This window comes from Leguminivora glycinivorella, chromosome 11 (assembly GCF_023078275.1).
Source record: "Leguminivora glycinivorella isolate SPB_JAAS2020 chromosome 11, LegGlyc_1.1, whole genome shotgun sequence".
NCBI lineage: Eukaryota > Metazoa > Arthropoda > Insecta > Lepidoptera > Tortricidae > Leguminivora > Leguminivora glycinivorella.
This window is the reverse complement of record NC_062981.1, coordinates 5,223,863-5,343,020: the sequence shown is the minus strand read 5'-3', so window position 1 is coordinate 5,343,020 and position 119,158 is coordinate 5,223,863. Positions and strand designations below refer to the sequence as shown.

At 37.1% G+C, this 119,158-nt stretch overlaps 5 protein-coding genes across 8 annotated transcripts; 2 read left to right on the top strand and 3 right to left on the bottom strand.

The window, feature by feature from the left end:
- Positions 1 to 6,763: 6,763 nt before the first annotated feature.
- On the bottom strand, positions 6,764 to 21,499 carry LOC125231490. The gene is made up of 3 exons (XM_048136979.1): positions 21,405 to 21,499; positions 11,321 to 11,594; positions 6,764 to 9,966 (listed from the first exon to the last, which is right to left on the bottom strand). The coding sequence occupies exons 1-3, from the start codon at positions 21,405 to 21,407 to the stop codon at positions 9,746 to 9,748; spliced, it is 498 nt and encodes a 165-aa protein (XP_047992936.1). The 5' UTR covers positions 21,408 to 21,499; the 3' UTR covers positions 6,764 to 9,745.
- Positions 21,500 to 40,177: 18,678 nt separating this feature from the next.
- On the bottom strand, positions 40,178 to 61,335 carry LOC125231474 (tudor and KH domain-containing protein homolog). 2 transcript variants are annotated; one of them, XM_048136953.1, is made up of 13 exons: positions 61,184 to 61,335; positions 59,752 to 59,941; positions 53,936 to 54,154; positions 52,954 to 53,111; positions 52,297 to 52,489; positions 49,625 to 49,782; positions 49,283 to 49,396; positions 48,685 to 48,783; positions 47,890 to 48,021; positions 47,159 to 47,270; positions 46,605 to 46,734; positions 44,258 to 44,343; positions 40,178 to 43,260 (listed from the first exon to the last, which is right to left on the bottom strand). In XM_048136953.1, exons 2-13 carry the CDS (start codon positions 59,936 to 59,938, stop codon positions 43,016 to 43,018), a joined length of 1,833 nt encoding a protein of 610 aa, XP_047992910.1. In that variant the 5' UTR covers positions 59,939 to 59,941; positions 61,184 to 61,335; the 3' UTR covers positions 40,178 to 43,015. The 2 variants fall into 2 exon arrangements, with proteins under 2 accessions (XP_047992910.1, XP_047992911.1); XM_048136954.1 differs by having other exon boundaries at positions 52,330 to 52,489.
- A 169-nt stretch (positions 61,336 to 61,504) lies between these two features.
- LOC125231487 lies at positions 61,505 to 67,361 on the top strand. 2 transcript variants are annotated; one of them, XM_048136975.1, is made up of 7 exons: positions 61,505 to 61,701; positions 61,937 to 62,003; positions 65,167 to 65,360; positions 65,503 to 65,672; positions 65,749 to 65,839; positions 65,973 to 66,146; positions 66,357 to 67,361. In XM_048136975.1, the coding sequence occupies exons 2-7, from the start codon at positions 61,979 to 61,981 to the stop codon at positions 66,510 to 66,512; spliced, it is 810 nt and encodes a 269-aa protein (XP_047992932.1). In that variant the 5' UTR covers positions 61,505 to 61,701; positions 61,937 to 61,978; the 3' UTR covers positions 66,513 to 67,361. The 2 variants fall into 2 exon arrangements, with proteins under 2 accessions (XP_047992932.1, XP_047992933.1); XM_048136976.1 differs by having other exon boundaries at positions 61,865 to 62,003.
- Positions 67,362 to 67,471: 110 nt separating this feature from the next.
- Positions 67,472 to 70,588, bottom strand: LOC125231473 (X-ray repair cross-complementing protein 5-like). Its single transcript, XM_048136952.1, is given in 5 exon segments — positions 67,472 to 69,241; positions 69,623 to 69,778; positions 69,932 to 70,168; positions 70,171 to 70,277; positions 70,415 to 70,588. Coding segments are annotated over 4 exon segments (2,151 nt in total). The 5' UTR covers positions 70,252 to 70,277; positions 70,415 to 70,588; the 3' UTR covers positions 67,472 to 67,564.
- Positions 70,589 to 71,103: 515 nt separating this feature from the next.
- Positions 71,104 to 78,807, top strand: LOC125231472 (2-phosphoxylose phosphatase 1). Of its 2 annotated transcripts, XM_048136950.1 has the most exons (7): positions 71,104 to 71,377; positions 71,510 to 71,659; positions 72,033 to 72,171; positions 72,795 to 72,955; positions 73,309 to 73,383; positions 73,636 to 73,810; positions 74,350 to 78,807. In XM_048136950.1, exons 1-7 carry the CDS (start codon positions 71,257 to 71,259, stop codon positions 75,929 to 75,931), a joined length of 2,403 nt encoding a protein of 800 aa, XP_047992907.1. In that variant the 5' UTR covers positions 71,104 to 71,256; the 3' UTR covers positions 75,932 to 78,807. The 2 variants fall into 2 exon arrangements, with proteins under 2 accessions (XP_047992907.1, XP_047992908.1); XM_048136951.1 differs by lacking the exon at positions 71,510 to 71,659.
- Positions 78,808 to 119,158: the final 40,351 nt, after the last annotated feature.

The window sequence follows — 119,158 nt, the reverse complement described above, 5'->3', positions numbered from 1 at the left end:
TAACATTTATCAGTATCACGCGTAAACCGTATTTTCTGAGCTATTTACTCAGTAGTAAAATCAATATTTAATTTAATTTTATAAAAATATTTTCTTTAATGTATTTTACGCTTTTTATATAATTTATTCCTCTAACCTTTTCGGATTTTATACTGTTTTCCATTGTAATGTAACATAAATGTAAGCAGAAATAGCGATGTGTATGTATTCATATATGTGTATTGTTTGGACTTAGCTGTTTACATGTGTATTTGATGTATAGTGTAAATTATAAGAAACATATACACACTTAAAAACTCAAATAATCAAATACGTGCACAATTAAATTATCTAAATAAGTACAAAATTTGTATATGTATCTGTATGGATATTACTTAGGTATACCTACTATTATTTTTGTGGAAAAATCGTAAAAATACATAACTGTCGATGTTGAAGTTCTAGTACTCAAACGGTACATATCTATCGACAATATTTTAAGCATTAGCTTTGAAAAAACCTTAAGGTGGTCACTCTAAGAGTGTGTTTTTGAATGGACATACAGGATGGTGCTGGAGGTATGATCAAAATGCCCTTCTATCTTTTTACTAAATTCTTATGTAGGTATTTATCTCTCAAATCAACGATTAAACAGGTTTATTGATAAATTACGCCATTTTTAATATCACATGAACAAGGGTGGAATCCGCTCGGAACCCTTACATTTCATAAAAGATGTGATTAGTGGAATTACTAAAAAAACTCGCATTTCCATTGAAAGTATAATATGCTAATACTTTCACACTTTACAATTGCAAATGCTGTACACACTACACAGTTAGCTTGTACCTAGGTCATCTTTAATTTTTGATCGGTAGGTACATTCTTTTTTGGTCACATCACCCAAGCCATCCTGTATAGTCTTGGTTTGAATGGTATCTATCGCTCATGTGTCCTATTCTGTGGAATTGAAACGGAACGTAAGGGAAACACGTTGTGATTGTGTGAGTGTCTTATTAGGATAGTAGGATCTTGTAGGAAGTCGATCTGGTAAGCACCACCCGTACAGCTATGCTATTTTGAATGAAAATGGTCAAAGATATATGACACTTGAAAACGTTTAGTTAATCCCTCTCTTAGCACCTTGGTATCTTTAAAGTAATCTTACCGTCTAGTCTTTCCAAATTTGTTTTTGTCTGAATGCAAGTGAGGCTTAAGTTTTTTTTTGCCAAGAGATTTCAGTCAGACCAGCCAGCTTAGCTGAAATGACAATCGTTGTCGCTAGACGCCAATCGAAAATCGAATCAGTCTGGCTCTGTCGCACCAGTATGAAGAGAGATAGAGATAGCTACGATAACAATATTATCGTAAACGTTTTTTTATTTGGTACCCTGATCGCCTAAAATCGATACATTGCCATAGTGTAATCGATGCATAGTCATTGAAATGCTGTTACGGGTGGTTTAGTATTGGAATCATTAAGAGTTGTAAATGGATAAGGCATGAGCATATCGGTATGTAAAGATCCTTAGAAATGTAAAGCATTTAGTGAAGTAACTGGTGTATTCTTGGAACCAACTCCCTGCACATCGCTAAATGAACTATAGTCACCCCATTTGATAGAAAGACCATACTAGAACTTTGTTGCAATAATTACGAATTGTAGAACTAACTACCTTAACTACATATCGTCACTACTTTTAAAAAAACTTGTATCTTCCTCTGTCAATGAAAAGAAAATTGTAGTGAGTATGTATGGAATGCATATAGAATTACTGCGTTTTAACTTTGAGGAACAGCGTGAGATACGAGATTTTTTAAAAGTAGTGACGATATATTTATTCATTATGACATTGTGCTATAGTGTCCTAAGAGCCATACCACGAGCGAGTTACCTACAAGCGAATTAAAAGTCACGCAGAAGCGCGCAGCGTATTAGGTAGTACATATTAATTAACATATGGCGATAATCTCGCTTTCAACGCGCTCCGCTCGCAACTCGCTAAGGTAATATAGCGAGCCCTAATATTCAAATTGATTATGCTCAGTATAAAATCATCCAACTGTTGATTTCAAGAATATGTCTGCATTTCCCTTCACGTGTGTCGTTATTTGTTAAAGCTCTTATTGCGTGGGAACTAGGTCGAGTTTGAAACATCTGATTGCAAAGATTTTAAAATGAGACATTGCGTTGTTTTGGGAACTTTCTAGTCATTGTTTAATTGTTGATCTCATTATTAAGTTAATTTGTTTTAAAGTTTCTATACAGCCTCTTTGTATTTTTTTTTGACTAATTTATAAGTTAAAAATCAGTATTATTTGTGTTCATGCACAATAGATATCTAGTCGTATTTTAATAAGCTGGTACTAAATATGAAATTCGGGCCTCTAAACTCGAACATTTAAATAGTATTTATACAATTTTACCAAAGTAATGGTTGTGTTTTGCTTAAGGTGCTTATTATTTGCAGATTCAAATATATTAATAATGTAAAATATGTAACAATTATATATGAATAGCCGAAGAAAACAAAGTTTAGGAAAAGCTTGATAAATATTAACTTTAAAAAAATGGTGAACAGAAATTCATCTTGTTTCTTAAGTGTATTAAATTAATGTTCAATGTTTTAGAAGATAAGTTTAAAAAAAACTAGTGTTCATGAATTTGTGCCAAACAACTTGGCAATGTGTCAATGCTATTGAATATGTTCAAATTTTCTTGTAAATTGTCACGGAGTATATTGAATTCCTTGTAATACCGAGACGCGGTCGTGGTCAGGACGGCCAAGTTGTGTGTTTCTCTTGTACGGTCGAGTAAAGATTAAAGAAATTGTTGGAATCTTAACTGCTAAGGTTTTTAACCTTTGAACGCTTTACGCCATACACAAAAATATCACTGACACGTCAAGCGAAAGTGAACTACTGTAAATTTTACTGAAAATACCTATTACTTTGATAGCGTCCGCCATAAAACTTTGGGTTACATTTAAGTACATGCGTTTTGATGTGGGAGACGTTACTTACGATGCCTTTAGGTGTTCTTGGCGTTCCAAAACTTTGTAAGGTTTAACTTGATCGAATATATTTGACACATATTTAAGAACACCCAAAAGTTAAGTTTACCAATCGGGGGGTCAGCGGTGAAATCGGATAAGTTGTGCTAACTTATTTTTGAAATTCATAATATGTGCAATATCCACAACGTTCTTATTCCAATGAAAAATAATTTCGATTTATCTCTACCCCCTCACAACATTGGAGTTACCTACTTACTCGGAAAAATGAAGTTTTGTCCAACTTTTTTCAATAATGAAATAATTAATATAAAAAAAATGGTATTTTAGTTTATCAGCATTTTCTCGCTTAATTCTGCCATCAGTTCTGTTCTGAAGCTTAAATTTCTTCGGCTCTAACGATTAACTGTTAGTACCTACCTATATGTATGAGTGTACGGAGTGTACCTACCTGTAAGTACATAGCAACCTACTGTAGATTAAACTTGTTAGTAGGTACCTATTCTATAACTGTGTACTGTTAACGAGATCAAAAGAAATCTATTTTAAATATCATTGTACGAAAATATATGTTATCTGTATGAAAATAAAATGCAAAACTTCAGAAGGTGCGGTTTTATTCATACTTACTTGCTGAGTATATTAGCTCTATCAACCAGTTCTTTTATATTTTTCCTGTAATTGAAAAGTGTCGCTTGCCGACGTTTATGGGCATTTTTGCGAGAACAATCACCAACAATATTTTTGGTGATTCTGAGTGGTAAAAATACTTACATATTCCACTTATACTTACATATCCATTCCATGCATATTCCATGTTTCCTACTGTTTGAATCAGTCAAGGGGTTTTTAAGGTTAAGAAAAAATAAGACGTTTTATAACAACTTTTTTTTAATAACAGATAACAACATCATAAAAGTTACAATACTGAGTGACAGACTTCTACTTCTTTCTAAAGCGTACCAAGTTAGCAAGAATGAATACAAAAGTGAAGAAGGAAAACGAGGATGAATATAGAAGAAGAAGAAAAAAGAAATATCAAGGACAAGAATGAATAAAGAAAAGAGAAGAGAGAAATAAAGATGAGAAAAAGGAACTGAAGTTTGAAAACAAGTGTTGAATGAAAGATATAAGTGATAAAGTAGGAAATCCTATTACTCATAGAAGTATAGTAAATACATTACTACTCATACATAATATATTACTCATAGAAGTATAGAAAAAATAAGACGTTTTGTAAATTTTTTTTAATAACTGATAACAACATCATAAAAGTAACAATACTGAGTGACAGACTTCAACTTCTTTCTAAAGCTTACCAAGTTAGCAAGAACAAGAATGAATATAGAAGTGAAGGAGGAAAACGAGAATGAATATAGAAGAGGAAAAAGAAATATCAAGGACAAGTATGAATAAAGAAAAGAGAAGAAAGAAATAAAGATGAGAAAAAGGAACTGAAGTTTGAAAACAAGTGTTGAATGAAAGATATAAGTGATAAAGTAGGAAATCCTATTACTCATAGAAGTATAGTAAATACATTACTACTCATTCATAATATATTACTCATAGAAGTATAGAAAAAATAAGACGTTTTGTAACATTTTTTTAATAACAGATAACAACATCATAAAAGTAACAATACTGAGTGACAGACTTCAACTTCTTTCTAAAGCTTACCAAGTTAGCAAGAACAAAAATGAATATAGAAGTGGAAAAAGAAATATCATAAACAAGAATGAATATAGAAAAGAGAAGAAAGAAATAAAGATGAGAAAACGGAACTAAAGTTTGAAAACAAGTGATGAATGAATGATATAAGTGATCAAGTAAGAAGTCCTATTACTCATAGAAGTATAGTAAATAGTAACATTTTAAATAAAATTGTATCTTAAAGGTAATAAATGAAATGGAAATAAGGTAAGATTTAATGTAGCAGCTATCGTAAAAAATAAAAGAAAGATAAGAATAGAAGAAAATATATGTTATGAAACTGGAAAAAAAAAATAGCTTTAATTAAAGAAACATGAAGTGAAAAGTAAATTTTAAGTTATATTATATGTTGACAGTGTTGACTATAATTATAGGTAAAATATCGTAAGATTAGAAGAGTAGAGAGATAAGATAGTTATAGTAATGTTTAATAGAAGGAAAAACGAACTAGTAGAGGGTAGAAAAAAGGGGTTCTGTGTATCGTGCTAGCACAGGTTTATAGAAAAATGTAACAACTAGATTTGATAATAGTGAAGATTGTGGTTATAGTGATAGAGAAGCAAATGGAGTGATTGATAGAGTCATGACTAATAGGTATAAAGAATGTAAGAGGAGTAGTAAAGAATGTAGTAGAGTATAGGTAGTAAACATTCAAGAACAGTAAAGTAGAAGTAGTAGAGAAGAGGAAAAGGTTGAAGGTGAATATCGTTTTAGAAACAGGTAGAAATGAGGCATGCTGTTGGAAATTTACTAGATAAGCAAATAAGAGTAGAAGAAAATGTATGAAATAGTCTGATATGAAAAAAGTATTCTAGGCAAAAAGGAGCATCAATGGAGGAAAGTAAAAAATATGAATTTAAGAGGGAAAATAGTAATAGTTTTGCAAAGATAGTAATAATAAGACAAAGATAATACGTAATATAAGTAATCGTAATATTTAAAAAAAGCAAGGCAAAGTACTTGAGAATAAGAAAAAATCCAGTGTAAGGTGCTATGGTTAAACTTGCTAGTCTGTTTGCAACAGCTAATTACATGATATGCTTTATGCACGTGTAATAAGGCCAGGTAGTAAATAAGAAGGAAAAAAGCACAAGAAAGTGAACTAGAGAAGTAGTAGAAAAGAAAATATGAATACTTGTGTTATGCAGTGATATTGAATTGAATTGTGTAATTTACTCAATTAATGAAAGAGGTTTGATGCATGTGGTTGCGTGGGAAATAATGTGTATGAAAATGTAATAGCAAAAAAAGGGCGAATATAACTCAAGAATCTATAAGTGGATCAAGTAGTAATATGAAAATAAAAAGATGTGAAGAATATATGAAGAAATGATAGTGTCAGAAAATAATGAAGGGTAAAAGTTAACGAGAGAAGAAGCAGAATAGGTAATATGTAGACGGTTATTGTAATGATTAAAGGGTTTTTAAGAATGTGTTTAAGTAGTAAATAACGAGTATGAAAATGAGAAATGTAAGAGTAAAATAAAGATAAAAGAGAAGTGAAAGGCAAATACCAGGAATGAAGAAAGAATAAGTGATCAAGAAGGAAGTCCTATTACTTTAAGAAGTATAGTAAGTACTAACGTTTTAAAAAAAATGTATCTTAAAGGTAATAAATGAAATGGAAATAAGGTAAGATTTATAAAATGTAGCAGCTATCGTGAAAAATAAAAGAAAGATAAAAATAGAAGGAAATATATGATATGAAACTAGAAAATAGGTTTACTGAAAGAAACATAGGGTTTTGAATAATGTGTTTAAGTAGTAAATATAGAGTATGAAAATGAGAAATGTCAGAGTAAAATAAAGATAAAGAGAACTGAAAGGAAAATTCGCGGAATGAAGAAAGAAAGAGAGAGAGTGACTTACCGGTCATGTTATATTAAGCAATAAGGTTCAAATCCATAAAAATCCCTTTCGGAGATAACACGTTTTGTCATCTTCAAAAAAAGTTACCTGCGCACTGCAAACTGTTTAATAAATTTGAACCTTATTGCTATCATGATAGTTGCTTTTTAACTACACTGAGACTTTGGCACGTGCTGTGGAAACGGGAGCTAACCGCGGCGAATAATAGAAACAAAGGCCTTTGTTTAACAGATTAGGGCAAAACCGAAAAGTTCATCTCAGAAAATTCATACTATATAACACAGGGCACACTATTGAAAACAAGTATCAAATATAGTTCTTGAAAGTACAGTAAGTGTGATAGGGAAAAATAAAATTTAAGACTTGATAGGAAAGGACAATTTAGAGTAAGCGTAGTAAGTGACAGGAAAAAAGTTGAGAAGGAAAGTTCATATCATTTTATGAAAAATAATAAAGACAGATTTAAGTACTTAAGAAAAAAAAAGAAAGTCAGGATGAAACAAGAATGAACGAAGACTAATAGACATATTATAAGTAAAAAATACTACATTGAGTGCCAAGAATTAAGAATGAAACTGTTGTATGGCTAATAGATGGGAATAAACAATATTAAGCAAATAAGAATGAAAGTAAATTTTAGAAGTTCAAGAAAGCAAGTACCTAGTAAAATAGAAAATAAATAAAAAGCAATGAAGTGATGTACGTTTAAATTAAAAAGAAAAAAGAAGTGACAAAAGAAGTGACAATCACGCTTAACATATAAATAAATGAATTAGATGAAAATTAACAAACTGTTGTGTTGTGTGGTACTTTCGAACTTGGTATGTAATTAATTACACTTATAACGTTATGTTAAACTGCAACTTATGCGACAACTTAAGTTAAAAACACAGTATATTGACGCAAGAAATAGGATTGAGGAAAATTAAATATATACCGGAAAAGACAGACAGAAATATGAAAGGAAGAAGTCACAGAAAAAGAAAATCATCAGAAAACTTCAATTAAGGCCTGGTAAAGAAAGAAAATAAAAAGTATGGAAAATATATTAAGAAATAAAATTAATTGAGCGGAAAGTGGTATAAGTAAGATAGGAAGGGAAAGAAAACTCTGACAGATAAAAAAGATCCATCTGAGGAAAACATAAAAATGGCTTTAAAGAGAAAGGAAAGAAAATAAGTACAAGTAAGAATAGAAAAAAGGTAAAAATAAACAGTGTCAGCAAAATGAAGTAGAAATTAATGTAAAGGAAAAACAATGAAATAAGGCAGTAGAAAGAAGATAGGAAGAACAGTCAAAGAAAATAGATGACACTATCTAATAAGTGGCTAGCCTTAAAGTCAGATAGATAGTAGATACTTCTGTCTTAGAATAAGACATACTTGTTAAATTATAACAATAGTCATCGTATTACTTACACTTAAGTTAAAGAGAGTTTAAGAGAAATTTTAAGAAATAACATTGAAAACGCAACAAAGAAAGTGAGACATTAGTTCAATCATGTCAATTTAAGTCTCGAGAAAAAATGAAGATAGAAGAGCGTAAGAAGAAAGAAAAGGTAAAAGTTATTTAGAAATAATATTAAAGAAAAGAGATATTATTTTAAAGAGAGACATTGTAGTAGACTTTTGAGAATAAGTAGGTTCTTTTTGTGATGTTTGCTGACTTACACAATATTATATCTATTATTAAGAGGAAAAGAAAATAAAATGTATAAGAGTAATAATTAACAAGAAAGAAATGTTGAATAAGAAAGTAAATAATAGAATACAGTTTGTAGATAAAAGTACCTGTGAAGGTGTTGAATTAAACAGAACTCGAAATATCAAAGTCATCTTATCTTGTTAACCAACTTAAAAATAGAAATTAAGAAAATGCCATAAAAGCTACAATTGTAAAAATGAAGTAGTGAAAAAGATAAAGGCAAATGATTCATGTTTCATGTATAAATGAAAATGTTGAGTGGAAGTAGAGCGAAGTAGCACAACACGATGACAGATGTTGTATGAAATGGATGTAATTGAAGTGTAAAATAGAGAGACAAATTAGTTAGAAAGTGTGATGTAAGAAATAAATGCAGTTGCGTAAAATAAAAGAGAGCACAGTTATAGTTAAAGCTTGAGTGTACAATGAAAGACAGTTATAAAGAAAGATAAGTGTAATTATTCATAAACAAGAAAGAAAATATGACAGTGAAGAAAAGTATAAGCATGAAGTTAATTGAACAAGAAGCGAGTATTTAAGCTAAACAGGGTGAAAAGGAGAGATAGCAGTGACTAAAAGGTGTCTAAAGCGTGACAATAGAAACAAACATGAAGTTTACAGAAATATAAGAAATAAAGATAGAACACACAGGGATATAAAAAAAACAAGATAGTCATAGAACATAGAAATAAGTTATAAAAGGAAGTAAAAACAGGATTAAACTATGTTGTTTGCGTTAACAAACAATAACATCGATAAATAACATTTCACAAAACGATGTAATGTAGCAGTACATTATAGCTGGTTTAAAACAAGAAAAGAAAAAGTAGAAGCATAAGGATTGAAAAAATTAAAGAGGAAAGAACAGTAACAAGAGTAGAAGTAGAAAAAAGTTTGTAACTTGGTACGTATCACAGTGTTCTTCAAAAAACTTAACCTAAGCGAGGAACTAACGTTGAATATAAAAATAAGTGCAACGCGGAATTAACCGTTTGAAACAAATGTGCGGTAATTCGGCTTTACTAACTAAGTATCACTTGGATCGAATACTGTCTTTGGTAATACTCCTACTAATTAAATAACATACCCAGATCAAAGGAACGATGATAATACTCCGAACAGTGATTCATCTCATATCTTTGAATCAATAAAATGGGTATAATTCTATTGGCAAGTTCTAGACCATTGGCTTTAGTACCCGACTGCGAGTAAGCTTCTTGATATTAATAAATGCTATAAAATGGCTCATCTTTATCATTTTGTGTTCATGGTAAAATCTGTTTTATGTAGACATAAATTTTATTATTGACTACAAGAAACATCTAGAAATATGTTAAGTTCTATCAAACAAATCAGAATGCATCTGATCGTTGTCATCCCATAGAGAGCCAAACATCCAAAACCACGAACATAACTTTGCAACAAAGGCTAACTACTTTATTCCTCGCGGCCGGGTTCTTATAGCCTAGCTACTTCCTGTAGCTGCCGTCATCGTGGCCGTTGACGGGGTAGTCGGCATACCAGCCGAAGGCGCCACTGTCGCCGGTGTGGGCGCCGAAGTCCACGTACTCCCCGAAGTCGGGCGGCCGCTCCGCCAGCGCCGACGCCGCGCTGGCTACGTCGCGCTGCAACGGCGCTTGGATTTGTACTATTCTCGCAGGGGCTTCTGGTTCTGGGGCTAGTGCTATCGCTGGAATGGATAAAGTTGTCAATGGGCAGGTGTTCAAGGGAAGGGTTTTTGAAAATTTAAAGATTTTTGTACAATATTACTTAAATAGGTAGAATATAGACAGAAATATTAAAAGAGTCCAAGGACTTTCTCACACACATCAATGCAATTATACAACACTTAAACATCCATCTTAATAGAATAGAAGGGAACACCATTAAGTGTTTAGTTAAATACTGCAATTGTATATGTAAAATCTACAACGGAAATAGTATTTTAGCGCACTTAGCAAACCCCGAAGTGATTTGCATGCATACATCAATTGTTAAACTATTGCATAATCCGCTCCGCGTGTCGATGTTATCGCAAAGGGAACAATGGAAGAAAGCGAACTGAACGTTTTTCGTCCGCCTTTTGTTCATTTGTCAAAAAAGTTTCACGTAATAATGAAGTCAGTGCTATTGAGTGTGGAACTGGTTAATTACACGACAATATCGGTGTTCTAGAAAGCTATAGCTAATCCTTTGTGCAGTGAAAGTGGAGATATCACCGTCTTGACGGCCGGAGCAGATTATGAATTCATTTCGCTCTCTTTGACTTTGACATTTGGTCTCGCTAGGTTATGCGCTAGCGAATAACGAAAGTTGATTGTTATTGACCGTGCGTGACCTTTCCTGACAATAGTTGATAGCGATCGTTTGATTGAATTACAGTTATTAAAGAGTTCAATAACGATGTGTGAATTTTTGCTGTGGAATTTGGAGGTAACGGTGTGGCACCATGACCTGGCTGGGTTATGATTGTTATGATGTCATTGCGCGAAAGGTTGACCCCGGGCCTTCCACCTACACTATTAAGTAAAGGTACTTAATATTTTATGGAAAATCATCAGTCTCAATTGATTGTGCACGCTCAATTATATTTAATAGCTTTTTGAAATAGTGATGATGTGCAATATTAGGTACCTACTCAATAGGTTGTTTCTTCAATAGACCCTGTAAGCTCTGTGTAAAGCTGATCAAAATGTGCGAATTCAGAGGTTGAGACAGTTTCCCTAACATGCCCATGCCATTCATGTGTCATTCTCCGGAGGAATCCCATTGTGTTGTATAATGTCATTGCCGTCGACTTCTCTATGTCAACATGTCAACAGATTAGACCAGAACTATTATCAGTAATAAGCGCCTGTTGACAGGACCTTTCATATTAACCAAAAGGTCAAGGTGCAATGTTGACAGAACCTTGAATTGAAGTTTTTGTCTAGTATGTATAGACCACATACATTGCCGGAGCGGCGAAGTTGTCTTCGATATCTTCGGCGTTCTTGGCACAAAGACTGGCTGGTTGCAAGTGCTAGGATCAACTCGTTACTTACGTTGCTGCTGGTACTGCACTGGATACTCCTGCTGCTGTGGGGTGTACTCCTGAACAGGAGCGGCCGAATATTCCTGCACCGGAGCGGCATACTCCCTATACAGTTGGGCCTGCGATAACTGCGGGGGCGGCGGGGGAGGGGTGAGCGTCTGTCTTGGCACCCTTCGCACGCGTAATGCTGACAAGTCGACGAAGGCGATCTGGTCGGCCGGGACTGCGATGTAGGAGGGCATGGCCGTGCAGGCCGCGACGAGCGGCAGTAGCAGGAGGATGTGCTGTGGACAAAGACATATAATTAATATGGTTTAGCACTCTTCATAGGCCCGATATAATGATTCATCCGAATTGGATAGTCGCAACTGGTGCCTAGCCGAAATGACAATCGTCGATGCTAGACGCTGATGGAAACGCAGTCTGGCTCTGTCGCGCCAATACGGAAGAGCAATAGAGATAGCTAGCTACGATAACGATATTAAGTATCGTAAGCGTTTGTGTATTTGGCTATACGTACCCCGATTAGCAACATTAAAAAAGCGATAGAAATAGATGAATCATTTGTGAAGAAGGTTGAACAAAAAATGCAAATGAACACATTTAATTAAATAATAATGGAAATGGCATAATTTTATAAAAACTTCATTGCTCAATTTAATTGGTTGGTTCTTCTTCTTATTATTTTTTAACTAACTTATGCGTACGCGGTACCAGCGCTATTAATTATGATTCTGAATAATTACCTGTTGCATCCTTATTACATGTTTTATTATCAGAATCTCATTTCCTGTTGAAAAGGAAATTAAGCAATATTAATAGCACCTATTTTTAGTTTAATAAGAACCGCCAGGTATAAAAAATATAATAATTTTGAGGGCGTGTATCAAATACTGTCTCAGATATCGATCGTTCACCACATAATGATCATATACTTTAGTGTTCTTCTAATCTAAGGTAATGTCAGTTCACTGATGACGCATGATTATATCTTGTCACATCATAATTCTGTAGCATGGGGCACGTACCGCTCGGCACATATCAAGCTTTCTGAATACCACATAATGTAGTCTTGCGGTAGCTCTAATCACCACACGCATTACTGTTATAACATTCATAATGATCTGGTTTGATATCGCCATGTTTGCGGTATACTGTTTGCACAGATGTACAAACCTACTCGTAGTTTTTTCTAACATTACAGAAGAGGCATGGTGTGTAAATATATGTGTAATTTGATTAATAGTAACCTATATTGTGGTTTGTGGTAGGGGTTCACAACTATCAAACTATACACCATAATGTCCATAATAGCGATTGTTTTTTTTTTCAGTACATATTGTATTGTGTGTGTATACTTAGTACTTTATGTGCCTATGTCAAAGGGCCATATCAACAGAACAACGTTGTACAATACACATTCAAAGAGGTAATTTGTCAAACTACCACTTTTCGGCACTTGTATCGTAATGTACCTACTATTTTGAGAATTGAAAATATTGAATATTGAAATCGTTTGGTATATCATGACAAAAATTTGCGCAATAATTATTTTAAGTACCATTGCCTAATATTGAATATGCTTAATACCTCAACTACCGCAAGGGACCGTGCAAAAAGGTAATAAGCCCTTAAGGCGCCGGGCATTGCCGTAAATACCATCGCAACCGTCTTACGTCGCAACGAGGTATGAGGTCCGGCGTTGCGCAACGCGAGCAATTGGATCGTGCTTGTGGCCAGCAGTTGCGTTATGCTGTGACACCAATCATTGGTCGCTCATTTGAAAATGGAATGACGTTGGTTGCTAAATTAGAGTGAAAATGACGTTGGCTGCTAAGTTAGAAGGTGTATTGGTATGTTGTAAGGATGATGGATAATCGCTTATTTTTTACACGTCGGCTTTAATGGTTTACTTCGTAATTGCTTATACAGAACTGAAATTGCATAACTTTTACTACTCCCGACTTAGCTATAATGGGCTCGAAACGCTTATTCAGTTTATTTGGACTCGACACTCGACCAATCCCGCGACGCCAGAGGAAAAGTCAAAAGATAGAACAAAAGACATCAACGCACTTTTAACTTGATATAACCAGGGAATAGCTTCGTAGTAAAAGTTATTGGGTTGTGCACCTACACAAAATTATTTAGGTATATAAAATAATCCTAGGTTTCATAGACTTATTCAGCAACAGCAAAAACACGAAGTAACGGCTATCTATTGTTTGCTTTAATCGCCGCGTTTTGCAATATTTATTATCTATTGTAGTCCTATATTGAGCAATATATGCATAACGAAATCCATATTATGTTTGTTAAATTGTTTGTAGTAATGTTCTCATTCCCATACAAGGTGATATGTTAAATTAAATCTGTAAAGCAAAGCTATATCTGCAACAGTGTCATGTTTCGTAGGCGTAAGTCCCGCCCACATTGCCCTTTGTGTTTCCCAATAAATCACGATTGAAAGTCTATTATTATAAGGTTTATAAGTACCTACCTACGCCTACACTAATGTCACAAAGAATAAAAACTTTCTGATGATGATCCAATGAGAGCCTACTATAGAAAACGCTCAGTCAACAACATACTCTTAATTACTATAATTAATTGTGTGCATTTGACGTTTTATGACAATGTAATAAGGCTTAAATAAAGTTAAGTCGTACATTAGCCAGTTATACAAAGGTAATGGCCACAGTTTTTCCATAAACACCCACTCAATGTATACAATACAATACAATACTCTTTATTGCACACCTTGATAAAATACAACAATACAAAACAAGGAAGAAACACGAACAAAGGTAAACAACAGGCGGTCTTATCGCTAAAGAGCAATTTCTTCCAGACAACCTTAAGGTAGCGGAAATGTATGTATGTATGTGTAATGAATGTATGTATTATGTATACGAGTAAGTTAGAGAAGGCAAGTAGTGTCCAGTAGGTAGGTGTAATTTCTACTCTTCATATGCAGAACGTCAACAGTTAGACTAAGCGAAGTATACACAAATATTAACATTACACTTACTTATAAGAAAGCTTCTAATCATTCATACTTTACTGTCGTAGGTAATATAAGTATTATAATTTCCGAGGGGTGAGGATGCGAGGCGATAGTATCAGAATTAAAAATATTTAATACACTATTGGAGCAGCAAGAAACTTTCATTTAATTAAGCACAAATATTTTAATGTAGATGATGTATTTAATCACACTGACCGCTCTATAGATAGATAGATAGATAGATAGCGTTTATTGGTAAAAAATAGTATTTTACACGTCAATAATTAATTTCTAGTATTAACTAAAAAACTTTAAATTGTTATTACATTTGGTAGTCAATTATACATTTATCGGTATTTATTATTTGTTATATAAAGAAAATTCTGTTAAATTTATAAATCTTAATATTTGTAAAAATTTGTAGAAAATGAAATTATAACATTACTTTACATTTTTAGTTGTTCCCTGTGAGGAATTCGTCGATAGTGTAGTAAGCTTTTTCTAAAAGTAGCATTTTTAAATTACGCTTAAATATTTGGTCACTGGCAGAATCGATTATTGATTTGGGTAGTGAGTTATATAACTTGGGTCCCATGACACCAAGCGACTTTCCAAATTTTGCTAGCCTGTACCTTGGAATAAAAAGTAGGTTTTGTCGGCGGGTGCTTCTAACGGAAGTTCGAGCGAGAATTATATGATTATGTAGATTTTCCCTTACATGAGTGCAGGCAATTTGTATATAAATACTTGGTAGCGTCAATATTTTATGTTTTTTGAATAGTTCTTGTGCCGGGTAGTCTAAGGGTTTGTTATCAATCAGGCGTACTGCACGTTTTTGTAACTTAAACAGTTTTTCACGGTCGGCTGCTGTCCCCCATAGGTCCACACCCTGAATGAGTATGGAATGAAAGTAGCCGTAGTAGGCTTTTTCAGGTTTTCAGTAGATAGGCTATTCACAAGCCTGGAGAGCGCGTAATTTGCCGAAGCAAGTTTGTCGCAGCGCGCGTCTATGTGCGCGCTCCACGTTAGGCCAGCGTCAATAACAAAGCCTAGGTACTTTACCTGATTTACTTGAGGGACTGTTGTATTATTTACTTGAACATTTAATCCATCGGTAGGAACAGTGCGTAGCTGGAAGTGTACTAGATTTGTTTTTTCGATGTTCAAAAGCATGCCGTTTGCTGTAAACCATTTGGTTATTTCAAACATTGCTTTATTCACATTTTGTTTTAATTTTGTTATGTCTTCAGCGTTAACAATGACGCAGGTGTCATCTGCAAACATGACATACTCAAGCTCAGGGCAAGCTATAGTAATGTCGTTTACTAGAATTAAAAAAAGATTATTCCCCATAGTAGACCCTTGAGGAACAGAACAACTGCCGATAGTTTCAGGTTTAGATTTGGAGTTTAAAACGTACGTTGTTTGTTTTCGATGTGTTAAGAACGAAGCAATTGTGTCATATATTTTACCTTTAAAACCATAGCGTTCGAGCTTCCTGAGTAGCAGCGAGTGGTCGATCATCTCGAAGGCGCGCGAGAGGTCGCAGAATATTGCTGCGACCTGTCGCCCGCCCTCCAGGTGCGCGAGCACACGCTCCACTAGGTCGCGTGCGGCGTGCGTCGTCGAGCGCCCCGCCTGGTATGCAAACTGCTGTTTGTTCAGTAAATTGTTTGAAACGAAGTGTTTCATTATCTGCAGACTTAACATGCATTCAAAAACCTTAGAAATGATTGGTATTAATGATATTGGTCGAAAACATTTAGGTAGATGCATCTCTCCTTTACCTTTGTAGATTGGTTGAACCTTCACCAGTTTTAGGACATCGGGATACACACCCACATCAACGCATTTGTTAAACATATTTACTAATATTGAAATAACAACAGGCGGAAAATAATCAAGAACATGTGTCGACATTTCATTAATGTCCTTTGATTTTTTACGTTTTATGGTTTTTAATGCGTTTATTATATCTGACAATGTGAAACGTTCGAAATGAAACGTTGGTGATAACGACATAAGGTGTTGTTCTAAGTAAGCGAGAGCGGTGTTTACACAGGGCTTTGTACTGTTATCGCTCGTGTGCGCGTAATACTGGTTCAGCTGATCGGCCGCGGAGGATGCGCGCGCGGCTTCGCAGTCGCCTGCCGACGCGCTCACAAGAACATTGATAGCACTACTCTTATCTTTCTTAGATCTACATGTTTCGGACGAGATGACACGCCAGACGCGGCGACTCATGTCGTCCTGGCCATTAGATATCTGATTGTTTATATATTCACTTCGTGTATCTTTTAAGGCAGTCCAAAGTTTTGATTCCAATAATAATAGGCTTTTGCGGAGTGGCTCGTTGGCATCAGGGGTTTGTGATAACTTGGATTTAATTTTACCAATATCATAGCGTAATTTACGAATGTAATCATTGATCCATAGATTTAAATTGTGTCTTGTTTGAGTTTTTTTTAATGGAAAATGCACATCAAAGTAATGTTTTAATACGTTTATTAACAGCTCAATTATTTTTGCAGGACAATGACTTTTTTTAAATAAATAATCCCAGTTATAAGAATCTAAGCTGAGATAAAAATTATTTATATTTTGTTGGGAAAATATACGTTTGCATGTATGCGTGCAAGTTATCGTTTTAGGAATGTATAATTTCACACATGTACTTAAATGATCAGAAACATGGAAATCATCACAGGTAACATTACATATATCGACTTTTGGTATATTTGTGTAGACATGATCAATACACGTTTTAGATAGCTTAGTTATTCTAGTTGGAACTGTTACTAATTGTCTGTAACCAAACTGTTTAATTGTATACATCAATTTTTTGGAGTTACTACACTTAGTTAACAAATCAATATTTATATCACCTACGACGATCACTTTATAATTTTGAAGCGCAGGTAAGTTTAATAGTTCGGATAATTTAGCAAAGAAAATAGGTACGTCACCATTTGGAGGTCTGTATACACACACCACAATCAGGTTTAGGCCTACACATTCAACTGCACAGGTTTCGAATTGGGACTCTTCGGACAGGTTGCAGATTTCTTGCCGTACAATGGTGACTAGTCCCGACCTGACGTAGATGCAGGCGCCTCCTCCTATCTTGTCTGATCTACAGTAGCAGGCGCGCAGCTCATAGTTCAGGATGTTGACGGATGTTATCTGTGTCGCGTGGAGCCAGTGCTCTGTCAGGCATAGTACGTCAGTCCGATCTTGTTGGAGTTGCAATTCGCATTCTAATTTAGAAGTTTTATTTCCGAGGCGGTTAATATTCTGGTGCACGACGCGCACATTACTCTTGGATTCGTCTGAAATTATTGTTTGGGTTTTATTATTTGGGAGATCTTGCCTCCCTCGGGCGCAGAAAGGGCTGCCATTCTGAAATACTGGTGTTTAGCGGCCACACATCGGTATTTAAGAAGTCGTCGTACACGGATAGCGGAATGCCAATTTTGAACGAATTGTACGTGTCATGCTTTGATTTTATTATTTCCACTGTGTATTCAGCGTCATCACGAATTGTTTTTAAGTGTTTGATAACACAGTCAGGGGACGTGTCCTTTTCAAAGTAACATCCGTGAAGAAACTTTAACACCTGAACTCCACCTATTTCTGTGTTCTTTGCTGTACCTTTAATATTCAGGGATGGCTTAATCTATAGGCTATATCATGACGGTACGTACGGCACCTACCTATCTAACATGAATTTGGCCAAGTACCCCTTGTGTCCCTTCTTGAACAACAATCTGCGTAACATTACGTGCTAAGTACCGTCATTGGCCGCAATGGCACGATTACCTCAGCAACTTTCGATTCGGACGTCCATAGCAAATAAGTTGTCTGTTTAACCTTATCGGTCGCCGTAAACGAGTTACGAATGTTTTCAATTGCAAGTCACTCGTGTTTTGCTTTTAAACTGTCTCTTAAAAGCGAAATTACTTTATGTAACACGGTTGTTATTCCGATGTGTAGTTTAGTACGCGCGAGTAGGAGGCTATAAAACCAGCTAAAATAAGATCTGCGATTGCATTACTGAATACGTCCACGTAAACAGAATTTCTTTGCCATAGACATGAAATAAGATAGATCGAAATAAAGAAGTAGAAAGTGTGGAAATGCGCTTTTAACAATTTTGTTGATTGTACAAAATTACAAAATATTTTTATTACTTGCTAGTTAATTAAGATTTCATCCTGTAATTCGGAAATGTCCATAATTTTATCTGGTGAAAAATACGTTTTAAAATAACAGTTTCATTAGAAACATTACTGAAAATATTAGTACCTACAATCGATTACATAATAATAGTTGATTGGACTTTACAGGTCATGTTATTCTGGTCAGCTTTACAACTCGATCTAAGAGACCATATGGCCGATTACGACCGTTTGGTGCCAAAACGTTTCGCCATGTTTGATACTTTTGAATCTGTAGCAACACAATGATATTTGCTTTAGAAAGTAGATATAGATACGATCGTGGTCGGGATAAGTAAGCGGTTTGGCTCGAACGTGCTGCATTTTCATTCGAATGATAACGTAATCGGATACTGTACGAACTTGTTCAAGATGTACTTATTTCAGGAAACTTAGTACATTATTAGGTAATGTCTTCAAAACAAGAATATACGTGAATCTACATTTATAATTGTGTAAGTATACAAAGTCTAGAACTTTTTGGCAGTCAGGTAGACCTCTTAAAGTTTATCTTTATTGTGGGTTTTCGTAACACTTAATTAATGGTGCCTAAAAAAATAATAAAGACCGAATGTCTTCAAACAAATAAAATACAATAACGGTACTGAACTACTGATATATATGACTAACTGTACCTAATAACGATCTCCGACTATGCAAACCTAGAACTTGACCTTAGTTTTTGCAACATACCAACCGGATTAACATAACATAACACATTCACATCTAGATGAAACTTTCAAAGAGCCGTATCTTACTCTATTACGTAGCTGCGTAGGTATATGCAATTTCTAAATCTACAAGATATAAAATAAAGCTCAAATTAAAATTTCCTTTACCGGATTCTTAAAAAGAGGTGGGTTCCATTTCACCAATAAATAAAGTGATATTGTATTTATTAAGGACTTAAATTCCTTTTCGATTGGTGCCGTGACCAGGATAGCAACTTTTATTCAGTTGCTAAAGTTAGTCGGATTAAATAAGGTTTATTGAAAAACTACTTAATAAATGTTATCTTTACTCCTATATGTACGTTTGTAATAAAATTGAATTGAACACTGTTAAATTAATCTACTTATTGTCATACTGATATCAGATTGCCACTCCCCAGAAAGCGAAACCGTAAAACACAAAACCTGAGCCGTTTTCAACCGTGAAGTGTTTCCTGTAAGGTATAAAGTAAGCCCTAACAAGGAGTTTTTATAAACCGGTTGAAACCAAGAGCAAGTTTCAGCCTACGCCCTCGGTTCCTGCTCGCCTTCGCTCATTTCCGACCAGTGAAAGGACAGAAACCAATAACGACAATATCTCGAGAAAACCAAGGTTGGTTGAAACGAATGTTGTAAAAAGATATTGAACGGAATCAAGGCTGGAGTTTTTGCGCCTGTTATGGAATTGATTGTGTTTTAATTGGAATTGGAATAGCGGCTGTGAGTGTGACAAATTGTTTTGATTCAATTTAATGCGATTATTGTTTGACCTAATGACCTGGAAGTGATACGTTATTGAGTAGAAATCAATCATGCTTAATTTATTTATGTTTAATCAACAATCAATTAATAATCAATCACTTTATGTAATCAGTTAGTTAGCTGTTTAATTATATCTTAGTAGGTATTAGTACAAACGGCAATCAGTTAATTGTGTCGTAATTTTAATTTGTTTTTGTAGGGATGTTGGGAACTTGGGAAGCACTGAGCCGACTGAATCGGATAATTTTTCGACCGAAATCAAAATTGAAATTAGATCGATCACTGCCGAAAATTAATAGAGTTTCGTCGTGGCCAAAAGTTCGTCAATTTTTTGACCGATTAATGGTTTCGCCTTCTTGTATTAATGTAAGTACACATTCTATCTATGTATGTGTAATTATTCATTATGTTTATAATTTATTAGTTATTATATGTTTCCCTATTAATCACATTATTGTTACGTTATTTATGGTTGTAGTTTATGGCGAGATTCGTATTTAGAATCAGTCCAATAAATAATGGCTTGACAATCATTGTCTTATTATTTTATATAAATATGCATAGTGATTAAACATGGTGTCAGAAGTGGGATACATAGTTGCAAATTTTACTTATCCCAGTTCCTATACAATACCAAATCCTTCCTCTACCTGATATAGTCCTCGATATAACAGTCCCTGTCTTGTTGCGTGATACCAATGTACTGTCGTTTTGTAACTATCTTTTTTGTAAATAAATGATTTTATATCTTACACAAATAAAAATCCAAGTTTGGCTGTTTAAGTAGATAAGAAAATGTGTGGGAAATAAAAAACAAAACGCATCATTAACTTGAAACAATGAACATCATAACTAATTAAGATTATGAAAACAGTTCTAGTATGCAGGCCGGGCGTTGCAAGTGTCTAGTTGTGTAAAGTGCAAATCGGATGGCCTTGTGTTTACGCTCTACTAACTTGCTCATTAACTTGCAATACATCATCATAATGCAGCTTTTAATTACCTATTCAGTATTATCAGGTTGTTTGTTATGTTTGGTAGCAATTATTGGTTATATGTTTTTTCTTGACGACAAACATTTAACGAGGTACCTACTTACCTACTCTTATCAATGCACAGTTAGAAAAATACTATGCAACTGCATACATATTTTTTATGCAGTTTGATAATACTGATAAGCTAATTGTTTTATTGACTGTACCAAACTTTATTTTTTAAATACATATTGGCACTGGAAATAGATTACCTCTAAAATTTAATAAAAAAATCCAAAACAATCAACATTACGTGTAAGAAAAACTCCAAACCCGATTTATTTACGTCAACCGGCACTTGCAAAAACTAGATTACATTACATCACGTACCTAAAAAAACAAACGAAAGTGAAATGCAACTGACCATTGTTTCCCACCGCGATGTTGGCACTACGTCACTGGAGGGCGCGCTCGCCTCGACTGAGCTCGCTTTAGCCACCGCTACAATTTTTATAGCAACCTTTCGACAAAGCGGTTTCACTTTCTACTTGGGTCCGGTCGAACATGATCCACTTTTTTACGGCGCCATTAAAGGTAAACAAAGGCGCCTGTTGCACCCCCGGGTGCCAGGGTCTCGGTGGCGCTTGCCATATGCCAACCACCATTTTTTAGGAACATCCGGTTCGAACATGAGAAAACGCAAGGCTAAATGTAAACTCAAGTGTCTCAAGTGAATGTATAACGTTTGTAAAAATTTGGTGTTGGGGCAAATATCAAGAAACTTGTTGAGACCATCGTGGAGGAAGGATTAGCTGGTCATCACAGGTGTCGACCGTTGCTTGGGTGTCTTGTGTGATGAAGATCTTAGACTTTGCACCATCGGTCATTGCAGTAGAACAAAGTAGACCGTTTATCAGCTCCTTGGTCCTGTGGATAAGCTCTACTAATGTATACAGGGTGTAATTTTAATAACAGGCAATATTTTAAGACACAGCGTACAGCGCTGACGTCACAAGCGGGGCGGGTTGATCGGCCAATTTGAGCAATTGTAATGCATCGCTGCGTGGTTGACGTCCATATTTTTGTGGAAAAATATGGGTAAAAAATGTTTTGTATTTTGTGTTCTATATCAGCTTTATAATCACCTCCTTAAATATTGTCTGTTACAAATTTATTACCCTCTGCTAATTCTCCTAAAGCCATGAACCCCACTTAGTGCATACTTAAGCAATACCTTTGACATCCATCTTACCAACATCGGATATCGGATCGGATAATGTGAAAACGCTCTTAAGGGATTGCTTTCTTTTGCAATACCATTCCTTCATCATCATCCAACACTACCATATAACCGGACATGTCACAAGTTTTCCCTATTAGTACCACACTAGATCCTCTAGTTAACATTCGTAGTTACCAGAGGCATATGTAACTCCATATATGTAGACAGATAAAGTCTAAGAAAAAAACGTACCTCAAACCCATAATCAAAAAGGTACGGTGGCCAAGATGGCGTTACACGTTTGGGGAACGCTCGGCTAGATGGCGCTAATAAAAATATTTGACATTTTAACATATATCAAGCTAAGAATATGGGCCAAATTGTCAGAACTGAGGTTCAAAGTTTTAAGCCTGTGTCAAGAGATGGCAGTCTGTGCACTGTGATTACACATTTTACTTTGACAGTAACTCTCTAGAGGTATAATACTCGATCCTCTTTGTAGTTATTAACCATTTCAGTAACCATGCACGCGACATTGCAGCAGCTATGTAGAGCATGTTTTATCACACAACATATTAATTAATAGCTTTTCGTCATCTTTGCTTCACGCATTGCCCGCTGATCTATGCTGGCGATTGGCGATTACAATGAGCAATTTCGTAGCACCTACTTTGACTGATGCGCCATTACATTACTGCAATAAGTTGATGTCTTTTGTTTTATTTATTTAAATGACGTAGACAATAGGCTAGACTCATATAGAATTTGTCACAATAAATGATTGTCTTCTTTAGTATTTGACATAAAAAAACAATATTTATAGATTTTAGGTATTAAAAGTGTACGATGACTACGTATTTTCGTTTAAAATAGTGTGTAATTTTTTATTTATTTTGGCCACCAAACGCTGTCAGCGATGTAGTGACGTCATCGAATTCGAACCTTACTGCATGTCAAAATAATCATTGACATATTGAACTTTATACCTTCATACTTAAAAAGTCAGAAAATGTTGTTTTCCAGTAGAATGACCTGATGCACAGATCATCTATAGATTAAGTTGACAGTGTTGTTTTCGCCTGATTACGTAAAAGTATAATTTAAAAATATTTTTTGCTGTTTTTAAGTCATAATAATATATGGTAATATTTTATTTCGGTTAATTGGACAGTACGTAATCATATAAGACAGACTTTAAAAAACGGCCAAGAGCGTGTCGGGCCACGCTCAGTGTAGGGTTCCGTAGTTTTCCGTTTTTTTCTCAAAAACTACTGAACCTATCAAGTTCAAAACAATTTTCCTAGAAAGTCTTTATAAAGTTCTACTTTTGTGATTTTTTTCATATTTTTTAAACATATGGTCCAAAAGTTAGAGGGGGGGGGGGACGCACTTTTTTTCCTTTAGGAGCGATTATTTCCGAAAATATTAATATTATCAAAAATCGATCTTAGTAAACCCTTATTCATTTTTAAATACCTATCCAACAATATAACACATGTTGGGGTTGGAATGAAAAAATATATCAGCCCCCACTTTACATGTAGGGGGGGGGGGGGTACCCTAATAAAACATTTTTTTTCCATTTTTTATTTTTGCACTTTGTTGGCGTGATTGATGTACAATGTACATATTGGTACCAAATTTCAGCTTTCTAGTGCTAACGGTTACTGAGATTATCCGCGGACGGACGGCCGGACGGACGGACGGACGGACAGACAGACATGGCGAAACTATAAGGGTTCCTAGTTGACTACGGAACCCTAAAAAAGGGTCAAGTAGGCTATTCTTTCGTAAGTAGAAGAACTATGCGCACCTCTAAGTTGCTTGCATTGTGTGGAACCGAATGCATCATGCTTTAAATTTTATATCACTTGTCTATGTGGGTAATGTATCCGTCACGCTTTGGCAAGTATGTAAGCGTGAAAGTGACTGATGGCTTATCCACGTGGATAAGTGATAAAATGGGAAGCATGATACGCCGGCAGGATAATATCGTTATCGTAGCGTAGCGTAGAGACAGACTGCGTTTCGATCGGCGTTCGGCGTCAACGATTGTCATTTGGCTAAGCCGACAGTAGTTGTTGCTACGAAGCGGACTATTGTACCTAATGTTTGACGACCGGTCTGGCTCAGTCGGTAGTGACCCTGCGTGCTAAGCCGCGGTCCTGGGTTCGAACCCCGGTCTACGCATTTATTTGTGTGATGAGCACAGATATTTGTTCCTGAGTCTTGGATGTTTTCTATGTCGTCGTTCTACAAAATACAAAATACAAAATCATTTATTCAGCAAATAGGCCACGGGGGCACTTTTACATGTCAACATTACAGAGTATTCATTAAAGTTAAACAAATGAAATTAATAGAAATATTAACTAAAAATATTAATCATAAGCAAAGTAGCTATACACTGATATAGAATTAGAGATGTATAAAGTCTCTAAATGTCATATTATTACTAACTATAATCAATACATAAAGAAAGTGCAAACAGATACAAAGATAAAAGAAATCTATAATACTTCAATAGTTGTAAAAGACTGAATATTACAAGTAAAAATATTATACTTAATCAAATAATCCATGGAGATGTATAGCGTCTCCAAGAGTCAAATTTTATAAAATTAAAATATTTAAAAGTAAAAACCTTTGTCAAATAATACAAAAAAAAAAAAAAAAAAAATACAGAAAATGAACAGCTAAATTACACATTTCAAGAGATGTACAAGTCTCTTTCTATCGTCGCTTAGAACCCATAGTACAAGCTTTGCTTAGTTTGGGGCTAAGTTGGTGTGTGTAAGGTGTCCCTAATATTTATTTATTTATTTTATTTAAAACTAGCTTTTACCCGCGGCTTCGCCCGCGTAATAAAAGTACCTATTCATTAAGAATTTCATTTGGATCCGTAGGTTTCTCTGTAGGTATATTTATCTGCGATTATTTCGATTGCACATAATACTTTTGCTTGCAATGATTGTAGAAATATTACACATCGACCACAGCGTAGGTAATTCTATATACGCTGGGGAAACCTTTATAAACATCCCACATAGCCCGTATTTCGACACTATGATCGGTGGGTAAAAAGTACTTTTTTTTATTATCCCTTACAATTTTTTACATTTTGCTTATACTTATCGCAAACGTAATCTTCAAGCAAATAACGATCGTCTTAGAGCACATTGATTGTAAGAGACCGCCGAACTATTATCCGTATCCCTCTAACGATACCCATATTATCCGTATCCGTATCCGTATCTCTATCCCTATCCCTATCGCTATCGCTAACGCTATGCTATCGCTAACGCTATCGCTATCCCTATCGCTATCCCTATCGCTATCCCTATCACTATCCCTATCGCTATCCCTATCGCTATCCCTATCCCTATCCCTATCCCTATCCCTATCCCTTATCAAGATAACACTAAGTTCTCGCGCTTTGTACACATATTTAAAGTCACATACAGGTCGAACGCGATTAATTAACATTATTTTTACCTTTTTTCCCAACGTTTCGGCCAGGTTGCACTGGCCGTGGTCGCGGAAGACTGACGTCCCAGCAAAATGTCACCGGAGATGTAAACAACACAAAACTACCCGATATTAATTTATATAAATGTTCGGGGTAGACAAATAAATATAATCTACCCGCTTTTAGTTAATGTTTATTTCCCACCGCACGACACACAAAAAAAAAAGAAAAAAGGTAAAAAGAATGTTAATTAATCGCATTCGACCTTAAAAAGTAAAGTATTTAAAAAGTAGCCTATGTTCTGTCTCAGGGTCTAAAGATTGTCTGTTCCAAATTTCATCAAAATCGGTTGCGTGGTTTAAGCGGGAAAGCGTAACAGACAGACAGACAGACAGACAGACAGACAGACAGAGTTACTTTCGCATTTATAATATTAGTATGGATTAGTATGGATAGTATGGATATGGATGGATAGTATGGATGGATAACTAACGTTGTACCTAAACGTTATATTTATAATTAAATTAAAAAGAAAGGATGATATACAGTCTCATTTGCCTTACAGAGTTACTTCGATGGTCCGAGGATCATATTGTACGGACCATAGTTGAGAGTGTACAAAAAAAAATAGGTATTTCCTACTAGTATATATACCAGACTATAGTTAAGCAATTAAGCATGTATGATCTTGATCTATAAACATACCATTTCAGAACAGAAAAGAGAAATGTTATAATCCATAGGTACTTAATATTATAAATGGGAAAGTGTGTGTGTCTGTTTGTTTGTCCGTCTTTCACGCCAAAATGGACCGACGAATTGAAGTGTTTTTAAGTGGAGATAGTTGAAGGGATGGAGAGTGACATAGGCTACTTTTTGTCTCTTTCTAACCCGCCACTTCCCTAAAATGAGTGGTGGAAGATTGTATGGAGCATTCCGTAATATTATAATTTAACTCGAGCGAAGCCGCGGGCAAACGCTAGTACTTATAATAAGTTGTGTTGTTCTGTAACATAATGTCCAATATAACTGGCAACTGCTCACGGTAAACGTGAATATAAAAACTGACACACTCGATAAGAAATTACTGACAATGTATGGTAATAACTTCACTCTCAGAGGAATTCGCCCTACGGCATATGAGGTTTAACTTTAACCTCAATAACTTAGTATGTATTACTTTCCTCGTTCGTAAAATATTGTACGGACGAGTAAATATGTGTAGGTATGTAGGTCCATTTTATCAGCCAATGTTCCAAAAATAAAGAAAAGATGTTTGTAAGGTACAAATAAGAAATCGACTAAACACTAAATTGAGTCGTTTTGCTGGCAATGCTGGCATAGTATGGGTACCTAACTTACTTTAGTCGATGTCAAGCTCAGCATGGTGCTACGCACCCTGAACTGAGTAGTATTTAAAGAAGCTCACCACCCGGCATAGCCAAGCTCATAATCGATATCGTTTCGACAGCGAAACGTACGGAGCGTAAAGCGATTGTCACTTGTCTTGGCACCCTGTGCTTTAGCGTCAACTTACAGTCAAATCTAAAAATAGGGTTGTACACATCTTACTCAAATATGTCCCGTAGCAGCTTAGTCCGGTGTAATAAGAGCGTAGTACCATATTTATGAGACGATTTTTTCGGTACATATTTTTACACTTGACTGTACAGTACGTTCGCATAAGTTAGCTAGTAATTTGGAATCTACGATAGCAGACGCCTGAAATACTCATGCTAAGACAATATTGCATCATTTTGTTAGCAACCTTTTCCTGTGCAGATAGTACCCCCGGTGGCGTAAAGCCAGCGATATAGTGCACGCATGATGAATACCGAGCGTCTTTCACAATATTTTCTAACTATAATCACTTCCCTTTTCGTACGTTTGCTTTGCTCGCCGCATATGAGATAAGGAGAAATTGTACAAACGATTGCAGACATACAATATACGAGTAATTTGATTGTGAGATTAAAATAATTGTTAGGTAACTTAGACAGTTGATTGTTTAGAATTTTCGACGAAGATGATGATGGAGGTATATTAATCCAATATGGGAAAACTTGACAAGGTAGGCTTTTAAGTTAATAGCTGTCAATATCATTTCGTAAGACTGTAATAGTAGGTATCCTGTTTTTGTAATTTAAGTGTCAATGACAGACAAATTGTGCCCCTTGTAACAGGTGCATAGTAAAATAAGCACTAGGTATTCTATAAATGTGCAGTGCAGAAACCACGTCACATAGGAAAAAAAACAAAAGGCTATTTTAATAGTTCCACTAGTCTGTTCCATTACTTCCATTCCATGTGACGATACTTATCCATATCTGGCTCCGATCACTTTACGACCTCGTTGACCTATTGTAGAACGGGGAGCTATCGCTTCAGAATTCCAGTCAGGTCCAAAAAACTGGATCATAACTTTTATGGCTTTGGTTTACGATATTCTCTTTATTCAATACAATATTACTCGTAAATATTACAATCGCTACACAAAACGAGCAGTTATAAATTGGCAACATGAAATGTCATTTCTCTATAGGTATACCATACCTTATACCCGTCCATCTAGGGGAGCATACTCCTATTACACCTGCCGTGTGTGCGGACGAGGGGTTCTATCTCGAATTGGGCTATACAGCCACGAACACAAGTGCCGTAAGGATGCTGCTTAAATCATCTCTTATAGATGCAAAGGCCTATTAATTATTATTATTAAAGGTTATACCTACAGTTTGTGATGAAAGAGAAGTCTCAAAATGTACCTATACGGCCCCATACATTCTACGACTCTTCCCATTCGGAACAGACTTATAATACTTATATACCTATACCGATATGTGTAGGGTACACGAAATAAAACGGGACAACGCTACAATGTTGCCACATTTTAATTTCTTCTCTTTTTTCCGGACTGTAACACATAAAAAGTCGTAAGACAAGTTATGATTGTCCCGAAATCAATCCCTTTCGAAGCCGTGCGTGCAAACCACGAATACCACGTACGAGAAAGTTGGGATAGGCCATACGTCGTGCCGTATCGCGTTTCCGACCGAGATAAACTTATTTATTACTTTAAAACACGTTGAATTACTTGGCTTGTTTAATATAGATTATTCAAATAACCAAAAATAATAATGTATTACTTGTATCTTATTTATTTTACTTATATTCATTTTATTGGTAGTGGGTAGCTTCCTAGCTTCTATATATGTATTTGCAACATATTCAGTAGGTATAGTTAATGATAGTTTTAAATGTTGTCTAATCAAGCCGTTGTGGGCACTACCTACGACATGTGTGATTGTGTATACTATACATCTAGTATCAGCGAACGTGTTAAGAGGTAATGTACGAAACAGATTGCACAAATAATGCATCTTTCTATTTTATTTTAATATTTTTCCGTACTTTTCGTACCTAGCCGCCCTATTTTAGTGACATCGCGCTCTCACTTACTCCCTTAATAGACAGTGTACGCTAGCGTCAAGGTCATTGGGTGTTGTCAGCGTCTTATGCATAGAGTTTTCCAGTTAGGTACACCTCGACATATTACCTCACATATAATAAGTACTTACTTAAGATTAGTAAAGCGCGCAATACAAATGCATGCCTCGATACCCCATCAACGTCAACTCATCAATAAAATGTAGCAATCACACCCATAATCATATCTAGGTTAACGATAATAGAGTATTGTAAATTACAGAAGTAGAGATTAGTCAAAAATAAAGACAGTTAAATCACATGTGTTTTGGTCGTTGTAGTGTACTTAATACATATCAGGTACTTACCTAGTTGTGCTGTCCCAAGTTAAATTGTGTGGTCTAGCGCCATTTAGCATTTCTTTGCAGTGTATTAGCGTGCTTAGAAGGTTTATAATTTTAAAGAACCTATTCGTTATCAACTCATCTCTTTAAAGACGCTAAATTCGTAGTTTTTATATTTTAAAAGTTTTTAAGCTATTGCCGGGAGAGTTATCGTATCCATGTACCTGTACTCGGTACAGTGTTAGACATCAACGCGCCCTAGAGTGTTACTTTTTAGAGAGAGATTATTTATTTACTCATAAGAACTTAAGAACATATTACTGGCCCCGTAGCCGAATGGCATTTCTCCGACGCCAAACGAAAGCGATACGCCGCTGGCTCTGTCGCGCCAATACGCAAGCGCGATAGAGATAGATATCTACTAGCGCTTCGTTTCGTGAGCGTTTCGTGAGCGATTGTGCCATTCGGCTAGCCACCCAGTTCACTAAAATGACTTAACCAAGCTAAATATACCGTGTTCTTTTTTGTATTCCCTTAAATTCGACACGTCGTTAGGTTCATTATCAGGAAACACCCGGTATATCACTTTTTGTTAAATTCGAAAAAACGTCATTATTTCCATACATAAGTAGTTTGTATTTTTGTATTTGTTTGTTGAATATGGTTTACAACTGTGTACAATAGCTTCATTTATTATAGTTTAACCATTCTCTGCTTGGTTTTATCAAAGCATCCGTCTTTTTCTATTATTTGTCTATTTCTGTCTAGTTATGGCAACCGCATGAACCGCAACGCGGTTCCAAGTAAAAATCGCCATGTGTTTGGTTTGCGGTACGCGCCTTATAAGATGTGCTGGGAAAATATTTGTGCTGCTTGTGAATTATTGAATTATAAATGTTATGTTTAAAACAAAATACCATATTTGGTTATATATCAACTCATGATTTGCCAAAAAAGGATAACTGTTAGAGACAGAGCCGTTGTAACATACTTAGGTATTATGTACGATCGAGTAACTACATATCTACGTGTGCACCAATACAAATCGTAAATTTAAAGAAGATTTAGTAAATAAATAAATATTATGGTCAGCTATGGACAGATTAATTTGTGTCGTTGTTAAAGGAACAGGGTTTCTGGGACTGATTTTGTAGTTAAAACAGGTACCAACACCATGCCTAATTTACCTAGATAAATCTTCGTTTACAAAATCACCGCTCAATGAGGAGGCACACTCAAATGTTATGACAGATGGCGCCACCCTATTAATCCATTGCACAGATAAAGAATTTCATACGTAAGAGCGAGAAGATGTGACATGCCTTGGGCACTTGCACAGGCGCCGCCTGGCGGGATAAAATGTCAGTGTGCCTCCTCATTGCTTTGCCAACCGATTGCCCAGACACAGACCTAATAGGTTATTACTTACCTGTACTTATACATACTACCTAAATAGGGGCACCATTGTCACTGGTGCTGCTTTTGTCTGACTGTGATAACAGTTTCTTGTCAATTTCCTTTCCGCGACGGCAGCACCTCGTACCGTAAAATCGCGTGATTTCAGTTACGTCACTCGGATCTGAGTGAAATAATTGATGCATTAAAGCGAACGGTTGCTGTTACATTTTCGATTTACATTTACGTAATTTTCGACTATCGTTTTAAGAACAAATTAATATTGCACCGCTTTCGAATAAGTTAGGTATCTACCTACTTAGCGCTATCGCAATATTCGCAATTGCTAATATTACTTACTTGTAAGTTGGCGACCTCTGTGTAATTCTTAAGGTGAAATTGTCAACAATATTAAATGTCTTAAGATATTCAAACATCTCGGTCACCTATACATATTAAATATATCTGCTCCGAGTCGTTCCTGTTGCAAGGGTTGTCCATCGCGGTTCAACGTGGCAACGCGGCGAGCGTGATGGGCTCCTTTGCAGCGGAGTGGATTTATTAGTAAGTACTGTAAGTAGTTTAGTTCTAATTTTATTTGTAATTATTCATTTATTTCGTTATTCGTATTTATAGTGTCTTGTCTGTAATTATTTTATCTTTATATTAATAAAATTTGTTTTTCTCATAATTGGAACCTATTCTAAGGCTTAGGTACGATAGGTCATAAGTTCTAGAGATGGATTGTAAGAGAGCGCAGCATTATGCTCAGCAGCTCGATATTAAGTACCCAAAGCTTGTAGCAAAATCTCTTTCAGGCATTGCTTTCAGTATCAGCATATTGGAAGAGATACCCAGCAGTATTTCAGCTCATTCGGCTAAAATTTCAACAGTCTTCATGTAATGTAAACCAGTAGATTACTTATATCGCAAAATGTGGTATGTTGAACGATAAACACACGCTGTAACTGTACCGAGTAACTTACAAACTACTTACAGATAAGCAAGTATTTGCAATATCTATGATCCTATCCTGTCGCAACTACTTGCACCAACGATGCAGTGCTAACGACTTCGCGACTGCAGCAAAATATTCAGATCAACTATTCTTGACTCTACAAGTATACGCATTGTCATAAGCACTAAGCAGTACGTAGAAGTATACGCTAATACGCTGAACCTCATGATCAGTATCAACTGTATTAGGCAAACGAAGGTCAAATAGATGCTGGTCCGCGGTGTAGCTTTGACAACAGCTCAGCAAGCCTAGCCAAAATGACAATCGTTGACGCTAGACGCCGATCGAAACGCAGTCTGTCTCTGTTGCGCCAATACGTAAGAGCGATAGAGATGGCGTTTGTACATTTGGCAACGTACCCTGGACATTTATTCCCATGCTTGAAAGCGAGTCGAGCTTTACAGCTCCAGTCTAATTGGGAACGGCATTCTGCATTGCAAATTTGAGTATACATACGTATTGCTTAAGGACCTAAGTTATTTAATGAGAAATTGGTACCCACTTTTATTATGCGGTTGGATTTAGCAACGGCAGTACGTGTGAAAAACTAAGATTGCGAAACTTATTATTGTGATTTGTCTGACATGTTTTTAGGGTCCCGTATTTCTTTTTTAGAGATGTGCAGAAGATATTTTTTTTATTTTAGCTATATATATTGTTATTGTATGTTACATTTTGCAGAGCGCACTTATTCTGGTTACTCAGAGCTGGCAACTCTCCAGCATTGGAATAAAGTACCGAGCCTGGAGAAAGGCGCTCGATTGCTACGATAACTGGAAATTTCAATACCTTAAGTAGCTAAATAACATAGGATTAACATATTTCCATACTAGGTATTTCCGTTTTTCCGTACCGAGCAAATTAAATACGAATATTTAAAATGTAAAACTACTTATACTAGCTAAGTGCAGTTATATTACTTTCGTTTTCCGCTGCGTAGGTACCTATGGTAAATTGCAAGTCAACATTTTCCATTATTTGTGCAACAGTATAGGTAATATCATAGATCAACCTCAACTATATACTAGACGGAGCATTCAAGACTCAAAGTCACTACACATAAATTGTTCTCCCGTAGTAATTCACTAGCTTTATAATGTGTCTGTGTCATCGACCTACAATAGGGACTGAGCTCACACTTTTTTTGCCATACTAAATTGAACCTTATCACCGGCGCATAAAGGCGTTCTTGACAGACTAGCAAAAGTGTGTCCACATGAGAGGGTCAAAGTTGGGGCTGGTGTCCCTCTCGCACGTGTGACCAGTGTTAAAAAATTACTATAGTAGTAGTATTTTTACCTGTATGATAACTAAGTTTATAAACTTCTTAAATTATTTTCGTATTATATCGAGGCAAGGGTATTAATACCTTGTAACGAATTGGGAAGTCATTATTATGAAGCCATAAAACCAAAAAATTGCGCAATTATTAAAAACCTTTAATTGGGTATTAGTAGATTTGGTAGTAACTTTGAATATTGACTGGTATCCCCAAATGATGACAGTGATGACGTCATTCAAATGATTTTGATAGTGGTAATAAGTGCGAGAGGGACACCAGCCCCAACTTTAACCTCTCATGTGGACACACTTTTTGGCCTAACTACTCATTCTGGTTTAATTATAATTCTGTGGTCTGTGTAGTCTGGATAAGTAGACACCGCACCGTACGTTTTTTTTGCGTGCATACACCGCGGTTATATTCCATGGAATGTTAGATGTTACATCGCTTCTTAATTCTATTACTTACCTATGTTTCAATAACATACTTCTTATTAAACATAGCTTACTTGTAGGTATTTATCGCAAAACTACGTCCATTTTGCAAGTCCTCGTGAAAAGCCGACGGCGGTATCGGACGGATAACGAAACGGAAAGTATGGCGTTTACTGTTAGGTACACCATTCGTGCGCTGCATTCAGACAGAAAAACACAATACCAATTCAATGTAGATAGTTACAAACCGCAGGAAATTAACACGTTTCCAATCGATTTGTGTATTGGCGAATTTTTCTGTGACAGAAGTCCCACTTGGCACAAAGTCCTTTCTCTAAAAATCTAACACAAAGTTTATCATGATTTCTTTTTGTATAAATTATATTTTGAACCTCAGAAGGCGTACCGCAAACTACGTATGGTGTTTATTATTCTCCGCAGGTTGTCTGGAAGAGATAGCTCTTTAGCGATAAGACCGCCTTTTGTTTTACCTCTCAAGTTGCTGTTACTTACTATGTTGTTCCCTGTATTGAGGTGTGCAATACAGTGTATTTTTACTATTTGTAGGTATTGTATTGTGCGTCCTGTCACGCGGTACGTGCCAATTTATAAGTGTGGCAGAGGCAACAAGAGTGCGACAGGGTTCTTGCTAGGCCCTCTGTTCTAGAAAACTTATTAGTACGAACTCGCGTTTCCTTACTGCCACCGTTGTAGGCCTAACCATAATAAGGAACTATAACATCTAATTATAGTTCCGGGCCTGGGCGTATAAGATTAAGCTTTCGCGCACTCTTCCGGCTGTGCAATGAATACTGCAGTGGTTTTCTCCACAGATTGCAGTACGAACTGTGAAGTGAACTGTCGCCCGCTGGCTTTGAAACTTTTAATAAGAAGAAAATATATTCCGATCTTAAAGGATAGCAACGTCTATAGATATGCCTCCATTTTTCTCCAACGTGAAGAAAAAGGATGGCATGTTGCCTATGATCATATTTCTATGATAAACATATGATAGTGGACTATCGGCCGTAGGGAAACAATGGTAATTGGCCTACCCATTGCCTTACCAATATCATTTCATACATAACTATAGGTTGCTATGCTATAGGGCTATTAAAAAAAAGAGGTAAAGTATACGAACATCTACCATGACTTTTTGACGTTTTAGAACGTTCAAGCGTAAACGTCACGGACAATGACATTCATGTACACTCTCGGCAACTATTCGGTATTCGGCAAGTTTTTCAATGTTCGTATTCGGCCGAATAGTTCAGTTCAATTGCCGAATATTTACCGAATAAACAAAGTAAACAAATAGCATAAGTTGTCCCGTAATTCATCGGATAATGAATCCTATTTCAGTATTATGATTTTAAGGAACTACAAAAAAGAAATAAATAATACACTTTATAATAAAAATACAATTCTTTTGCAACAAAGGACAAAATAACAGTAGCTCATGAAAAAAAAAAACTATAGTTATCCACTAAATGATAGTAATATTAGGAACATTAAGCACCATCGTTATTAGACATTATATGTTCATATATGTATCAAAAATCAAATATTAAACATTTATAAGTTTTGAACTCAACATCAGCCTTGAAAATACGTCGCAACCGAATATTCGGCCGAATGTTCAGTTCGGTAGGAGCTAAACCGAATGTTCGTATTTGGCGAAATCCTTATTCGGCCCATCTCTACCCTCCACCAACCTTACCTAACCTACATTCCTACCTACACGTCTATCGTGTAACTTATTATAAAACGTCGAAAGCTCATAGTACAGGCTCTGGTTAAGTCATGGCCATAGCTGGGCACCGTTAATCAAATAGTTAACTTCGATAATCGTTAATCCGTTACTTAAAAAGTTAACTTCGTTAATCGTTAAAGCGATACATTTCGGTAGATTTAACGGAAGTTAAAGTTAATCGATAATCCGTTAACACGTCATAAAAATAAGACTCCACTATAGGTATTATGTATTTCTATTTACTAAGTATCCACCAAAAACCATTAAAACATGTGACGGAAATCGGTAAAAAACCGGTCTCTTCGGGCTTTTACCGCCGTTGGTTGGCTAAATCCTAGGTTTTACTTCAGATTGGTAATTATTGGGTCATTCATGCGGTCGCGATCGTGGTGCGTCGGTTCTTCAGATTGAGATTTGAGATGACAACTCGGTATTGTGGGCCACGGTAACTTGGTAGAGTAATCTAAGGCCCGAGCCGGACTCTAACTCGATGCGTCGGTTGCGCGATTTGTCTGTCATGCCTGATGATTGCACTCTATTCCCAGGTTAGTGATCGATCTAGCACGCCTAATAAGATTTAGGAGATCTCGAATAAGTGATCCAAAGTCGCCAATTGGTCTTTAGACTGTTTATAACCGACGGATCCGTCGGATAAAACCTAGGTTTTGCCGTACTACGGACTTTTACAGTAGCAGTAAGGACGTGGTTTTCGCGGCGCAGCGAGCCGCTTGGGGTGCTGGATTAACGATTAACGGACTAGATGAAATTTAACGGAAGTTAACGAATCCGTTAACATTTTTTAAAGTTAACTTAAAAGTTAATCCGTTAATCGAAATGTTAACTTCGTTAATTAACGATTAACGGATTAAAGAGTTAATGCCCAGCTATGGTCATGGCGGGCAAGCATGGTAGCACCTTTCCCGCGATAGCTACCGTGCTTGCCCGCCAGCTCGTGTCGTGAACCAAAGCAACGCCAACGACCTATAAACAAGGTGTTACTCTAGCCTGGCATAACGAAGCGGCGTGAACCGGAGTATTATAATTTAGGAGAGAGCCACTCGGTGAACCGCGGCAACCATTGTTTACGCCAGCGATGGCAAACCTGTGGCACACTAACAACTATTTAGACAAGCAGGCAGGCAAGCACGGTCGCGTGATAAATGTGAGGCCGTCCTTTTCGCACTATTTGTAAGTGCGATGGAACGCACCCATGCGATAAAGTTTATCCAAGTAGTGTGCTACCGGCTACGCCCGCAGGTCTGTTTGGATTTTTTTCGTCTATATCTAGGTATGAGATAACAGATGTCGCCATGCAGCATCGCTTATACAATTTGACCGAAGCGACAGCGCAGGCGAAGGTCTACAGCTCACAGAGCCACCTCTATACTGAATTATATAGCCATATAATTCAGTATAGAGATCAGCATATTCTATTCTATGTATTCAAATAATTCAGGTTTAAGTTAACTATGAATTCGTATGCTTAGTCTTAGTTTCAATATGTACATTTTCTCAAGTATTTTTTCCAGATGAAGATGTGACTTTAGTCCTTTCATGTGTTTATTATTGTTTTTGAACAAACTGACCAATTAATTTATAACAATCGTAACATCTTCCACTGTTCGCCACCTCTGGTTTACGTCGGCAATTGTTTCCAAGTTTCATTCCGAGCCACTTTTAATGTCTGAGCCGATGACTAATTTTAACTTTCAGCAAGTCTTGGTGATGAGGTGATGATTACTAAATAATAAACAATATGTACTTTAATAACTGTTTTATTTCTGAAACATACAAATAGTAATCACTACACTTCTATGTAGTTATTTGAGACTCAAGAAATATATGAGACGAATAATAAAAAACAACCAAATTTGGACTCTATTATTAAACAATAAAGTTTAATTCCACCAACATCGTAAAGTTTAAGAATCATAATATTTAACAAGATAATTTTGTACTGCAGGCTATGGCAAACTAAAGTTAAGTACTAAACTATAATAGCCACTAGTTATTATGGTTAAAAGTATTCAACTATGTATAAATGAGGAGGTAAACCGACGTTTTATCACCGGAGGCGCCACTGGACCTGAATACAGTCTCTTTGAAATCAAATAATTTTTCGACTTTTGTCTGGCTTGCCTGTTATGCTGTATACTCCATTTCAAAATTTTCAAATACAAAAGCCCGATAGTACTTGAAACTTAATAATCTTAGGGCTTAAGGCCCTTTTGTTATCCAATTAGTTACTTAAAAAACAGCATGCGTCGGTGCAAACTGCATACAACTATAGGGAAAATAAAGCGAAAGTGCGTGAAATATACCACAGGGTCTGGCCAGGGGCCCGTTTCTCGAAGCTACAAGTTACAATTTACAAGTGGTAGTCAATGTCTAATATGATAAGTTGGAAAGACACTTCGCTTGTAACTTTCAGTTTTGAGTAATGGGCCACAGGTGTCTTTTGTTTTCACTATTAATATAGGTAGTTTCAACTCAGTTGAGGCCACGCACACTATAACACTGTCATGTAATGACAACGAGATTTTGAAATTAGTGTTCTTACCGTGTACCGACTGCAGATTCAACAGTGAATTGCAAGAAAGACCAAAAAGTTTCTATTTACTATTTTGTTAAGAATTACGTCTATAGAACAATTTTCAAACAAATTAATTGTCAATTTATGATTGTAATATTAATCGTAGAAATCAAAGATAATATATGTAATAACAATGACATCCTTCCGATATAAAATATATCGATAGCTGAATACTTAAACATTAAATAACATAAAAATACAAGTTAAAATATTTTCTATGAAAATAATTTAATTTGTTCTTAGAGCTGAATACATATTTGGAAGTGAAATTTCATATGAGCTATAAAGTTCACCGGATAATTTAATTTAATAAAATAATATCGTTTGTCCTTAGCAAAATTTTATTCGTGCCACCGCGACTTCCAGCAAGTAATACTGATTTCACATTTAATAGCGTCATGAGAAAATTAAACGAAGAAATAGCAGCATTTGATAAAGAAACGTTTCACAGTATTTTCTGAAAAACCCAGGAAAACGAAGAAAGATATAGGGAAAGGGAACCTATTATGATAGATGATTTAACCGAAAACCAAAACCTTATAATATAATCAAACCTAACGAATCAGATGAAGATATGCCAAGTGACGGTGGGATATAAAAGGATTTGTTCATTATTTTTTACTGCTTTTAATACCATTAATGATAAGTATATCAATAAATAATAATGTTTTTCAAAAATATATTAATCGTATTTTTTACATTCACTCACTCATTTCATTCATTATTTTTTTTGCAATCAGTACTTATCTTCATTTAGCTGTGTGTGTTATCATTCACTTCAACCTCCGTGGAATTACCTATACTATTGTTAACGCTTACTGACCGGATCAAATCCTATCAGGCGTTCTTATTTGAAATGGAGTGTACTCCGTTGTTCCATTCCCAGAACAGAGGCAGTGGCGACATCTGTTGTAACCTGTCAGTGTGCCTCCTCATTGGTAGGGAGCAGAGTTACCTTTTTTGAACATATCTACATGTACCTAATCCATGAGTGGTTTCAGCCCATTTCAATCTTGAAAGTCAAGAAACTCATTTATTACATAATTGAGGATTTCGGTAGTTTTCGCATATAAGTAATATGCAAAGGTAACTAAGCCTCCTAACATTTTTCGAAGTTTGTGAGAAGTGAAGCACGATTCGACTAGAACAACTCAACAAAATACTATGTAACAATTTTTGAATTAAAGAAATAATAATCTCATAAGACCCCGTATTTGAATTGGTACAAAAAATCATAGAAAACAGTAGGCTGATACATTTTCATACCAGTTACGTGATACCGGAAAAATTCCCCAAACAGGAAATATTCCCTTAGAAAATTTCCCAAGAATGACATATCAGTAACCAGTGGGCGAGCGGGCGTCTAGTGGGATAAACTTCATTGCATCGGTGCGTCCCTATCGGACTTACAAATAGTGCGAAAAGGACGGCCTGACGTTATATCGTTTATCACGGGACAGTACTTGCCTGCCTGAACATCATAGCTGGGCATTAACTCGTTAATCCGTTAATCGTTAATTAACGAAGTTAACATTTCGATTAACGGATTAACTTTTAAGTTAACTTGAAAAAATGTTAACGGAATCGTTAACTTCCGTTAAATTTCTCCGAGTCCGTTAATCGTTAATTTATTAGGGCACAGGCGCCATCTGCGCTGCGAAAAACACGTTCTGAACGCTACTATAAAAGCCCGAAGTACGGCAAATCCTATGATTTGCCGGTAAATCCTAGGTTTTACCGATGTCGATTACTAAAAGTCCGAAATATTACCTAAAAAAGTATTCTTCACGTGGATTTGCTTATTACTAACTTTGATTCGGTGAATCCTAAGATTTACCATGGCGACTGTTGTAGTGATAGGGCAGCAAATTCGAGCCCTATTTACGACCACATTCACTTCCCTAGCCTCTACCGCCCAAAGTGCCACAAACAGTCTCGTCACCGCCAGCATCTCTCCTGACACAGCTCTTGGCAGTAGCTCAGGCGATCACTGCCTTCCACGTGCAGCCTAGAGTTCAATAGGCTAGCTGTACTTCGGCTTTTTACAGAAATATAATACGTTATAGTGGATACTGATGCAACTAAATATTTAAAGAAAAGTTCATTTTTTTCACGTGTTAACGGATTAACGATTAACTTTAACTTACGTTAAATTTGTCGAAATGTATCGCTTTAACGATTAACGAAGTTAACTTTTTTAGTAACGGATTAGCGATTAACGAAGTTAACTGTTTGATTAACGGTGCCCAGCTATGCTGAACATTAACAGCCTCAGTGTGTACAGTCGACTACAAAGAGATGTATCCATTTTTTCACCTTATTACAATGCAATAAGGTGAAAAAGTGTATACATATCTTTGTAGTCGACCGTAAGTATACGTACTTCTATAGATACTTTACGTAGTACATTCAGGCAAAACTACTATTGCCAATACGAGGCTTACGAGATAAAAAATCTTCAAAAAAAGTTAACCTTCAAAAATCGTAAATCTACTTTAAAACCGTATAAAATTACAAAGCTTGAGGAAGGTGTAATAATACATGGAGAAAATGCTCAGTAATACAATTTACGTAAACTAGGACCCTAGGAAGCGCGTGTTACAGCCTAAGAAAGTTATCCTGTGTTCTAAATAAACCACGCAACATATACCTTACAGTTATAACGAAACACTGTGACAGATTCTTTAAAGTTGAGAAGCTCTGACTGTACAACTTAGTATAAAAACATTAAATTTGTTAAGGTTCTATCACATTTTTATTAATAGACATTTTTGTAATTTTGAGGTAGATAGGAAGAAGGATTTAAATACACATTTATCACTACTTTAAAAAATGTTACCAAAACATACTTTCTCCAAATTATTATGTTGCCCTGCAATATTACTCTGTTACCGTTACGGATGATATCTTTATATACGTATATACATATATACTATATACACTACAAATATATTTAATAACCTGCAAAATATCTATACGGCTAACCCTCTCAATAACATCTTAAAGATTTTACTGATTAGTAGATGTTTTGCAGCTAACTAAACCATCGTTCTACAGATACGTGGTGTACAAAGTTTATAATATCAACGGACACGAAGTAGACCTTACAAGATTAGAATAAGATCCAATAAATGATATCTTCGATGACAGACCAAGATTTTACAAGCATGTATATTGTTATCAACTACTTTTACGATAAGTACTCTGAATATCGGGGGTCTTACCGCGAAAAATATTGACATTTTGGTAGAAAAGTAATTGATAAGTAATTTTTACTTTAAATTCCTAAGAACGAATGTCTTAACTTTGGCCATAAAAGCGATCGTGCACCGGTACAATTAATCTTAAACTACATTACAACTGTTTATACATTTGTAGGATCACAGTAACGAAACAACAGAAATAATCACTTGCCACGATTAACAATAAGTACATCGTTTTGCTTTATCTATGACTGAACCATAGAATAAGAAACGCTATCGTATGCTCGTCATAGTATATATCTGAATATCCTCGTGTCTCTGGCGGGTCAGAATTCAGTTTTTTACAGCTAGCTTTAATTCAGTGCTCTTATATTGATTATTGTCTGTATAATTCGGAAGAAAAAACTTTATAAAAGACGTTTGAAGTCTTGGGGAGTGAAAAATATGGCATTTATAAGAGTAATTGACATGCAAAAGACACCATAATGCAATTAAAAGCTGACTTACCAATACTAACGTACTCATAAAGTGCTCAAAAAGATAGAAACCAACTCTAATACTCTTTAGTCCCATTTATTAGGTTCAAGGATTGCATGTGATTTTCGTTATGTGGTACAAATACATGATCGGCAGACTGAAATGAATTATGTAGTCAATACGGATACTGTTCTTGAACCACCTAAATATGGCTTTAGAATCAATTTATTTGAGTACGTATTTATTTCAAATGTGTAAAATTTTCAACCAAGTTGCTGTTAATAATGAGGTTACCATCTGTCTGAAAATGTAACATCTTTGCCTAATTGAAACATTTATAAATATCTGGACAGTCGCCATCAGACACATCGGAGCGGCCAAGGGTCTCACTAATAAGCATACCCCGGCCGGCGAGAGCAAAAATGCGTCTGCTCCTAGTGCTTAATTAAATATCAACTATTCTATAGACATCCATATGTCGACTTTTAATTAAGCACAATTATTATTATTTTTTTTTAAACTGAGCCATTATTATTTGTTATTTATTTCAACTTACATAGAATTTAATTTATTAATTTTATATTCAATTATCTTGTCAAAATTACGGTTACATCCTCAAGGTAAAGTTATTCACAATAAGTATCAGAATGTGTTGAAGAAGAACGTTGGCATTTTAACTTTAAACAATTTAAATAAATTGATATCTGGCAGAGAATTGGAACTACCTAATACAGAACAAATTCATAATCACTATGAATTATTTCGTTTTGCTCCGATTACTACAGTAGATTTAGAACGGTCCTTTAGTTGGATGAAATGGATTTTATCGGCAAGGCGAAGGAGTTTAAAATCAGAAAATTTAGAAAAAATGCTAATTGTATATTACGAAAATTACATAAAATACTGAATAAATACAAACACTTGGTTTTAATTTTGTTTACAACAATAATTAATACTTCTGCATATCATAACGGTGGTCCAGTACATCGTGTTGTTTTTATCGACATCGACCAAAGTGTGTGTCCTCGCACTATTAAGCTGTCAACGCATTTTTGCTCTCGCCGGCCGGGGTATGCTAATAAGTGAACACGCCTGGGTACGTAGCCAAATGCCCATACGCGTACGATAATATTTTATTGCATGGCGTATTGGCGCGACAGGTCCAGACTGCGTTTAGATCGGCGTCAAGCTTCAACGATTGTCATTTCGACTCCGATATATCTGGTGCCGACACCTATCAACAACAAAGTACAGTCAGTGCACTGTAAACTTTTAGACCACGTGGCCTTACCTGCGCAGAAGCGATTATACTTGTTAGGTAGTTTTTAATGCTCGTATGTGTACGATGAGCGAACTTGCCGCCACCACCGCGCCTAATGGTCTAAAAGTTTGCCGTGCACTATACACATGTTTCCGAGCTTATAACTCATGCAACCTGCCCAAAGATTCCAAGTTGCCATGATGCGAGTCGATCCTATTAATATTAGCCTTCAGTTCGTCCAAGGGGGTCTTGTGCAGGTCGGCCTCGTGCCCTCGCTCGGCCTCGATGAGGGCGTGCGAGCCGTTCTGTTTGGGCCGCGAGAGGTCCGCGTTGGTCATGGAGACTGGTGTGTGGGAGGCCTCTATTCCGGACCCTAGCGATTTTGATGTGGCGAGATGAGATGCTGCAATTGAGTTTTATTATTTGGGAGGCTTGAGGCGTACGTACTACGGACGGTCAAGCAAATCTTGTCACAAAAAAGGCGGCAAATTTAAAGTATGCAGGGCACACTGGCCCAATGTCTTCCTAAAATGCGTGTCTTCCTATTTAGAAAGTTTCTAAACCTTGATGTTGGCGGAATCATCGACGAGTCATTACGCTTAAAAATATTGAAAATGTAGGGCGAACGTTTATAGTAAATTTTAATTTCGCCTTTTTATTACTGACAATATTTGCACTGCCATCTATAAATAAAAATAGCTACATAAACTAATAATAAGTCTGTACATAATTATAATTTATGCATATTGATTATAATTTGATATTTACCGTTAGTTTATAATTTAAATACTCGATGTTCTCAACTCAGTTTGGGTCAGCGTGAGGACTACACTTCAAACACTCTCTGAGCCCCGCAGAGTCACGTTTCTTTTTTAAATTATGAATGTATATTTGACTGCTTATTTCTCACAATTGAACAGTCTCCTATGTATTTATCTATTTAAGTATGTATATCGTCGCATGTACTCGATGGTCGTCGCTTAGCACTCATAGTACAAGCTTTGCTTAGTTTGGGGCTAAGTTGGTCTGTGTAAGATGTCTCCAATATTTATTTATTTATTTAATTTAAGTACCTTTCGCATGCTCCTGTCAAAAAATTGTCATTCGTCAGCAATAATAAATACATGTTAAAGTTAAAACAACATGGCGCAGATCTGCTACTAAGCCTACGAGAGGATAAATCTGTTCTAAATCGTTATTGTTATACTTTACTTTTTATAGGTATATGTTTCCTGAACCCTATTTTTGAGCTGAGGTCAACGTAAACATCCTCGTTTTCTTCTATAGATATACATACATATTATTAACTATTTACAGCCCGAGCCCTCTCACTGGGCTTGTGCCCAGCAGTGGGACGTATATAGGTTGAATTATTACCTATTATTTATTTAACTGCTCACCTTCTGTGTTGTTGTTGTTAGCGGTGTGGTCTTCCTTGTGGTCTCGGGGCAAGGAGGAGCTGCGATTCTCTACCATCCCGAGCACCCTGGACATAAATATTCATTATAATTATTGCAAATTTTTATATTCTATCCAAGCAGGAAACAAATCAAATTATTAACCCCCGACGCAAAAACGAAGGTGTGTTATAAGTTTGACGTGTCTGTTTGTGTGTATGTCTGTCTGTCTGTCTGTTTGTCTGTCTGTCTGTCTGTCTGTGTGTGTGTGTCTGTCTGTGGCATCGTAGCTCTCGAACGGATGAACCGATTTTGATTTAGTTTTTTTTGTCTGAAAGCTGAGTTAGTCGGGAGTGTTCTTAGCCATGTTTCATGAAAATCGGTCCACTAGAGCGGTCGGGGTCTTTTCAAAATTTTAATTTTGTGGTTAGGCTATTAATTTGTTTTTTTAAGTAGTTATAACGCGAAGTGTGTGTGTGTGTGTGTGTGTGACGAGTGCGAGTATCTACCAATAAATTGAATTTGATAATAGCCCATACACTAAAGAAAAAGCGCCTAAGTCCACTGGTGGCCGAGCCGAGAATCGAACCCAATTTAATATATTTCGCATATCGTTTAGTAAAAACAAAGATAATTATAGCATTTCTATTTACCAAAAAGTATATTTTTTTCTACAGAAAGTATGTTTGTTGAAGATGAGATAAAAAAGTAGTTTATAAAATTTATTTCAAATGTTTCCATTAAACGTTTCCGTATTTTTAGAGACTCACAAAGAAAAAGAGAGTCAAATTTTCTACAACAGTGGTGTCGAAGACTGTGTGCACTTTAGTCTCTTGGACACGTCAGCTTGCCGCTCACCCAGTGGGTATGACTGTTCGTCGCTTTGAATCGTGCTAGATTACCACACGATCTTCATCGGGAAGTAATGTAACGACGGTTCTCCGCTCGGTTCAACAAACCCTCTAAGGGTACAACTTCTTCACAGAGCTGTACCAAAGAGCGGCGAGAGTAGTTAGCTTTACTACCTGCTTGCGTAGGAACGGACTCTCCGAATTGTATACCGGCAGAATGTATTTAAGGGAAGCGATGTAAAAACTTTGAAAGCGCGATGTAGAACATCGCCTAAATTATACATGATATCAATGATTTGGATTTATTTGCTTTGTGTAACTAAAGCTATAATATTATGAAAGTGAGTGTAGTCCGTAATAAAATTATATTTGTAGACTAAACCACACATTTTTTCTGACGATTGAATAAGCTATATGCGAGATTAAGTCGGTGTAACGGAGAAAGCACGATAAGCAAGTGATACACAGGCGACAGTGTCGCCATCTTTGAGTTGGTATTCCGAACCCTAATGAGCTGTCGATAATGCATAATGGTAGCAGACAGTAAAAGGGCATTATATCAGGTACTTACTGATATTATCTGCATCGTTAAAGCAAGAGTATAATATTAGTGACAGCTTATTCACAAGCTCGTTGTCTCGCCATTCTTGCCCTTTTTTTGATTTACTTGTTTGTTGTCTTGTATTTGTGTTTGACATTTGTGTGCATAAAATGAATCATTATATAAATTATTCAAGTTCATTCGTAATTGATAGTTTTATACAGTCGACTACAAATATATGTATCTAGTTTTTCACCTTATTAGTTATTACAATAACGAAAAAGTGTATACATCTCTTTGTGGTCGACTGTACATCCTTGACAAGGAATTTGTATCGATTGGGTTTTCTCAGCACAGTGGTCAATTTTGAATAGCACGTGTTTTTTGTGAAATATTGGTTATATTTTCGATGTGATATGGACTCTTACTTGTCTTGGTCCTCGAGTGCGTGAAAATAAAAATTTGATCGAATTCACATATGATAATGAAACATACTATGTAAAAAATTACTATACAATGATTTGTAGAATAATTAGTGTTTTTTATTGTGCGGTTTTAATATGAAATAGGTCTTATAATTTATAATAATGTATAAGTAGGATAAAATGAAACGTTAGTAGATGCGATGAGTTATAAAATTGGAAGGACAATTATTTTGATGAAATTAATTTGTAAAGCGTTCCTTCGATTCCATTTACTATCGCACCAACGTGGATCTCGTCCCCCGTCACACGTCGAATAGTCGGCGAGAGGTCCACGACGCTAGAGGCCCTCTTCGGACGGACGGAAGGGTGGACGTTCGTCCGACTTCCCGGCCGCGGTGTGCCGGGCGCCGGGCGGGCTGTCGCTGTCGGTCGCGCCTCATGTACTTGGGGCGGTCGCACGCCATGTTATCGGGGATGGGTGTGGGACGGGAGCCGGGCGCGCAGAGTTCCTCGTGTGATGTGACCTCGTGTACCTGGAGGCGCCGAGGTCGCCGAAGGGCGAGGGCGGCGCGCGCGGCGGCGACGCACGCGGCGCGGCGTGCGCGGGCGCCGGCGCCGCGTGGCCCTCCGCCACCAGCACGGCGCCGATGTCGAGCTCGCCCTCTGTCACACGAACGAACAATCCTATCACCGAATATATACATATTGGGGACACCTTACACAGATATATACTCGTGAGGACCGAGGCACAGTATAATACCGGTAATAACTCTTCTGACTTCATACTTTAATATGTTATTTTTATTTCTTATCATATAAGTTTAAGGGTCCACTGAAAATCAGCGTCGTGGCACTATGTGCTCCGACACATGCCGAGTGGCATCCTCTTTGGAGCGACGATTTGTACATTTACCACTTATGTAACTACCGAGATGTAACGTGTTGTTTCGAATACATTTTATTTCATAACGAAGGTACGTCGCTCGGCATGTATGTAGTGCGCCGTGTGCGTACGCGACCCGTGTAAATGAATGAATCTTCTTCGCTAGCCTTCACTATTTTCATTAATATTCTCTACTAACTGTACCTTCGGTGACGTCATAGAGTTTAATCCCGGGTATTTCCTTTTCTTTCTGGTCTTCCGTTGCAGTCTTTTTATACGTGCAAGTTTTCGACACCAGAGGTTTCCACCGCGCGACCTTAAATGAAAAGAAAACTTATAAATCTGTTAGCGATCTCTACAAAAAACTACCATCTAGTTGGACCGATCACGAAAATACCAAGTTCGTTATCTGCTGAAATTGCTGCGTCATGAAAATAAACATTCCAAAGTTACCTATATAAAAATCGGGAGTATAGGAAAAGATTTTCTTTGGTCTCATACAAGTTTTTTACTACCTCTGCGTGAGGTAAGGAAACACTATAGTCTGACACGTCTGAGTATTTAAGTATCTGTATATAATATGTATCGTTGTCTCAGTACCCACAAGACAAGCCTTCTTGAGCTTACCGTGGGGCTCATTCAATCTGTGTAAGGAGGTCCTATAGCCATCGTTAGAGTAAAAACACCAGGATCACCACTTCATTATACAGTTTATGTAAGGAAACAATAAATACAAGAGTAAATCACAAGACCAATGATAGTCGATACGTGCGACGCGACGGTTCCTTCTGACGCCATCTCGGAAGCGTAGTGACGGGCACGTCCTTACATTCGGTCATCGCCTGACCTCGACCTACGTCCCGAAGGTCACCGCCATCCGTGTTGCTACTGATGACTGCCGCACTATTATTTTATTTTAGTCAATAATAGCAGACCTGCGCGAGCTGCTCGAAGCGCTCGACGGCGGGCGCGGGCCAGTGCTCCCAGCGCTGGCCCGCGGCCGTGACGCGCACCACGTCCTCGTCGCGCCCCGCCGGCGCAACGCCCGCTAGGAAACACTCCATGGCCTGAAAATATTATAATCACTCTTATTCATTATTAATTACAGAACTACACTTATATTAACACACCGACGGACGCCCAATAGCTGAGTTCGCAGCCATACTGAGCGAGACGCATCACAGTTGCTCGGCCGAGCAAAACGCACGTGCCGCCTCGACCGAGGCGCGTCTACATATGATATTATCACGATTGCCGCGCGAGGATATTGCTTCGCTTTTTGAGGACCCGCCTAGTGACGGTATCAATCATAGGCCAAAAAACTACAGGACTGCTATGGCAGTCGGGTCCGTCAACCTGTTAATCGGGATATAGACTGTGACGACATTTTTGTTTTTTGTAATTATTTCAGACTCTCATTCACAGAACCTTTATGGGCAGACAATATTAAAAAAGTCGTTCCTTTTGACTTAGCACGTTCACCCTCCCAAATACAACTGACATTCTTTTACGACTTTGTAAGAGGAGCTAGCCGTGATCTATATGGGAGGAGGGGGGCATTAATTGAATAGTGAACGTGTTAAATACCGCTAGCTTGCACGCAGTAACATGGGCTGCACTCGGCTCTAGTATTTCTTTGCCATGATCATTGATCAGTTTACTAGGTAGATACTAGAACATATCCTGAATTGTCATAAACATTATGCCCGTACAAATTTTAAAATTATTACCTGAAACCGCAGCCGCAAAAGATCGGCGCGCAGCTCGCAAAGCTCATGCGTGGCCACGTACTCGCTGTCTCCGTAGTCCAAGTAGAACACATCTGCCACCTGCCGAAACACATTTTCTTTAATATATTATTTGATCGCACATCAAACAGTGCACAGTATACAGTAATGCAGGTACTATCCGGAGCATTTTCGGTGATTAATATTAGGAAAAGTTTGCAGATGTCCAGAACCATCTCTCTCGCTATATCGTAATCCTGCAAAGGATTCATATAGGAAGTGCAAGCACACATTGCTCGCTCTTATCGTTGGTCAAAGGCGCCTAATCTTTAGAGATAACGTACACTAGAGAATTTTCGACGGGACGACCGATCAGCGATCAGCACATCAGCCGCGATAGCCTGGAGACACGGTTTCGATTCTCGGCTACACCACCATTGGGCTTGATCACTCATTCTTTGGAGTATGGTATCTATTTTAGTTTACAATTAGGATTCCTTATGCTTGCTTTGAAAGTGCTCTAAAAAAACAGGGTAAAAGTAGAAATGGTAAAATCAATTTTATATGAGCGGACCTTCGATTAAGCCAGGGTATGGCGTACCTGTTTGGTGGCGTCGAACTCGTTGGGTCGTATGTCGTGCACGCGCGCCCGGTACCAGCGCCCGTCGTGTCGGAACACCGCCGCCACCACTTGCCCCACCGATACTGATGTTAGCTGAAACAAAAAATAATAATAATTATGATTTTTCTTCACCACACAAAAACAGGTTCTCTTGATACTTCAGAAAACGTATGACAACGCTAAATGAAAGCTTGCCATATCCGGAGGGATGCGTGACCGAAGTTGTTAGGCGGAGACCCAATGGAGATCTTTAAACAAAAATTGGTAGAAAACTTTCCGAGGAAACCTATCTATTTTTCACAAATTTCGGGTACAACTAACCGCATGCGCCTCTCGGTTCGCCTTGTCGCCGTAGTACTCTGTCATGTGCTCGACCAGTTCGTCAAGTTGCGAGACTTGCGGCCCGACGAACTGTACCCAGAAACGGGCGGGAGAAGACACGGCCGACACGTATACTTCGATACTGGACGATGCCGCTTCTGTGAAATTAACAAAAGTTATCTGATCTTCAAAATAAGAATGTCTGGCTATCTTAAAAGACATAACGAAGTGATAATTAAATAAACTAAGAAAGATATAAATTACATTTGTGTGATTCAGTCATACCTAAGTGATTTTTGATCAGTGATAAAGAGTCAACTGACCATAATGTAAATATGAAGCTAATTTTTACTACAATTCTTTTAAATCTTACTTCATATGACGTGTTGGGGTCGTCGTTTGATACAACGTCATGATTTGTATTGTCAAATGCTAAAGAATATAAATCAAACAAAAAAGAAACATGCAACAAATACACACAAATAACAAAAAATACTTATAATCAGCCCTTGTAACCAAACCAAAAATAATTTCACCCTGACCTATCTAACACCAAAAAACAAACTAATCATATAAACCTCTACAATAATATAGCCATCGCCATCGTTCTAAATACTGACATCTTATTCACCCAGTCCATCCTTCCTTCTTTTGCAATAATATAATACAAAAACTTGAGTTCACAAACCAATGCAAAGTTACTGTATAAATGTGTTTTGATAAACTACAAAATATTATCACAAAAATCAAACTAGGGGATTCGTTAGGACGTAACACAGGGGGATAAATAAGGGTATCAACCAAAACTTACATAATTTTCAAACAATCTGCTCCAAAAATGCTCTTCATACTGATGATGAGACTTGAGAGACTATTGCTTTAGAACGCTTTATCGCGCATTAGAACGTTAGCTTCAGGTATACAACCGGCGCGACGGTCTCATCCCAAAAGAGAAATTTATTCCACACAATCATTATTAAGTCTACTGACCAAAGGAGAGCCTCATCTAGTAGCGACAAGGTTTACAATTGATTTTTACCGTGTCAACAATGACACTTTATAGGGAGCTTGCACGAATTGTAGGAGACAGACACTGGAGCCGTCAGACTTTACCCGCGACTTGAATTAGCTGTTTAAACTTCCAATATGGCAAAACCTATACTGACAGGCCTTTGCATCTATAACAGATGATTCAAGCAGCATCTTTGCGACATTTACGTTCGTGGCTGTACAGCCCAATTCGAGAGAGGATCCCTCGTCCGCACACACGGCAGGTGTATACTCCCCCAGATGGGCGGGGGTTAGAGGCCTGCTCGCAAAACCTACTACGCATTAGAAAACGAGAACTGTATAGAGGACACCACTTGCTACAGCATGAAGTGTCACTATACGGTTTGTACATGTTTGTTTCCAATTAAGGTCACTAGATGGGAAACCCTCTAACCCGCACAGTCCTTATTAAACCGACAATTGTGTCTAGACGTATATTGACCGGAATACAGAATATCATCATCATCATCATCATATCAGCTCTTTATTCGCCAACAGCTGAGCCTCTCATCTAGTAGGCCACTTGATCCACTTCTGAGCTAGATTAGACCGTGATTCTGATTTCCTATTTGGTTTTTGTAGAGCTCCCGATATTTTGACGAAGTTAAATGCATCATGGTTACGGGTAACAACACAATATAATCGTCCTTGAGCTACTGAGTGAGCACTGCGAGTTGTAATAGTAAATTAACAACGGAGAGACGCGAGGTCGAAAATGTAACCATTCGCAAATATTTGTCTGGCCAGCGCGGATACATACTTAATCCAAGTGTCACGAATAACGGTGGAGTATGATGTCATTTTTACGTCATCGCCGTAATAACGAATGACATTTTTTCCAGGAGCATTTTTTTATTTGGTTTAATTTGAAAATATTTGCGGAACTTGGGCAGTACAACAGTACATTACGTTACTTTAGTTATTACTATGCAAGTATGCAGTAGATATTAAGACAGTTTTAATGCATATAATGCAGATAGGTGTGTATTATGTTCGCCTTTAGTAAGCTACTTTAGTTTTTTATTTTTCTTTCTGTTCTTTGAAGCTTTAATTTGTGCCACAGCTACAGCATTGAAATTTTTAATTCATGTTTAAAATTTATTTGTTTTAAATATGGATTTATGTTAATAAGAAAACGCTTAGCTAGGATAAAACAATTTAAACAATTACTTTTAGTTTATTTCATTATTTTACCCTTGCTAATAGTCGTGGGCGTAACAAGGTTTTGTCAATTGTATAAAATCTGATGCTGCGTTTTCACTTAGTGTTCTGAGCAGTTCTGAGCGAGCAAGCATTTGTTATGGTAAAAGTATGGAAGTCAAGTGTTTTCATCTGCGCAAGAACGAACGAATGCTCGCTCAGAACTGTTCAGAACACTAAGTGAAAACGCAGCTTTAGATATTTTACACAATAACATTTTTTAATATAGCGTAGTTCCCAGTGAGTCCAATGACTCGATCAGTAAATATCGCCATTATTGGGCCTCTTACAACATCTTAAAAAAGTGTTGTCCCAATATCTACACATTTTGATCAACCGCAGCACCGAAGTTTAAAACCTTATTACGCCCCCAACTCATACAAAAACAATACAAACAAAACCATGCGGTTAGCAAGTCTTACCATTCCGCTTATACTTGACGCGTTTGGGGTCACCTGGCGATTCCTCCACGTGGTCGCCCGCGCCCGCTTGCGTTCCCGCTCCCGCTTGTGCGCCCGCTGACGCGCCCGCTGCGCTGGTGGCGGGTTGCACTTGCACGTGGCGCGGACTGCGCTTTGACTGTTCGATTTCGCGACGGCATTTCTCTTGGGCCACCTGGTGGATGGATTTTAACATTTTTTTGGTATTACAGACACATTAAGGCGTGCCAGTACATTGTAGTGTACAGATGTAGTGCGAAAAGGGTTTCCCTCGGATACGTTCGTATTTGTTTAAGCTAGTTCAGTCAATGTCAGTACATCTTGTACTGAGACTGACTGAAATAGCATGACACGTTCGTACGTTTTCGTAGCAATTCGAAGGCAAATCTTTTCGCACTACATCTGTAAATAGTATTGCATAATGTACCTATGTACTTACACGTAGTTAATCATACTATACAGTAAAAAAAAATGAGAACACACTCATTATTTCTGAATTCTGTATACCTTCAATACTAACTAGTGTCTACGCCAAATCTTGGGATTAGTTATCAAAGAGGACCCCAGGCGTCGCAAATGCCGGGATACCGCAAGGAGGAGGAGGAGGACTTTACAACTATATTTAAAAATAGAACTCACACAGCTCGACACCAGTCCCTTGGCGACCTCGATTTGCTCCTTGGTGCCTCGGAAGGTAACGTGCCTCTGAGACGCGTTGTCGGCCTGCGGGGGGCCGTCTACTTTGACACGGGCTCCGCTGCGATGGCTGATGTCGTTGATGTTTTCACCTCCTGTGCCTGAAATGCCAAAAACTTGTTTTTATCTATTTACATCAATAAATAATTTTCTAAAATTAAAATCGAACATAGTGACCTGATGAATTTAGACCCTATTTTATTAGGTATCTATGCACCATTAAATTGCTCTTGACTCAGTTAAATACCGTTGCATATAATAGTTTTTCTACGACCATGCACTTAGTTTTTAATACTTTTCTTGAATAACTTTCGTGAAATTCACACTGTTTCCTGTATTTTGACGCAAAGGTTTGCACTGTCAGCTCAGCCGCCCAAAGCCTTCCCGCACACGCGCGCAGTATCGTTATAACAATGCGTTACCATGGTAACAGAGCCAAACGGTGGCTTTGGGGAATAGACTTTTATGTAGGGTTTTAAAGATCTATGCACGACCCTGTAAATGACGAATAACAGTTCGGGAGTAGAAAAAAGAATATAATTATTGAATTGTATGTATCATTTTGTTCCAACATGCCGTTTACTCCCGAAAATACCCTATTGTGACGTCAATGCGACAAGAATCCGGAGGTCTATAATGATGATGAATGTCTGCAGTTTAAATTCATGCAGACGGATTCAATTTTATAATTACAACAATTTCGACAAGCAAAGACAATCAGGTATCTTGAGGAATCTTTTCAAAGACCTTTGACGTGTTCATGTATACTATCAACAAAACAATAAAAAAGAACACATATTACACAAAAAAATCCATCAGGTTCTAATCAGATGACAGAAAATCGTTACTTGCACCCAAAAAACATAATTTTGAGAAAATTCGTTATTTTGCTCTTCTCATAAATGTAGGATAATAAATAACTTACCAATTATCCTGCCACATGCCCAGTTGGGTACAACCAGGGTATCCTCCACAATCACCGGCTGCTGTTTCATAAACTCTCTTATAAGATTCTCAGCCGTCTGCGAAGTGTGACTCTCGCCTCTTATCACACATATGTCATAGTCCTTGTCGGGGAACTTCTTGAAGTTTATCTTGGCACCAGATTTGTGCTCTATGTCCTTTATGTTGGAGCCACTGCGACCTGTAATTATGCAAAAAGTTCAACTTTTGTCTTTTTTTTTCGTGGTAAAAAATGATATTTGCGAATTTTCTCATCATCCATAATCTTTCCATAGATTTTAGTGGAAGTGAAGCTAAAGGTCTTGAGTTTGAACCTTGTAAGATGTCTCCCAATGTTTATTTAAATTAAAGGATTTAGAATTATCAATAACTTAGTTGAACCAAACAAATGATTTATTTTAAAATGCACATTCTTTTTCTTCTTCAGTCATTCCCTAAATCAGGGGCGGCTCACTCCGCGATTCCATCGCCGCGCTCGCGGCCTAATCAGGGGTGGCTCGCATTCTTATGGCACGCTTGTTCGCACTTTCTATTGTTACTATACGATGTATTCATATGCGATATCCGCGTGTGGAATGGCTAATAACGCATAGTTAAACAAACATTATGAATAAAATAGGACAATCTTACACAGATCTACTATTGATTATGTCATTTAGGGCCCACAGAAACGTTCACTCAGGCTTGTGACGTTGGGATTTAAACAAAAATATATAAATACTGTATATACCTAGAAAGTACCCAAGACTTGAATATAATAACATAACATTTTATCTGAGTCATCATCATCCTCCTTGCGTTATCCCGGCATTTGCCACGGCACATGGGAGCCTGGGGTCCGCTTTGGCAACTAATCCCAAGATTTGGCGTAGGCACTAGTTTTTACGAAAGCGACTGCCATCTGACCTTCCAACCCGAAGGGTAACTAGGCCTTATTGGAATTAGTCCGGTTTCCTCATGATGTTTTCCTTCACCGAAAAGCGACTGGCAAATATCAAATGACATTTCGCACATAAGTTTCGAAAAACTCATTGGTGCAAGCCGGGGTTCGAACCCGCGACCTCCGGACCGTAAGTCGCACGCTCTAACCGCTAGGCCACCAGCGCTTATCATAACATTTTATCTGAGTATTATTTTTTTTAAATACATAGGCAACCCTAGCGTCCGACGCTGCGCACGTGCGGCTCGTTTCTTTGTAATTATTTTGTAGGTATTTAAAAAGGCGGCATTTCATGAACTTCAAAGCAGTGAGCCTTCTGTACTTGTACTATTATATATTCTGTGCCTAAATGCGGATTGTGACAACATGTCATTCTGTTGATACAATCCAGGGATCGGAACCGGTTTCAAAATATCGGTTAATATTGTTCGTAAACAGTTCAAATTTCTGTTCTGTCATTAACCGGTAATCTACAATAACGTTTTGACAGAGAACAAATCAATTTCGGTTACCTGTATTCAAGATGAACAGAATTTATTTCGTTCCGTGAAGTTTATTGAACGGGTTAATAAAATGACACGCTGTGTCAAGTTTGACAATAAATTTATTTACATATCTATAACAGCCTCTTCAACCAGCAATACACTGATATTGCACCTTTTTATTGTGAAGTTATAAATCGGTATGTCAGACATTGACTTAAATGAGGAGGCACACTGACATTTTATCCCACATTGAGTAATTATTAACATAATTACTAAAAGTTATCCCACCAGGCGGCGCCTGTGCAAGTGTCTAGCCATGTCACTGTCATTCATATGTGAGAGAGAGAAAACAAATATCATCTTCTCTCTCTCACGTATGAAATTCTTCATCTGTGCAATGGAAGGACGGGACGGCGCCATCTGTCATAACTTTTGAGTGTGCCTCCTCATTAAATGGGCATTTCTCAGAGTGTTTCAACTTTTTTGATTTCGGTGGCAGCATTATTACCCGAACCCCGTAAGCGTAGCATGAGTTTTCTTTGTTTCTGGTAGAAATCCGCGACTTCTATTTAAATTGACCGAATTTCATGTGACTCTTACAGGATTCACGTAAAAATGTTGCCACCGAAATCAAAAAAATTTAAACGCTCTGAGAAATACCCAAATGCAATAATTGATACCTTTAGCCAGAGACTTCGGTAGAAAGAGGTTATATTCATTTATTACATTTTAACTCGAAATTATGAAAAAAAAATCATATTTTATTGTACAAGAAAAGAAAATAAACACCGTGCGCCTGAATAACCCGAAAGATTTTAACCACATGCATTTTGGATGTAAAAACAAAAAATATTCTATGACTTTTTTTATTTTTTTATTTTTTTGTGTTTTTTTACTCTTTTTGAATGTATTTTCACATAAAAAAGTAAATGTTAATTTTTTTGAAATGTTTTACTTGTCACATAATCTGCTTAAAACTACTAGAAATCACATTACACAGTGTAACAACATTAAATTTTAAAATCTAAATTATAAAATGCAAACATGGAAAAAGCTTGCCCACTACGAGGATCGAACCCGGTACCTCCATATTCCTAGTCCATGTCCCAGACCGCTAGACTACGGAGAGAGATTACTGACCGGACCAAATTATTGAACCGTATCGGAGTGCATTTACCTACATCGAAAGATATGCCTTATATACATGACTATAAGGTCCATTTCAAAGATACTTTTAACATAATAGTTTGTAGCTTGACGTCATAAAATTGTCATTCGCACCAAAGTTTCGCTGCCTGCAAATGAGAAAAGAGTCGTTGTATCTCTGACGTTGACATCTCTGACGTAGAAACCGGTTAATTTCGTTCAACAGAAACAGATCTGCTGAAGAACAGTTCTCTCATATTAACCGGTTAAAAACCGGTAACCGAAAACAAGAACACTATTTTTTCGGTTTGACGTCTAGAGCCAAAACCGGTTTGGTTGAAAATACCGGTATCCGATCCCTGATACAATCTAATAAATCTGACGGTTACATTACATCAGTCAGTAAGTCTATGGTTGTTGTGACAACCTTCAGAACAAAAAAAATACAAATAAGCAGGGATCGGAACCGGTTTCAAAATATCGGTTAATATTGTTCGTAAACAGTTCAAATTTCTGTTCTGTCATTAACCGGTAATCTACAATAACGTTTTGACAGAGAACAAATCAATTTCGGTTACCTGTATTCAAGATGAACAGAATTTATTTCGTTCCGTGAAGTTTATTGAACGGGTTAATAAAATGACACGCTGTGTCAAGTTTGACAATAAATTTATTTACATATCTATAACAGCCTCTTCAACCAGCAATACACTGATATTGCACCTTTTTATTGTGAAGTTATAAATCGGTATGTCAGACATTGACTCTAATGAGGAGGCACACTGACATTTTATCCCACATTGAGTAATTATTAACATAATTACTAAAAGTTATCCCACCAGGCGGCGCCTGTGCAAGTGTCTAGCCATGTCACTGTCATTCATATGTGAGAGAGAGAAAACAAATATCATCTTCTCTCTCTCACGTATGAAGCTGAGTTTAGACATGCAAGTTATTGCTGCAAGTTTTGAGACAGAAGTATATGCTAGAAAGAGATGCAGATATTTGCCACTCACTCTTACCTATAGTTGCGTCTCAAAACTTGCAGCAATAACTTGCTGGTCTAAACTCAGCTTAAAATTCTTCATCTGTGCAATGGAAGGACGGGACGGCGCCATCTGTCATAACTTTTGAGTGTGCCTCCTCATTAAATGCAATAATTGATACCTTTAGCCAGAGACTTCGGTAGAAAGAGGTTATATTCATTTATTACATTTTAACTCGAAAAAAGAAAATAAACACCGTGGGCCTGAATAACCCGAAAGATTTTAACCACATGCATTTTTGATGTAAAAACAAAAAATATTCTATGACTTTTTTTTTTATTTTTTTGTGTTTTTTTACTCTTTTTGAATGTATTTTCACATAAAAAAGTAAATGTTAATTTTTTTGAAATGTTTACTTGTCACATAATCTGCTTAAAACTACTAGGAATCACATTACACAGTGTAACAACATTAAATTTTAAAATCTAAATTATAAAATGCAAACATGGAAAAAGCTTGCCCACTACTACGAGGATCGAACCCGGTACCTCCATATTCCTAGTCCATGTCCCAGACCGCTAGACTACGGAGAGAGATTACTGACCGGACCAAATTATTGAACCGTATCGGAGTGCATTTACCTACACCGAAAGATACGCCTTATATACATGACTATAAGGTCCATTTCAAAGATACTTTTAACATAATAGTTTGTAGCTTGACGTCATAAAATTGTCATTCGCACCGCAGCAAAGTTTCGCTGCCTGAAAATGAGAAAAGAGTCGTTGTATCTCTGACGTAGAAACCGGTTAATTTCGTTCAACAGAAACAGATCTGCTGAAGAACAGTTCTCTCATATTAACCGGTTAAAAACCGGTAGCCGAAAACAAGAACACTATTTTTTCGGTTTGACGTCTAGAGCCAAAACCGGTTTGGTTGAAAATACCGGTATCCGATCCCTACTCTGGCATTTTCAAAACTTAACATTTGCACAGACCAACCCCTATAGACATCCATTACAAGACGACTCGCGGTCGCCAGCCTTCCTAGTATTTGCACTGATATAAGCGCGGGCGCTCGCCGTGCCCGATCAGTATCGACCAAGTAACAGACCCGAAAGCAGCGCGTGTTTTTCGCACTAAAAAATTGGAAAAGGGTATTTTGATGCCTTAAATATGTCCACCTGTAGTGTGAAATGGTGTGGAAAAGTAACAAGAAGCTCAAATTTAAAAACAGACGGCATTACATTCCACAAATAAGACATATTTATAATTTATTCAGAGCCGGTATAGGTCAACTTACATTGGCCACTTACGCGTCAGTAGAGGGACAGTCATAGTTCTGTCCCTTTTCATCTGGCGCGACTGCCCGCCGTCCTTGAAACGGCCAATCACAGCGCGCTTAACACATTCCCCGCCCGCTCCTCGCACCCCAAACACTGGTGACTCGTATTGCGAACAAAATATACAAGATTGCTACTCTATAGGAGGTTCTCTGTGATTAATTGTAACAATGAGTTACAATATTGATAAAGAGCCATTTATCTGACAGCTATAAAAAACATTTATCCTTATAAGATAAACAGCCTAAATCAGGCCAGATATTTGATTAAAACGAAACTAGCAATATGTGACCAAAATGATGAACTCAAATTGTAAATTTACCCTAACCTCTGTTTCTTTTTCTAATTTATTTCCATTGTATTGGGATCTGTACAAAGGTCGCAACTGTCGCAAGTAAAACCTGTGTCATAATTTGATATTTAAATTTTCTACTAGATATAGTTTCTTCTGAAACCTCTGCAAGCATACAACAAAACAAAATAATCATGTTGGTTGGTATTTTTATGCCTTCCCTGTATATTTGTAAGGCCTACATACCTACTGTCCTGTACACTAATTAATAAATGAAAGTTAAAATTTCAGCATAATATGTATTCTATTTCTAATTTGAACCTTTTCATACAGTTTGTGATGCATTTGGCTTATTTGAGAAAGTAGAGAAACATATGGAATGCTATTTTGTTTTAAGAAAGATTCTAATTAGATGGAAGATTCTAATAAGTTTACATTGCACATTAAGCTAATAACCTCTAAACCTATGTATAACCATTGTACTAGAGTGGCAATATATACATCATTCAAAATATATAAAAAAATCCATACTTTTCTTCAAATTTCACAACCAATTTTACTACAGTATGGTTACCAAAAATACTTACCAATTAAAGCAGGGACCAGACTTTTAGGAACATTGACCTCAATGGTGTTCACCCGAGAAGTGGCAATGGGCTTTGAGTCTCCAGCCTCCTCATCCTTCTTAAAGACATAATAAACCACAAAAGCTGTGACTGTGACTAGAGACAAGCCGAGGGCAACAGGCACTATGAATTTAGCAGCAACAGGCATTGTCTGCAACAATTGGAAATGGAGTAACTTTTTTTATTAAAACAATCTTATAACTTATAGTACTCTATGGTGGTAGTACCTTTTTAAGAAATTTGGCTTTGGCTAATTGGATGCTGCTAAGTGCTAAGACAAGCAATGGGAAACTAAATTCTAAGCAATTACTCACTTATATTGTGTAATGGCCCCTGTACACACATGGCCAACGGTTCCACCAGCCCTTTGTGAAACCCCTTGGCCAAGATAAGAGCCGCTGTTTACACATTGGCGAACCAATCACTTGGCATTGGCTCTTCATGAAAGATGGACGTGTAATGAAAAAATCTAGGAAATTCTTGGTCATAGACGTTGTCAGAAAAAAAATATTAAAAAATAATAACCCCGTAGTAAAATTAAATTATTTGCAATATTAACAATTTTTTGAATATTCTGATAAGAACATTTATCTTTTTTAGGAAATACATTAAACATTTGCAAGGTTATTTTATTTCCTAAAATCTACACTATTATTGGCATAGATAAACTTATTATTTTCGTAAATATATCACTACTGTCCTCTCTGACGGCTGACGACCGACTGAATGAAGCGCCAACGTGTAAACGCAGTTGGCCATTGGCGCCAAGATCCTTTGATGTGTGGACAAAAAACCGACACGAATCGGTTGGCCGGCAAGCGCAAGCGCCAACTGCCAACTTACGGCCAAGTAGCCCTCTACACACATGGCCAAGGGGGTTGGTGGAACTGTTGGCCATGTGTGTACAGCGGCCATAAGAATAGTATAGCTAGTTAACAATTAGCAAATAAAACTTTAAGTAACCAAGTTAAGTAGTAATAAATTCTAAAAATTGTGTGACAAAATAAGTGGCCTTGAAATTAGCAACACATTAACCATCAAACACCACAAATACTTCATGTAAATACATAGATTAGTTACACTATAAACTACACCGAAAAGTAGTTTATTCTGATCCTATTTAAAAACTACCATTGATATTTTGTTAAGGCACTTGCAGGGTGAAAGCAAAATTTGTAAATAGAGGAATGTATATGTGCTTGTATACTTGAGTATTGTAACAATAAAAGAAATAAAGTGTAACTTTGTAAATATTTCAAGCCAAGTATTCTATTGCCAGCTATGACATAATAACATAAAAATTACTTCACAGAAAGTAATGTGACACCCGCAATGAGACAACTTTGAAAAATGTGCAATTATTTTCAAGAAAATGGAATAATATTTTACATACCGTTACTAGAAAAAGCTTTCCGCGATTTTAAATGCAATTTGTTAATTTCTTATCACAACACGCATTACCACCACATAAAAATCGTAAATAGAATAGAAATGAATGAAAAACGGCGGAACTTTCAATCGCGTTTCGTTTCGTTCGCTCATAATGTTTTTATGTTTAGCATATTGTCATCGCATCGTTTGAATCGAATGCGTTTTGCCGTCATGCCATCCATAACTGATGTGTAAATATCAATCGACGATGATTTTAAATGTACCTCAAACAAACCATCTTTTTTTTGGCGGGTTTTTCTTCTTCCACTGCGCGCCATATTTAAAATAATAGCACAAAGGTTTGTATTATTTTATTTCATTTGCTACCACACGTAACTTGTCATCAACTGTGTGATGTAACTAATGTCAGTATGTGTCAATAGTGTTTTGAAAAGACATTCACAAAAAAAAAGCTGTTTATCAGTTTTATCACATTACAGAGTTCATTTAATTTTATGTAGTTCTTTAATCGGATAAAAGGTAATTAATGTAATAGTTTACATATTTAGGTACGGCTCCATGAGTTTGAAGTTATTTAAGTATTCCCGTTTCGTTTGCATAATGAACGTGATCGCGTGTCGCATTTTCATCCTTGCAATAGTCTTCGCAATTTTTATTTAATTTAACCAATTTGTTTCTGCAGCTTTGTTTTCCCACGTCTACCACTGAAGTTAGTGTGTCCATGCTACACAAAAATATCCTAATTTCTTTTTAGTTCAGTCATGCAGTTTTAAAGTCAGAAAGTATGAACAACTAAATGGCAGCGTGGGATGTAACTGAAGGTAAGGGAAAAAGGAAATTGAACACTGGACTCATTCATTATTCAGTTAGGTAAAGTACTTATTTTGGTAACATTACGTAAGGTTATAAAGGCTGGAATTATGAATCATGTCATGACCCTACCTACATTTCCATTTCCATAAAAATATTTCATAATTTGAATACACGATTTGTAAGAAAACCATGTCTATTGGATGAAAGATAGGACTTCTTCCCATATTAAAAAAAAATGCCCATTTGCTCCGATTCATTTAAGAAGTCTGGGGTCCGCTCAGCGACCTAAACCCAAGCATCGACATAGGCTTTATTCTTTTTTATGAAAGTAAGTTCCAGTTGAAATCCAAACCAAGGGTAAATTATGCGTCATTGTAGTTTTCCTGTGTTATATTTGTATGTATAATGTCGTGTAATAGTATATCTACATAAGTATGTGGTATCCATGTGACTAAGCATTCTATCTAACTCCAACTACCTACCTTTAGTAATTTGAATATTACCCGATAATTATGCTTTAATGGTCAATTAATAGGTATACATCTACACATGTCCCACAAAAAACCGGCGATGTACTCAACCGACTATCGAACGTGCGCCCCAATAAAAGCGTAATAGCCGTATTCGTCATATTTTTATCGTGCACACAATCACGAAACCCCCGCGACTCTCAGTCGCCAGCTGACTTGCGAAGAATCCAGTAAACTTTACTAGAATATTGTACTTTTACTGAGGACAAGTAGGGTTTAATCGAGTAATCATGCAACGTCCGTATACACGCCAGTATTTACGCCCAAATAATATGCACGAGGCTTCCCATGGTGGTAATGTGCCTATTGATATGTTTAAAAAAATCTTTTAATTTGTATTGATTTAGTGAATGCCTTTTGATGCGACTGTCTCGAGATCCATCTGCTTTCATTTGCTGGAGTTACTCACCTAGTGGTAAGAGCGTGCGACTTTCGTTCGATCCGGAGGTCGCAGGTTCGAACCCCGGCTCGTAACCAGCGCCGGCCCGTGCACTCGATCAGGGTAGAGCGAGTTTGAGTTTCGGCGCCCTTGACAAGAAGTTTTACTACGGAGGAAAAAAGGCGCGAGCGTAGCGAGCGCGAATTTTTTTTCATAGTACCTAAGTAATGCCGTAATTTGAAGATTAACATTTTATGGATTTCATTATACAGAGTACGAAAGGGACAAAGGGTTGAACTTTCTCAGTCGCACCCTAGTATAGTTACGTGGGGCTGAACGTTGTACCTACATAAAATAACAAACAAAATGGAGTACCAAGTCAGGAAAGCAGACTTGAAATGAAAACGCGAGCGCGGAATTTTTTCTAGTAACCAAAATAGAACTGTAGAAAGCGCGAGCGAAGCGAGCGCGATTTCTTTTCCAGTTGACGCAATTTATTAAGAATTAAGCGTTGATCTCCTGCAGAGCTGCGTCTTTGGCATATTTTGGGGTATTTTGACTTCACAGGGCGCCTATGTTCCTGAATTTTAATTTTAATTATATTTCGCCATCCCTACTATTTTTATAATACTAAGAGTTAATAAGAGATTGACTGCGGACTCGATCGTCACGTCGGGATGCCCATTTCGGTATTTTGTCATTAAGTGCCCTTCGGGATCTTAGTGCTTTGAAGTTCGCTCATCATCTCTTGTGACTCACGAAATTGCGCCTCTCTGAGACGTTTTGCGCCTTTGGCTTTATGAGAAACTCTGCTTTGAACTATCGGATAGACTCATATTTTTGCATTTGGATAGCGACGTAACTTTGTCGTTCGGCCGCACAACAATGTGGTTTATCAAGGGAGAATCCTCCTTTTCCGGCGCCCTAGCAATAACACCCATACGAGTGTTGATATATGTTGGCAATGTGGTGCAACTATCCACTTAATCTGAATTACAAATCTAGATTTTCAATAGCTGGATTCATTCCCGACTCCTCTTGCCATTATGTGATATGTGCGCGCCCACGCAATGTATAATTTTTTTGTATGGATTTTTCCACATTCTCGATTTTGGCGCCCCCTTACCATGTGGCGCCTAGAGCGGCCGCTCCACTCGCTCTACCCTTAATCCGGCCCTGCTCGTAACAATGAGTTTTCGGAACATATGTGCGAAATGTCATTTGATATTTGCCAGTCGCTTTTCGATGAATGAAAACATCGTGAGGAAACCGGGCTAATCCCAATGTCTAGTTATTACCCTTCGGGTTGGAAGGTCAGATGGCAGTCGCTTTCGTAAAACTAGTGCCTAAGCCAAATCTTGGGATTAGTTGTCAAAGCGGACCCCAGGCTCCCATGAGCCGTGGCAAATGCCGCGATAATGCAAGGACATCATCACTGGACATCTTTAGAGACACAAATTATGCAAGACACGGGTAAATCTGATGACGGATTTATCGCGTGATTTCCAATAAAAGTTTATTTTAAATTTAAAAGTGGAAAATGTCTGCCTTGGGTGAGACTTGAACTCACGGCCTCTGGATCGATACTCCAGCGCTCTGCCAACTGAGCCACCAAGACTTCAACCAAGCCAGCGAAATTTTCCACCACTTAGGTCAATGGGACCCGTAGCGACATCTACCGTAAGAGTGTTAAACTTCTTAAACGGCAACCGGAGTTCCAAGTCATATTGGAAATTCACCAGTTACGATGCGCTAACCATACTAAATTTTAACTTCTGATTAGCAGAAACGTCTGCAATCGATGCCGTTAGGCTTAGAATAAATTTAAAAGTGGAAAACGTCTGCCTTGGGTGAGACTTGAACTCACGGCCTCTGGATCGATACTCTGCCAACTGAGCCACCAAGACTTCAACCAAGCCAGCGAAATTTTTGGCTTGGTTGAAGTCTTGGTGGCTCAGTTGGCAGAGCGCTGGAGTATCGATCCAGCGGCCGTGAGTTCAAGTCTCACCCAAGGCAGACATTTTCCACTTTTAAATTTATTCTAAGCCTAACGGCATCGATTGCAGACGTTTCTGCTAATCAGAAGTTAAAAGTTTATTTTTTCAACAAATAATGCATAGGCTGCTTCTGTACATTACCTCCCTAAGTGAACTCTATATGTACCTATGTATATTATTATTTCTTTAAAAGGAACATAACTTAAGTGTAGATATTCCTAGAAAGTTAGAAACTGAAACTGATCATGCGATTCTTGGTTTAAAGATTTCGAATATGTGGTGACGAAAAAGGAGGCTCCACGCATATGCTTTGGAACCGGATTGGCCCGAGAAGTTCTCCCCACGGAAGGACCATGTATGAGTCCTTTCATGAGGCTTTTGACGCAAAAAGGAAGACCCAACTTAGGCCCGGGGAGTTATGATGACGACCGCGATGCTTTCTACGATTTAACTCATAGGGTAACAAGAATTATGTATATATGCATTGGTAATGTAAATCTAGATCCACCCTTACCCAAAAAGACAGATACAAATCCTTTAATCAACTTTAATGTAGAAATTATTTGTTTAAGTAGTTGATGTATAAAAAAATTTTTTTTAGATTTACAGCAAATACGGTCTCGGACCAAGAGCTTCACGGTTCGCAACAAGACACGAATACCAGCCACCTCCACGAGAACCACCACCTAGAAAACCTATTCCTCAGAACTGTGCTCCATTCAACCAAACCGGACAGAGAAAGGGAATCTTCAAAGCTAATCCTTATCCCTCGTGAGTATTTTGAATTTTTGAAACCTCTTCTACTCTGAACATCGATCGTATTCTTTGTACTTGTTTATTTTTGCAGACCTTGCGATTACTGTCCGGAATTTAAGAAGAGACAGATCAAATTTGCGTACAGTTTCTCTGGGAAAAAAGTTTTACGCTGCCCTGTAATGGTAAGAAACCATAATAAAATTATAAGGGTCAAACTCCTCAGACCTCTTTCCTTTAAACAGTTTAGAAACAAAGAGGCGTTTGTTCCGTGGAAGGGAATAGGTACTGACCTTCATTTTGTTTTTTGTGATTCAGATTAAATGTGTTCCCTATAACTTGGATGCCTGCGGATATTGCGGTTGCTCGTGTTCTGCCCAAGGGGACTATTGGCAGTTTGAAAACCGAATCTTCCTCTGCAGAGATCATTATTCACAGTTGTTCAAACATTGTCTATCCAAGTTCCAAGGTGCTAAGTTGGCAGATTTTAAGGTAAATTAATTTTAGCCGTTATATGGAGTAGGTGTATGCGTAGTTATACGCCATAGATATAGGAAGTAAGGTATACGCCCGCCCATCTCATAAAGTTCTAAAAAAATATTTTTGTATTATTGTGGCAACGAAATGTGCGAAATAAATTGTTATGTTGAACTAAAAACGTGGGTCCTAAGTCCTAATGGTTAATTTCTCCTTTTTTTCCAGTCTGTACGAGATTGTTTCTTTGCCCATGCACATAACAGCTGCCTAGCAGCTTTGAAAATAATGACAAATGAAGAAATACAGAAAAAGCTGAGAAAGGAAGCTTACCTCGATCTTTACTTTCCACAGCGGCGTTTCTGCGAAGTGGCGAACGGCTGACATACTTTTGTATCTTGTAGTTATTTTATATCGACATTTATTTCATATTTGTATATATTGCGAAATTTATTGGTTTTATAATATTTTTTAGATTATGAGTTATTTTTGAACAATATTGATTTGTTTTTAGTCATTTATATGGCAACATTTAAAGTAAAGCTATCCAGTAATGGCAACATTTTTATCATCAATCATCTGACTTGTTCCAAAAGTGGTCTATTTATTATTTATTTTGAAAACGAATCAATATTTTGGGTGTATCGAGTCAACTTGTACGCTACGATGAAATTGGATTCAAATAACAAGTTAATCCGAGGTGAAAGTGGGTCGGACTCGCCCGAGGATGTCGTGGACCCGCGGCAAAACGCGGAGGACATTATTGATGAAATACTTGCCGAGTTTACGGAGTCGCGGTCGCCTGACGCCGCTCGCAATGGTAACGGGATCCCAGATAGCCTGTTCAGCATGATCCAGCCGCCTCAGACGCGAACACCAGCGAATTCTTTTTCCGAGCCCGCGACACTGGACGACATCGACCCTGCATCAGATCTCGGCACATCGATACGAAATAAATGTGCAGAACTCGAAGAAATACTCCAGAGCTTGAAGTCACGATTGAACCACGTAGTCTTGGATGAAAATATCGTGTTAAGTCCGGATGCTAATTCTATGGAGGCGCAACTCGAACACGATTTGGACACAGACTGCCAAGAAGATCTTTCATTGCAAGAATTTCTGGAACTGCTGCATTCTCAGAACGAAATCAATCCCACTGGCGTACAATGATTATGTACTCAAGCCTGACATAGTGTTTTAAGGTTGAAAATCATTATAAATCTGGTATGAAAATATTATATTTAAATTGAAGGAAATTATGATAAACCAAATTTTTGGCCTAATATGCAAACTATTATTTTTAAATATACACTAAGTGAGGTAATAAATAAAACAATACTATGTATAAATCATCTTCTTTATTCATAAATTGTATCATAACGAAATAAACTTTACCTCATTTCATAAAAAAAGTGACACACAGCCATATCAAATGATTAAATCATTTCAGCATACAAATCATTTATTTCAGGTCTGATAGACAGCTCTGTGTCATCAGGAACAGTGTCATTTTCATACAGCTGACTGTCTTCATGACTATTCTCTGCATCATAGGCACTTGACGGATTTTCCTCCTTTAAAATCAAACCTAACTTCTTTTCGTTTATTTTGTTGATAACATCAATATTGTTGCGAGATGTAAGTGCATTTTTAAATGTAAGTAACCAAGTGTTGTATGGAGATGGATCAACTTTAACACATTCATGTCTAAAGAAGGCCATGGCACCTAATGCTTTGGAATAGTTTCCATCCAAATTACAGTATATAAGGCTTTCTATAGCATCTGTCATGTCTGGAGCAAGATCCGACAAAGTTTTGCCATTATTTGTCAGTGTTTGGAAATCATCAATAGGGTCGATTGTGCCAATTCGTACTGAACCTTTATTATTCATTATAGGCAGTTGGACTTTGGGCATATCAGAGTCACCATTTGATTGATCTGGATTAACAGATTGGTTCAGTATAGTAGCATCATTTCTTCCCTGGGCCTTAATTCTTCTTTTTGGTTTTTCTTCAACTTTCTTCAATTGGAATAACTGTTTCAGTTTATTTATGGGATCCCTAGATCTTTCCTCAATCAAAGGAGGTATTCTAAACAACATCATAATGTCATCTCTAGGCTCCGGTAGAGGCTTGCCTGGGTTCATTGCTCTGTATGCAATACAGTCAAGAACATACTGAATGGTAGGACTGACAGTTTCTGCAATTGGAAAAGCTTCAGCATCATCAAAGGTGTCATCATAGGCTGAAGTTAAATCCATGGCTTGAATAAGATCTTTGAAAGCATTAACTTGCTCATCAGAACAGGCAAATTTCTTAAATTTTGTTTGTGGAAATGCCATATTCTTAATATCTTCTTTAAAACAAATTCCTGCCATAGATAAACAAAGACAGTCTTCTTTTGGATCTATCACTGGCATTATAACAAACATCTTAGGGGCATTTCCATTATTATATACTCTTCTCACAATACCAACTAAATTTAACTCATGCAGGCTCTCTGTCAGGCATGTTATTGCATACTGGGCCTTTTTGTCTGATATCCTTCCAAATATATATTGCAAGCCATCACCATTAAGACTTTGCCATTGAATATTATCAGCATGAGTAAACCCATAAACTGACAAAGACTTCTCCCCAGGCTCATAGAGCATAGATTTATCAAATTCAGACAGTGGAATTATTTGCTGGCCATAATGGTAACCTTTTACAATATCTACAGGTTCTACTGTGCTATAGTTTTCAGTGTTTACCAAAACTTTGTTTCTCATTACCCCTTCAGTAGTGCTAGAAGTAGATGTGACAGGATCTCTGATGGCTTTCTTCCAAGGCTTTATTACAGGCTCATCTTTTGTTTTGACAAATGCAGAGATAGGAATTTTAATGTTAGGGCCAATAGTCAACTCTGCATTCCAATGCCATGCGGTACTGGTAGCCTTCTTTTTATAAAAGAGTAAATATCTCATGACATAATCAAATGTAGCTGTAGCACCTTTGGTCACTTCTACAAAATGACGTGCCAAGTCAATGTCATCCCCTTTATGATTTTCATCAGTAAGATCAAGACCAATAACATCCACTTCAAAATTCTCCTCCTTGAAACCATTTACAACCTGCAGAAACAAATAAACTTAAGAATATTGTTTCATGTTTATGTACTGACAAGATCTTAGAAATAATATTGGTATTTTGTTTGTACCAATAATACTGCAAGGTACAGTCGAGTTCATAAATATGTGTATATTTTTTCACCTTAACTCGTTGCCATAAGGTAAAAAAATGTACACATATTTATGAACTCTACTGTACCAGAATGTTTCTTCAAGGTCTACTTTATTTAATATTTTACACATAAGTAGCAACCAGTTCTTGTAATTCTCCAGCCAGTATCAATACCCTTAATGTGGCAAGGGCTAGGAAATGGTTGATAAGTTCATTTTAGTTTTCAATGTCAAGCTTTTACAGCAACAAACTGATTGAATACAAATGCTCACCATTTCAATCTGGTCATCATTTATTTTGGCAGGTGATTGGAAGTTAGTCATCAGAATAATCTTCTTGTTCACAATCTTAGCTCGCTCCATTTCCTTCTTGAATTGATCGGCAGCCACAATCAAGGCATCAAACCAATCACCTCTGCTCTTTGTTGGCTGAAATTGATATTGGTACAAAATAATAATTTATTATTTATTTATGATAGATATATCTTTTGTATTTTGTAAGTGTATTTATATTTTATTTTAATATACATATAGTAAAAATTCTAACCTGGACATTAAAATACTTAAAATCTAGATCCTCACCTCCTTTGGAAGATCTCTTATCATTTGCCATGTAGGGGTTTGCAGTTGGTATAGAACATCAATGTGCCTAAAAGCTCCCTCAACTTCTTCAGCCATAGTGTTGTTGGTTTTCTTTGACCCTAGTAATGTGACACCCACAAAGTTATTAGCCTGGGTCATTATCTTGCGCTCTATTATACGAGCAGCGCATTCTTTGGCTTTCAGAAAGAAATTTTTATTTTCTTCTGCAGGAGCCAACTCTTTTTATTATCTTCTGGTAATGATACATTTCTGCCGACGTCTAGGATAATGATAGTACCTTGATCTACCTTCGGCGCCATTGGAGCTATGAAAAAATAGGAAAATACTATGGGAAAATATATAAAGGTAATTTAAAAATCCAATATGCACCCAATTTGCGTCACGATGAGGCAAGAGTAACTCTTGCCGGAAATTGGGAAACTCCAAAGATATAGAGAAATACTTAATCATGTAAATACTTACTTTCACTACTCCAACGGAGTACAATCTAATCACGAATACACGAAACTCCTTTGGATTTAAAATTTAATTCGTTAAAACGAATGGGTTTAGTTTGAACTGAACAAAAACTCTGCTATTCTCACTGTCAATAAACAACTTCACTTCAACCGATTTCCACAACACAGCACGAACGAAACAAGCAAGTCTTGACTCGTCGACTTGTTAGGGCCCGCGCACACGGATGCAACAGTTGCACGGCGACATTTTTTGTCTCTGTCGTCACTTCTTGGACGCACGACAGAGACAAAAACTGTTGCCGTGCAACTGTTGCATCCGTGTGCGCGGGCCTTAAGATATCATATCAGTATGATGGTTGCGTTGCAGTCACCAACGTAATTGTGATTATTATAGTGCCTGTTTCTTTCAACCACGCAGAGTTAAAAAGTGATGAACTGTCACCATCGACAAGAGCAATAGCTGTAACCATCATACGACTTTACTTTGTTTGAGTCATATATAAAACTGCTAAAAATTTAAACCAATTTGTTGTACCTGACAGCTGTGACATGTTTTGTGATACTTTTGATTATCTGTGGTAGTTTTCCTTTTGCAAAATCGCCAAAATCCAAAATATAGAGATGGTAATGGTATACGACGGCAGTATTTGCGGAAACTGTTTAATATTATTTATTTATTTAGTATAGTTAAATATTTTGGTGTTCGATTTTGAGTAAATATGAATTTAATAGAAATCAACATTTGCGTAGGCGTAGCTACGAAATGCTACTCGGAAAAATAATTCAAGAGTTCGTTTTTAACTTTAGAATGGATTCTATCTGATACGTATGATCTTGAAATAAAGTATGCCGCTTACAATTGTAAACAAAAGTAAAATGATTGCTGAAATCATGAAATTTTCGTTTCACCACAGAGCATTTTACTGCTATGTTGGAATGAGTATATGGATCTGTTTTTTAATAACGGGTAAGTCATTCCAATACACATTGATTATGTCCGTAAGAGTTAAACCAAATCAGGGACATCATTAATCCTTTCTTAACCTTTTGTCTATAAATATTATCATACACAACTTCATTTATAAATTCATGTTTCTAGTCATGTACAAATACATATCAGTTGGAGAAGATGCAACTGTCATCAAGAAGATTGTGCAGAATGAATACATGTCCAAAAGTGATATCAAGTATAGGAAGATATATCTACGTTCTTGTAACCCACCTGACAGTATTGTGAGGGGAGCTGAAGGTAATTAGCATAATTATAATTTCTCAAAATGTTGTTTATAAAATACTAGCTTTTGCCCGCGGCTTCGCTCGCGTTAGAAAGAGGCAAAAAGTAGCCTATGTCACTCCCCATCGATTCAACTATCTCCACTTAAAAAATCACGTCATTTTGTCGCTCCATTTTGCCGTGAAAGACGGACAAACAAACAGGCACACACTTTCCCATTTATAATATTTGCATGGATTGATATTAACAAATGAATATCAAGCAAAGTCTTTGATTGAGTATCAATCTGTTTTTGATGATTAAAAATATAATTTGGGATAATGTTGACCCTCTCAAGTACTCTCTATGCGTGGCTATTTCACATTTTAACAGTACAATGATGTTACAGCCATGGTGGACAGTGATACTTGGCTTCTGCAAGGAGTGCTTGTGGTCACAAGACACGGTGACCGAGGACCCCTCACACATCTGCACGGGGGTGACAAACTGCCCTGTGACACCCCACCGCCATCTCCATTGCTGAAGACGTTAGTAAAAAACAAAAAGATAATGAAAATTGAGCCCAAACTAAATTATGTGACATCAAAATGGTATCTAAGTAAATGATGCTCATATCCAAATAATGAATAGTATAACAAATCACAACTAAATGGGCTACTTTCCTACTAGTAAAATCAGTTACTTTTTAAGAACTGTCGAAACATTTGCCAATATGGAATTTATATGGCAACTAAGTGACAATACATGATGGTCAACTCAGTAACATATAAATTTTATTAAATAGAAATGATGCGTAAAAAAAACTACTGTCCATAATTTTTCTTCTAATTATCTGGTGCTTTATTTTGTACACTGCATAAAATATTTTATAGGAATATAGCCTATTGAAATGTAAAATGATAAATTTAATAATTCATTCAATGTATCTAATGTTCATGACATATACATATAAACCTGGTGTTATTAATAAACTATCTGTATCTGTAAGAGCTAAATGTGCAACTGATAACCTTTAGAGGTCACCATTTTTTTTAAATGTCTATTTGAGATGAGGCACAGATCAAGCTGAATTACAAAGAATATCTCATGATGCCTTTTGACATGTGTGGGCATTACAGATTAGATTATTTATGTAAGATATTTCATATAGGTATGAAGAATGGGTGTCAAACACGAGCTCGGCCGGGCGCGCGTGGTGGGTGGCGGGGCCGGGGCCCTTCCACAACTTCCCCGCGCTGCCGCCGCGCGCCGCCACGCGCTGTGCGCTCGGACAGCTCACGCCGCAAGGACTGCTGCAGATGCTGACTGTCGGTATGGCTCTCGTACTGTTGGACGTAGTAAAATACTACTGTGATACGAAGAATGGGTGGGTGGGGCAGTTGTCCCCATGCGGGCAGGCAAAGAATGCGGCAACCAACGTGAGTAACTATAGAAGCCTGATCAGAGTGGAGTGGAGTGGAGAATGCTGCCAGATGGCAGGACCAAATGCATGTTTGCAGACATGCTTCGATTGTTGAAAGACTATTTATTGTGGCCTACAAAATTCTGGCTAGCTGCTGCTAATTTCCAACAACAATAAGTCTAGTAGACTTCCACAATAAAAAAAAATTGGTTAATTTTTCTTCTAGAATACTTGTAAAAATAAAATTTCATCTTATTTTCAGGCAATATTTTGAAAGAGGCTTATGGAGAAAAACTTGGGCTAGAAAATTCGGATCCAACGGGAAAACGAGACACTGGTAAGTCAAGTAAAATTAGTTTACCTTTCATAGAGTTTCCATGGGAAAATCAATTTTTTGTAGATACCAAAAAATATATAAAATACATGAATTTCAAGGTTTGTTTGGATAACCCATAGCCTACATTTTAAAATTCGCTGTCTGAATCTACTAAAAAAAAAAAAGTGGTTTAGGTTAGAGAAAAAAAAAGCCAGAACTCATTTTATTTTACACTTTTGTAACTTTTGACACAGCAATTATTTTTAATTTCAGGAGACGTTATAATGTACAGCACGCGATACCGCCGAACCTTCCAATCTCTAGCAGGACTCGCCTGGGGCCTAGCCGGTTCCAATGCGGGCGCTCGACTCGCGAAAGCGAGAGAGAGTCATAGCGTCGCCTTCTGCTTTCGAGAATGTGCTTGCGCGGCTCACCACGCGCTCAACAAGTTAGTACCTTAATTATGTACCATAATACTTAGTAAAGGTGTTTGTACAAAACGTTTCAGTCTAGCCTGGGCTGGGTTAGAGTTTAGAGCCAATATGAGCGCCAAATTCGTTAGACTGAGAGATAGTCTCCATCTGTTTCCGAGAGTATGCTTGTGCCGCTCACCAAGCGTTGGACAAGTCAGCCAGTAGTTATAACTGGTGTCTAGCAGGGCTGAATCTTTGCCTGAAAGTTGGTGGATGGGATTGAAAATGAAAGAAACAGTACTATTTCTTTTGTTGATTGTTGTGCAAAAGGGTGTTTTAAAACACATTAGTTAAATATTTAATTATTTAAAAGAATTGGCTTGTGATGAGACTTATTGTTCCGGTCCATACTGTTGGTGTGTAAAGTGACTCTCATTACCCCCAATATTGGTATTTCTCTTCAAATCATACAAAATATTTGAAAAACTTAACCAAAAATACTTTGTCCTTCATACCTTAGTTTTCTTCAAATTTAAATGGTCTGTTGTTTATAAATAAATTCATTTCATTCCAGAAAAATCAGCATCCAAGCTAAACACCGCCTAGACAACCACCCCGCACTCAAAGAGCTGGTCACCAAACTATCCACAGTCCTCTTCGAGTCGCAGGAGCACCCGGACCCCGACGTGGTCCGCGACGGCGCGCTGGCGCACATGTGCCACGACACAACACTGCCCTGCGTCAGGCGGCCCGAGAAACAGAAGATCAGCTTGAAGAAGCTGAGGCAGGATACCGTGCCGGGGAAGAAACTGCTGGAGTATGAGGTAAGTATGGATAAAAAATATGAAAGTGATACATCTAACGAAAATGGAAGCAGCGAAAGTCTTAACAGGGATAGTAGATTAGAGAAAGATAAACCAAATGTGAAAAGACATAAAATGGTTAATGACGATATCTTACTTCAAAGAAATTTACAAGAGGCAACTAATAACAATAACATTGAATCTGATAAAATGAAACAACAGACGAAAAAAAATACATCTGAAACTAACATATTTGAAGACCATAATGTTCTTGACAAGGACGATACATTAGAACAACATAAACATAATGTTAAAGGGCGTGAAGTGATCCGTAAAGATTTATCTGAAAAGTATTTGCTTGATATTGAAAACGATAATGATAAAAATCCCTTGAAAAATCAGAAAGAAACTGTGCCTAAAAGGAATTTATTAGACATAGATATAGACACTCTTAACATGGAATTGGATTACATTAACAACCAATTAGATTTCAATAATGAGATAGGACGAAAAGCTAGAGATATCATCGGTAAATATTACGATACTAAAGATAAGCAGAAGGCTCCTTTAGATTTCGATGCTCAAATGGAAAGAGAGAAGCTACTATACTATCAGCAGAGATACATGGATAATGCTGATGCATATGACGATGTTGTTATTGTTAAAAAGAATTTGGACGCAGACTTTAATTTTCCAAATGACGCTCGTATGGATACAGATTTCGATGAAGAATATAAAGAACCTACGCCAGAAATAACAGAAGAATTTTGTATAAGAAAGGACCACATTACTTCTCTATTCGCGTATTTAGAATGGAGCTACAGACAAGAAATCAAAAATATACATAACAGAAAACGAGGCTTGCTTTTAGCGTACGGCTTAATGCACAACATAGTGCAAAATATGATTAAAATGATCTCAGAGAATAAACCTAAAATAGTCATTTACTCAGGACATGATAAAACTCTGCAACCATTGATTTTAGCACTTGGACTCACAAATTATCAACACTACAATGTAAATTATGCCTCAAGAATGATATTCGAAGTTTACAGAAAGAAAGATTTGCGCGACGAATTCAAATTCACGAAGAGGAAAGCCGTTGCGCAAGATTTTTACTTTCGAGTCGTTTACAACGGGGAAGACGTTACTAACAAGTTAAGTTTTTGCAAAAATAAGCAGAGTATAGTGATGAAAGTAGCGGACCCGATAGACGATATGAAGACGTATAATACTTACCTATGTCCAATAGAAAACGTTGTTAGATTTATACATGACGATTATTTCGCTATTTTTAACGTGACCAACTTCAAGGATGCTTGTGCGACCTATGGGAATCTCAAGCGTGTTTAGGTTACTTGTTATACTATTGGATATTATTATATATTAATTAGCAACGTCCAAAATGGAGATAAAACTTAGTAATTGGCACTGCAGATGCAGACCAAATAATGTGATTTAAAGTAACATAATGCGATCTCTTGTACGCCACTACAACGTTAATTCTTCTTATAAGACTTAAAACAAATAAACTGGCATGAATGGATGTGACTACCTAAACCTGTATTTGTATATAATTTGAATTATTTACTTGCCGAATGAACGTTGGGTGGTCAATTTTTTAATGGAAAATGTTTAACATTGCAGAAATGTAAAATAGTTATCGAGAAATCTCTTATATCAAAACATAATGAAATCATCATCTAATCTGCATTATTTAAAGTCAAGAAAAAATACAAAAAGGCTATGCATAATTTCTAGTTTAATTTATACAAGTTTGTATAATATATTTTTACTAAACATTCCGAAGGTAGCTTATTACTTGTAACACGGATCTCAATTAAGTTAACACGGTACTTAACTATACATATCTACTAATAACGAGTACATTGTACATATCTCAAAGGCTATATTATTTGATAAAATACTCTTAGCGACCTACTAGATCTTACTTAATGACATTGAATTGTTAACATATCATTCTTTTCCTTGCCCTTAGTGTGAGAGTAGAATAAGAAATTCTATAAGTACTTCGATCGATACAGCCATTCTAAGATAACTTTATTATTTTGTTTTAAATTTAAGTAGTTTTATAAAAAACTTGTAAAATGCATTTACTGTGAACTGAATATGACTTTTTTGGAATTTAGGTTTATTTATACTGAAAATTGCCAATCTTGTCAGTAAAAAAGGTCTGGGAGCGTAGCCGAATGGCATTTCTGCCACACGAAACGCCACCAAAACGCCGCAGAAATGTAGTCTGGCTCTGTTGCGCCAATTCGCAAGAGCGATAGAGATAGATAGCCACGAAAGAGATAACGTGAGCGTTTGTGCATTCGGCCATAGAGACATTCGGCTACGCACACTGATGTTTTTAAATTTGCTATCTTTTTTAGTAACAAGATTGCTGTGCCAGTTTATACTAATATCTAATGTGACTTACATATCATATGTAATTATAATTATGTAGTGACATTTTAGTTTATAATTATCTAGATTGAAATCTAAGACTGTACTACCTGTAAATACCAATAATTCTGCATAATAATGTTAATGAGTAAGACATTTTATTTGAATTCCTGTTTTATTCATTTACTATCGAAATAATACATTCCATTTTTTATACAAACTTTAATAATTTATTAATATTATTTTTTCAAATTCAATGTAAAAGGCTAGAACTATAAAATAAGAAGTGTCTTTCATTTATTAATTTATTTGTTCTAACTGTGAATGAAATACCTGACCTAAACATACCTGAAAATCGCTGAAAAATTTGTTTGTAAAATACTGCTTTTTAGTAATAGTGTACAGTCACCGGCATAAATATGTGATGATTTCTATACCTTGTCACATTAACGTCTTGTTTGAAATGTCATGCGAAATTGTCAAACGATTAAAAGCGACTAGGTACAGAAATCATCACTTATTTATGCCGGTGACTGTACCAATAGTTCAAATATGAAGATGCTTATAATGCTGATAGGAGAGACGTTTCTCATTTGTTCTAGATGAGCCCTGATGACAGCTCTATTTTGTTGTGTTGTGTTCCTATTACTAGTTATATGTTAACCCTTTTTCATGTCGCTGGTGATTGATCTCAAGAAAAGCAAGTTTAGTGGATTTGGTAATATTTTGAATGGGAATATCCATAGACTTCTGTTTCGTGACGTTGACGTGTCTGTTAACTGTAGTTTATGCAACTGGTCTATATTCAATGGATCGGATAAAGCGTACAAGTGAATTTATTGTTAGTAGAATGAAGAGAGAGTCCGTCATTTTGAACACCTCGCCCGCTTAGCGATTTCTGCTGCTGAATGTACCTGGAATGAAAAAGGGTTAAGGTTCTTATTAAATAACTATTGTGCCATGACTATTGTAACATTCAGTTCTGTTAATATTTATAAATATTTAATTATTTTTAACGTTACCATATTTTAATGCAAGACTGCAGCTATAAATTATTATTTTAACTTGTGATATTTTGAATGTCTTAGAATTTATAACTTTATTTTTTAAAGAGATCTGTTTTTAATATTCATAATCTTAGTAATGAATGCGTGTCCACATAATATTTATTTTTGTTTTCCATGAAATTATGATTTATTTTGGTATCCAATTGGAGTAATAGAAACCAGTGCTTTTTGTGTAGAATTTGTATTTAAATAACCTACAACGCATAATAACCATATGTGACCTTGACTAGTTTCAACTTGTACCTACCTATTTTATTACACAATTCTTTCGCATCATCGATTATTAATGTTCTTTTGTATAATGTGTAACCGTAAAGGTAAGAATCCACAGGATCGCATGCATCGGACGCATTAATTGTATAAAAAAATCACACAAATGCCACCCACCGTTTGGTATCCGTATCGAAAATATCAGTGGATGCGATGCGTCTGATGCTTATCACTACGAACAAATCGACGCCTACTTTACGTTCCTATTTTAACCCACCGTTTTTAGGTACTTATACGACTAATAAAATAAAGGATGTAATATTTTTCACAATCTCGGACTCCTGGATGTTGTAAGTGTATCATGGTCTTTATTTTGATCTGTAGCACTTTACACAAAGTACTGTTAAAGAGACCAGCGGCCTGTTATGGTTGTCAAATAGCTGCACTCAAGGCACAACTCGGACACTGGCGATTAAATATATGAAAGAGGCGCGTTTCTAGCACACAGTCTAAGCTCGTGTAGGTGAACGCGTACTATGCTTGTATGAGTGAAATATGACAGGTCGACTGTTCGCGTTTTTGACAGGCGGTAACTGTGAGGTAACCGAGAGGGGGTGGGCGGCACTCTCAGCGGGGAGCGGGAGTGGCCATACTGTACGATAGTACTCTTTATTATACTGTGCTCAAGGACTTTCATTGTTGAGCCATTTAGATGTCACAATAATTTTGTTTTTTCATAGTTAAGCTACGACGTGTCCAGTATAAAACGAGCTAGAAGCACAGTATAATAAAGAGTACTATCGTACAGTATGGTCACTCCCGCTCCCCTCTGAAAGTGCCGCCCACCCCCTCTCGGTTACCTCACAGTTACCGCCTGTCAAAAACGCGAACAGTCGACCTGTCATATTTCACTCATACAAGCATAGTACGCGTTCACCTACACGAGCTTAGAATGTGTGCTAGGAACGCGCCTCATTCATATATTTGATCGCCAGTGTCCGAGGTGTGTTAGAAGTGTCCGTACCTACTGAGTTACCTACATGTCGTTAACGAGCTAAGAGCGCAACCACTTCAAGCCCGTTAGGAAACATTTTGAAGCATAACCGTACCACACCGTACTGTAATTATGATTAAGTTAGCACCAAATAATGTACAACAAAATGTAGAATAGAAACGATGTCACTGTTAACTGAATTGATTGACCTTGAATATAAAATAAATGCCATGACGAGATTTTTGTGTTTTTAATGTCTGTCACAGCTTTTTCATACATTTTAACCCTACGTACATACATACGTTAAGCTCTTAGTATGATTTAAGTATTATGCGGTAGTGTAGTAGACCGCTTATATTTCTTTAGAACCAATATAACAAAGAGAGATTACTGTTTAGGTATACATATATCTACGGCGCAAACGTTGGGCGTCTGGGCTAAGCCCCCTGCTTGTCTGTTGCTCAATTTTTTCCATTATTACACTTATATGATGTTGAGTTCTACTTGTATCCCTGAACACGCTTACCATATATAACCGGTGGACACTAGGTATTTGATAATGCAAACATTGTAAAACATGGAAAAAATGGACCAGATACATTTGCCCCGCTGTACCTTATAAACAAGTTTTAGGCTACATGCTTAACCGCCAACACCTAAGGCTTACAGTGCTAATGCTAACAGCGATATAACTAAAGGTAGATAAGGATATTTTGAGATAAGCTTAGCAAGATTTAACCTACATTTTGTTGTATTGTAGTGTAGGTATTCAACCAACCACCGACCACAATTGTATTGCGTGCAAATAATGCACATATAGGTAGTAACATTTATATTCACCCACTACTATTTGCATTTGTTCAGCTGTATCATCAATGCGCGGGGCCGATTCGCACGAATAGTTAGTTCAACCTGATTTCGTTTTGACGATGACGATGCCTATTTGTTCGTGCACCTCAGGTGTGCGAGCGGGAGAATCTATGAGTACAGTCGAGTTCATAATTATGTGAACATATTTTCACCTTAACTCTTTTCAATAAGGTGAAAAAATGTACACATTTATGAACTCGACTGTACCTAGTTCATATTTAATATACATAGTTGATTATCAAATTAATATTGTCATTATCATATTAGCATTTACGGTGTAGTTTTCCAGGACTCCGAGCGGGGAGCATGAAGCATTGGCATAAAGGGATATATCATTAGATTTTTCATAATAATATGACTTATATGTGAGTATTATCAACTGTAGCATCTTAAGTAACTTTAATTTATTAGCAAATTCTCATTTTTATCCCATTTGACCCTATCAATAACAAAAAAATTACAAAAAAGAAATTGTACGCTGCTCATGGTTCAGTTTGTGCTTGTACTAATATGTATTCTGTGGTTTGTGCAAGTGTTCTATGATACAAAATCAACGATGAACGATGGTATCAACCTATACCACCAACCAACCAAGTCAACCAACCAACCAACCAAGGTGCGTATTTAGTAAGTTAGCTTGAAATATAATGCTAATCTGACATCATTTGCCGCCGGGCTAGTTCTTCAGCAAATTTAGCACGGGCGACAATCTGTTTTTCTGTCGTCCAAGGACGACCCGTGGCCAGCGTAGTCCTTTCCGCAGGTCGGATTGGAAAGCTTGGCGGACCGGGGTTTGGAGACCCCTGACCAAGGCGATTGTATTAAAACCAGCAATTACAAACAAGAAAAAATGACTTCACATCGAGCTCTCTCTGCGTCTACCTGCCTGCCCTGCTTGATGAAACGAAGGGCATGTTACACTTAATACGTAGGGCGTGCTACGGCGTAGCACAACTGCACGCAAATATAGTCTTATTACTTTAGACACGAGAAATAACCGAGTCCAAAAATTATATGTAGGCGCATTGCACAGTTCGCACACCGCATTTTGATTGGCACCTAGTGTCGATGTTTGAGTGGAATGTGTAGGTAATAATATTAATAATTGTAGTACCTATTTACTTAATACCTGCTGATTAACCTACACGTGATAGGTTTTCCGTATGAGAAAATAATGTCGGCCTTTATGTGGGGCCCGCCGGAATTCGCAATAACAAGATCTGTTTCATCATCACGCGATTTTTAATACTGCGTAAAAGTGTAACGAGCAGCTATTTCGGTCGGGTTCAGGATTAAGGCCTGATTTAGACGGCGTGCGAACTCGCATGCGATTTTAGTTACATTGCGGGCTGTTGAGGTTAGATTAATTTTGCACAGCCATGAAATACCGCAATGTAATAAAACTCGTATGCGAGTTCTCGTACCGTCTAAATGGGGCCTTAGGTACAATTCGTTAAAACTTTGCAGATTTACGTGTTTGCAGTATCAGGAATGTTTTCTCCTCGTTCAATTATAGTGATATCGTCTAAGGGCGTTTTCACATTATCTGATCCGATATCAGATATAGGACCGATATCCTTTCTATTAAACTAAAGGCGTCAATTGAGAGTTTTTACTTTTACATCCTATCGGATCGTATAATGTGAAAACGTAAAAATCGAGAGAAATTGCTGTAGGATTAATCAGTTTTATCTTTTAATAAAAACAAATAAGGATCTCAAATCACCATGAGTGGAAGCGATAACAACGCACAATATGTAAACGTAGGGTAAACTCGTCTCATTCGGTGACACGCCTAATTCGGTTAAACAACCAAAAATCGTCTTTCGGAATAGTGCTTCAAAGCTTGTATCACCGAATTAGGCGTGTCACCGAATAAGGCTAGTTTACCCTACCCATATAAGACAGAGCTTCCATACTTACTATTTAGCATATTTTCATGTAGGTACTTCAACATTATCTCAATCATCATCGGCTTCTTTCAGTAATCATAATACCTACTTTTGTTGTTTGTTGGTCTATTACGTACCTACTTAATACACTAACTTGCATACTTACTTGCTTATGTATATATTTTTATCCATTGTATTTATGGTACCTTGTACAAATTGCTAGATTTTGTTACCCTTTTTAACTCTTTCCTCTCATTTACTCAAAGGTTAACTGGAAGAAATCCCTCTAAGGGATAAGTTCGCCTTTGTACTTCACATCTCAATGTGTATGTTATTTTTAATGTGTTTTTGTACAATAAAGAGCTACTACTACTTACCTATTCAGGGTGTCCACTTTCTGGAAAGTCAGGGAAAGTCAGGGAAAAGTCAGGGAAGCTCATAGTGGTCATGGAAAGTCAGGGAAAGTCAGGGAAATGATTTGGAGGTCAGGGAAAAATTTGGCACCAAGAAAAAAAAACAAAAAGTATTGAAAAAATAATATGATTACGCGTTGGCCACATCCATAACAACAAAGATGGATTCCCGGTAGTGATTTTAAGGCAACTTAGAATTGTCTCTTTAGACTTTTTATGACAAATATAGTACCTGGCCTCCATCCTAGTGATTGCTAATGAGGGATATCTTCATGCTTGACCTTAATTTATCCGGCTCAAATTCGTAAATGCGGAAAAATCCAGATTTTTTTTTACTTTTCGTGCCCCACCCTCACATTCCAAAATGGCGAGGGGGATCGGGTATAAATTCAGTTATTGTGATTCAGATTAACTGGAAAGTTGCACCACAATGTCACCATGTACAACATTCATAAGGTAGGTGCTTCTGCTAGGGCGACGTGAAAACGACAAAGACAAAGTTACGTTACGTCGCTGTCCAAATTCTAAGTATCTATTCGATCCGACAATCCAAAGCGGAGTTCCTCATAAAGCCAGTGGCCCAAAACGTCACATAGAGGCGCAATTTTGTATTAGTCAAAGAAGCATAGGAGGATAATAAGCGTGACGATGAAGCACTTGGAAACCTAAAGGCATGTAGTGGCAAAACACCTAAATGGGCATCCCGACGCTGACAACAGAGACAACAGAGAAAAAATTTCGCGCTCGCTTCGCTCGCGTTCAATATTTCTACATACTGTAACATATTTTTGTAACTTAGTCAATACTTCGCCCTCACTATACGCTCGAAATCTCGTTTTCATTTCAAGCCTGCTTTCCTGACTTAGCAAACAAAATGGAGTACCTAGTCTACTCCATTTGGTTTGTTAAGTTATGTACATAATAACTACTACGGGACGTATAAAAGGGGAAAATTTTTCGCGCTCGCTGCGCTCGTGATTTTTTTTGCATACAATGTCCAAGAGCGCCGAAACTCAAACTCGCTCTACCCTGATGTCCTTGATTGAGAGTGCACGGGCCGGCACTGGTATAGCCAAGTTTAATACTTTAACATAAAGGAAAATAGTTGGTATAAAAGTTTGAACTGCCTTGCAAATTTTTATATTTCGTACTTTAGAAAACAAACATATCCCAAAAAATAATTGGCTGTAACAGACGGACAGACAGACACACAAGTGATCCTATAAGGGTTCCGTTTTTCCTTTTTGAGGAACGGAACCCTAAAAAAAATTTTTTTTTTCGGGTTTTTTTAAGACAAAAAAAACTGTTTTTTTGCAACCCTAAGCAAAAGTGACAAATATCATCATAGAATGAAAATTTGGTCAGGGAAATTTTCTTAAATAGTCATGGAAAGTCAGGGAAAAGTCAGGGAATTATTTTTGGATTTAGTAGTGGACACCCTGCTATTGTTCCAGCTAATCTATCTTGTGGTCCAGAGCTAATTCCTAAAACACCTGTACATATTAATTATCGTCTTCCGTAACAAATGGTTGCCCTTAAATCCTAATAGCCACTAACGCGAGATAACAAAAGTGTGGCGAGGCTGAAGGTGAGTGACCCCGCTGTAAATATAGTGTAACTACGTGCGTCCCCGCGCGCACTCATTTCAGCATTCTTTTATTTTTATTAGCGACATTGTTATAAATATGATTCTTTGTTCTTCGATGTTTTTAGAAACAAACGGTTTGGATCTTACTCGTACTTGTACAGTTAACCAATTGGAACTCTAGGCCACTGTAGAACCACAGTATAATAAATAGTACTATCGTACAGTATGGCCACTCCCGCTCCCCGCTGATAGCGCCGCCCACCCCCTCTCGGTTACCTCACAGTTACCGCCTGTCAAAAACGCGAACCGTCAGCCTGTCATATCTCACTCTTACAAGCATGGTACGCGTTCACCTACACGAGCTTAGAATGTGTGCTAGAAACGCGCCTCTTTCATATGTTTGATCGCCAGTGTCCGAGATGTGGTAGAACTATGCCATAGTAACGCTATAAAACATATTGTAAAAAATCTTTTACTGCTTGTCATTTTGACATGGATGTAGAGTGGACTTGCAAACCTGTCCGTTGATAACTTAGTTTCCTTAGTCCTCAATTTGACTAGGAGATTCGATCGTGAGAACTGTGTCGTATATGTGTCGCAGTAAGATAGATAAAGCCGTTATATAGTTATAACCCTAGGGATATAATTATATGTCGTAACATAGTTAAACGAAAGCGATTAATTGCTATCTTACTAGGAATATAACTATAATACTAAACTAGTTTAGTCATATAGTTATATGACTGGATTCAGTTTAGTGAAATGATTGTAGGCAGGAGTGCGGCGGTGCGGCGGAGGTATAGTTATAACCCTAGGGATATAATTATATGCCGTAACATAGCTAAACGAAAGCGATTCCTTACCATCTTACTAGGAATATAATTATAATACGTTACTAGTTCAGTTATATAATTATATCACTGGATTAAACTTAGTCTAGGGATATAATTATAATACGTCTCTAGTTAAGTAATATAGTTATATTACAGGATTAAGTTCAGTAGTATAATTGTAGCAGTGTAGTGCTGCAAATTGCACTATTTGCGATAGTAAATATCATGTTTATCTTAGATTAAATTAAAACTGCCATCGCACAAATCCAAATGCAGATACAATTTAAAAAATGAATAAATCCGATATTATGAAAAGAACCGGGAGCACCGGTTCCTAAATTTTGTCTCGGTTCTTTCGCCACCATAAAATTACCGGGATTTCCCGGGAAATCAAGAATCGGGAAATACCGGGAGCATGCCCTAACTGTTACGTTTTAACTAATATAGCTTGGATTCGTTTGTTTAGTAACCAAACCTTGTGTACTATGTTCGATACAAAATAAACTTTGTTCTAACGTCAGTGACATTGCAACCGAGACTTAATACATAGTAATACGCGATTAAGTCCCGTTTGCAATTTTAAATACCGTATTATAATTATATTCCTAGTAAGATGGTAATCGCTTTTGTTTAGCTAGTTACGGCATATAATTATATCCCTAGGGTTATAACTATACCTCCGCCGCACCGCCGCACTCCTGCCTACAATCATTTCACTAAACTGAATCTAGTCATATAACTATATGACTAAACTAGTAACGTATTATAGTTATATTCCTAGTAAGATAGCAATTAATCGCTTTCGTTTAACTATGTTACGACGTATAATTATATTCCTAGGGTTATAACTATATAACGGCTTTATCTATCTTACTGCGACATATGCATAGATATTAGACCGTGTGTGACATTGAACGTTGGGCTTCCTAGCAGCTTCAAGAACGCCACTGAAACTGAAAACAGGCTGAAAATTGAAGTCAGTTACTAAGCTCTTGATTTTTTCCTTCGAAAATAATCATAAGGACTTAGATAAGTGCTTCTTGCTCTTAGCGAAAATTACATAAAGCACATGTTTAATATTCATATGCATTAAATAAGTAGATTTAATTAAGTATGTCAAAAGGTATTTGTGCCTTATTTTCAAATAGGACTGATATTTCAAATAGTCATTATGACATGAATGTGTGTCAGGTATCATGCTGAAGCCAACTAATCTGCATTCGATCAACCTAGGAACAGTTCTGACCTATTGGCCCGCATAATTGTAGTACGTTAACCCGTGGCTTCTGTTTATAGCAGCACAGGGGTTACGTGATTTTTGCCTCGTCGCTGTTTCAAATGTCAGCCCTGAAACTTGTTTACTAATTCATTCGTGTACGGACACACGTATCATGCGCGGATCTGGAGCCTAGGTTGGCCATACAAATAGACCACGTGATCCCCCCTTGGGGCCTGGGCCTTTACCACGTGACCCCCCCCCCCCCGGCACGAAGCTGGATCCGCGCTTGACACGTATGGAGGTTCTTCTATGTCTTTAACTAAATAAACTACCCACTTAAATTAGTCAACCAACCCACCCACATCGTTCCTGCCCTGACGCAAAATCATACTAGCCGTGTTTCCACGCTGAACCGCGACGGACAACCTTGCGCCAAGAATGACTCGGAGCGGGTACTGAGACCCCTCTCCTGCAGGCGACGCCCCAGCTCGCAGAGGAAAGGTTTTGCCTCCGTACACCAACCCGCTTGTTTCTACGGCTTTATGTCCTAGGTTTTTGAAAAATAATCTCCTCACTTTCGCTAAGGGCCGATAAAGACGGACTGCAATCCAACTGCAATTGACTCGTTTATGGGAACTGCATACCGAAAGCAGGCCAACGGTGATCTCGGTGGGCAGTTCCCACATAAGTTACAAGACTTACACATCTGTCTTTATTTGCGAAAGTGAGGATCTTATAGTTGCATTCTAAGCTGAACTGAACTGACCTATTTATTATTAGCACTAATTGCCTTACAATTATTGTACTACGTTCTGTACTTTAACCTGTGGCAGGGTTTCAGTTTAGCAGTGGCTACGTGCGAGCTGCCTCGTCTTAGCTGCACCCTGTACCCCTGAAACAAATTTGCTAAGCGATTCGTGCAGGGAGGCACGTACGGCGGTAGATCTTGGTTTTCTTTTAGCGAAAGTACCTAATGGTACTCGTATACGTTTAACAGATACGCAATGCGTTCCCTGACCATACTAAGTTGGCACTGTCTTCGTATGTAGGCACATATTTCATACAAGCATGTTACTCGCATAGGAAAACCGGGCAGTAGGTAGCTAGTGTACATAGTACAGTCAGCTGCAGAGAAAAGTAGACCCCCTGGCATACAAAATGTATGCCAGGGGGTCTACTAAATACGGACGTAAATATTACAAATGGACGTATACAAAATGCATACCTAAATACGGACGTAAATAATTCCAGGTAAGCTGAAAACCTATTGTATTAATAATAATAGTCATTAGTGGGTATGTAAAATCTGTAAAGTGTGCCGGAGGTTAGTTACCTCAACTATACCTAATTAATTAAACAACCTGCAAAATAAACAAATTCAATCTGCTAAACAATACCAATAACCAACCAATAACTAATCAATTGTAATTGATACTATGTTTACCTACTCCAAACAAATTGCTCATCATTCTAAAATGGTCGAGTTTTGAAATTCGAGCCCCTAACCTGTTACACCGAGAAATTGAATCGGTCGGCACTGGCAGAATCTACATGAACATGAGGTTATGCAAAACTAGGTCATCGCACGGGGGTCGGGGCGTCCATTCTGCGATTTCTGCGACAGATAAATCAATTCATATTTCTAACCTGTCCTTCTCAGACACGTACAGTTTTGAGGAAGTTAAAGCGAGAGCGTCGCTACCAATGCAATTATTAATCAATTTTAGTTTCTTTTTCAGTGAGAATGACACTCGTGTTCGATCATTATGACGGCCGTGTCAGCAATAACTGCAATTTGTTGGTTATGGGGGAGCGTTTTAATCTGTATTGACGTGTACTAAGTATTTGTGGATGAACCTTGCAGGTGTGCAGTTTTAACCGTCTTTGCGGTGACTTTCAAAATGACAATGAATGAATGAACTGCTGTTGGTTAAGCAATTATGAAATTGATGATTGGTCAGCTTTACTTAACATTGCTAATCACCTAATCATAAGTTTAACTCTACTATTATAAAGCTTAACACCAGCAAGTTATTGCTGAAAATTTTGAGACGCAACTATGGGTAAGAGTGAGTGGCAAGTATCTGCATCTCTTTCTTGCATATACCTCTGTTTCAAAACTTGCAGCAATAACTTGCAGCTTGCAAGTGTAAAATCAGCTTTAAGCATACCTAATATTAAATAATTATTACATTTATAGGTACCTACAGGAAAAATACATGACATTGCGACAATATTTAGCTGTATACCTAAAGCCGGACATGACTGCTACGGTGCTACGACGCGACGTTGTGCTACGGAACAAGTCAAGCATCGCTTTTTTTGCCTTTTTGGTCTATGGGTTTTCCTATCTGTTATTATTATTTATTATTCTTAGTATTATCGTTACGTTAGTTATCGCCGGTACTAAAGCTTCTCCCTTATTTTTGTATGAGATACACGCTGTAGGTACCTATAGGTACTACAGGCCCCGTAGCCGAATGGGATTTCTACGACGTGAAACAAAAACGAAACGCCGCGAAAGGTGGTCTGGCTCTGTCGCACCAATACGCAAGAGCGATAGAGATAGATACATTCGGCTAATACGCACGCTGGTAGTGAGATAAAAGTACCTAACACTGAAAAAATAGTTTTTGAACTTGCTTTTCTCAGATGCGTGCTTTTTGATAACTATATCGATATTTCTTAAAAGAGAAATACATACTACAAATTATTCTATTAAAATTATACTAGACTTAGAAAACTAAAAAAAACCTCTCTAAAAAATAAAAATACCTAAAAGTCTAAGCCCTGGCTTCTCGGCATGGTGCCCATCACGCAGGCAGCATTCCCGCGCTGTATTGCAATAGCCACGCAATAGCAATTCTTTGCGCGAGAAAGCTGCCGGCGCGAGGGTCACCTGTTGCCTCCCTTAACCGCTTCCCCAACTCCCTGAGAAGCCCACGCACTCCTTTACCCACGGTCCGAGTGTCTCGACGCCAAATGCTACGAACTCGTAGTTGGCGCCGAGACAGCTATATTTGTTGGCCTTAAACCGCTCCCGGGCGTCAGCCGCCGCTCCGCCCTTTTTGCTGGTCAGTTGGATGTAGGAATTGTAGGACGCTGCCAACGTGTCAGCGCAGATAGCGTCCCACACCAGCGCGCGGCCTTTTCTCCAAGGGATTTACGACATCCCGTCCGGGCGCTTGCCATCGTCCCGTGCAATCTGGGGCTCCAGAGCTGCAGGGACGTTAGCACTGACGAGAGAGAGAAGAGATATTAAGATTAAATAGGAGTATATATGTCACGACAGCTTCAAGGTTACTTTGCGCGTCGCGCTCACACGACACGATATGACAAGAAACGTCTTTATATTATTTTTATACCATTATCACGACAAGAAGTATGATACTCTATCATCGTTATCACTTTAGGCGCGTTTGTTTACATAACTATTAATTATATCCATAACTTGTATAATATACTTTATTGCTACTGCTGAGGGGTGAGTTTTCAATGATTGAGTGAGTCTGAAGTCGTGTGCATTTTTTTAGGATTCGCACAAGTGTTTATCAGATTTTGAATGTGATGTGTACCTATGTATTTCCTTGTTCTTATCATTTACCTTTGAGTTCGCGATATACTTACAATAATGTTGTTTTTGATTGTTATACTTGAATTTTGGCATGTATATCATAACAATTCGGAATTTCGTTACGATATTCATAGATACTTTAATAGTTTAGGTTTATTTTATGCGTTCCCGCGCGCGATGTATTTATGGACTTTTTTATGTTATGGACAAGCTGTGCTAGACCGCTAACTAGGATTTCTGAGAAAAACAAAAGGTTGACTAACAAATATCCGTATATTACATTATCCGTGTCCGTACAAAATATATTTTTCACCACACCTACTGGTAAAGGCTCCCTTTGATATTCGAAAACAGATAGCAAAATTGCATTTTGTCCACAAGAGTGTAAAGTAATTTCATACAAATTTTAACTTGATGTCTAAGTCCGTTTTCGCATTATCCGATCCGATATCGGATGTCGGAAGGATTTCAATAGAAAAAATCCAAGATGGCGCCTGTAATGTATATCGGTCCTACGTCCGATATCGGATCGGATAATGTGAAAACGCACTTAAGCTGACTGATAGACTTTACCTATAATTAAATGATGATTTTGAATCATAAATATTGAATAAATTGATGGATTTGATTTATTTTGATGCTTTTTGTCTTAGTCAGTATTTGTTCGTATTGGTGTGGTGAAAAATGTTGTGTTTCACTCGGTGGCAATGTTTGTTTAATCTTTGTGGCTTGATACCCTCGCAATGCTCAAGATTCCACTATTGGAGTCTTTCGCTACGCGAGGTAGACGTGCGGTTAAACAACAACTTTGCCCAATTGTAAAACAAATAACTAATGACTAACTTTGTGGAAAACAATAGATAATCCGAATTAAAACGTGAGTCCAAATTTTCCGATCCCATGGCAACCGTTTAAAGACGGCTATAACCGTTGTTTCCGCCTCGTGCTCCGGTAATAAACACCGTTTACGTTTATTTGCTTTTAATTGCCAGCCTAGCCAAATCTACCGTCGTTTACGCTCCACTGTCGTAGTTTCGAGTAGGTATCTCTCTCTAACTCTCTATCGCTCGTCTGTCTTGGTGCGACAGAGCCAGTTGCGTCTTGTTCGTCTCGGAGTGCGAACGGAATCGGAATATACTATATTAATTATATATTTTTAAATTCAAGGAAAAATGGAAAAATTCACACCTCCGGCAGGACTCGAACCTGCGACCTCTGGCCTTGCCGGGGCCATCGCGATCCCAACTGCGCCACGGAGGCCTGCTGGATGTGTGCGAATTTATCCATGCCTTCCCTAAATTCATTTTTTTTATTCTATATTAATTATACTATTTATACATTAAAAAAACCGGCCAAGAGCGTGTCGGGCCACTCTCAGTGTAGGGTTCCGTAGTTTTCCGTATTTTTCTCAAAAACTACTGAACCTATTAAGTTCAAAACAATTTTCCTAGAAAGTCTTTATAAAGTTCTACTTTTGTGATTTTTTCATATTTTTTAAACATATGGTTCAAAAGTTAGAGGGGGGGGACGCACTTTTTTTTCCTTTAGGAGCGATTATTTTCGAAAATATTAATATTATCAAAAAACGATCTTAGTAAATCCTTATTCATTTTTTAATACCTATCCAACAATATATCACACGTTGGGGTTGGAATGAAAAAAAATATCAGCCCCCACTTTACATGTAGGGGGGGTACCCTAATAAAACATTTTTTTCCATTTTTTATTTTTGCACTTTGTCGGCGTGATTGATATGCATATTGGTACTAAATTTCAGCTTTCTAGTGCTAACGGTTACTGAGATTATCCGCGGACGGACGGACGGACGGACGGACGGACGGACGGACGGACGGACGGACGGACGGACGGACGGACGGACAGACAGACATGGCGAAACTATATGGGTTCCTAGTTGACTACGGAACCCTAAAAAGGTTAAAAAGTAAAAGAGTAGTTGTAGAATAAACTTATCAAATATTTGTTTTATACAATAAGCGAATCCAATTGCTATAATAATATTATAACAAGATTTGTAATAATACATTATATGTATATACAATATTTCAATGTACCTGTATACACAGTATACACTGAATATTCCTAGTTTTCGTCTGAATAGGAAATCCGTTCCTATCCTGCCAACTGGCGGAGATTTAGCACGGCGGAGGAGGTGCGGACATCCGTGCCATACTTACGAGTACAAAGGACTGGGGGTTACTGTGTTGTACCAAGGATGATTTATATAGGATTGACAATCTTCATACTAAAAATCGTACCTCATTTTTTTAGCGCCACCTATTAAATACTATCATAACTACACTGATGATTGATGATGCCTACAATTATCTTTTTATTTCAAAATGTGTGTTGACGTGATATCATGATATTATAATAAAGAAATAATTATGTCATCCGTTCTTATAAAAAATAAAAACACGCAAAAATATTTGGGGAAAATATGATTTTTGCCACTTCCAGGCTGCAAAACAGCGCCATCTGGTTTTACATTTCAGGGGTACACTTTTTTGTATGGGCTTTGTCAGTCCCGGTATATATCGTCTTTGGTTATTAAACGAGTTCAGGGTACCTAGCCAACATCACAATAGATCTTTCCCTATCGCTCTTCTGTAGCCAGACTGTGTTTCAATCACCACGCAGCTTCAACGGTTGTAACTTCGGCTAGGCCGGTTTTTTAGGTTGGTTGAAAGGGACAGAGCAACAGCAACATTATCACCGTGGAAATGTAACCCCCTGTAGGCAGGTACTTAAGTAACGAATGTAGGACATGTGAGTAGGTATCAAAATGCAAAAATGTGTGAAAATGCAATGCAATCTGTCTGCTTATGGCTTAAAAAACGCGTTGCAATGAGGCACACTTTTTATCCCGCCAGGCGGCGCCTGTGCAAGTGTCTAGGCATGTCACTGTCATTCATATGTGAGACAGAAAAAACGTATCATCTTCTCGCTCTCACGTATGGACTAATAGGGTGGCGCCATCTGTCATAACGTTTGACTGTGCCTCCTCATTAAAATCTTATTTCGTTATTATTTACATGCTTGAACAGTACGTATTTAATATTGTTCGTCTTTATCGTATCTCCGGACCATGGGGACCCGGACATCTGGTAGGCGTGCATGGGGCCGAAGCCAACAGCGCAGAGGCCCTTTAAGACAGTTTAATCTAAAAGGTACTGTGACGCCAACCAACGATTGTCCCTGTAATAATAAATATTTTAAATATTATTATATGACTTATACATAATTATGTAGATGTTGGAAAGTATTGCAAGAAATTCAGTTTAATTGAACCAATGCAAAAATTAAGAAATTAGTCTCACACTCAAATAACGACAGAATTCCTCATTACCCACGCTCTTATCACACTGTTACCATTGCCTCACCTCACCGTATCGAGGCCTTGGCAGTGACCGTTCCGCCTTGCACATATGGTATGCGTAGATTGGAAATATTATTACTATGTAATTGCATGAAGCATGACACACACATACTCAGGAACAAAAAACCATAAAGCCACTCAAAATAACGCCTACTAAATTCTTGAAAAAAAAACATATCGGAGCGAAGATATTTTGGAAATATTGTTTCACTTTGCCCCTCTATTCCTGTAAATTGTACTTATAAATAAATAAATATTATAGGACAATCTTACACAGATTGACTGAGTCCCACGGTAAGCTCAAGAAGACTAGTGTTGCAGGTACTCAGATAACGACGATATATATAATATACAAATACTTATATGTATACTTACATAGAAAACATCCATGACTCAGGAACAAATATCTGTGTCCATCACACAAATAAATGCCCTTACCGGGATTCGAATCTGGGACCGCAGCTTCGCAGGCAGGGTCACTACGCACTAGGCCAGACCGGTCGTCAAATGTAATGTAAGACAAACAAACAAACAATAATTTATTTGCAGAAAAGTCTAAGGTTTACAGAACTGATTATTTACTACTAAGTATAATTATTAAATATAACTAGCCTCTATATCTTGCTTATGAAATGATGTAATAATGTCTGAAACTTACAAAGATTGTTAAACAACTGTTGATTATAGTAGCCAATTTTACGCATTCCATATAATTTAATTTTATTGACTCATAAATAAACGTTTTGTTCAACTACGGATTACCTAAAATAAATAAGTAACTGCGTAGACTTGTAGAATACCTTGGTATATGTATACATAAAATTAATGTTGCATAGGGTTGTAACGAAAGAAAAAAAAAAACCCGCGTACCGAGGGTTACGAACAAACTTCGATTAGGTATATCTTGTTCCTCATTATAGCTTTAGAGTACCTAATTACATTACTAAAGGTACCGGGAAACGAAGAATGCAGACGTTGCAGTCCAAGTAGGTAAATAAAGATGGCCGAGCGTAAAAATAAACTCACCGTAATACTAGTACTTATATATTATAAAATAAACATGTATAATCACCGCTGGTTACAGGAAAACTGAGAGACCACTGACCTACGGACATTATTGGAACGAGCTTAGCCCAGTAGGTAGGTATTTATAAATAAATGTTTAATTTTAGCCGGTATTTTTATATGTAGTGATGATCGCTCCCTGACATTAATGCTTATAATTATAACGAATGTAGGTATTCATACGTACGTACTATGAGCTGTAAAAGTACATGGTGAATTTTTCAATGAATTCATTCATAATTTCTCCATGCACTTTTGCAGCTGATAACTTATGTTTGTAGCAACGATTTACATTATTTGGTACCTTCGTCTGCCTTTACGAATTAGGGGTCGGACACTGTCCCGATTGGGCGAATCCGGCTTGCATTGCTACGTAGCAATAGCAATAATTAGGGTTGGCACACCTCGAAGTCTCTTTGCGTGCGCTATCACAGATTTTGATAGCCCTAAATAGTCAAAAGGGATAGTGCCGTGCATTAGAAGAACCTTGAAGCGCTGTCAAACTTCGGCTTTCTAGGAAGTGTCTGTAGGTACGTAAGTAATATTATTATTTATCCTGTGACGCAGTGACAAGGAAGTTATGTAGCGCTGTTGGCAAAACAGGCGGTTGCGACACTCCATTCAGTCTAATTCCGATCGGTCTCTTCACATTCCTATAATAACGTAAGGTTCACTTGTATTTGTATTTATCACGGATACAACTCAGGGCTAGCACATGATTGGCGCGAGTTTATCTCGTCGCGACATGCAACCCGTCCTTAGGTATGTAATTAATACAATTAAAAAATATGTGAGATCTATGTCGCCGCGAGATACTGTCATACTGTCTCGTCAATCCTGCTTATATCTGCGAAGTACAGTCAGCAAATTTTTAATTTTAAAATTTATCTTTAACACTTTCGCTGCGGCACAAATCCTAAAGAACTAACTGGTGCGGTTGAGGTCGAATCAGATCAAACCTAAACTTTATTCCAGTGCGGGTGAGGCTTTATCGACCTCAAATTTCAGTAGTTCTAGTTACTTAAACACACACATTTAATCCCCGTACGCGTATTTTATGTATATTTTTTTTATTATTTGTCGGACGCTTTCTGTTTAAAAACTTTTTAAATATATAGTAATTACCAAGACTAATTTTAATTTATAAATACATAGTTAAATACAGATTAAGCGTATAAATTAATTTAAATAACAAATCCAATGCGTATTCATACTCATCAACAGATCAATGCCATAAATCACTATTGAAGTGGTAGTTGACCCTCAACGGGATAAACTTCTCCATACACTTATCCTTTTCAGTCTAATAACAGAAACCTCGACTTTAGTATACAACAGTAAGGTTAGAAATAGATTATTGTTCAAAAACGATATAAGAGGTTGCCAGAACTACCTACGAGTTGTTTTCATCTCCATTCCCAAGAACTTCACTTCCGCGTGTTTTGATATATTTATATTGCGGAGAGTCGAACTGTTTTCTCGCGCTCCGTAAATATTTAGATTTTTTAAAATAGACCGCTTCGAGTGAGCTGCAGTTAATTATGACGCAAAAATTTGAGAACATTTTTTGTAAATTACATATGGGCTCACTCTTGGCCACAGACTAGCCAAATGCAAAGACGTGGCCAACGATGGAGTGAGCTCGCCCAGGCAGGCAATTATGGTCGCGCGATAAATGATAAAACATCTGGCCGTCCCTATCGCACTTACTAATAGTGCGATAGGGACGGCCTGATATTTTATCGTCTATCGCGCGACCATGCTACCCGTGCAGAAGATGCCTGTTCACCATCCTTGATTTGAAGGTTTTTGATAAATACGTAGGTATGTGACGTTTTCAAGTCAAGTACTAGTATACTAGCCCTAGACAGTGGCCTTTGCGATTAGCACGCAAAAGGCCGATTATTTGTGCAAGGTCTATTTGGGGATATATATAACTACATATATTATTTGGTGATCAATGTATAAAACGGAAATATGAAAAAATTGCGTGTCCAATTCGCACTCTGTATAATATTAATTGACCGAGAAGTTGTATCTTAAGACCAAGTGATTTTTGACAAATAGATCATGTACCTAAGTAATTCGCGCATGTATTATCGTTGCTGTGTAGATTATACCTACACAGGAAATAATGAGACAAAATCGTTTAAGAAAACACGTTGGTCAAAAACTATCGCTACAAAATAGCATACCTAAGAAAAATTGTAAGTACTTACATTAGGTACATATATTAGCGAAAGCTGCACAATAGAATATTCGTCTCGAATATTGTCAAACATCTACTTAGTTAGACGAAAGCAAACCGGTGTGTCTACATTCAAAGTCCACATTCATATTAAAATTACCGGTTTTGCAACACTATTATTCACAAAATATATTTTACTTCGTTAACAATGTATTATAAGCAAATTTGTTGTACTTCTCACTCTTCGCAGTGGCCTAGTTATGTTTGTTAGTTCCTTTAATAATCTCAAACAGCAACGGTTATGGTTACAGGGTACGTAGCCAAATGCACAAATGCTTACGATAATATCGGTTTAGTTGCTATCTCTATCGCTATCGCTCTTTCGTATTGGCCACAGAGCTAGACTGCGTTTTGATCGTCGACGATTCGATTGTCATTTCGGTTAGGCCGGCAGAGGCAGACTGGTTTATTGATATTTGCATTTGGAATATTGATTCAAGTTGTGGAAATGTTTTGGATTTGGTCGTACTCACCTATTATTTTTGTATTCCCAGTTATATTGGTTTTCTTAAATAGGTACCTATATCTGTTAAAAAAGAACATCAAACGAGTGTATCATCCATCTTACGTGGCGGTGTCTAAAGACATTCCGCACCTGAGAGGTTAAACACACATAAAATATGATTTTTGCGATGTTATATAACCAAATTTATGCAAGAATGAAACTTAGCTCAATTTGGCTTTACATTTTCTTGAAAATACCTAACTTGGTAGGTATTTACCGGAACAATCTTTGTGTAACAGTTTTAATATACAATTATAAAATGCTGCAGAGTGATTCATAATTAAATACCAAATCAATCAATAGCAAACAACCTATAGTTATTTTTTAAGATGTTATTGTACTGTTAGTAAACAAGGGGGTGTGTCACACTTAGTCACGGTTATGTAAGTGCAGCGCAGTTCACGATCAACGGTAAACATTACCAAGGCCACGGTATAAAAACCGGCGCCTCACGGGTTATGCCATAGATTTATATTACGTTGTAAGGATATGCTATACGAGTGGACAAAAATATTAACGGAATGGCGGCCGCTTACTGGTACAAGAGGTGCTTTGGCATCCATTGGCTAGTTGGGTGGACGATAATCAGAAAATTGTGGGTCATAACTGTATGAGTCTAGCTCAGGACCAAGACAAGTGGCGTATTAGACGAAAACGAGAATTATTAGATTGAATTGATTGCATGAGATAATCCTGTTTGACTGTTATTGTTTTGATATTTGACTGTGGTATTTTAATTAAGTAGTGTATATTATTAATATATTTGTATGCCAATAGGCACGACATAGTGATACTGAAAACAATTATTGAACATCTTGTAACTTACCTATGTTGAACAAATAAAAATCTTTGAATCTTTGAATCTTTGAGAGGCCTATTCTCAGCAGTGGGCGATAAAGGGCTGATATGAACGATGATGTTGATACGAGCATACGAGCATACGTATACGGTTTGCGTCAAAATCCCTTTGATTGACGCCAAGCGCTTTTAGTCTAGTCGCGAATTGATCTGTAGAAAATCAGTATCGTATGAGATGTTAATCCTTATTAAATTGACATCGTTGGGCTGTGTTTGTTCCGTGCCTAACTAAACGAAAAAGGACGGTTTTTGTACAAAGATAACACGACCGATTGCAAACTAACATTTAGTTATCTCCTTCAACTGGTTTTGATGCGACCTGTTATGCGACTTTCACGTGCGACCTCTGGTGAGAGTGTTTGAAGGTCCTATCAAAGAAAGATCAAAATCTAAATCTGTCGTTCAGGCTGGCTAGGTTCGATATCAAAGGCACATCAATTTGGTGTTGTACAAGGATAGTTTATATAAGATTTATAATCTTCATACTAAGAATCGTATCTCGATTTTTTAGCGCCACCTATTAAATATTATCAACTACACTGATGACTCCTACAATTTTTTTAAATGTGTATTGATGATATTATGATACTATAAAATAGTTCTTATAAAAAATAAAAACACGCAAAAATATTTGGAGAAAATACTGTAACTAAACCTCCGCTCACCTTACTTATTTACTTACTTACTTGTCCCCCCTTTAAATATACCCCGTAAATTTGGCCTTGTGATCGTCTAGCGTGAATAAGTAGAACCCTTCGATGTGATCCGCGATAACCTAGATCCTTTAATGAGTATCAGCTGTATTTTTGACTAATATTTAAAATTTTATTTATTTATATTTTAAAGAAGAATAAAGGTTATTGTAGCATAATAATATAGTGTTATAGAAGAGTATTTTATCAGATTTAGACCTAGAAAGTTATATGTGAGAAAATTAATGACGTAATAAATAAATTTTTAGAATAGAAGTCAGTGAGTGAAACATACATGAAATAAATATTAAAAAATATTTTAGTAATCATCCGCTACGCCTTATTAGTGGTCCCGGCTTGGGCAAGGGCTTGCGATGCGGTATGGGACCCCTGACCCGACCAAACCACTTTATCGGGAACCTAAGCAAGTAAGCCTGAAGGGCTATCTATCTACGAACTAACACCCTGTTTTTTGTTTGTTCCTTTTTCCCTAGTTAAACTCCCCGTTCCCCAATACTGCTAATAGACCATAACTTCTCGACCTTTCTAATGTACTAACGAAATGCCGAGTAGTCGCTAACCTTTATGAAAACTAAGTAAGTCTACTAACTTTTCTAAGCTTTTGACTTTCCATCAGTGGACGGCGCTCGCATGCCACTGGACCCTATAACAAACTATACCTTTTATTCCAAAGACAGTTTGTTTCCCTAGCCAATTTGATAGAATTTACCTTGAAAACCCAGTTAGCAACACTTAGCATCCCGCCGCTACACCAAAAGATCAGAAATTGCTACCACAATTATTAATCACACTCAGGTAAATTAAGTAATAAGAAATTTTATGAGTTCAAAGTTTTAGCAAGCAGTTTAAGATAGTATACACCACATTTAAAGTCCATTTAAACCACATAAATACACATTGACCAATTATATTTTAAGATCAATCGTAAAAGAACCCTACTTTCATAGAAATAGTGTGTGACGCTACCCTAATCCTATCGTTTTCCCTACTCTAGCATATCTGAAACACAGACCATCACTTACCATAGATCTAATGTTCAGAATATGCACAAGTGTATCCCTACCATAAGCTGTACAGTTCAGCCAGCGAAGCTGAGATAGGCAACCTATAGGCTTGTGTCGGTCAGATCCCCCTCTGCTTTTGCCCGCGGGCTAGGGTAGCAGAGAGTAGATCGCCCTATCCGTGTATATATCCAGTATTCTAAGACACACCAGTACCAGCCACACGGAAGACCCAGCTGCGATCAAACTTTACTTAGATATGGATCGATCACAACCGAAATCCCCAGCGACCAACGCCAGCATGAACCAGAGCACCGAGTAAATAAATATAAATATATATAGGACCCCAGCCTCAAATACTGCCGACTTCAGTGAGCAAGGATTACTCCTAATGTCTTTCGTCAATCGTGAAAGTCCTCACTTCCATCTAACAGTTGGACTCTTTGAGACCGGTGAGAAAATACGCTTTTGTAAGTAAATAAAAGCGCCCAAGCCCTCCACTTGGAACAAAAGACCCCTAAACGCCTTATGTTTAACAGCCGCAAGGTATAAAGCGCTTAGCCGGACAACAGTCTGTCACAAACAATGATCTGGCTTATAACTTTCACTAAATAACCCCATGGAAAATTACTAAATTCAATTTTACTGACCAACTAAATAAACGAATGAAGTTTCCTTTACGTGCTATAATCTAAGCTTAGTTTTGCAAGAATTACTCCCTACAAAACCAAACACAGACTTATCTCCAAGCACCAGCCATACATCGACCCAGTCTTTGTATTGCTTGACGGCACTCATGAAACAAAGCACAGAAAACTTCACTATACACATCAATTTAAATGTAACACTACACTATAAATAGAACACTAAATTAACCCCACAACTGACAGTAAAGCAATTCCACCACAGGTCTAAATTCAACTGTACGACGATATTGTCCCCGCACAATCAAACAAAGACACAATTTCAAAGTTTACAATCACTTAGAATAATTTCCAAGTAGAAACAAACAGAGAAATAATAGCAGAACAACTTCACTCACCAGTATAACACACGAAAGCCAGAGACACTGTTAGTCTTGTGGATATTGTAAGAATGACGCGCGTCGGCTCGCTCCGACCCTTTTATAGTATCTAATGGAGACACAACAGAGACTGGGGACATAATGGAGACTGGAGACATACTGGAGACTTAACAGAGACATAACAGAGACATACTGGAGACTGGAGACATAATGGAGACATATTGGAGACATATTGGATACATATTGGATACATATTGGATACATAATGGGGACTAGAGACATATTGGAGACTAGAGACATACCAGAGACATAACAGAGACCTAACAGAGACATATTGGATACATAATGGAGACTGGAGACATACCAGAGACCTAACGGAGACATGGGACAATGGATAACAACTAAATTACGCGCATAAGAAAAAGATCATAACTGCTTTGTTTACTAAGCCGTATGCCTTAGGTATTAATGTCCAAGACAGTTTGGCATATAGGCTTTTGCTTCTCAACAGTAACACCTGCATGATTGCACGTGTTCCAAAGTGATATAGGAATAATTTTATTGATACCTAGTTAGCGACGAAGAGTTATGTATTGCGGTTAGTATAGGTATGCAGATATTTTTTTGTTAAAGGGTTTTAGTTAGTTTTGTAGATCAAATACGCAGTAAAATATCATTTTTGTTTCTAAATGCTACATTAAACACATCCAGAAAGTATACTACTAATCATTATCAACTTTCATGACCTGTGATTGAAATCAAGACATAATATCGGAACGCTACACAGCTGACAACTGTCAGTGTCAGTATTCCGTCCATGTGAACGTAGTTTGTTGATAAATATGTTATTCCAACCTGTTTTGCATCAAATAACAGTGAATTTTATGAGTGAAGACGTGACTAAACATGTGATAAAGCTTCAAAGATATTATTTGTCAAAATATCCAATGAAATCCCAAAGGAAATATGCACCAAAAAGTTGGTCAAGGATAAGTTGATTCACCGTAAGTTTTATATGTAATAACGAGTCATTTTCCTCGTCTTAGACGCTTGTTCTGTTACAACTCGCCCCCAGATTAGATTTATTTTACAGAATACAAAGTGGTTTGTAAAAAAATCTAATCTTATTTAGCAAAAGAAGCAATAAATTGAATAAAAGTTTAATATCTCTAGATCAGTCGGAAATATTCCCCCATTTCTAATCATGTGGTGTGTATTCCAATACTATGCAACTGCTAGCGACTCAGTTTTGAAATCAGCTCATCAGAATCTCGACAATGAACCATGATAACTCCTTCCTCAGAGTCCACGCATCGCCAGGGATACCAGGTTGTGAATCTGATAGGTCCTATTAACCCGTTCTTGCTAGCTCGTTCCCCGGTCGCGGCGAATATTCATTCCATCCACACTGTTGGACCGGAATAATTATCGTAATAATTTCAACGAGTTCACAATAACTTCCCACGCAATTACGAAGAAACCTTTAGAGCTCTCATTATAAGTCCAGAGCCTTCAATCTCCATTGTCGGAACTCAAACCAATTTCTCTACCTAATCACTCCCAGCCTCATGTTTTGGCGCATGTCTCAACTTGAATAAAATATATGAACTTAAAGTTTGTTTGAGAGTGTGTTTTTTTTTTTTTATAAAACAAACCTTAAATGACATAAGCTTGTACTTCAACTTGGTACTACATCCTTGATCAAATGTAGAAATTATTTGATGATACTAAACTTCACATCTTTGAACATATAAGAGAGAAACAAATATTGATAAGAGCCTCGTTCTCACTAGACGATTTTGGCCCTTAATTATGTCGATTGTCAAATACATCCCATTCAAGATGAGGTGTGTGGTTTTCGTATGGGTCTTATTACCTTGTGTAGTAGTAGTCACAAAAAACTACCCTTGAAATGGGTCGAATCCATTGGATTTTAACCTAACCAATAAGAATTTTATGACTAATGTGTTCCCAAAATTCCCCCCCTTGTTTGTTCCCCACAAATTCCGACCAAACTAGTTTTGACCACTTTCCAGCGCTGTCTGTCTGTATCAATCCACTCAATCCATAAAAGAAACATTCGAGACACACTTTCATATCTTACATCCGTCATATCCAGCCATTCAATCTATCTAGCATACATCTATAAGCATTCATCACCTCTAACTTATACACATACACTCGTTCATTCCTCCTCAATTACGCTTTCACTCGATTGTTTACAGAAAGCCAACGCTTTTAAAAGTAATCAAAAAAATAAATAAAAATAGAAATAGAAACTAGATAATAATTTTAAAAGTTTACCTATCCCATTTTACCCTACTCTACCCTGACTCGAAGACAAAGAATATTTCATTTTATTTCCTTTATTTTATTCATCTATATTTAATTTTATAAAGTAATTACTCTGTCATGAAACACGAAACTCCTGAACACACCTCGTTTAAAGAGTAAACATCAAAAATATATCTTCGATTAATTTACTTGACCTAGGCTACCTAACTGTACTTGGAATTTATAAAATTTTTGCGGTTCCAAACAATGAAATGACTTAATTATTTTTCTGAGGCACTAGCTTATTGATTATGGAAAGTAATATTTGTAGGCCTTCAAATAAATGTTATGGCATTTAAAAATAACCATTGAGTCTTGTACAAACTTTGTATTTTTCAAAGATAAAGATTGACTTTGGATTGGACACTTAAATAAAATTATGTAGACTGAAAATCTAGACTTAAGTCTAGATTTTCAGTCTACATAATTTTATATTAATATAAATGTTATATATATTTATATTAATATAAATATTGTTCAATATTGTGCAATATTTATATTAATATAAATATTGTTCTTGTTACAATGGGTTTAAACAATGTATGTATTAATTTTCAGTATATCTAATCGGTAATCAACACCTAAACAATTCCAACTAGTTGCAAGCTGAACGGGACAATTTTCCGGTGTGTCCTTTATGGACTGTACCCTGTCATAGCACTATCTCCAAGTAAGTACAAAACATCTTGTCATTAAAAAGCTATTCTTAGATTTAATTAACCCTACTTAGTAAGTTAAACGATTCGGCAGGAAAACTGTATTACTTGGAAAAATGGATAAGGTAGCTCTCTTTTTTTTTCTAACTGTGAATGGCCTAGATAAATATAAACAATCTTAATGATACGTATTTATAAATAAGATTCCTTAAACATACATACACCCTTTTTTTAACTAATTTTTTTTCATATATACAACTTCAGGTTTTACCCGAGAGGCCATGCTTAAGGTTGGACCGTCTTCCATATATCTACTGACTTCATATAAACGAAAGGTACTTTTATTTTTTTATAATAGCTCGTACTAATTATTAAATTTAAAGGTGAACAGCTCATGGCATTAATATTATATTTAGATAATTTAGGCGAAGTATAGCAATGGCAATAAGCGATGAAGTGAAAATTGAACTTAAATGAACTTATCTTAATTTTATTGGCTAAGCAAACTTATTACTAACTCATTTTTTAATTTCCCTTTTGTAAATTTTGTTGTATGCGTTGTTTTTTTCTGACACAATATTTCTCACGAGCGTGTCTTAGTTCCAAAATTAAGCGACGCGCCTCTGTGAGTAGATAAATGAAATAATATTGAACCCAATTTGGCAGAACCTAACTCTAAAACTAAACCCTTTTCTTACTCTATCTATAATATATGAAAATTTCTAATGTCTGACTATTTCCTTTCAGTGTACTAAGGACTCACTAATCTGCACTACCAGTAACAAAGTAATCCGACAATCAGACTGGACCCGGTCATGTTAGGTAAGTTTACATACCTACTGCATACTACATACATACTATTTCTGAACCTCAGTAAAATATGGTTTTATAGTAGTAATGGTGCTTATTATCTATGCCTACTTAACTGGAATATTTCAATCAATTTTCATGAAATTATTTAAGCAATTGTGACAATGATCAAGCAGTAGTGGAGTTAGGGTATGGCGAAGTACGACCTCCCAGATGCTGGTAATGCTAATATTTCGTAGGATATGTTTGACATGGTTGTAATGAAGGAGGTTGTGTGAGGTTGTATGTTGGCATACTCCTGACTTGTGAAATATTGCGACAGTTTAGGGTTCCGTATAAAAGCTGTGTACACAATCTGCCGAACATAATGATTGTATGGTTTTACACTTACTATTTTAGACTAGCCTACAGCTTATCATGTGAGATAACGAACTCATGTCATATGGACCTATTGAAAATCTTGTTATACATACATACTTATTTGTATTACTACAATAAAAATATATACCTATAGAAAGTTGAAATTCGCACAGTGCATTTAATTTATTGAAATAATTGGCAGATATAGGCTACGCTACGGTGACCGCTTACCGTCAAGCGGGACATATGCTTGTTAACCACTGATATAGTATGAAAATGTGTGATGACTTATAAGCTAATGAACTTAAATTAGTCCTAATATGATTAATACCTATATCTTAACAGACAGACATTTGTTCTAATAGTGAAAATATTCAGTATAAAGACTTTGTCAATTTATTGTATGATGTATGAAATCCTGTGAGACAATACGTAGATTATAGCGTGACAACTAAAATGCAAACAAACCATCCATCGAAGGAGGTACCTGTCATAATACCACATGCGTGTAGCTATTCAGCATTCATAGAAAAATGGCGGGACGCCCCATATAATATTGTACTTCAGCGCGACAATAAATAATCGCGCCCCCATAGCCATTAGACTAGAGCCTATCTTCTTGTATTACTAGGTCTTAAATCTAGGGCTTAGGTATCCTAGATTATTTTAGGAAAATAACCTTACATCTAGACTGTAGTTATCCTGCCTATGAATGAAATTCTGTATAACAAGCCTGCTAGGAATATGTATATCATCAGAGTGTCCATAGACTATATAAAACAGCATCGAAGCTATCCGATCTCCGGTGTGAAGTGCAAACGTGATGTTAGCTTTCAAAATAACCCTGAAGATGGCAGAACCTGCTAAGAAAATGTACTGGGCATATAGAGAACTATTTGTTTTAACATGAAATTCTATTACTATTGTACATTGTGTACACACTTATGTTTCCAATTCCGGTCACGAGGTGGCAAACTCTTCTAAAGTGCTACAGCTCCGCGCTTCCTATTATTTTAGATACATGGGTATTTTCTATATAAGTACCTAGTATTTCCAGTACTTGCCCTGCCTATACAACAGCCATAAAACATACATTAAGACACAGAATAAATAATAGTACTACGCACAGGCGCAAGGGAACGTCAAGATGCGCCAATGCCAACAATTGCTACGTAGCAATGCAACCCGAATCGCCTATTGGGGACGATGTTTAACCACTACGACTATGAACTAATTTCCTAGAAATATTTTTTTGTCTTAGTTTACTACGCTACTTTACTTTTATTACTATGTTTTTTTTTAGATACCAGTGGAAGGAGATGAACATACAATTGACTCCGCATCGATGCATGACCTCGCCCGGAACGCGGCAAGAATTAACAATGGAAGAAAATACTACAGACGTGTTTATTAACAATAAAGTTATTTTTGTTTTTATGAAATAGCGATTGAATAAAAATATTAGGTATATGAGTTATTAACAATCAGAAACGAGTTAGATTTGAACAAGATTATTTATTGATAATTTAGGAGTTTTACAAACAAACAACAAATCATATTTCTAATATTAAAAAAACAAGGTAAGCTAAGATAATAAATTAACAACAAAAAGTAAACAGAACACGCTATCCTACGTCTACCTTGCACGACAGTTGTCAGTCAAGAGGGAGCAGGTTTCCTCCCACCACCCTTTTATACTGTCAACTGTCATACCCCTACTACAACTTAAATTTAAGACTTCTAACACGGCCTCTCCTGATACCCTGACGTCCCCGTCGGGTTAAAACACTCAGTCGTGTATTTCAATTATAGTGTCGCTTCGTGGAGATTCCACTTCCGGGTTATGCGGTTCAGTGGAAGGCCCTGGCACTGGCTCGTCTGCTGATACAGTTTCAGGTTGAAGCTGATCTGGCCGCATTAGCTCTGCGTCATCATACTCTGAGTTAACATCTCCTTAAACAAAACATACAAGTAAATTATAAATTTAATGTAAAGTGCTAGCCACATTACTAGCACCATACGGTTTTAGTGTGATTAGTTGAGTTAGTTAATCATAAATCTAAATCATATTTGAATGTTCGTATCCCAAAGTAAAACCAAAAGTAGTCCCGTTATTTAGACTACTTACTAATTGTAACTATTAAACAAAATAGAACACATACTGGGAGCTACGTACATTAAAATATGTGAAAATAACTAACGAAGCATGCGTAATAAAAACACCGTGTGAGCACATTGTACGGTGACTGATCGGTTTGCAAAGCCGATCAGATTTAGAGGTCACGGGTATACATAATAGCGTACCACTACGACAGACGGAGGTCATGGGTAAACCTATCGGTGTACCACATAGACAGACAGAGGTCATGGGTAAACCTATCGGTGTACCACATAGACAGACAGAGGTCGAGTGTGCATTGCACAACGTCGACAGAAAGGAATCCACAACAGATACACTGTTTCCTGGATTCGATAGCGTGAAGACTCACCCTCAAAAAAACCAGAACATGATTCGGGAGTCCATTCACCCGTCCAAGGAACCATGTATTGAGCAGCAGCATAGGTTGTTTTCCCGTACGAAGCAGCTAAAAGTTTCAACTCGTAGCGATCGTGAGGAAGTACTCGCACCACTCGATATTAAAATGTCTACTGGAATGCCCTGAATGACACCTACCACGAGGTCCTTACTATCTTCAGAAGGGGCAGAGCAAAAGTTAACTTTCTTATTATTGTTACGCTGTTGATCAACACGTTGTTTGGCAAAGCATGATTTAATATCGTGACCTGACTTTTTGCAATAAACACATACCCTTGGATTTCTACTAGCTTTAGGATCAGGGGAATTGATTTTATTAGGATTCTGCTCGGCGGATCCTGACTCAGAAGGTTTTGAATGTTTAGGGCACGACGCTTGCCTATGACCAAACTCACCGCAATTGTAACATTTTGGTCCTTGTGACGCACTCTTAAATCCATGGGCTTTCACAATACCATCACGCTTAAAAGTACCTTGGCGACCGGCGCGGTTATTAGACGTTGACGGTTTTATAAAAGCAGATACGTAAATAGTTTACTAAATCGGCAGGTTTTAAGTTTGCGTTTGTTGCGGCTGCTTTTATTTGAGGGTCATTAATACCACGCAAAACAATTTCCGTAATCAAATCATCACTGAGGCCCTTTACTATACACGCAACCGCAACAGCGTCCGGCGTGCATATTCGGCATAGGTACGAAATTTATCAGAGTTACTGGACATGACCTCAAACAATATACCGGCTGAATCGATTTTTTTAACACACAAAGATTTAAAATCGTTTTTAAAATTGGTCCATGTTCGGTCGTTAGAAACCCACTCGTTAAGCCATGATTTAGCATCACCCTTTAAACAGTTCCCTATACGCGAGAGACATTCACGATCATTCCATTTGTTTACAAGTTTAGCCCGATCAACCGCACTAAACCAAGAGTCCACATCGTGGATACTGGGATCAAAATTCGAAACATAATACCGGTCTACACTTACTGACTTTAATGATTGAATTGCTTCTACTATTTGGTTTGTAACTGGTTCACTCAAGGGTTCTGTAGACACTGACACTTCCTTATGCGCACGCTTTTCTAACGCGTCTAATCGTGACATCAAAGAATTCAATGACTCATTATTTGTTTTCGTTGGTGTCACGGGGGGCGTGTACGCCGATCGACATCTCTCACCACTGTTGGCTTTTTTTGTACACGAGTAAGACGCACGTGACAGTGAGCGTTCATCACGAGAACGGTGGCTTCGCGAACTCGACCGATGGTGACGCAAACGTTTAGCATACGGCAAAGGAGTACGTGAGATACTACGCGAACGCCGATTATTAGAACATCTATCTCGAGATTCTCGAGAACGTCGTTTCCGTGAGCGCTGATTACGCGGCGAGTCACTACGCGAATGATTACGCGAACACCGGCCCCTTGAACGCCTATCCCTAGAACGTCGGTTTCGCGAGCGATGGCGAGGCGAGTAACTACGTGAATGACTACGCGAGTGTCGGGTATATGATGAACGATCACGCGAATAACTACCAGAGTCTTCAATCGAAGCCTGTCGTCCACGAGAATGTTGATTGCGCATACGTCGATCGCGCGATTCAGGTGAGCGTCTATTACGCGAACGTGAGCGATTGGTACCACCCATCGTCCACAACTTTAAAAATCAACAAAATTAAAAACAAATACCAATGAAGTTAAGAAAATAAACAAATACCAAAAGAGTAATAAACGAAAAGCCAATGAAATGTAAAATATTTCTTAAAAGCAACGTAAACAAAGGTGGGTAGGAAGCTAAATTTAGTAAAATTTTAACGGAATCAAAATAAACGGTATTAAAAGCAAAAAAAAAAAAAATATGATGTGGGAATGGTCTCTTTATCCCGGCTTCTGATATTAACAATCAGAAACGAGTTAGATTTGAACAAGATTATTTATTGATAATTTAGGAGTTTTACAAACAAACAACAAATCATATTTCTAATATTAAAAAAACAAGGTAAGCTAAGATAATAAATTAACAACAAAAAGTAAACAGAACACGCTATCCTACGTCTACCTTGCACGACAGTTGTCAGTCAAGAGGGAGCAGGTTTCCTCCCACCACCCTTTTATACTGTCAACTGTCATACCCCTACTACAACTTAAATTTAAGACTTCTAACAGAGTTTTATTTAGAGATGAAATAAGTCAGAAATACAGCACACCCACTCATCTTCACAACAACAAATGTAGCCTGGTAAGGCTAATTCCTATTATTTATTTATAAACCTTGGTATCCAAGATGTGTTCTACAGAGCACATCTTAGATCCCTTGGGCACGGAACCAAATGTAACTAAACCTCCGCTCACCTTACTTATTTACTTACTTACTTGTCCCCCCTTTAAATATACCCCGTAAATTTGGCCTTGTGATCGTCTAGCGTGAATAAGTAGAACCCTTCGATGTGATCCGCGATAACCTAGATCCTTTAATGAGTATCAGCTGTATTTTTGACTAATATTTAAAATTTTATTTATTTATATTTTAAAGAAGAATAAAGGTTATTGTAGCATAATAATATAGTGTTATAGAAGAGTATTTTATCAGATTTAGACCTAGAAAGTTATATGTGAGAAAATTAATGACGTAATAAATAAATTTTTAGAATAGAAGTCAGTGAGTGAAACATACATGAAATAAATATTAAAAAATATTTTAGTAATCATCCGCTACGCCTTATTAGTGGTCCCGGCTTGGGCAAGGGCTTGCGATGCGGTATGGGACCCCTGACCCGACCAAACCACTTTATCGGGAACCTAAGCAAGTAAGCCTGAAGGGCTATCTATCTACGAACTAACACCCTGTTTTTTGTTTGTTCCTTTTTCCCTAGTTAAACTCCCCGTTCCCCAATACTGCTAATAGACCATAACTTCTCGACCTTTCTAATGTACTAACGAAATGCCGAGTAGTCGCTAACCTTTATGAAAACTAAGTAAGTCTACTAACTTTTCTAAGCTTTTGACTTTCCATCAGTGGACGGCGCTCGCATGCCACTGGACCCTATAACAAACTATACCTTTTATTCCAAAGACAGTTTGTTTCCCTAGCCAATTTGATAGAATTTACCTTGAAAACCCAGTTAGCAACACTTAGCATCCCGCCGCTACACCAAAAGATCAGAAATTGCTACCACAATTATTAATCACACTCAGGTAAATTAAGTAATAAGAAATTTTATGAGTTCAAAGTTTTAGCAAGCAGTTTAAGATAGTATACACCACATTTAAAGTCCATTTAAACCACATAAATACACATTGACCAATTATATTTTAAGATCAATCGTAAAAGAACCCTACTTTCATAGAAATAGTGTGTGACGCTACCCTAATCCTATCGTTTTCCCTACTCTAGCATATCTGAAACACAGACCATCACTTACCATAGATCTAATGTTCAGAATATGCACAAGTGTATCCCTACCATAAGCTGTACAGTTCAGCCAGCGAAGCTGAGATAGGCAACCTATAGGCTTGTGTCGGTCAGATCCCCCCCTCTGCTTTTGCCCGCGGGCTAGGGTAGCAGAGAGTAGATCGCCCTATCCGTGTATATATCCAGTATTCTAAGACACACCAGTACCAGCCACACGGAAGACCCAGCTGCGATCAAACTTTACTTAGATATGGATCGATCACAACCGAAATCCCCAGCGACCAACGCCAGCATGAACCAGAGCACCGAGTAAATAAATATAAATATATATAGGACCCCAGCCTCAAATACTGCCGACTTCAGTGAGCAAGGATTACTCCTAATGTCTTTCGTCAATCGTGAAAGTCCTCACTTCCATCTAACAGTTGGACTCTTTGAGACCGGTGAGAAAATACGCTTTTGTAAGTAAATAAAAGCGCCCAAGCCCTCCACTTGGAACAAAAGACCCCTAAACGCCTTATGTTTAACAGCCGCAAGGTATAAAGCGCTTAGCCGGACAACAGTCTGTCACAAACAATGATCTGGCTTATAACTTTCACTAAATAACCCCATGGAAAATTACTAAATTCAATTTTACTGACCAACTAAATAAACGAATGAAGTTTCCTTTACGTGCTATAATCTAAGCTTAGTTTTGCAAGAATTACTCCCTACAAAACCAAACACAGACTTATCTCCAAGCACCAGCCATACATCGACCCAGTCTTTGTATTGCTTGACGGCACTCATGAAACAAAGCACAGAAAACTTCACTATACACATCAATTTAAATGTAACACTACACTATAAATAGAACACTAAATTAACCCCACAACTGACAGTAAAGCAATTCCACCACAGGTCTAAATTCAACTGTACGACGATATTGTCCCCGCACAATCAAACAAAGACACAATTTCAAAGTTTACAATCACTTAGAATAATTTCCAAGTAGAAACAAACAGAGAAATAATAGCAGAACAACTTCACTCACCAGTATAACACACGAAAGCCAGAGACACTGTTAGTCTTGTGGATATTGTAAGAATGACGCGCGTCGGCTCGCTCCGACCCTTTTATAGTATCTAATGGAGACACAACAGAGACTGGGGACATAATGGAGACTGGAGACATACTGGAGACTTAACAGAGACATAACAGAGACATACTGGAGACTGGAGACATAATGGAGACATATTGGAGACATATTGGATACATATTGGATACATATTGGATACATAATGGGGACTAGAGACATATTGGAGACTAGAGACATACCAGAGACATAACAGAGACCTAACAGAGACATATTGGATACATAATGGAGACTGGAGACATACCAGAGACCTAACGGAGACATGGGACAATGGATAACAACTAAATTACGCGCATAAGAAAAAGATCATAACTGCTTTGTTTACTAAGCCGTATGCCTTAGGTATTAATGTCCAAGACAGTTTGGCATATAGGCTTTTGCTTCTCAACAGTAACACCTGCATGATTGCACGTGTTCCAAAGTGATATAGGAATAATTTTATTGATACCTAGTTAGCGACGAAGAGTTATGTATTGCGGTTAGTATAGGTATGCAGATATTTTTTTGTTAAAGGGTTTTAGTTAGTTTTGTAGATCAAATACGCAGTAAAATATCATTTTTGTTTCTAAATGCTACATTAAACACATCCAGAAAGTATACTACTAATCATTATCAACTTTCATGACCTGTGATTGAAATCAAGACATAATATCGGAACGCTACACAGCTGACAACTGTCAGTGTCAGTATTCCGTCCATGTGAACGTAGTTTGTTGATAAATATGTTATTCCAACCTGTTTTGCATCAAATAACAGTGAATTTTATGAGTGAAGACGTGACTAAACATGTGATAAAGCTTCAAAGATATTATTTGTCAAAATATCCAATGAAATCCCAAAGGAAATATGCACCAAAAAGTTGGTCAAGGATAAGTTGATTCACCGTAAGTTTTATATGTAATAACGAGTCATTTTCCTCGTCTTAGACGCTTGTTCTGTTACAATACGATTTTGGCCACTTCCAGGCTGCGAAACAGCGCAATCTAGTTTTAAGCCTAAAAGGCCCATACATTTCAGGGGTACTATTTTTTGTATGGGCTTTGTCTGTCCCTGTATTATATCGTCTTTGGTGTTGGTTATAAGAAAAATCGTTAGGAGATTCATGTTGGAAAATATTAAAAAAACGACTTCTATTGGGAAGGATGCTTGTGAATGTTGGTTTATGTAAAAACAAAACCTATTACGTATTAGGCATTATCTGCTGAACTTGATATCCAAATTTACATTTTAATAGCGTTCTCGCGTTTATATACATATTAAGATTATAATCGCAGTTTTTTAAATGTGCGAAATGTCATTTGATATTTGCCAGTCGCTTTTCGGTAAAGGAAAACATCGTGAGGAAACCGGACTAATTCCAATAAGGCCTAGTTACCCTTCGGGTTGAAAGGTCAGATGGCAGTCGCTTTCGTAAAACTAGTGCCTACGGCAAATCTTGGGATTAGTTGTCAAAGTGGACCCCAGGCTCCCATGAGCCGTGGTAAATGCCGGGATAACGCAAGGAGGCCGATGATGAATCGCAGTTTTTTTAATACAAGGTTTTCAGTTACCTACGTACTGAGAAAGTAATAGGTTATTATAGTTAAGTTAGTTAAAACTCTCATTTATGCATTTATAACTAATATCGTGGACACTGCACGCAATTAACTCATGTTACTGATTGCGACTAATGCACACCGTAAAGGAACCGAGGTCACTCTCCAATAATACCAAATTGTGGATATAACATGAAGAATCGCACTAACTAGAAGAGAGCACGAGAAACATAAATCAAGAAGAACAATCAATTAAAATGAATAATTCATGGGACGTAATTGCAAAAGCATGTAAGCTGAGACATAGTATCTATATGCATACTCGTATCTATAATAAGAGACACCTAGGTACAAGTATATCAACTCTCTTCAAACCTATGGGTAACAAATAGATGGCAACATATTAACGACGGAAGTGCGAAAAAGAGGAAATAGCTAACGAAGTGGCAATTAATTACAACACCGAACACGACCAATCAATACGACCATATGGGAGTGTTTTGAAAATTATTCCGTAGGTAAGTAATAAATAATAATAATATATGTAAAGCCCAGTATTTAGTCCATCATTTTCATAAAAATAGACCAGTTCATTTTAGATTCCATTAACTCTCAAATAGTCCTTACACCCTGGCGGGTGTTGCCTCTGCGTGTGTCCCATGATACGGGCAAGGACAACATCCGCTCGGTGTACCCCTTTACATTTCATTAAAGTGTCGAAAGGGCCTCTACGCGTTGGCTTCGGCCCCGCGCACGCCTCCCAAAGGTCCGGAATACCATTGTTCCGTGATGGGAAAGATATATGTAATAGCAGCCATCATGACGGTGGAACGAACATAATGACATCGATAACGAAATGGCCTATTCTGCCAAGAAATTGGTTATCAAAATCAAAACCAAGTATCAAATAAAATCAATTTACATACCTCCACTCAATTAAACCATAAATAGAAAAGAATCTAGTTTATAAAACCGATAAAATAAATTATGAATGCAACATACTCTGGGAATTGGAAACAATAGAATTCCTCGGCGGAGCCAATTGTATGGTCGGTTGTTTTCGCGGGCACGGTCAAGGCCGTGCTCGCTGAATAATGGAATAACATGTGCTTAAGAGTGTTTTCACATAATCCGATCCGGTGTCAAATATAGGACTGCTATTCTATATTTTAAGTCGCCATATTTTACATCTGCCTTTGGCATCCTTCCTATATGCGATATCGGGAGCTAAATATCTGATTCTTAAAAATCCCATGTCAAGAAGCGCAAGGAAATACCTGTATGATGTGCGATGTATGCCATGTAGCTCACATAGTATGGAAACTTTATAGGCTTACGAAAGCTCCAAATTTGGCGATAGTATAATCACGTTTAGTTCAATAACGTTTGGAAAAGCCGGCAACTTTTCCTTGAGCATTATATAAAAATAATGATCCGGAATCTTTTTTTTTGAGCCTTATCTATCAGTAAACACTTATTTACCTCTATCTATATAAGCATCTGCTTATTTAATTCTTATAAGTGATTGACATGACTCATGGTCGTAATGAAACTTTTGAATCATTTTTGTTTACTGCTCAATTGCTCATGCTTCAAGCACACATATATAACACATATACCTCCATACAAGTAACCTACATGTCTTTTATATTATAATATAAAAATTACTTGGTACTCCTAATATCAACTCGGCATTGGTGATTTTCCATAGCGAATTAAAATGCCGATAAAAAGTAAAAACGCAGTTTCTTAAGCAATGTGTTTACTTTAACCTTTGTTTTGAATAATATAAGAGCCTATCAACGATGCATACTTCTTGTAAGACGCAGAAATGGCGTGACTTTAAGCGAATCGCGAAATGATATGAATCATATGAATCTAAGGCTAGGTACGCAACTACGCACTACTCGACTGGCCCGCTGCACAGCGGAGGAATGTATTTATGAAACCGATCCGCAAACACTGTACACATTATGCGGCCTGCCGCAACCGCAGCCGGCTAGCCGCTTAGTGCGTACTAGCCCTAATAGTCCTGCGGCGCTGGCTATATTTTGGGTCCTAAGTTAAAAAAATATTAAAGTTGATTTTGTTTTCGTTTATAAATACTTTGCTAACATATAAAATTTAATATTTCGTTTTGGGTCACATTCCTAGGGTGCTTTTTCAGTAATTTGGTAATTTGTGGTTATAATTTTTAATTTCACCTAATGTGGTCAAAAAAATATTCGAGAGAAAAAATGTAACTGTAATGCATTTAGTATGACATTTTTAGCGTGTATACGTAGTTTGTGTTAATTTCCTCGAATGCTATATGACAATTTGTCATACCTAGCGAAACAGACGCAAAAAAATATTCATGTTAAAAAAAATTAGTAAAGCCGCATTACCTCCTTTAAATATATCAATAAACTGAAATTGTGTTTTTCTACTCCAATGCTTTATAAAATTTGCGATAATTTAGCTAATATAGGTTCTTACCATTACAAAAAAATATTAAAGTTACTAGAGTTCACATCTTAATAACTAAAAAGACAGGGTAAATAAGATACATGAATTTGGGTCAGTTTAATAGAATGCTTCGAAAAATAATACGGTATTAATATTTGCGTTCGATCAAGTCAAGCGGGCGCGTCCGCGCGGCCGTGGCGCGGGAGCAGGGAAGGGCAATGACCTCTCTCGATATTCGACAAGCCGCACGTTGCGTACAAAACGCAAATTTATTTCAACTGTGCGCCCGAATCACGCTATTTAATGCTAAGCCTGAAAAGGTTGTATTTGATAAGACCACTAGAGTAGCAATTTTAATTAAATATACCTATTTTCCACATGCATCAATAAAATAATTTCATTTCTAAATAATAAATTTAGTATGCAACGTGGAATCTACTACTACTACTGCCAAATAATTAGTCGATTTATCTTCTAAGTACTTTAAAATTATACTTATATTAAGCGTGTCACTCACGAGCGCTTATCTTTCAATATGAATCCACATATATTGGGTTGGCACAAAAGTAATGAGACACTTGGTTTACGTTTTATATTTTTTATTATTATTACAATACAAAAAGCTTAGTCGATGATGTAATCACCATTAGCATCTATGACTTCTTGCCAACGATCCGGCAAAGTTTGGATGCCTTTCGCCCAGAACTCTGATGGCTGTGCCTCGAAAAAGTTGTTCAACTCCACCTGTACATCATGGAAATCATTGAATTGTTTACCCCGCAAATGTCGTTTCAGGGCTCTAAACAAATGAAAGTCTGATGGTGCGAGGTCTGGAGAATAAGGTGGGTGGGGTATCGTCTCCCAGCCCAAGTTCTGCAGCTGTTGGCGAACGGTAGATGCGACATGAGGTCGAGCGTTATCATGTAGTAAAATTACAGTGGCTCGTCTTCGTCGTTTTTTCTTGATAGCAGAAGATAGTTCGGTTAGCTGTGTTGAATATTTGTTAGCGTTTACAGTTTCATTGTGTAATAGTTCATGAAACAGCATGCCTTGCGAGTCCCAGAAACAACAAAGCAAAACTTTTAAGCGGTTCTTTTGACTCAGCACCGGTTGAGTTGGTGGCGTTTCTTCTCGAGGCAGCCAAAAAGCACGACGTGTATCGTTCTCATAATAAATCCATAATTCATCTCCCGTAACTAGGGTATGCAAAAACCGGTTAACTTAAAAAACCGGTTAATAACCGAGACTTTTCCTTCAAAACCGGTTAACCGGTTATTAACCGGTTTTGAGGATTTTTAGTAAATGGCCGTACTACGCAATCATTACCATTACCTTTAAGAATTCTGATGTTGATGATATCGTAGCAGGTATTACTTGCACGATGAAGATCATTTTTATCCAGTTTTTGGAAATTTGGTAAATGCGGAAATTGCTAAAAAAGGCTTGTGTGGTTTGAATGTGATTCGTCAGTTGCGTTTTCTAGGCATGTCGCGAAGGTCTACAGCTCCCAGAGCCCCTAGTAATACAAGCAATTGATGTAAGAAAACCAAGATCTCCATTTTACCTTTCTTTTAAAAAATATAGTTTGAAATATACGGTAGACTCCGGTTACAACGACGCTCAAGGGACCACTGATATTACGTCGTACTAACCGGAAGTCGTACAAAACGAATTTCATTTCTTTTAATTAAAAGTAATATCTACATCTCTATTACTGAAACATTTCAATCAATAGGTTTATTTACAGGTTATTATTATCATCATAGTATTAATACCTTATTTTATTGTGACTTGTTTAGTTAGAAAATTCCTTTTTAGTATGCGTGCTTGCTCATCATTTTCAAGTAAAGCTAGTTTATACGCAATCGAAAAATACAAATTGGGTTCTATTTAGCTTATAAGATTAGACCCGAGGCGAACAAATTGTTAAAATTTTAAAAGCAATACTCCAAATAGTTACGTGGCCACAATGTAATCTTGCTACTTGTTGTAGGTTAAACAGGGGGCCGTGCTTGGGTGGAAGTAGCTTTGTTTCCTCAATTTACTAGTAAAACTAAAAACGTTGTCGTTCGTCGTTGCAATCGGACTTGATGGACGGATTCTGTGTAAAATGTGGCGTAAAAAGCGGCTGGTCGTTAAAATCGGAATCGTAATAAACGGATGTACTTTCATACTATCACATAAGAAAACCAAATAAATACCTGTACTTATGTCGTTGTAAGAGGTTGGACGTTAGGTCTATGCGGAGTCGTAATGTACTAACCGGACTCTACTGTATTGTATAAAATGTATAATTGAGTAGACTCGGGACTAATTTTTAAAATAAAATCATTACAGATAATAATGTTAAATTGAAATAGATATCATACACGAAAGAAAAAACCAAAACAACAACAACAAAAACAACAAATCAAAAATATTCAATAAAATAATTTGATTTGTTCCCTAGTTGTATAGATAATAACGTTGTCAATGAAACGTAATGAATAAATCTTTATTATTACAAAACATTAAATAATTACGTATTTTTGAACCTTTTAATGCCTAATTTTCCAAATTTTGAGAAATAAATACAGTTTCGGTTATTAACCGGTTAGAGACTATAAAAACCGGTTTTTAACAGAGGCCAAAAAGTCTCGGTTAACCGGTTTTTCGGTTAACCGGTTAACCGGTTTGCACACCCTACCAGTAACCAGATCAGTCAAAAACTCTTTACGTCGGGGTCGCAGCAAAAGTGATTGACAGATGGCGACACGGACTGCACGACTGGCGTCGGTAAGGATGTGTGGTACCCATCGAGCCAAAACTTTTCGATACCCAAGCTCATGCAGATGGTATTCCACAGCGTGGTGACTGCAGTTAAGTGCTTCCGCTAATTCACGAGTAGTAGCATCAGGATTCGACTGTAGTTCGCGGCGTAAATCGTCATCATTGAATGCAGGTGGTCGCCCTGAGCGTGACTGACTTTCAAGGCTCCTGTCTCCTGATTTAAAACGGTCAAACCATCTGGACACCGTGGCATGGCTTGTACTTCCAGCGCCCAATGCAGTGTTGATATTGTCAGCCGCAGCCCGCGCACTGTGGCCTAACAAGTACTCGTATAAGTAAAGTGTTTGAACTTGTCGCTCGTCCATTTTATTTCAATCTAACTAAACCAATCACGAGGGCGGCTTTATATACCCTCACATTAGAAGTACCTAGAATGTTCTACAACATACTAGAATATTATCGAAAACAATTAACTTAAGAAAGGAAATGTATAGAGTTTTGTAGAGTGTGTCATTACTTTTGTGACAACCCAATATAAAATAATATATAATTCAATGAGCTAACAACCGCCGATTATTTATATTTTATATTGAAGTACATGTGGGCATCGACGTAGGTACGTCTATGCCCACATGTACTTCAAAATATTATATCATAAAACGGTGAGGAATTTATCTGTATAAAATACAGGATTATAAAGCAAAAT

Bases quoted from the DNA above. Each gene is read 5' to 3' on its own strand.
- LOC125231490 (XM_048136979.1), bottom strand. The intron at 9,967-11,320 runs GTAAGTAACGAG...TATCCATTCCAG, and splicing joins AGTGCAGTACCAGCAGCAAC to CGATAGCACTAGCCCCAGAA.
- LOC125231474 (XM_048136953.1), bottom strand. From the start codon at position 59,938: ATGCCTGTTGCTGCTAAATTCATAGTGCCTGTTGCCCTCGGCTTGTCT. The intron at 54,155-59,751 runs GTAAGTATTTTT...GCATAATTACAG, and splicing joins TCTGGTCCCTGCTTTAATTG to GTCGCAGTGGCTCCAACATA. The intron at 49,397-49,624 runs GTTAGTTGTACC...TTTTTGTTTCAG, and splicing joins CGAACCGAGAGGCGCATGCG to CTAACATCAGTATCGGTGGG.
- LOC125231487 (XM_048136975.1), top strand. From the start codon at position 61,979: ATGGCAGCGTGGGATGTAACTGAAG. The intron at 62,004-65,166 runs GTAAGGGAAAAA...CTTGGTTTAAAG, and splicing joins AGCGTGGGATGTAACTGAAG to ATTTCGAATATGTGGTGACG. The intron at 66,147-66,356 runs GTAAATTAATTT...CTTTTTTTCCAG, and splicing joins CTAAGTTGGCAGATTTTAAG to TCTGTACGAGATTGTTTCTT.
- LOC125231472 (XM_048136950.1), top strand. From the start codon at position 71,257: ATGCCGCTTACAATTGTAAACAAAAGTAAAATGATTGCTGAAATCATG. The intron at 71,660-72,032 runs GTAATTAGCATA...ATGATGTTACAG, and splicing joins TATTGTGAGGGGAGCTGAAG to CCATGGTGGACAGTGATACT. The intron at 73,384-73,635 runs GTAAGTCAAGTA...TTTTAATTTCAG, and splicing joins AACGGGAAAACGAGACACTG to GAGACGTTATAATGTACAGC.